The following is a 102384-nucleotide window of genomic DNA, read 5'->3' on the forward strand; positions in this document are numbered from 1 at the left end:
ACACCCACCACAGGAAAAATCTGCCTGACCTCATCCTCACCAACTTATCTGTCATAAATGCAACCATTCTTGACAGTATTGCTAGAACATACCACCACACAGTCCTTGTGGAGACAAAGTCTCATTTTTGCACTGAGGACACCCTCCATTTTGCTTTTAAGCATGCTAAATGGGATAGATTCAGAACAGATCTGCCTGCTCAGAACTGAGCATCCATGATGTGTTGTGGCCATCAGCAGCAGCAGAATTGTATACAACTACAACGTGTAACTTCATAACCTAGCATACCTGTCACTTTACCATTACCATCAAGCCAGCGGACCAACCCTGGTTCAATAAGAGTGGAAGAAAGCATGTCAAGAGCAGCACCAGGTGTACATAAAAATGAGGTGCCAACCTGGTAAGCTACATGCATGTTAAACAGTGGAAGCAGCATGCTATAGACTGAATTAAGGATTCCGCAACCAACAGATCAGATCAAAGCTCTGCAGTCCTATAAACATCATCAGCTAGATTATCTATCTCGGCCTCCTCAGGTACCTACCATCATAGATCCTAAACTTTAGCCAATAAAATTCACTTAAGGTAATATCTAGGAACAGCTGATCTCACTGGATACAGCTAAGGCTATGGTTCCTGACAACATCTCAGCTGTGGTACCAAGGACGTTTGCTCCAGAACTAGCTGTGTCCCTAATCAAGTTGTTCCAGTAGTGACAACATTGGCATCTGACCAACAAAGTAGAAAAATGAAACAAAAACAGAAAATGCTGGAAAAACTCTGCAGATATAACAGCATCTGGAGAGAAAAACAAAATTAACATTTCGAGTCCATATGACTTGTTCAGAGCTAAAGAGAAGTAAAAATGTGATGAAATTTATACTGTTTAAGGCGGGTGGAGCAGGTGAAGCTGGATAGAAGACCAGCAATAGGTGGGTGCAAAGGAGAGATTGACAAAGATGTCATGAACAAAAGGACAAAGGTGTTAATGGTAGTGGTACTAGCTAAAGGAGGTGCTAATGGTGGCATTAAGGTAAGGAAGAAGAATGTGATAATAGCAGGACAAGGGTAAGCACTCTAGAAAGAACAACTTGAACAAGTGACAGATGGCTCTTGTGGAGGTGGGGTGGGGGGAGGGGACGAGGGTAGGGAAAAAATTGAATAAAAGATGGGGATAAAACACTGAATAAAAATGGATATTGAAAAAAGGGGTAGGGATGGAGGAGAGACTCCGTGGTCTGAAGTTGTTGAGCTCAATGTTAAGTCTAGAAGGCTGTAAAGTGCCTAATCAGAAGATGAGGTGCTGTTCCTCCGGTTTGCGTTGGGCTTCATTAGAACATTGCAGCAGGCCAAGGACAGACATGTGGGCATGAAAGCAGGATGGCAAGCGACAGGAAGGTCTGGGTCATGCTTGCGGACAGACAGAAGATGTTCCACAAAATGGTAACCCAGCCTGCGTTTGGTCTCTCCAGGAGACCGCATTAGGAGCAGTGAATGCAGTAGACCAAATTGAAGGAGGTGCAAGTGAAGCACTGCTTCACCTGAAAGGAGTGTTTGGGCCCTTGGACGGTGAGGAGGTAAAGGGGCAGGTGTTGCACCTTCTGCGATTGCATGGGAAAATGCCGTCGAAGGGGGCTGAGCTGTTGGGGGTGATGGAGGAGTGGACCAGGGTGTCCCAGAGGAATGGTCCCTACAGAGTGCCGGCAGGGGGAGGGTGGGAAGATGTGTTTGGTGGTGGTATCGCTGGAGTTAGCGGAGTTGGCGGAGGGTGATCCTTTGGATGCAGACGCTGGTGGGGTGAAAAGTGAGGACAAGGGGGACCCTATCATGGTCCTGGGTGGGAGAGGAAGGAGTAATGGCTGAGGCACGGGAGATGGATCGGACATGTTTGAGGGCCCTGTCAACCACAGTGGGCGGGAAACCTCAGTTAAGGAAGAAGGAAGACATGCCAGTAGTGCAGTTTTTGAAAGTGGCATCATCGGAACAGATGCGATGGAGGCGAAAGAACTGAGAGAATGGGATGGAATCCTTACAGGAAGCAGGGTGTGAGGAGCTGTAGTTGAGGTAGCTGTGGGAGTTGGTAGGCTTGTAAAGAATATTGGTGGACAATCTATCACCAGAAATCGAGATAGGTCAAGGAAGGGAAGTGTCGGAGATGGACCATGTGAAGGTGATGGAGAGGTGGAAATTGGAAGCAAAATTGACAAATTTTTCCAGGTCCAGATGAGAGCATGAAGCTGCACCGAAACAGTCATCGGTGTACCGGAGAAAGAGTTGTGGAAGGGGGCCTGAGTAGGACTGGAACAAGGAATGTTCCACATACCCCATAAAGAGACAGGCAAAACTGGGGCCCATGTGGGTACCCATAGCCACACCTTTTATTTGGAGGCAGCATTTGACTGAGTATGGCATTAAGCAGCTCTAGCAAAATTTAAGTTAGTGGGATTCGGGAAAACATTCCAGTGGATGGAGTCATACCTAGCATCAAGGAAGATGGTTGTGATTGTTGAGGGACAATCATCTCAGCCCCAGAGCATCACTGAAAGAGTTTCTCAATTTAGTGTCCTAGGCCTAAGCATCCTCAACTGCACCATCAATGACCTTCTCTCCATCATAAGGTTAGAAGCGGGATGTTCACAATGTTCAGTTCCATTCACAGCTCATCTGATAATGAAGCAGCCTGTGCCTGTGTGCAGCATCCTCTGGATGACATTTAGGCTTGGGCTAATTGTAGCAAGTAACACAGCACGCAAAGGCCAGATAATAATCATCACCATCAAGAGAGAGTCTAAATATCTCCCCTCGACCCTTAACAAGACTATTACTACTGAAACCCCGCCATCAGCATCCTGGTGTGAGGCCACCATTAGCCAGAAATTTAACTGGACCAGCCATATAATAGTGTGCCTACAAAAGCAGGTCAGAGGTTGGGTATTCTGTAGTGAGTAATTTATCTCCTGACTCTCCCAAAGCCTGTCCTCTACAAGGAACAAGTTAGCAGTGCAATGAATGCTGTCCACTTGCCTGAATGATTGCAGCTCAAACACCATTCAAAAGGCTAAACATCATCCAGGTCAAAGCAGCCCACTTGATTGACACCCTATCCACCACCTCAACCATCACTTCCTCTACCACACAGTGACTGCAGTGTGTATCACCTACAAGATGCACTTCAGGAACTCACCAAGACTTGTTTGACACCATCTTCCAAACCTGTTACCACCTAGAAGAGCAAGAGCTTCAAGCTCTTGGGAACACCTTTTCCAGATTCTCCTCCCAAGTCATATGCACCATGCTGATTTAGAAATCTCAGTTCCTTCATGGTCGCTGGATCAAAATCTTGGAACTCTCTATATACCACACCTACAAAATCAGCTCAGGAATGCAACTCATCACTACCTTCTCAAGATCAATTAGGCACAGACAATAAATACTGGCCTTGCCAACAAGGCCCAAATCACAAATTAATTTTTAAAATATTTTTTTTAATCATTCCTACCAAAGTGAATAATCTCTCATTTCCCCACATTATACTGTATCTGCTACCTTCTTGTCAACTCACTTAGCCTATCCATATCTCTTTGCAAACTCTTTGGGCTGAATTTTGCTGCTAGCGGGCCAATCCTGACACCAGGGGGCGGGATTTAATGGGACACTGGAGCCCCCGCAGGGAGAGGGGGAAGAACAGATACCCTGCAGGTATTTAATGGTCAGTTGGCTGTTAATAGGCTGGAGATTTCTGCCCCTCAGAAACAGGAAGTCCCACCACAGAGAGCTGCTGGCCAATCTGAGGCTGGAAGTTCTCCATTACCGGTAACACCACCAAGAGTGGTGGTCACTGCCGGTATGACACTGGGGCCTTCACCAGGGATTGTAATTGTATAAGTGTGGCAGGATGGGGTTGCATGGAGTTAGGTGCCAGTGAGGGGAGTACAGAGTCAGCTTCACTTGGTGTGGGAATCTCCTGCCGCCAGTTAAATCCCAGCAGTAACGGGATGAGACCCTTAAGTAGGAATTAATTTCCCACTTAAGTGCCTCAATTGCTCCGCTGGCAAGCAGGCCGCCTGACGTCTGCCGCCTGCTGCGGTACAGACAGGGAGGCAGGTCGCCTGCTGGATTTAACAAATCAAATGAAGAAGGAAAGTGCAAAAGCACAATACTGTGGATGCTGAAAATCTGAATAAAAACAAACTGTTGGAAATACTCAGCATGGTCAGGCAGCATCTGTGGAGAGAGAAACAGTTAATATTTTAGGCCCATGACTTTTCATCAGAGGGAAATGCAGATGAGTGTAGTGTTCTACATTGACATCCTGTACAAGACATTGCTGGTTTATTGTACTGTGAAATTCAGATTTGAATCACCTACTCCCAAAACAATTTATACCTGAACCCAACAAGACAACCCAACCAAGTCTAATTTGACTTTCTAAATAGGTTTTGTAGGATTGATAACAGCTAAAAACCAAATCCATTCACAATATCCCACTTTTGAAAAATATATTCAGTTCATCTCATTATAATTTCAAGCATTTTAAAACAAAGGAATGCTTACAAATGTGTTTAATGCTTGACTAAGTTGGGACCACTCGCGCTGTATTTGTATGCATCTCTTGTTTTGTCCTCCAAACTGCAGGGGTTGCTCCTGTTGAGGTGAACGTATTTTTTAAGCTCTGCGATATTCTTGTTTCCTTGTCTGACTATCTACACATTTTTTTCTCTATTAATCCTCCAACCTGCAGGGGTGCTCATGTTGAAGAGCTGAGCATTTTTAGCTTTGCGATCTTCTGGCTTTCTCATCAGATTGCTTTAATCCAATCAAACGACAGTTTATCGTTGTGCATTATTCGAAACATTTGCGGTGGAAGTCTGGGACATTGGAGGAGTGTTTGATTTTGTTGGTTAGCTAACGAATGGGTGCTGTTGCTTAATATTTGTCGTAAGTTTGATAAACTTCAATTTTGAGGTGTGAATTGAATGTTCGAGCAGTTTGGAAGATATTGTGTTTCAGCTGTTTTAATTAGGTGGCCTATATAGTTTAGTCGAGATAAATTGGTACTTGGGGAATAATTAAGTACTCGAGTTGCATTTGCTTTTCAAAGTGACCGTCAGACTTGTTTTTAACTTGTTATTAGCCGGTAAAATTATATTTTTAATATGAGATTAACAATTTGGTTTATGAAATGCTAAAAGTTTTAATGTGGGCCTTATACTCTAGCTATTTGTCTGTAAGTACAAGCGAAGGGAAATAAATACATTCACGTGACTTGTAACTTCCTGCGTTATTGGACAGCTCGAAAATAGGTTGCGGTCAGTACAGTACCGTGAATGGATTATTTTCCATAAATGAAGAGTATTTTCAACTTTAATGTGATATTGTCAGCTGGAGAACTTTATGAAACCCATTTTCTGGGGTGTGTAAATCAGTAGTTCTTAATTGTTTCTCCGTCCGTGGATCATTTAGATGGGTCAAAAGACCCTTTCGGCCACTGACTACTCCATCCGCTATTGTTTGTCACCGCAAAAAAAACTCATCAGAATTAATGGGAAGAATGATGCCACTTTTGATGTGATTCTGAGCTGGCGATCTTCAGTGTCATGCAGGGCTTCCACGTTCAGCTGGTTCCTCGTTTTCAGCCCACAGGACTTGAAAATCTGATCAGTTGTAACAGACCTTGTTTATAAAACTATATTGCTGTTGTGCATATGGGAGCCAGTTTGGTTGTGTGACATCCACCAAGTGGTGTGATGAGGGTTCTGACCTGTTCTCTTCTGATCTTGGTCATTGTGTTGCACATCAGTGGCTTGTAGTTTGAACCAACCCATGGACCACCTGTAGGACCCTAGCGCATCATACTGAGTTCTTAGTGTAAATTACTTGATTTCTTACTAAGATATTTCTGGGGCGTTTTTGAAGAGAAAGTTGTATGTGTGTGATATTTTGAAAGTGGAAAAAGTTGTTTCCTTTTAGACACTCCCCATTAATGTAAACTAAACTTGAGCATTAAGTGGCGAGTTAATTGCCTAAAGCACTTTTAAACTTGGTATTTTAGCATAAATTTGCTAGCCAGTATAATAATCAATGAAATCCTATGTTCTTTGGTCAAGATCTTGATATTTTATATTAAAATCAAATATGACAACATTAAATATTTGTATAATTTTTATAGTGACCTGTAACTGAAATGGCAGTGAGAATATTTGTTGAGAAAGAAAATGAATTCCTGAGTACCCACACAAACCATCCGAAGCTACTTTATGGCTCATGTAAGTAATGCTGTAAATATGATTCAAATAGCATTTTTTTAAAAGTTTATATTCATCTCCACTTGAGCAAAAGGGGTTTAAATAACTTACTATAAGATCACTAAAATTTTGGCCTATTGTGCTAAGATAATATCTTGGTCTTGAGGTTTTAATCTGTTTTAATGCAGACAGTAATTGAAGTGCAGTGGTCTTAATTACAATTTCTACCCAAGAATGAATGTCACAGCTTCCCTCCTTTAAGACATTCCTTAAAAACTACCTCATCGACAAAGCTTTTGGTCATCTGACCTAATATCTTATGTGGCTCGGTGTTATATTTTTATGTTTCAAATGAGCTATATAAATGTTGTGTTGGAACCTCCCAATTTTAAAAATATTTCTGAAATGGCTTGTGCAGGGTTTTAAGCCTTTTTTAAAAAAAATAGATCCAGGTTATCTTGGTTCTATTTGACTTATTAATATGGTAAAGTAATGCCTGTTTTCACTTGTCAACTATATTGGCACTTTGCTTGTATGTCAGCTGATATCAAAACTACTGTCTGAACTTTTATGTGAATTTCAAATTTTCTTGTTTCAGCAATGACTGACACATCTCTACTGCAGACTCCACAAACTGGAAAGGTGTTAACTATAACTCCTCACTTGCAGCAATCTGCAAGAAAAGCCCTAGGGGATGTGAACTGTCCATTGCGAGCAGGTAGCATGACTGGTTACTCGCAGAAAAAGAGACCGGATAAAGTCCATAAAAAGAAAAGCCATACACAAATCTTTAAAAATGTTAAGGTATTTAAATATGGCATTTTTCACAATTAGTTATCTTTGTTGGAAACACTTAGGGCAGGCAGAAAATAGGGTTACATTTCAAGTCGTCAACTTATGGACAAACCATTCTAGCAAAGTTGTCAATGTGAAATGTTAACTTTGAATTTCTCAGCACAAATACGGCCTGAATTTGCTGAATATTTCCAACATTTTCTATTTCAAGGTGATGTGGCTGATTGGTAGCAAATTACAGCTAAGGAGTTCAAAAGTATGAACCATTTTTGCTCATTCCTATTTGGGTCAGGCCCCCTACATCACTAAAATTATTCTTGCCACATCAATACCTGTTCCACATTAGCAAGTTTTGCTGTTTTACTCTGCAGCCTGTCTTTTGCCATTTAGTTGTCCTTGGTGCATAGAACTTATCGGTTCACTGTAGTTCAGTGAACTTAGTATGAACTTTAGTTACTTCCCCAGAACTAATTTTGTTGACATTTTTTTGTGATCCTGTGCAGGGAATTAGATCTTGAGCAAAGAGAAAAATTGAGAGGTTGCTTTAGGGAAGAGTGGAGAAGCCAAGATTGATCTTTTCTATGTGAGCAGGTAGCAAGGCAAACACAAGTGCAAAGTTCTTGTTGGTGTAGCTGCTGAACTAGCAGCGACCAGTGAGGTGGAAGGATGGAATAAGAAATCCTGTTTGGGAGTGAAGGCTCCCTGCAGGAATGCAAGGCAGGTGGCAGTCACCAAGATAGTGAGAATTCCTTGAATTGCTTTTGGCTTTTGTACTTAATACTACTATGTACATTGCCAGGGCCTGCAACATTGTGACTTGCACAAAATGTATACATTTTCTCATTTCATTTCTCAAAGTGGCAGTGTGCTTGTTGTGGAGTATTTTAAACCAACACTCTACACAGGGTCTTTTGTTCAAATGTCAAGCAGCCTTTATTTTTACACTGGTGGGGAGACAATCTCTAAACCAGGAGATCTCCAACAATACAGTTTCAAGCAGTTTATGCTATTCTAATTGAGTTACAATCACAGTGCCACCTACAACAGAAAATAATACCATTAAGGAGGACTGGAATTCAGGACATCACAACAATGACACAGGATAACCACCATCATGCAATCTAATTAAGAAATGGAGGAGGCAATTATCACAGCCAAATGGTCCCAGACAACATCCATTCACCCCAGTCACAGAAGGAGAGAAATCTTGTACATAAAGATCCAAGTTTAGAGTCAGGGACAGCTGATCTTGGTGGGATCCATTGATTTCAGTTGTGGAAATAACATCAGCACTGAGCAGGTCTGTCCAGAACAGACTTGCTGGATCAAAGTGGGTGCTAAGCACCAATCATCCAGCAAGTTGTCCTCAGGAGATGTGTTTTGTGATACTCTACAAGCTTAGCATCCAGGAACTATTTTAACCCCATAATTGCTGTAGAGCTTGAAAGCCTCACTTCACTGCTTCTTCCAGGGGGTATGCAAAGAAAGGGACTAAGCTGTGCTTTTCCAGATGTGGATTCTTGTTTATTTTTTTCTATTCATTCACAGGATGTGGGCTTCGCTGGCTGGGCCAGCATTTATTGTCCATCCCTAGATGCCCTTGAGAAGGTGGTGGTGAGCTGCCTTCTTGAACCGCTGCAGCCCCTCTGGTGAGCTGTCGTCTTGAACCACTGCAGTCCCTGTAGTGTAGGTACACTCGCAGTGCTGTTTAGGAAGGGAGTTCCAGGAATTTGACCCAGTGACAGTGAAGGAATGGCAATATATTTCCAAGTCAGGATGGTGAGTGACTTGGAGGAGAGCTTCCAGGTGGTGGTATTTACATCTGCTGCTGTTGTCCTCCTAGAAGGCAGTGATCATGGGTTTGGAAGGTGCTGTCTAAGGAGCCTTGGTGAATTCCTGCAGTGCATCTTGTAGATGGTGCGCACTGCTGCTACTGTGTGTCGGTAGTGGAGGGAGTGAATGTTTGTGGATATGGTGCCAATCAAGCAGGCTACTTTGTTCTGGATGGTGTCAAGCTTCGAGTGTTGTGGGAACTGCACTCATCCAGGCAAGTGAGGAGTATTCCATCACATTCCTGACTTCTGCCTTGTAGATAGTGAACAGGCTTTGGGGATTCAGGAGGTGGGTTACTCGTTGCAGGATTTCTAGCCTCTGACCCGGTCTTGTAGCCACAGTATTTATATGGCTAGTTCAGTTTCAGGTCAATGGTAACCCCCAGGAAGTTGATAATGGGGGATTCAGTGATGGTAATGCCATTGAACGTCGAGGGCCGATGGTTAGATTCTCTCTTGTTGGAGATGGTCATTGCTCGACACTTGTGTGGCGTGAATGTTTGCCACTTGTCAGTCAGCTGCCTGGATATTATCCAGGTCTTGCTGCATTTGGATATGGACTGCTTCAGTACCTGAGTCGTGTGAATGGTGCCTGAATATCGTGCAATCATCAGCGAACATTCCCACTTCTGACCTTATGATGGAAGGAAGGTCCTTGATGAAGCAGCTGAAGATGGTTGGGCCGAGGACACTACCCTGAGGAACTCCTGCAGTGATGTCCTGTAGCTGAGATGACTGACCTCCAACAACCATACGCATCTTCCTTTGTGCTAGGTATGACTCCAACCAGCAGAGAGTTTTTCCCCGATTCCCATTGACTCCAGTTTTGCTGGAGCTCCTTGATGCCATGCTAGGTCAAATGCAGCCTTGACGTCAAGGGCAGTCACTCTCTCCTCATCCCGGGAGTTCAGTTCTTTTGTCCATGTTTGAACCAAGGCTGTAATGAGGTCAGGAACTGAGTGGCCCTGGCGGAACCCAAACTGGGCGTCAGTGAGCAGGTTATTGCTAAGCAAGTGCCGCTGGATAGCATTGTTGATGACCCCTTCCACTACTTTACTGATGATCGAGAGTAGACTGATGAGGCTGTAATTGGCCTGGTTGGATTTGTCCTCCTTTTTGTGGTCAGGGCATACCTGGGCAATTTTCCACATAGCTGGGTAGATGCCAGTGTTGTAGCTGTACTGGAACAGCTTGGCTAGGGGTGTGGCAAGTCTTCAGTACTATTGCTGAAATATTGACAGGGTCCATAGCCTTTGCACTATCCAGTGCCTTGAGCTGTTTCTTGATATCACGTGGAATGAATTGAATTGGCTGAAGACTGATATCTGTGATGCTGTGGACCTCCAGTGGAGGCAGAGATAGATCATCCTCTCAGCACTTCTAGCTGAAGATTGTAGCAAATGCTTAAACCTTGTCTTTTGCACTGATGTGCTGGGCTCCCCCATCATTGAATATCATTGGGGATATTTGTGGAGCAGCCTCCTCCAATGAGTTGTTTAATTGTCCGCCACCATTCACAACTGGATGCGGCAGGACTGCAGAGCGTGGATCTGATCCTTTTGTTGTGGGATTGCTTAGGTCTGTCTATCACTTTGCTGCTTATGCTATTTGGCATGCAAGTAGTCCTGTGTTATAGCTTCATTAGGTTGACGCCTCATTTTTAGGTATGCCTGGTGCTGCTCTTGGCATGCCACCCTGCACTCTTCTTTGAACCCCTGGCTTGATGGTAGAGTGAGGGATATGCTGGGCATGAGGTTACAGGTTGTGTTTGAGTATAATTCTGCTACTGCTGATGGCCCACAGCGCCTCATGGATGCCCAGTCTTCAGTTGCTAGATCTGTTCAAAATCTATCCCATTTAGAACGGTGATAGTGCCACACAACATGATGGAGGCTATCCTTAATGTGAAGGCGGGACTTCCATCTCCACAATGTGCGGTAGTCACTCCTACCGATGCTGTCATGGACAGATTCATCTGTGGCAGGCAGGCTGGTGAAATGAGCTCTAGTAGTTTTTCCCTCTTGGTCCCCTCACCACCTGCCGTAGACCCAGTCTAGCAGCTGTGTCCTTTAGTACTTGTCAGTTGGCCAGCTCCTTCAATAGTGGTGCTACCGAGCCACTCTTGGTCCTGGACATTGAAGTCCCCCACCCAGAATACATTCTACGCCCTTGTCACCCTCGGATCTTCCTCCAAGTGGTGTTCAACATGGAGGAGCACTGATTCATCAGCTGAGGAAGGTGCGATACATGGTAATCAGCAGGAGTTTCCTTGCCCATGTTTGACATGATGCCATGAGACATCTCGGGTCAATGTTGAGGACTCCCAGGGCAACTCCCTCCCGACTGTATACCACGGTGCCACCACCTCTGCTGGGTCTGTCCTACCGGTGGGACAGGACATACCTGGTGATGGTGGTGTCTGGAACATTATCTGTAAGATATGAATCTATGAAGATGACTGTCAGGCTGTTGGTTGACTAGTGAGACAGCGCTCCCAATTTTGGCACTAGCCCCCAAATGTTAGTAAGGAGGACTTTGCAGGGTCGACAGGGCTGAGCTTGCTATTTCCGGTGCCTAGGTTGATGCAGGGTGGTTGTGTGGTTTCCTTCTAATCCTTTTTTTTTTTTGAGACTTTGTAGGTGGACTCTCTTTATCCCTTCTGATCCCCAAATAGTTGAAATTTAGAGAATGGATCTGTTTTAAACTTAATATACAAGTTCCTTTTTTGGACGGGTCAAATTCTTGATTAGAGAGATTTTGAAGTTCTGCATTAACTGTAGTGAAAATGGGTCTTAATTAATCTGTTTTTCTGACACTGGGCACAGAAATGGAGAGCCAACAATCTAAAATCACGATTCCATTCTTGAGGGCCTATGTACGTGTATTATATATACTAAACTGAAGGAGTTCTTATCGGTTCAGCCCCATCCTCTGTGCCAGAAGCTCTGGATTCAAGTCTTTGTCCAGGGCGCCTCAGCCTTAGAAGAAGTGTTCATAACACTGTTTAAACAGTTTGATAATGAGCTTGCTAATCCTTCAAATGTTTCCCACTATTTCCCCAAAGAGGGATAAAAAGTGTAAGTTGAAGGCCCAAAGTGAACAAACACTAAATTAGAAAACATTATAGGCTGTATGTTACATGACCAAATGTGTGAAAACATTAGCTAAAAAATGCTGATTTAAGTACTTGTACTTCCAGTCCACAGAAAAATTTTCCATTTCGGAGCCACCAAAATGCACTGTTGAAAAATCTGAAGACTATCCTGAAATTGAAGCTTTTATTCCATACAATCCTTTTGGTAAGAAACTAAAACTTGGATGAAGTGGATTAATGAGGGAAGTGAATTTAAAGGTATAAATTATAAAAACACATTGCATTGGTTAAAAGTAAGCTTCCTACCAACCGAGCTTTTGGTGGGGTGTCTTAGTTCAGAACACTTCCCATTGTCAATTGTTTGACCTTTTCCAACCATTGCTTGAAAACTTTTTTGCATTGCTCATGGGTTTTTTGTTTATCTTTCTGGTTGGAAACTATTTGGGAGTTTCTGCAAGTTTTAACATTTGAAGAGCCTAAAGGAAATTTGAAGGGCTCTTACTAGAAAGAAACAATAAGGTTGTATTGGAGGGAGTGGGTGGTTGTTGCTCCAGAGCTCCCTTTTCCTCCAATCACCATAACTGTTCTCAGGACTCACTGGTCTCCCAATGCAACCTGTTCAAATTTGCTGTGGGACTTATAGCATCAATCAAATGCCAAATTCTGTTAACTTTACATCTTTGGGCTGTTAAGTGGCAAGTAACATTTGTGCCAGGCAATGAACATCTCCCATTGGCATTAATGGCATTACCATCACTGAATCTCCCACTGGTAACCCCCAGGATGTTGACATTGACCAGAAACTGAACTGGAAGAGACGTATAAATACTGTGGCTACAAGAGCAGGTCAGAGGTTGAGAATTCTGCAGTGAGTAACTCACCACCTGACTCCCCAAAGCCTGTCCACCATCTACAAGGCACAAGTCAGGAGTGTGATGTAATACTCTCCACTTGCCTGGAAGAGTGCAGCCCCTAAAGCACTCAAACCTTGATACCATCCAACACAAAACAGCCCACTTGACTGGCACCCCATCCATCACCTTCAACGTTCAATCAGCATCACTAAAGCACAGTGGCAGCAGTGTGTACCATCTATAAGATGCATTGCAGCAACTCACTAAGGTGACCCTTACCACCTAGAAGGACAAGGGCAGCAGATGTATGGGAATAACACCCACCTGCAAGCTCCCCTCCAGTCACCACACCATCCTGACTTGGGTCTATTTCGTTGTTTTCCAACTGTTGCTGTGTCAAAATCCTGGAACTCCCTTCCTAGGCACTGGGTGTACCTACACCATTCGGACTGCAGCAGTTCAAGAAGGCAGCTCACCTACACCTCCAAGCCAATTGGGGATGAGCCCTGTGACTTTTCACACCCTGTGAATTTTCTAATTTACCATTGTAATTGTGGTAGAGACTTTAGAGGAAAATTAAATATTATGGAGAGCTTTAGGGAGAATATAGGAGTAGAACTAGTTTCATTATAAGCTGTGTCGAACATACAAAATAGGAGCAGAAGTAGGCCATTTAGCCCCTCGAGCCTGCTCTACCATTCAGAAAGATCATGGCTGACTTTGTTTCAGATTCCACATTCCCATCTACCTCCAATAACCTTTGATTCCTTTTCCTAACAAGAATCCATCTACCTCTGCCTTAAAAATATTCAGTGGCCTGCTTCCTAAGGCAGTGGAAGCAGGTGTTCCAAAGTGTCTCAACCCTCCTGAGAGAACATTTCTTCTCATCTGTCCTAAAAGGGCACCCCCTAATTTTAAAACAGTGCCCCCTAGTTCTGGACTCACCCACAAGAGGAAACATCCTTTCCACGTCCACCTTCTCAATACCAGTCAGGATCTTGTATACTTCAATCAAGTCACCCCTCACTCTTCTATAATCTAGTGGAAACAAACCCAATCTGTCTAACCTTTCCTCGTAAGAAAACCCACTCATTCCAGGTATCACTCTAGTAAATCTCCTCTGAACTGCTGCCAACACATTTACATCCTTCCTTAAATAAAGAGACCAAAACTGTGTGCACTATTCGAGATGTGGTCTCGCCAATGCCCTGTATAACTGAAGCAGAAATTCCACCCCCCGTAATAAAGGTTAGCATTCCATTCCTGCGTACTAACTTTTTGTGACTCATGCACTAGAACACCTAGAACCCCCTGCACCTCAGAATTCTGCAGCCGTTCTCTGTTTAAATAATACTCTGCTCTTTTTATTCTTCCTGGAACTTCACATTTTCCTACATTATACTCCATTTACCAGATTTTTGTCCACTCGCTCAACCTATCGGCCTGCAACCTCCTTATGTCCTCTTCACAACATATTTTCCTACCTTTGTGTCATCTGCAAATTTAGCCACCATGCCTTCACTCCCCTCATTAGGTATCAGTCCAGTATCGTCAGTATTTATCCCTCATCTAACAACATGATTTTTTTTTAAACTGGTACTTTATCATTGAAATCTTTGCTTTTGTGCAAATTGCTAGACTGTTTCTCTTAATTGAAACAATGGCTGCGTTTAAATGTAATTCATTAAAGCACTTTGGAACATCCTGGGCCATGGAAGTCACAACATAAATGCAACTTGAGTTGTTTGTGGGCAAAAAATCCTGATTGAGAATAAAACTGAATTCCTGGGATTGGGGACATCTTATGAGGAAAGGTTGGGCCTGCATCATTGAAGTTTAGAAGAATGACGGGTGATCTTATTGAAACATAAGATCCTATGGAGACTTGACAGGTGTATGCTGAAAGGACTTTTTCCCCATGTGGGGGAGACTCAAACTAGGGGGCACAGTTTAAAGATAAAGGGGGTCTCGTTTAAGATGGGTGAGAATTTTTTTTTGTTGTGAATATGTGGAACCCTTTCCCCAGGGAGGGGGCAAGGCAAAGGTAGATTCTTGACTGACAAGGGTATTGGGGGTGGGCAGGAAAACACAACTGAAGCCACAATTGGATCATCCATGATCTTATCAAAGCCTGGAGCAGGCTTGAATGGCTTTTGGTCAGAAGAATAAAAAGGTGACATTATTTAAATAGAAAGAAACTTCAGAATGCTTCAGTGCAGAGGGATCTGGGTGTCCTCGTGCATGAATCGCTGAAAGCTAGTATGCAGGTACAGCAGGTAATAAGGAAGGAAAATGGAATTTTGGCATTTATTGCTAAAGGAATAGAGTATAAAAATAGGGAAGTGTTGTTGCAACTATACAAGGCATTGGTGAGACTGCACCTGGACTACTGTGCACAGTTTTGGTCCCCTTACTTGAGAAAGGATGTAGTTGCATTGGAGGCAGTTCAGAGGAGATTCACTAGATTGATTCCAGAGATGCGGGGCTTGTCTTATGCAGAGAGATTGAGCAGTTTAGGCCGATACTCGCTAGAGTTTGGAAGGATTGGAGAGGAGATCTAATTGAGGTATATAAGATGCTACAGGGGATAGACAAAGTAGACGTGGAGTGGATGTTTCCCCTTGTGGGGCATTCTAGAATGAGAGACTATAATTCTAGGCTAAGGGGTGGTAGATTTAAATCAGAGATGAGGAGGAATTACTTTTCTAAAAGGGTCGTGCATCTGTGGAATTCACTACCTCAAAGTGCAGTGGATGCTGGGATGCTGAATAAATTTGAGGAGGAGATAGACAGATTTTTAATTAGTAATGGGTTGAAAGGTTATGGGGAGAGGGTGGGAAATTGGAGTTGAGGCCGAAATGAGATCAGCCATGATCGTATTGAATGGCAGAGCTGAATTGCCTACTCCTGCTCCTAGTTCTCATGTACACAATTATTTGTGCACAATAGTGCATCAAACAGTTTGGTATGTGGATCTTTCCTACCAATGTGGCCCTCTGCTTAAAAGAAATCCAATGTTTCAAAATGCTGTACTTGTCATACCTTGCATTATTTGGTTCCTTTTTAAGGTAAACAATCTGTTGTATTCACTAAACTGAACAACTTGATCATACACAAATAATTTCTACTTCAAGTAGCACAGCTCCCAAGTTAAAGTTGGTTTATATGGAATGATTAGAGGAAGAGAAACTGAACCTTTTTTCATATATTAATTACAGACTTTGAGAACTTTAATGTGCCAGAGGAACATAAGATTGATCACATCTGTCTGGCAGGTCTACCACTCTTCTTTCTTGAGAAAGAAGAAGCCTTAATAGAAAAGGTGCTGAACAAAATCCCTTCACCTCTAGAATGGCCTTCACTTTCAAAAGAATCCGGTAAGTCCCTGTGATAAGTTGCCCCATTTTAAGTCGTTTTGCTCTATTGCAGATCAGTTAATGGGGCTGATGTTGGGAGTTTCATTTTAATATGGTTTCATGCCAGGTCTGATGTGGAGTCAGAGGACCAGATCAATGCCATTTTAGTGGCCTCTCTTGCTACCAAACCTCCCTATAGCTGCTTTTCTGGCTTGTGACTTACTTCTAGAACATGTCTCATTTTATTTAGCATGCTAAATATTTCAACTTGCAGAGCAGGATGTTATTTCTGATAAAGGAGTTACAGCTTTTAAATTGGTTGTAATGGGAAAATCTGATTAACATTTTTGGGAATGCCAATTGTAATGTCAAACAAGGACTTGCTGTTTTTTTTTAATTGTCACTGTGCCTTGGGTCTTTTTATTTGGGAAAGAAACTATACCACTTTTTTTTAAATTGTAGATTTGGTGATGGATTTCGACATGAATGCTGACATTTTGGCAGACTTGGATAAAATTGGGGAGGTTGAATTGCCAATAATGGAAGATGACTTCGGAAGACTTACAACTTGAAATTTCAGATTATCCTTAATATCAACACTGAAATTTCCTAGTCTCTCTGGATTTCTGTTCTCATATGTTTGATTTGGATGCATATGTTTCCCACAGTGTGGGAGAGAACTTGTCACTTTCAGCTTTTTATATTTATGTAAAGTGTATCTTTAAACTTTTTGAATAAAGGCTTATTTGTGTGCATATATGTATACCTAGTGCTAATGTAGCATTCACATTTTTGCGATTAATGGTCTGAATGCTCCAATTCAATGAACCAAATGTGTCACAATTCCAAGTGTCCTAGATCCTGGAAGATTACAATCAGTGCATCCACTTTCTCTGTAGCCACCTCTTTTAGAGTCTGAGGTTTTGGGCCATCAGGTCCAGGAAATTTTTGTCAACTTGGTCCCATTAATTTCTTCAGTACTTTTTCTTTATTAAAGTCCCTCATTCAGTATTGTCTTGTGGTGGGTACCATTCAGTAGGTCTCAATTCTTTGTAGTTTTAACTAAGTGCTTGTAGTTAATAAATACAATGTACATATATACAGTAAAGGGTTCAAGCTAGGAGCTGTCTCCATGCTTGTTTGTACACATGGCTCTGCCCCACACTAGTCTGACCCTTAAGTGTGGGTCATGTGTTCTCTTGCATCACTCTGGGCAGTACTGTACTCAGTACCATGTTAACCCTATATGTGCCAGACCCTTATTAGACCCCTGGTTCTCCACTATTTCTTGTTTTTTGTCATAGTCATAGAGGTCTACAGCACAGAAAAGGGCCCATCGAGTCTGCGCCAGTCAAACAAGTACCTAACTATCCTAATCCCTTTTTCCACCACTAGGCCCACAGCCTTGTATGCCATGGCATACTGTAAAGACACACTATTTATTTAATATCTCTACTGTTTCCTCATTTCTCATAATTTCTCCTCCTGTTTTAGCCTCTAAGGGACCCACTTAACTTTCACTACTCCTTTTTACATGTCTTGTAGAAGCTCTTGCAATATTATGTTTCTGGATCATTTGTTTGTTCATGTTATCTTCCTTTGCTGCTACCACTTCCAACTCTCAGGCTTAGTACTCATTTTGGCGATATTACAAGGCTTTTTTTAATCTAGTGCTATCAGTAACCTATTTAGCCATTAATGGATGGGTTTTTCCTTTGTCAGTGAAATGCAGGTTTATTCAGAATCAAGTATTTTTCTAAATATTCGCCAATATTAATCTACCAAAATACCTTTTAATCTAATTTCCCCAACCACCCTGCCCAACTTGTCCTTCATACTATGCAATTGGCTTTAAGTTCAGTACTCTAATTTTGGATTTTGTAGGATTGAAATCCACTTCAACTGGGAAATTTATGGAATATAATTTCAAACCCACAGACATGTTTTGACCTCATGATTGGAACTATAAATTTCAAAAAGATGAGAAGCTGCAGTCAGCAATACAGAGCTGGGCGGCAAGGAGCTAATTTGGACATTTAGTGAAAACACTGACTCATCAAAAGGGATTGGATATTGACTAATGCAATCAAGAAGTTTGATTATCCATTACAATGGAACAAAGGACGTATCATCAATACAATACACTCAAGGAATTATTACTAAGGCAATAGTACCAGAACAGGGTCATCCAAACCCTCTAACTTTGGAGCCAGGTACTGTTCCTGTGCCACCTCAAACAGCAGGAGAATTGCTCATACAATGAGAACTGATAATATTCATCTGGATACATCTTCATTGGAAAAGCCTGTATTGTTTCAACCAGCAGGAGCTGAAGACATTTGCCTGGACTTTGTGTAGAATAAACTAAATGGACATTGAAACAACAAGAAATATTTTTTGACATATGAGTTAATTATTATAGAAGCAGAGCAGATTTCAGCATCTGGGCTGCAGCTGGAAGGAGGGTAGAGTTTGGTAACCTTGACACAGGCCTACAGTCGACGCTGGACAGACCAGCCATGTTGGGGATTGTAAATTTCAGCTAAATCGTAGTGATATTGGTCTGAGGGGTTTTTTTTTCTTACGGTTTAAGTATAGGATGTGGTGATTTGCCTGTGTTTTTGTAAGTTTAAACCAAGTAATAAGAGTAAACTTGCAAGGAACATAAAAACTGACTGTAAAGGCTTCTATAAATGTGAAGAGAAAAAGATTAGCGAAGACAAATGTAGGTCCATTAGTCAGAAACGGGCTAAGTTATAATGGGGAACAAAGAAATGGCAGAAGAATTGAACACATTTTGTTCTGTCTTCACAAAAGAGGACACAAATAAATTTCCCAGAAATGTTAGGGAACCAAGGGTCTAGTGAGAAGGAGGATTTGAAGAAAATCAGCATTAGTACAAAAATGGTGCTAGAGAAATTAGTGGGATTAAAGGCTGAAAAATCCCCAGGGCCTAATAATCTACACCTGAGAGTACTAAAGGAAGTGGCCCTGGAAATATTGGATGCATTGGTGGTCATCTTCCAAAATTCTAGCAGTTCCTACAGATTGGAGCGTAGCAAATGTAACCCCACTATTTAAAAAAGGGAGAGAAAAAACAAAATTACAGACCAGTTAGCCTAACATCAGTAGTGAGGAAAGTGCTAGAGTCTATTACAGAAGACGTGGTAACAGAACACTTGGAAAGTATTTATGGGATTAGACAAAGTCAGCATGGGTTTATGAAAGGGAAATCGTGCTTAACTAATCTTCTGGAGTTTTTCGAGGATGTAACTAGTTGAATAGATAAGGCAGAACCAGTGGATGTGATGTATTTGGACTTCAAGAAGGCTTTTGATAAGGTCCCACATAAGGTGCTAGTGGACAAAATTAAAGCACATGGGATTGGGAGTAATATACTGGCATAGATTGAGAATTGGTTGACCGACCAGAAACAGAGTGGGAATAAATTAGTCTTTTTCTGGATGGCAGGTAGTGTACTGCAGGAATCAGTGCTTGGGCCCAGCTATTCACAATATATATAAATGACTTGGCTGAGGGAACCAAATGCAATATTTCCAAGTTTGCTGATGAGACAAAACTGGGTGGAGTTGTGAGGAGGATGGAAGGAAGCTTCAGGGTGATTTAGACAAATGTGTGTGGACAAACACATGGCAGATGCAGTACAACGTGGATATATGTGAAGTTATATGCTTCCGTGTGAAAAACAGAAAGGCAGAGCATTATTTAAATGATGATATGTTGGGAAATGTGGATGTACCAAAGGATCTGGGTGTCCTTGTACACCAGTCAATGAAAGTAAATAGGTGCAGCAAGCAATTAGGAAGGCAAATGGCATGTTGGCCTTCATTGCAAGACGATTTCAATTCAGAAGTAGGGATGTCTTACTGCAGTTATACAGGGCCTTGGTGAGACTACACCTGGAGGACTGTGTGCAGTTTTGGTCTCCCTAAGAAAGGATATACTTGACATAGAGGGAGTGCAGCAAAGGTTCACTAGGCTGATACCAGGGAAGGCAGGACTGTCGTATGACCAAGTCATCCAAGTCATTTATATATATATCGTGAATAGCTGGGCCCAAGCACTGATCCGTGCAGTACACTACTAGTCACCACCTGCCATCTGGAAAAAGACCCCTTTATTCTCCCACTCTGTTTCCGGTCTGTTAACCAATTCTCAATCCGTGCCAGTATATTACTCCCAATCCTGTGTGCTTTAATTTTGCCCACTCGTCTCTTATGTGGAACCTTATCAAAAGCCTCCTTGAAATCCAAATACACCACATGAGGAGAGATTGGTTCAACTGGGCCTGTATTCATTAGAGTTTAGAAAAATGAGAGGGGATCTGATTGAAACATAAAATTCTAACAGGGTTAGACAGACTGAATGCAGGGAGGATGTTTTCCCTGGTTGGGTAGTCTAGAACCAGGGGCCACAGTCTCAGGATACGGGGCAGGCCATTTAGGACTGAGATGAGGAAATATTCCTTCACTGAGGGTGGTCAACCTGTGGAATTCTCTACCACAGAAGGCTGTGGAGGCTGGGTCACTGAGTATATTCAAGAAAGAAATTGATAAATTTTTGGATATAAGGGGTATGGAGAGAAAGCGGGAATATGGCGTTGAGATAGAGGATCAGCCATGATCATATTGAATGGCGGAGCAGGCTCAAATGGCTGACTCCTAGTTTCTATGTGGTGACTTTGTGTCGGGCACTGGGAATAGGTTGTTTTAAATTTTGGGTTTTGTACTGTGGGGTTTTGGTGATTCAATAAAGCAAATGTGAATTATCAGAAGAAAATTGGCTTACCATTTGATCCAGGAACAGAACAGGGACAATGTGCCTTTTTAAGTAGAGAAGTTGTCTAATATACAGGTCCAGCCACTGCTAACTGAGTGCCTGGAGGAGGGGGACAGAGTCCCTTTTGCAGGAGTTGTGTCCATTCAAGAATGGATGGAGGAGGAAAAGCTAAGAGCTGAAAAGGTAACAGACCTTTTGGTTAGAACAATTTATTGCGCTGAGAAAATGTGGCAAGGTTTTTCAGGAGTTAGAGAATGTAAGATGCAGGGTAAGCAAGAGAATTGGGAACTTAAAAGGGAAAATGGGCAGGCAACAGGTACTGGTCCCTGCTGAAATGAGAAGAGATGAGCTCCTCTGTCAGCAAAACCATGGTCCAGCTGTTTGCATAAGGTTGAGATATAAGAGAAACTTTGAGGTCATGGAAAATGGTTAGTGGAAAGTAAGAAATTAAGTTGATATGCCTACAGTATAGTTAAAATGCTGTGTAAACGGTAAAAGAAACCTTGTGTGTATATGAGTGGATTCAGTTTTTGTCTGTGTTTTAATAGTGTCTTGTTTGAATTTATGTGTCCGTGTTTCAGTGCCTGTCAATGAGTGGTTGTTGGATGTGTTAAATCCAAGTCTGTTGTATGTTTGTGCTGAGTAAGAGAGAGAATGGGGCTTTGTCTCTTTGATTTCTCTGTGTTTGCAAGCCAGTGTCTATCACTTAGAAGTTGCTTAACCCCTTGCAGTCTGTTTTCGTATGTGGTTTTCAAACAGTTGGTTGTTTAATGTGTTTCAAAAGTTGTAATATTGTGAAAGAATGTGTGTGTGAGATAAAGATTTTGCCTGGATGAGTATGTTTTAAAATTTGTCCTGAAACTGTGATATCTATCTTAAAAGGGAGGTGTAATTAGTGAAATAAAATCTTCAATGTTTGAACCTGGAGTCATAATTACTGGTCAGAATCCATGATTCCAGGGTATTTTGATAAGTGTGGGAATTTTATTCCAGATATGAATTCACACGTGAGAGCGGGGTAGTTTTAATGTTTGGTAGGGTTGATTGGAATCTGGGATGTTTGAAGTGATCATGGCTAATCCTAATTGGATTGGATTTAGGTTAGAAACTTGTTACAAAATTTATGGATTTGGGAATTTTGTCCCTAGAAAAGGGAAAATTTTGAGATTGGATACTGCTAATTGGAACTTGAGTTCAGACTGCCAAAAGTAGGGGAAATAAAGAGAGCTTGGAATTTTAAACAATTGGAAGGTAATTTAAAATACTGTCTGAGGAGAATGTTAAGAAATCTGAGCAAGTGTGTAAAAGATGTCATGAGAATTCAAAGTGTAGAAACAGTTTCTGTTTTATAAAATGTATTCGTGTCAGGCATTACAAAATTTTTAAGTTTCTCAATTGTCAGATATGTTTGGACAAATTAACCCATTTTGCCCTGAGCAAAATGGATCTTTTGTGTTTTTCTTACAGGTAAACTGCAAGTAACAAGGTCTGCAGTAGCTTCGACGAAATAGTCATGCCCTAAAGACTTTTTTAAAAAGGAAAACTAAGAGGAATTTTGCCTTAACCCATTCAGACCATTGGTTATTTCCCAAACAAAGTGCTTGAGTATGGGAAATCTGATGTAAACACATTGACCAATGAGTGTCAGACTTTTCAAAACCAGTAAGTCTGGGCACAAGAAATTGGGATTGATGAATTAATTTTAATTCATTTGGGTTGGTGCTCTGAACATTTTGAGGGAAAATTATCTGAAATTCAAAGCGATTCTAGGAAAACAAAAAGGCATACACAGACCACCTAGGTGGTTTCTACGGATATAAAAAAGGGATTTCTTTTGAGGAAGAAGTGAATTAAATATTACAAGAAATCTGCCTGCCCAACAACACTGTTATTTGGATTTAGGACAAATTTGAGATGTGAAAAGCACAGGAATTGCAAGACCCCTGAGTGAGAATCCACAAGATGGGTGAGGAAAGGCATGGAAATTACAAGACCCCTGAGTCGGAGACCATAAGACGGTTGAGCAAAAGCACAGAGATTGCAAGAACCCTGAGTGAGGAACCACAAGATGGGTGAGCAACCCCTGAGTGGGAAACCACAAGATGGATACAGATGAAGGGAGAGCTGGAGGATCTTTTAAGACCATGCATGATGTAATTTTAATAATATTGAGTGAGGTAATCTGCAAGTCGAGAGTGTCATACCAAAAGGGGTATCAATCTAAGCTGATATTATTCAGAGATCACATTCAAGTTACAATGGATAAGCTGCCTCACCCCAGAGAGATCAGTGATACCAGAGATGGATTTTGGTGCTGATATTCAGATCCATCCCTGGATCTGCATTGCTCCTCATTTTTTGTTATTGTGCAATTCGTTATTATAATCACTATGTGATTTGAGAAGACATAGATTTAAGAAAGCCAGATGTCTGTATGATTATATGCAATTGCAAAGAAAGAGAAAAGAGGTTGTAAAATGGATAACTGCTTAGATAAATATGTACATAACTGAGTTAGTTAAGGGGGAGGAAACGCTTACAATCAACCATGGTTGGCAAAAGACAAAAAGACCGAGCAGTAATATCTCATTTTGGGTATGATATCCCGCCATTACCTGACCATTTAGTAAAACTGAGGTGGAGCTTTCACAAAGACATTATTATACTCTCCAACAGGAGAATAGTAAAACAAGAGATGAGATCGGGGAGATAACTACCTCACCTTCGTGGGATATTGATCTCAATGTCAAAGCCCCTTTGAATTTGAATTGTCTCACATGTATTAGTAATTGTACAGTTAGCTATAGTGTCATATCTACTTATACTATTATGTAAATTAGAACATAAGGCAAAACAGGTGAAATTGGAAGGGGTATTTAAAGGGGGATTTGGGTTGATGGATTTAAATGTATAGATTCTGTAAAAAAAAGAGTAAAGTTTGGCTGGGACCTGCAATACCTCATCACAGCAGAAGATTCATCACTAGTGATATCTCATTTAAGGTATAACAGATATTAAAGAGGGGAGATGTAGCATCAAAATCCCGTCCAACTGGGAAATTTACGGAATATAATTTCAAACCCACGGACATGTTTTGACCTCATGATTGGAACTATAAATTTCATAAAGATGAGCTGCAGTTAGCAGTACAGGGCTGGGCAGCCAGGGGTTAATTCAGACATTTAGTGAAAACACAGTGACTTGTCAAAAGGGTTTGGACATTGACTAATGCGACCAAAAAGTTTGATTACCCAATACAATGGCACAAAGGACATATCATCAATACAATACACTCAAGGAACTATTCAACCACCACACACAATAGTACTGGAACAGCTCAGCAGGTCTGGCAGCATCGGCGGAGAAGAGCAAAGTTGACGTTTCAAGTCCTCATGACCCTTCAACAGAACTAAGTAGAAACAGGAAAGGGGTGAAATATAAGCTGGTTTGGGGTGGGAGGACAGGGAGGTCTGGGTAATGCCTGTCGCTTGCCATTTTAACACTCCACCCTGCTCTCTTGCCCACATGTCTGTCCTTGGCTTGCTGCATTGTTCCAGTGAAGCTCAACGCAAACTGGAGGAACAGCACCTCATCTTCCGACTAGGCACTTTACAGCCTTCCGGACTGAATATTGAGTTCAACAACTTTAGATCTTGAACTCCCTCCTCCATCCCCACCCCCTTTCCGTTTCTTCCCCCTCCCTTTTGTTTTTTCCAATAATTTATATAGATTTTTCTTTTCCCACCTATTTCCATTATTTTTAAATGTATTCCACCCATCGCTTATTTCACCCCACCCCCACTAGAGCTACCTTGCTTGTCCTGCTCTCCACTCTTAATTAGCACATTCTTTTAGATAATATCACCACCTTCAACACCTCTTTGTTCTTTTGTCTGTGACATCTTTTGGTTATCTCCTCCTATCACTGCTTGCTTGTCCAAACAACCACGCCCCCCTTAAACCAGCTTATATTTCACCTCTTTCCTATTTCTACTTAGTTCTGTTAAAGGGTCATGAGGACTCGAAACGTCAACTTTGCTCTTCTCCGCCGATGCTGCCAGACCTGTTGAGTTTTTCCAGGTATTTCTGTTTTTGTTTTGGATTTCCAGCATCCGCAGTTTTTTGTTTTTATTTAGTACTGGAACGGGGTCGTTCAAACCCTCATTAACTTTGCAGCCAGGTGCTGTTACTGTGACACCTCAACAGCAGGAGAATTGCTCATACAATGAAAACTTAATAATCGTCTGGATACATCTTCCATGGAAAACCCTGTATTGTTTCAACTAGCAGGAGCTGATGACATTTGTCTGGACTTTGTGTGGAATCAACTAAATGGACATTGGAACAACAGGGAATATGTTTTGACGTGTCTGAGTTAAATTATTATATAAGTAGAGCAGATCTGAGTATCCGGGCTGCAGTCAGAAGGAGGGTCGAGTTTGGTCACCTTGACTCAGTCCTACATTCAACACTGGACACACCAGCCGCGTTGAAGATTGTAAGTTTCAGCCAAATCGTAGTGATATTGGTCTGAGGGTTTTGTGAAGGCTTGGGGTGAAAACATGGTGTTTTTTGCTGGTACCTTGTAACTTGTTTCAACCATATCTTGGTAATGTTGGCCTGAGGATTTTTTTTCTTAAGGTTTCAGTACAGGATCTGGTGTTGTGTTGGGTATTGGGAATAGGTTGTTTTAGATTTTGCTTTTGTACTGTGGGGCTGTGGGTGATTCAATAAAGCAATTGTGAATTATCAGAAGAAACATGTCTCACTGGTCATTCTGTTCAAGCCATACACTTGTGAATCTGGTATCACGAACTTGAATGTGGGGAGGGTCTCTGAGGGAAAAGGGTAACACCTACAATTTTCAAACAATGTGAAATTCATCATATGATCAATCTTTCCCAGATAACCCCTTTTTCTGAGGTTACTTATTAATCCTGGGTCAGAACAAGATCCAAAATGGCCTCTTAGATGATGATTCCACAATGCATTGTTCTGGGAAACCGTCAAAAATGTCTTCATTCTGTGAACAGTTCTCCCTTCTGTGAACAGTTCTCCCTTCAACAATCTTGAAGGTTGAAATTCTCAGACCCACACAATGGATGATGGATGGAGTATGCGGGGGGGGGGGGGGATGAAAAAGTTAGGTTAAATGTCTTTTTTTTCCCAGTGACCTCCTGAACAGATCAACAAGACATAGTGAGAATGAATTACCTTTAGCCCTTCAAAAAGGTACAAATTGTCAAAATTATCCTTCTGTTCAAATTCATCCACGACTTTAACACTCCCTGTCTCTCTGGGCTTCAACCTTGGGAACTGCTTTTGTCCAACTCTGGACTCTTTGTACCCCTCTTAGTAAAGTTGTGCTTTTCCCATCAGGGCCCTAAACTTTCTGATTTCCTCCATTAACCTCTCAGCTTTTCTGTAAGATGCTGTTTAAAAGCTACCTTTCTTGACCAAGCATTTAGTCACTCGTGCTAATATCTCCTCTCTTAGCTCAATATCGAGGTTTGCCTAATTACACTCCTGTAAAGTGCTTTGTAACATTTGTTAAAAGTGCTGTATAATTACAAGTTCTTATTGAAAAGAGGATAAATTGTGGATTATCTAAGAATGGAAGGGTTTATGGGTCACCATAATATGAAGCTTTAATTGATTAAATTAACATGGCAGACAGGAATTTGAGTTTTCCCCAGATTAACCAAGTTTTTTTTTCCCCACTCTCTGGATAAAGTGCTTGAAGCAGTGCATTGTTAATGATTGTGACTGAATGGAGCAACATATGGGCCAATTAATCTTTTCCCATTCCTCTGTACCACAAATGGTTAATAGCATGCTTTTGTTGGCTTGTTATGGAGTCTACTATCTATTTTCAAGTAAAATACCTTTAATTTTGCAGATTGATTTACTATCTCTGAATTTTTTAATGAGAGTACAGATTTCTTTATTTTGATCTAGCCACAGCAAATATGGTAATAGTTCTGTAGATGAGAGTGAGCTTAAGATCATAAGAACAGGAGCACATTATTCAGCCCTTCATATCTGTTATGTAGAATTTACAGCAGTGGCAGTTCAGTACAAAATGTTTATGCCAGTGTTAATGATCTACATGAGCCTCCTCCCATGTTACTTTATTGCACCCTATTACTATATCTTTCTATTCCTTTCTCCTTCAGGTACGTTTCCAATTTTTCTTGTATCTATGCTATTTAGTTCAACCATTTTGTGTGGCAGTCAGTCCCATATTCTCAATTGTTGCAGATGAGATTTATTTTTTATTACTCTTTAGGGTTGTGTCTTTAAATTTTTAGGATAAAATGAATGGGGTCATGTGACCTGTACTGAAGTCTGCCTGACATCAAGTCTGGGTGATAGGGCTGCTAAAGATTAAAGGAAGGCCTAGGTTGCTTTACGTGGGGAAAAGGTGCAAGGTATTCACGCTTGCAGGCAATAGCTAAGGCAGCTGTGATGCCGGTGGACAGAGAGTCTCCAGGTACCAGAAAAATAAGAATGTAGGGTTTTAAACAATTGTGCTTTAAACTGCCCACTTAATCCCAAGATGAGAGTTGGAGAGCTAATCAAGATAGCTAATCAGCATCTCTACATAGATATGAAGCCCATGTGATGCATATTGCCATGGTGATGGGTTTTGAGATGGGACAGGATAGAGGAAGCCATTGTAAAGATTGGGTTACAAGCTTTCCTAAAATATCACAGACTGTTGGGTTAGTCTGCCAGACTCAAGCAAAGAGCGGATATAGGTGCTGGAATGCAGGTGGAAGCTCACATCTGATTGAAAGGACCAAATTCTTGAAGCTAAAACAAAGCTGGAAGATTTGCCTAGCTTGCACTAGAGGGTGGATCTCCAGTAATACTTTCACTGTGTGGAACAGTTCTGGGATTAGAAGTTACCAGGCTGAGAAAGGAAAAGAACAGAGGTAAACCCTCAGGAGCCAAGAATCATTTTGGACTGATAAAGGGAAAATTGAATGTCTACTTAAAGGATACCTGTGAAGAGTGTTTCTTTTAGCTGTGCTTAAAAATGAGGATTGTACTCTTTTTATAAGTTGCCTACAAAGGTAGTGTTTAGTCAATAGCGCTTTTAGACTTCGGTTGAAATCTTGTCATCCTTTCAGCTATTAACTTGAAGTTTGAATTTCTTTTAAAAAGTTATCAGTCTCTAAGGAAATCATAATACACTAAGTAAAGAGGTTTCTCCTGAATTCCTCGTTGGATTTATTAGTAACTATCTTATTTATTCGCCCTAGTTTTGGACTCCCTCAAGTGGAAACAGTTTCTCTTCATCTACCCTAGTAAATCCTTTAAAATTTTATCGATCTATATCAGGTCACCTCCTGACCATTTATTTTCTGGAGAAAAGAACCACAGCCTATTCATTCTTTCCTGATAGTTGTACCATTGCAGTTCTGGTATCATCCATGTAAATATTTTTTTTCCCACTTTCTCCAATGCTCCTAGTAACCTTTGTTCAAGAATTGTCATAGATGAGCTCTCACACCATAATTTTGAATTTGAACAGATCAGTGAGCTGAAGAAAATTGACCAAATAGGGAGATATTTTTTAAAATTCATATGCCTATGGGGATTTAAAAGCAGCATGATTCTTATTTCTAATATTTCTTGCTTTCTAATAATTGTTGCTGATTCAGCAACAAATGAGTATATTATGAAGAAAACATACTTAATGTATGACAGCAGTACATTGTGCAGTATTAAACCATAACAAGGATGTATTATCACCCTCTGTTATTACAACACAGGAGCAGCATAGTTCTTTTTATCCTTTACAGATTTGAGTAACATTTTGATCCCAAAATAAAGGAGCAAGGGATGAGAAAATGCCATACATTGTCATAACCATGCATTTCATTCACCTTTTGCAGTCTACCTTACCTATCACCTAATCCCACTTTTTCAATTTTCTGTCAAAATACAGCAAAGATTCTCTCTGGTGTAATGAAGCAAAAATACCATAATATATTTCTAACTTTATGGACTATTATTCAACTGTGCTGAATCATAATCTGTAAAAGTACTTCTACAATAGAAGTAGAGTTCCACGAGCCTCAAACAATAACAGTAATATCATCTACATGGACAGAGTCAGGTTCCCTATGCCTGCTGATAGCACCCTGTTCTATTTCTTCACCACTACCCTCCATTCTATGATTATCTTTGTGCTGAGGAAGAAGGCATTGCTAGTTCTGGTTCTTGGAAATGAGGTGGGCCCAGTGGACCAGGTGTCAGTAAGCGAACATTTAGAGGACAGTATCATATGTTTTAGGCTGACTGGAAAAGGACATAGAATAGTCCAGAGTAAGAAAAATTAACTAAAGAAATGCCAACTTCAATGGGGTAAGAGCAGATCTGGGCTGCATAAATTGGAGTCAAAGGTTGGCAGTAAAATGGTAGCTGATCAATGGGCTACCTTCAAAGAAGAGATAATTCGGGCATAGTCAAGGTATATTCCCTCAAGGGAAAGGTAGGGCAAACAAACCCAGAGCTCCCTGGATGAAAAGAGAGAGTAATTAATGTAAAGAAGTCTGCTTACAACAGGTGCCAGGTTGAAAATACAATTGACAACCAAGCTGAATATAAAAGGTTCAGAGGAGAGGTAGAAAAGCAAAAAGGGAGTATGAAAAGAGACTGGCAGTTGCATAAAAAGAAATCTCAAAGTCTTCTATAGGCATTTAAAGAGTAAAAGGGTGGTAAAAGGAGTAGGGCCAATTAGGGGCCAATATGGGGATTTGCACATGGGTGCAGAGGGTATAGCTGAGATACTAAATGAATACTTGGCACCTGTCTTTACGAAGGAAAAAAATGCTACCCAGCCATGGTAAAAATGAGGTAAATCAGACATTAGATGGGTTTAAAATTGAAAAGATGGTATTGAATAGCTTATCTGCGCTTAAAGTTGATAAGGTACCGGGCCAAATGAGATGCATCCAAGGATATTGAGGGGAGTGAGCATGGAAATTGCAGAGGCACTGGCCATAGTTTTTCAGTCTTCCTTAGACTCAGGGTGATCCTGGAGGACTGGAGAATTGCAAACGTTACACCCTTGTTCAAAAAAAAGGTGTAAAGATAAGTCCAGCAACTACAGGCAATCAGTTTAACTTCGGTGGTGGGGAAACTTCTAGAAACAATAATTCAGGGCCAAATTAATAGTCATAAGGACAAACGTGTGTTAATTAAAGAAAGCCATCATGGTTTTCTTAAGGGAAAATCATGTTTAACTAATTTGCTGGAGTTTTTGGAAGAGGTAACAGAGAGGGTTGATGAGGGCAATGCCGTTGATGTTGTGTACGTGGACTTACAAAAGGTGTTTGATACAATGCCACACAACAGGCTTGTGAGCAAAGTTATAGCTCATGGAATAAAAGGGATAGTAACAACATGGATATAGAATTGCTGAGTGACAGGAAACAGAGTAGTGGTTAATGGATGTTTTACATGCTGGAGTAAGGTTTGTAGTGGAGTTCCCCAGGGGTCAGGGTTGGCACCCTTGCTTTTGCTGATATGTATTAATGACCTAGACCTTGTTGTGCAGGGCACAATTTCAAAGTTTGTGGATGATACAAAACTAGAAGCATTGTGAACTGAGGAGGAAAGTGGACAACTTCAAAAGGACAGAGGCAAGTTGATGGAATGGGCAGACAGGTGATAGATGAAGTTCAATGCAGAGAAATGTAAAGTGATTCATTTTAATAGGAAGAAATTGGAGAGACAACATAAAATAAAGGGTATGATTCTAAAGGGGATGCAGGAGCAGAGGGACCTGGGTGTATATGTGCATATATCATTGCAGGACAGGTTGAGAGAGCAGTTAATAATTCATACAGTATCCTGGGCTTTATTAATAGGTTCATAGAGTACAGGAACAAGGAAGTTATCTTGAATTTGTATAAGTCACTAACTCAGCCTCAGCTAGAGTATTGTATCCAATTCTGGGTGCAGCATTTTGGGAAGGACGTGAAGGCATAAAAGCAGGTGCAGAAAAGAGTCACCAAGAATGGTTCCAGGGATGAGGAACTTCAGTTATGAAGATTGGATAGGCTGGGGTTGTTTTCCTTGGAACTGAGGAGGCTGATGGGTGAACTAATTGAGATGTACAAGATTATGAGGAGCCTAGATAGAGTAGACAGGGATGCCATGTTTCCCATAGCAGAGAGGTCAATTAACAGGATGCACAGATTTAAGGTGACTGGTAGAAGGATTAGAGGGAACATGAGGGAAAACGTCTTCACCCAGAGGGTGGTGGGTGTTTGGAATTCACTGCCTAGTTTGGTGATGGAGGCAGAAACCCTCAACTCATTTAAATGGCACCTGGATCTGCACCTAAAGTGCTGTAACCTGCAAGGCTACAGTCCGGGTACTGGGGCATGGGCAAACACGTTTTTTTTCTTTTTCGGCCGGCGCAGACACAATGGGCCAAATGGCCTCTTTCTGTGCAGTAACTTTTCTATGGTTCTATTGTTCTAAGTTAGGACTGTTTTCTTAGAAAATAGAAGGTTCAGAGGAGATTTGATACAGGCATTCAAAATCATGAGGGGTCTGCATAGTGTAGATAGGGAGAAACTTCCCACCCATGAAAGGATCGAGAACAAGAGGGCACAGATTTGAAGTAATTAATAAAAGAAGCAAAAGCGATTTATGAGGAGAAACTTTTTTATGCAGCAAGTGGTTCGGGTTTGGAATGCACTGCCTGAGAGTGTGATGGAGGCAGGTTCAATTGAAGCATTCAGAAGGGAATTAGGCTGTTATCTGGAAAGGGAGAATGTGCAGAGTTACAGGGAGAAGGCGAGCTAATGGTACTTAGTGAGTTTCTCATTCGGTGTCTGGTGCTGACACCATGGGCCAAATGGCCTCCTGCACCATAACAATTTTGTGATTCTGTCAGACTGCCTGACTGACATTGTACAACCAAAGTTTCTAAACATTAGGTTGACGGAATCCATCAATTTTGACACTATAACTTGTACTTCTCTGCTACTTGCTCAAGCTGAATCAAAGTGTGAGCAAAGCAATTAAACATGCTATTGTTCTACAATCCCTGATGATGAAATTTGATCTGCACCCTCCATGCATACAGAATCCAGGATTGTAGGTAGTGCTAGAATTTTAAAAGTTAAAGTTATAGGCTCTACATCTGAATGTGTGAAGCATTTGCAATAATATAACTAATAGCACAGATAGAATTTAATAGGTTTGATTTCATAGCTATTACTGAGATGTGGTTGCAGAGTGACCAAGTTTGGGAACTAGATATTTCGGGATGTTTGCCCTTTAGAAGAGATGAGCAATTTGGAAAAAGAGGGGTTGTGCTGAAAATGAAGGATATGATAAAGGTGGTAGAGAAAAAGGGTCTGAGGTCAAAAAACCAAGATGTAGAATCAATTTGGATGGAGCTAAGAAACAACAAGGGGCAAAAAACATAAATGAGAGTTAGTTATAGGCCCCCTAACAGTAATGAGGTGAGAGTGACTGCCCTGGACATCAAGGCAGCATTTGACCAAGTGTGGCATCAAGGAGCCCTAGCAAAACTGGAGACAATGGGAATCAGGGGGGAAACTCTCTGCTGGTTGGAGTCATACCTAGCACAAAGGAAGATGGTTGTGGTTGTTGGAGGTCAGTCATCTCAGCTCCAGGACATCACTGCAGGAGTTCCTCAGGGTAGTGTCCTCAGCCCAACCATCTTCAGCTGCTTCATCAATGACCTTCCTTCCACCATAAGGTCAGAACTGGGAATGTTCGCTGATGATTGCATAATGTTCAGCACCATTTGCGGAAATATATTGCCATTCCTTCGCTGTCACTGGGTCAAAATCCTGGAACTCCCTAACAGCACTGTGGGTGTACCTATACCATATGGACTGCAGCGGTTCAAGAAGGCAGCTCACCACCACCACCTTCTCAAGAGCAACTAGGGATGGGCAATAAATGCTGGCCCAGCCAGAGAAGCCCACACCCCGTGAATGAATTTAAAAAAAAGTTGGGTTGGGCAGAGTATAAATCAGGAAGTTAGAGGTGCACACAAGGGTAATACAGTAACCATGGGTGTTAATTTTCATGTAGACTGGGCAAACCAAATATGCAGTAATTGTGTGAAGGGTGGTTTCATGGGATACATTCAAGGCTCCTGAGCTGGAGGGTCAATGGGAGGCCTTCCAACACTCTCAAATTGGCAGCCCCATCGGCCAAGGTAGGAGCTAGTAATCTGAAGACAGATCAATCGTAGACAGCAAGAGAGAAGGCCACATGAGATTTTTTGATCGTGTGTGTGTGTGGGTGTGGGTGGGTGGGGTAGGTTCCCTTCTGTGAATAATCAAGGCTTCCCACCCTGCGCCTATCATGTTGGCCTGGGCATGATCCTGACCGATGTGTGCCACCCACAGACTGCAAATCCAGTCAGCTCAGGAATGGGACCTTAATAGGCCCATTAATTAAATCAATTTGGCAATAATTGGCTAACTGCTGCTTTCTAGCAGACAACTGATCCATCCCAATCTGTAATTTTGAAAATGGCTCAGAACAATAGCTCAGTGCACCAAATTGTGGCTTGCCTGGCTCCGATCCCAAACGGGATTGGAAATTTGGCCCAATAAGTCTGCAAATGGATTTAGTTAGGTTAAGTGAGCAGATGGAATATGATGTCAGAAAATGTGAAGTTATCCACTTTGGTAGGGAGTATAGAAAAGCAAAATATTTAAATGGAGAGAGAGAGACAACAGAATGCTGCAGTGCAGAGTGATCTGGGTGTCCTCATGTACGAATCGCAAATTGTTAGCATTCAGATATTCAAATAATTAGGAAGGCAAGTGAAATGTTGGCCCTTGTTGTAAGGGGGATGGAGCATAAAAGTAGAGCGATCTTACCGCAACTGTACTGGACATTTGCGAGAGCACACCTAGAATATGATATACAGTTTTGGTATCATTTAAGGAGCTTGCATTGGAGACTTCAGGGATAGTACACCAGGTTGATTCAAGGGATAAAGGGGTTGTCTTAGGAGGAAAGGTTGAGTACATTGGGCTTTTATTCATTCATTGGAGTTTTGAAGAATGTGAGGTGATCTCGTTGAAACATGTAAAATTTTGAAGGGGCTTGACAGGGTAGATAGTACGTGGATATTTGCCCTCATGGTGGAATCTAGAACTAGAGGGAACAGTTTCAGAATAAGGGGTCTCCCATTTAAGAAGGAGATGCGAAGGAATTTCTTATCTCAGAGGGTAATTAATCTGGAATTCTCTAACCCAGAAAGCGTTGGAGGCTGGTCATTGAATATATTCCAGGCTGAGTTAGACAGAGTCTGTGTGTTATGGGGGGCAGGCAGGAAAGTGGAATTTAGGCCACGATCAGATCAGCCATGATCTTATTGAATTGCAGAGGAACCAAATGGTTTACTCCTGCTCCTATTTCTTGTATTCTTATGTTCTTATTTAAAGAATTACATCATTATTTTCAATGAATATATATTCACTTAAAGACTAAAAACCCTTTGGTGAAAGTGCTCCAACTGTGGCTAACTGGAGAAGTCAAAGATAGTCTTAATTTGAAGGAAGAAGCTTATAATGTAAGCCTGAAGATTTTAAAATTCTGCAAAAGATAACCAAAAATTGATAGAGAAAAGAGAATTTGGGGCAAACTAGCAAGAGACATAAAACAGGTTGTAAAAGTTTCTATAAGTATGTAAAAAGGAAAAGATTGGCAAAAATAAATGTGAGTCCCCTAGAGGCCATGACAGGAGAAATTATAATGAGGAACAAAGAAATGACAGAGACTTCAAACAAATGCTTTGTAGCTGTCTTTATGGTAGAAGACACAAAGCATTCTGGAAATAGTGGCAATCCAAGGACCTAGTGAAAATGACGAACTTAGGGATTTTATTATCATTAAAGTTATAGTATTAGAGAAATTAATGGGACAGTCAGCAAATCCCCTGGACCTGATACTCTGCATTCTAGGGTTTTTAAAGATGTAGCAACAGAGATACTGAATGCATTGGTTTTGAACTTCCATAATTTCCTAGGTTCATGAACAGTTCCCATGGAAGGTAGCAAACTTAACCCCCCCCACAATGTGGGGGGCCCCACAATTCAAGAAAGGAAAGTAAAAGAAAAATTGAAACAACAGGGTAGTTAGCCTGATACCAGTAGTAGGGCAAATGTTGGAATATATTATTAGGGATATGGTCCCAGGGCATCTGTAAATCATAGCATGATTAAGCAAAATCAATACAGGTTTGTGAAAAGAAAATCAAGTTGACTAATCTTTTCGGGTTTTTTGAGGATGTAACAAGTGGGATGGATAAGGGCGGACCAATGGATGTAATGTATTTGGATTTTCAAAATAAGCATTTGATAAGGTGCCACATAAGAGATTATTCCACATTCCACCCCAGACTGGGGGCAATTTAATAGCATGGATTGAGGATTGGTTAATGGACAGAAATCATAAGGATAAAACAAGTCATTTTTAAGTTGACAGGTTATAATCACCAGGGTACCTTAAGGATCTGTACTTAGGCCTCAACTGTTTACAGTCTGAAATTAATGGATTAGATGAGAGAACCCCGTTTAATGTATCCAAATTTGATGATGATAACAAATCTAGTTGGGAAAGTAAGTTGAGTGGAGGACACAAAGTTTCTGCAAAGGGATGTAGACAGGTTAGAAGGGCAAGAATTTAGCAGATAGAATATAATGTGGGGAAGTGTGAAGCGATCCACTTTGGAAGCAAAAATTCAAAAGTAGAATATTTTTAAACAGTGACACTGGGAAATATTGGTATTCAAAGGAACCTGAGTGTCCTTGTGCATGAATGACAAAACATTAGCATGCAGGTACAGCAAGCAATTAGGAAAGCAAATGGTATGTTTGTCTTTTTTTCAAAGTGATTGAAGTATAACAATGAAGAATCTTATGCAATGGTATAGGGCTTTGATGAGACCACACCTGGAATACTGTGTACAATTTTGATCTTCTTATCTGAAGAAGGATTTATTTACTTTAGGGGAAGTGCAATAAATGTTCATTGCACTGGACTGATTTCTGGGATAGGGGGATTGCCCTATGAGGAAACTAGGCTGATATTTCATAGACTTTTGACAAGCGAGAGTTAATCTAATTGAAACATAATGTTTTTAAGTGGCTTGATAGGGAAGATACAGGGAGGATGTTTCCACGGTATCAGAATAAGAGGTTAGCCATTTAGGATTGAAGTGAGAAAATAGGTGGAAAGTAAGTTGCAATGAAGAAATAAGAAACTTACAAATGGATATGGACAGGTTCAGCGAATGGACCAAAATTTGGCAGATGGAGTTTAACGTGGATAAGTGTGAGACTATCCATTTTGGTCAGAAGAATAAAAAGACAATTTATTATTTAAATGGAGAGAAACTTCAGAATGCTTCAGTGCAGAGGGATCTGGGTGTCCTCGTGCATGAATCGCTGAAAGCTAGTATGCAGGTACAGCAGGTAATAAGGAAGGAAAATGGAATTTTGGCATTTATTGCTAAAGGAATAGAGTATAAAAATAGGGAAGTGTTGTTGCAACTGTACAAGGCATTGGTGAGACCGCACCTGGAGTATTGTGCACAGCTTTGGTCCCCTTACTTGAGGAAGGATGTAGTTGCATTGGAGGTGGTTCAGAGGAGATTCACTAGATTGATTCCAGAGATGCAGGGCTTGTCTTATGCAGAGAGATTGAGCAGTTTAGGCCTATATTCAGTAGAATTTAGAAAGATGAAAGGAGATATAATTGAGGGATATAAGATGCTAAAGAGGATAGACAAAGTAGATGTGGAGCGGATGTTTTCCCTTGTGGGGCATTCTAGAACGAGAGACCATAGTTTTAGGCTAAGGGGTGGTAGATTTAAATCCGAGATGAGGAGGAATTACTTTTCTCAAAGGGTCGTGCATTTGTGGAATTCACTACCTCAGAGTGCAGTGGATGCCGGGACGCTGAATAAATTTGAGGAGGAGATAGACAGATTTTTAATTAGTAATGGGTTGAAAGGTTATGGGGAGAGGATGGGAAATTGGAGTCGAGGCTGAAATGAGATCAGCCATGATCGTGTTGAATGGCGGGGCAGACTCAAAGGGCTGAATTGCCTACTCCTGCTCCTAGTTCTTATGTTCTTATGAGAAATTTCTTCACTCAAAGGATCGGAGACCTTTTGAATTCTCTACTCCAATGGCCTGTGGATGCTCAGTCATTGGACAGGAACTGATAGATCTTTAGGAACTAAGGGATATGTGGATAGTACAGGAAGGTGGAATTTAGATAGAGGATCAGCCATGATCATATTGAATCGCAGAGCAGGCTCAATGGGCTAATTTGTCTACTGCTCCTACTTCATATGTCCTTATGTGCCATGATGGGTTAGAGGTAAATAAAGAATAGGACAGGTCCAAAGACAGTCTCTTGGGGCATATTGCAGGTGTGCAGGAGAAACCAGAGATTTAAAATACTGTACTAGCTTTACTTGGTCTTTAGCCTTTCCTCATACCTCACACTATAATTGAATATGAATCAACCATGAAATTTTTACTACCTATAATACCAGTTCAATCATGTAACTTCAAAAATAGTAAGTGCTGGAAATACACAGTACTATTTTTGTCAGCATGCAATCTGTAAAAAGAAGACAGCTTAATATTCACAGAAAGTGTTGTAAAAAAACTCAGCAGGTCTGGCAGCATCTGTGGACAGTTCCAAAGAAGTCCTATTTGACTCAGAACATTAACTCTGTTTTTCTCTCCACAGATGTTGCCAGACCATGCTGAGTTTTTCCAACACTTTCTGTTTTTATTGCTGATCTCCAGCATCTGCAGTATTTTGCTTTTATTAGCTTCAGGTTTATGACCTTTTCTTAGATTCCAATATTTTCCTTTTTTCTCTTTTTAGCTGGAGCTTTTAACTGTAAAACAACTTCTATGGATAAAATTTATTTTGTTGAGAGTTTTTTGAGGGTGTAACTGGTAGGGTAGATAAATGGGAACCGGTTGATGTAGCATACCTGGATTTCCAAAAGGCATTCAATAAAATGCCGCACGAAAGGTTAATAGGCAAAATAAGGGCTTGTGGAGTTGGGGGTAATATATTTGCTTGAAAAGAGGATTGGTTAACGGATAGAAAACAGAGACCGAGCATAAACGGGGCTTTTTCAGGGCAGGCAGTGAATAGTGGATTGCCGCAAGGATCAGTGCTGGGGCCTCGGCTATATTAACGACTTAGATGAAGAAACAGAGAATAATATATCTAAGTTTGCTAATGACATCAAACTAGGAGTTAAAGTAAGCTGCGGGGGGGACACAGTGAGGCTGCAAAGAGGTATAGACAGGTAAGGTGAGTGGGCAACAAGATGGCAGATGGAGTATAAAATAGGGAAATGCGAAGTTATTCACTTTGGCCATAAGAATAAAAGAAAGAATATTTTTTTAAAGGTGAGAAACTTGTAAGTGTTGATGATCAAAGAGAATTGGGTGTGCTGGAACAAGGAATGCAGGAAGTTAGCATGCAGATGCAGCAAGCGATTAGGAGGCAAATGGCATGTTGGCCTTTATTGCAAGGGGTTGGAGTACAGGAATAAAGAAGTGAGTCTAAGAGAAGTCTTGCCACAGTTGTACGGGGTTTTGGTGAGATCATATCTAGAGTCCTGTGTGCGGTTTTGGTCTCCACATTTAAGAAATTATATACTTGCACTGGAGGCAGTACAGCAAATGTTCATTAAGTTGGTCCCTGAGATGAGGGGGTTGTCCTGTGATGAGAAGTTGAGTAAATTTGGCTTATATTCTCTGGAGTTTCAAAGAATGAGAGGTGATCTCACTGAAGCCTACAAAATTCTGAAGGGGCTTGATAGGGTAAATGCAGATTGTTTCCATTGGTTGGGCAATCTAAAACACAAGGGTACATACTCAGGATAAGTGGCCAATGATTTAGAACTGAGATGGGGAGAAATTTCTTCATTCAAAGGTTTGTGAATCTTTAGAATTCTCTACCCCAGAGGATTATGGATGCTCCATTTTTGAATACATATAAGGCTGGGATAGACAGATTTTAGGTCTCTCAGGGAATTAAAGGATATGGGGAGCAGGCAGGAAAATAGATTTGAAGTCTAAGATCAGCCATAATTGTATTGAATGGCAGAGCAGGTGTGATGGGCTGTGTTGTCTAATCCTGCTCCTATTTCTTAGTTCTAAATGTAGCATGCTTCCTCAGATACATTCCAAAGTGCTTCTGCTACAATTAATAACTTTCGTATGCAACAGTGCCAATTTAGGTATCTATATTTTGGATTTAAACGTTTTGCTTAAACCCAGAATTTGACCAGAATACAAGTGCACAGTCCAGACTCTGTAGGGCTCCCATTGTATTGCTCACAGGCCACCTGAGGAAGCTATCCCTTTAAGAACCACCTGGAGGTCTCGCCTTGCTGAAATCTCGTGCGATTTGAGAACTGACTAATGAGGCACCACGCATGCGTGCGTTCTCTTTTCACCGGCGGCCATAGGAGCTAGAGCAGGAGGGTAAGGATTATGCTGGTGATATCCGTTAACATCCGAGCATTTCCCAACCTAATCGTGCCAAAGCGATCCAAGTTACTGAGTCGGACAACGATTTGTTAGTCTTATAAGGCAATATTTTTAAGATACGGAATGGGAGGGGACTTAGATCGGTGTAAAACGTAGGAGCCGGTTGGGCCTATAGAGCGGGCGTGAAAGGCAGGCTCGAGATTCCCTGTCCCCAATGTTAGAGAGCTTCTGATTGGGGGCAGTAAGGTGAATTGTGACCCAGTGTTTGAGAGCTTCTGATTAGGTCACAATTCACCTTACTGCCCCCAGTGCTAGAGCTCTTCTGATGGGTCACAATGCACCTTATTATCCCCAAACCAGGAGCTCTGTAAACTGGAAACAGTAGGGTGGATTGTGACCCAGAGTTACAGAATTTCTGATTGGGTCACAATTCACCTTACTGTCCATGTATTACAGAGCTCCTAATTGGTCTGAATTCACCTTACTTAATGTTTCAGAGCTCTGAGTCTGATCTGACTCATTTAGCTCTCAGTTTACAGTTTGACAGCCAGCAGCTGCTTTAACTTTTGTCTTCTATGTATAGCCAGTATGAAGTTCAATCCCTTTGTAACATCTTCCCGGAGGAAGAACCGCAAGAGGCACTTCAATGCTCCATCTCACATCCGCAGGAAAATTATGTCCTCTCCACTCTCCAAGGAGCTGAGGCAGAAATACAATGTTCGCTCAATGCCCATACGCAAGGATGATGAGGTTCAGGTAAGTGAAGTAAACCCTGCATTTTATTGCATGAAAGATGAAAAGAAAAGTTGTGAATGTTGGATATGAACCTAAGGCTCCATTAGCATTGTTGCCCTGCCTTTCTGTCTCGGATTGACTGCTATTAGTTTGTAACATTTTCTGCTTTAACACTCAGCTTCTGTCATGGTTATGCCATAACTTCTGATCTGTTAGAAAATGCTGTCAACAGTAATAACAGACAATGTTGGAAATACAGCAAATGAATGGGCATCTGAAAGTGAAAAGACAGGTTTTGCCTTTAAGTGTGCTCCTCAGTGGAACTAATGCTGACAGACAGTATTCACAGCTATACCACTTTTTATATGAGAAAAGATGAAGCATATAGTTCAGAATTGATTTCCATTTCAAACTTCCAGCATTTGCAAGTTTTTGTTTCAACACAGTGGTATTGGAGTGCTATGGTTGGGGTTTAGTGTCCTTTTGTATTGGTGATAGTTATAATTGCTACAGCAAAGTAAACATTGACCTTCTGTGCTGTTATTGTCATGTGCTGTATGGCTGATTGATTGTGTGACTTCCTCAGAAATTCAGATTGCTGGTTGTGCTGCTTCCATGGCAATATTTATGTCTGTCAGACCCGTGTCTGTTTGTCACACTCATGCAATCTAGTGCTTGGAATGTCAGGATGCCCAGTCAATATTCGCTTGTCCAATCAATGGTAATTTTCTGTCTGACTTTTTCTCGTGGAGTTTGTTCCATTGCTGGCTTTGAGCCTTTGACTGTCTACCTCCGTTTAACTTCAGGAGTCTAATAATGTTTGGTGGGCGAGATGGCTGATTGACATTCCTTGCAAAAATAAATTACTGCTGTTCTATCTGAGCATAATCTATTCTTCATCCGTTACCCCTGTGTTTCCTTATCTACATTGTCTCCCAGAGTTCTGCCACAGTGCCTCAAATTAAAATTCTCATATTTAAATACCTTTGTGGCTTTGTCCATCCTGTAACATCTTGCAACCCTCTGAGAGCTCTGTGCTCCTGTTCTGCATTTCCCACTCCCTATGCTTCACTGTGGGCCAAAAATGTATCCCTAAACTCCTCTACATCTGTCTTTTGACCTCCTTTTAAAACTTAACTCTTTGACCAAGCTTTTAATCATACCTAACATCCTTTATTCAGGTAGCCATTTTTTTGTCTGCCTCTATGAAGTGTTTTGTGAATGTTTTTCTCCAATAACTATGCATTTATATAAAGTATGTATGCATATATGTGTGTGTAATTAGAAAATACAGTTTGCATATTAGGTATCAATTTTAAGAATTATTAAAAAGAATGCTGTGCTTCTGGTACTTCCTAAGTCATCTTTAATTGTTTACCTTAAAGAAATAAAACAGTGTTAACACATGGTGAACTAAAGGCACAATTGTTTCGATGATACTGTCTTATGGGTAGTGTTTGAATTGTGCTGCTGGATCCCAATACATCAAGATCTTGAGAAAGAATAGTGTTCAACATAAATTGCTAAAACATGAGCACAGGGCTTCAGCAGCCTGCATCCAAATACCAGTGAACCAGCAAATGGCACATTTTGACTGCATGTATTAATATTAAACAAATGTTCTACATTTGATATCTTATGTACAGGTCGTCAGAGGGCATTACAAGGGTCAGCAGATCGGTAAAGTTGTCCAAGTATACAGAAAAAAGTATGTAATCTATATTGAGCGTGTCCAGCGTGAAAAAGCCAATGGTACTACAGTTCATGTTGGCATTCACCCCAGCAAGGTAAGAACTGCTATGAAATCTGGGGTTTTGGCTGATTGTCAGCAAGTAAACCTGGTTGTTTTGGTGTAATGATGTGAGGAGAGTAACTAAGCAGACTTCCTGCTACATAACCAACGTTTTATGTTAATAGTTTTCAAAGAGAAATTTTGATCTGTACACCAAGTCATTTCAGCAATATATCTATATTTGAACATGTAATCTAGGCTGACCCTTTGATACAGTACTGGGGGAGTGCTGCACTGTCAGGGTGCCAGCTTGAGGATGAGACATTGAACCAAGGCTGCAGTTTGAAGTTTTGTTAAACCAATGGGTGATTTGAGGTTAGATCCATTGTTTACACAGGGTTTGGATGAACTTTGTTGTGAGCAAATTCTGCCTGGATCAGTCATTTAATACCTATTCTGTGGAAATCAACATTTGCAGCTTTTGAACAGTACTCAGTTTGGAGCCATTATTGTTTAAGCTACCGAAATAGCCACGCGTAGGTTACTTTGTAATCTCATAATAAAGATTATGTGGTGTATGTTTGCCTTTCGTCACAGGTTAAGATTTCCGAGGCATAGATAAACACCGAGTCATTATAGCACAGAGGAGACCATTCAGCTCATCGAGTCCATGCTGGCTCTCTAGAGCAATACAGTCAGCCCCATTCCCCTGCTCTATCTCCGTAACCCTGTAAGCTTATTTTGCTCATGTGTCTAGCTAATTTCCTTTTGTTTATCTCTGCTCCTGCCACCCACATAGGCAGCACGTTTCATGTCATTATCAGTTACTGCACAAAAAAGTTCCTCCTCATATGCCCCCCTGCATATCTTGTTCAAAACCTTAATTCCGTGTCCCCTAGTCCTTGTACCATCAGCTAGTGGGAAGAGCTTTTCTTTTCCTACCTTTACTGAAGCTGTCGCTATGTTGTACATCTATATCAGATTTCCCCTCAACTTCCTTTTGTTCCAAGGAGAACAACCCTGACTCCTCACCCTTGGAACCATTTTGGTAAATCTCCTCTGCACCCTTTCAAGGACCTTCACATCCCTCCTAAAGTGTGGTGACCAGAACAGGACACAGTACCCTAATTTTGGCCTAACTCCCCTGTTTTTCTATTTAATACCTATTTCTGAAGCTCAAGATCCCATTTGCTTAGTTAGCTACTCTCTTGATATGTTGATCCATCTTTAAAGATCGATGCACGTGAACCTGCAGGCCCCATTGGGCCCTGCACCCTTTTTAGATCTGTTATTAAGTGTACATTGCCTCTCCCTATCCCTTCTTCCAAAAGGTCTCATCTTGGTGTAGATCCAGGAATCTCTCGGCCTATCTCATGCTTCTCAGTGACTACGGCTGCCCCTCAAGCTCCAAGACCCTGAGCTCAAGCAGCTGAAGACACGTCGTTCACATGTGGTTCCCAAGAAACATGAAGTGTCCTTAGATTCCCACATTATCTAGGAATTGCAAGCAACAGGTCTCAACTCTCATCAATGATCTAAAGAAAACCCCTATTCCGTCTTTTAGGATCTAGTTAGTGCAGTACCTTGTCAAAACTAATAATTTAAACATGACCCACTCTTGATTGCTGACCAGCGCGCTTATGGTGATGACATCCCAGAGCTAAGCGAGAGACTTCTGGAAATTGAAAGTAACCAGATGTGGCATTTTGCTACATGCATAGCTAGTACTTTCCTTAATAATTCTGCAAGTTTCTCCAGTTAATAAATGAGCAGAATGTTATGTTTAGTTCTTCATTTGTGTGATCTCCATGCTCCTGATTTAGAGAGGGGGAAGTTTCCAAAACTTGGTTACTGCTCAACAGCTATCATGAATTGTACGCTAGGATGAGCAGAGGTGAGGACAGAATTGCCACTGTTGAAATTTAAAGAAACATAGCACGGGCTCATACAATTGGACTGGACAGCCATTCCTTCTTCCTGTGGTCAAATAGATTTCTGCCACAAATGGAAACACATTGCTTCCGTACTCAAGTACTATAGTAGTTACATTACGGAATTAGTAATTCACAGGCCCAGTCTAAAGATCTGGAGACTTAATATGCTCAGTTTGGGTTCTGCCAGGACCACTCAGCTCCATTCCTCATTACAGCCCTGCAATGGCCTTCCCTCCATCAGAAATGGGGGTGTTTGGCAATGATTGCGCATCATACATTTCTTTCACAACCGTTCAAATAAAGGTGCAGTCTATGTGCGTGTGGGGCAAGACCTGGACAATATTCAGGCTTAGGCTGAGAAGTGGAATATAACATTTGTATTCTGATCGGTGCCCATTTCCAACAAGAGAGGGTCTAAGCATGTTCCCTTGACATCCCTTGTCTTTTGCTGAATCACCAGCCGTCAACATCCTAGGGGTTACCTTAATCAGGCACTTAAACAGGACTAGCCACATAAATACTGCAGCCCAGAGCTGTCTCTTCTGCAGTGAATGACATCCTGATTCCCTAAAGTCTTTTCAGCACCTACTTGGTGCAAGTAAGGAGTATGATGGAATACTTTTCACTTACCTGGATAAGTGCAGCTCCAGCAGCACACTCAAACACAATGGCATCCAGGCAAAGCTGCCCGCTTCAGTGGCACTCCATCTTATACCTTAAACGTTCGCGTTTTCCACCACCAGCGCATTGTAGCTGCAATGTGTACCATCTATAGGATGCACTGCAACAATTCACCAAGACTTTGTCCATAGCACCTCCCGAGCTTGGGACCTCTACCAACTAGAAGGACAAGGGCAGTGGGCATATGGGAATCCACCTGCAAGTTCCTCTCCAAGTCGCACCCATCCTGACTTGGAAACCTTTCAATGCTACAACAATTTATGCCTATATAGAGCCCTCAGCTTAATTAAACATCCCAAGGCACTTTACAGGAGCTTACAAAACAGCATGGCTCCAGGCCACGTAAGGAGGAGATATTAGGTCGAATCACCAAAAGCTTGGTCAAAAGGGTAGGTTTTAAGGAGTGTCTTAAAGGAGGAAAGCAAGGCAGAGAGGTTTAGAGGGTATTCTAGAGCTTGGGGTCTAGGCAACATTTTTTTTAATAGGCTGTGGGTCTCACTGGCTAGGCCAGCATTTATTGCCCATCCCAAATTTCCCTTGAGAAGGTAGTGGTGAGCCACCTTGAACCAGTGCAACCCATGTGATGTAGGTACACCCACAAGGCCTGTTAGGAAGGGAGTTCCAGGATTTTGACCTAGCAACACTGAAGGAGTGGCAATATAGTTCCAGGTCAGGATGGCGTGTGGCTTGGAGGGGAACTGAAGCAAGGTCATCGATAGTGGAGAAATTAAAATTGGGAGTGCACAAGAGGGCAGCATTAGAGGAGAGCAGATATCTCAGAAGGTTGTGCAGCTGGAAGTTTACAAAGGTAGGGAGTGGTGAGGCCATGAATGAATTTGAAAACACGGATGAGAATTTTAAAATCAAGGTCTTGCTTGATCGGGAGCCAATATAGGTAAGGAAGCACAGGGGATTGAGGAATGGGACTTTATGCGAGTTATATGGGCCCCGGAGTTTTGGATGACCTCACATTTACTAGAGGGTAGAATGTAGGAGACCAGTCAAGAGTGCGTTGGAATAGTTGAGCCTAAAGGTAACGAAGGCCTGAATAAGGATTTCAGCAGAGAGATAGGACTGAGGTTTGGCAATGTTATGGAGGTGGGAGTAGGTAGTCTGCATGATGGCATGAATATGAATTCTGAAGCTCATCTCGGGATCAAATGTGACACCAAGGTGTCTGGCTTAACCTCAAACTGTTGTCAGGGAAAGGGATAGAGTTGGTAGCTAGGGAACAGAGTTTGGAGCGGGGACCTAAAACAAAGCTTCAGTCTTCCCCAATATTTAAATGGAGGAAATCTTTGTTCACCTAATACTGGTTGTAAGATTGCAGTCTGATAACTTGGCAACCACGGAGGAATCAAGAGGTGGTGTTGAGTTAGAGCTGAGTGTCGTCAGTGTACGTGTGAAAACTAACAGTGTGCTTTCTGACGATGTCACCGAAGGCACTATGTAGATGACTAATGGCAGGAGACCAAGGAGAGGTCCTTGGGGGACACCAGGGGGAACGATGCAGGAGCAGGAAGAGAAGCCATTACAAGTGATTCTCTGGCTCTGATTAGATAGATAAGAATGAAACCTGGTGAGATCAGTCCTACCAGCTGGATGACAAGGAAGGTGTCAGTGGAAGATGGCGTGGTCACCTGTGTGAAGGGCTGCTGGCAGGTTGAGAAGGAAGAGGAAGGAAAGTTTATAAAAGCAAAATACTACAGATGTTGGAGATCTGGAATTTTTTAAAAAGTGCTGGAAAAACTCAGCAAGTTTAGAGTCCAATATAACTCTTCTTAGGAACTGTTTTTGTGAAAGTTTATCTTTCTCAATGACATAGGATGTAATTTGTTTCGGTACGGATTGAAACCTGATTCAAGGGTTGCTTGGTCAAAATTCTTGAAACTCCCTACATAACAGCACTTTGGGTGTTCTGCAATAGTTTAAGAATTGGCTCACCACCACTGTTTCAGCACAATTGGATATGGGCAATAAATGCTGATCTTGCCAGTCACTCCCCCATCCTATGAATGAATAAAAAGTACATATCTGACTGCTTATAAACAGTGTGTACAAGGATTTGCATGGTCTCCTTCATTGACATTTCTAACTTCTGACTGAAACACATGGTATAAGGAGGGGGGGTTAAAATGACTGGTGATTACAAGGTACAACCTAAAAGGAAATGAAGAATATTTTTTTGCAGTGATCTCTTTTAAATTGAAATAATTGTCCCAATGATTTTTACTGTTGTATGCAGTGAGCTGGATAACCATATAGGCCAATAATGTTGTTTCATCATTGGTGTCAATAAATAGTTTGCTGTCAAATCTGGGATCATAAAGCTAGTTTCTGAAATTGGCTAGATTTCTGAGCTGTGCACTGAATCAGAGTTTCAATTGCATAGAGTTGCCTTTTTGAACTCTTGTCAATTCTTGATATGCATTAACACTTGTATATGTGTCAGTTCTATTTGACATCTATGTTGATGCATGTTTTACCACAGTTCATGTTCCTCCAACTCCAGTGGGAGATTCCAGGTAGCTTTTAAATTGCTTTCCTTTCCAGTAGGACCTGCCTAATTTCTTAAATGTTGATACTTTTCTGTGGGTGTCAGCAACCTTCTTATAAGCTTAGGATTGGATTTTCAAAATATCTGAACCAGATTTTCCAGCATTGGTGCTAGATTGTAGTCAGGAGCACGGGACCTTTTTGGTTTTCATCCCTCTTGCTCCATCCAATTTCAGTGTCAAGGTGTGGAACAGGGATAAAACTTGAGACTCTATTGAGGGCTGGTCTTCCCTTTCCTTTGACCCCCACTCTACATTCTTGTTCAACTTCATACTATAAAATTTCTACACTTCATACTATAAAATTTCTACACCGCTTGTCCCCAATAATCATTGAGACAAGAGAATGAATTGGACGAGGATAGACCAATCAACAAACCTTTAGAAATAATAACAATATAATCAAAACAGACGACAAGGTTTTGTTAATAGCAAGTATTTTAAGAAAGTGACAGTTGCATTGATATAGGAATGAAGTAAATGTGTCTGGAGGTATAAATGCATAATTGTCTAAGCGTATGAGCTTGTTGTCCCATAAGCAAGAATGGTCAGTTATAAGGTCCATACCATTTTGGATTCCATGAGAAGCATGCAAGTACAAGAGCATACAAAATAAATTATACAATAGAATACCATGCAGTTTTAGGCGTGCCATACTATAAATTATGTTAGAACCCCCTGTCCCAGGATGATCAGGAGAGACTTGCAGTACATGGCCTTTTTGTATTATAACAGAGAAAGCTAAAAGGAAATTTAATGCAAAGGTTTCTTTTTTATTTTTGCAATGTTTTGATATAGGGAATTGCTATTTCTTTGCCATGAGTCAGTGAAGATATCATCAAGTAAAAGGACTGGTTAGATATTTTGTTACCTTGTTGGGACATGTTATGCTTTGCCAGAAGTAGTGGTCGAGAGAGAATTGCATCTTTCAAGAAAAAATAGAGCAGCACAGGCCTACGGGGAAAGAGAAGGAATTTGATTTGCACATTTTTTTAGCAAAGCTGACAGGTGGCATGGGAAGAATAGTCTCCTGTTCTATAAACGTGTGTTTTTCTTGGTGTATTGGCCAACATCCCTCATTCAGCCACTTTGAAAAGACTTAACCGCTTGTGAAGTGGCTGCTGTGTTTACGCATAAGTCATGGCACTTAAACAACCCATTGTATTTACTTTGGGATTTTTTTTCCCCAGTTGATATCATTTCTGGGGCTCAGTAGTGTTATTGCCATGATTGAAGTGATTGTTCAGTTCCTTTAGAGAAAAGGTGGATTGTGACATTTCAGGCATGATGAAAGGAGTGCACACCTGAAATATAGCAGAGCATTTCTTTACAGCTGGCTGTACTTTCTGCTTTTATATGTGTATGCTAGTATGTGATTTGATCTGTGTGCCACTATTGTCCATACAAAGAATTAACAGCAATAAATTTATGATATTTTTTGGCAGGTGGTGATTACTAGGTTAAAGTTGGACAAGGATCGCAAGAAGATTCTGGAACGGAAGGCCAAATCTCGCCAAGTTGGCAAAGATAAGGGCAAATATAAGGAAGAATCCGTTGAAAAAATGCAGGAGTAATTGAATGCTTCAACTTTGCTACTTTAAATAAAGATTCAAAAACAAATTGCAACCTGGCTTACTTTTTACCAAACCCTCTTTTCAATTCTTACTTTCATGTAGAAATGTGAATTATACCTTTCAAATTTCTTTAACAAAAATAATTTGGGAGAAAACTACAGCAACAGTTCTAGTTGATTCCACGTTAGCATAGGAATTACACTAGTGAATTCACTTCTATGGAATTTTACGAGAAAGTTCCTTTTTCAAGTGTGTAAAGTAGCGAGTTCAGCTTAAGGTGGCATTCCTTTCAATTTCTCTTTTCTGTAGGAAAGCATCTTGCCTAATAGTTTCTGAAAGCAGTCAACAGATTGTAAATGCCAATATTGTACTACTATGACATAGCATTTGAATGAACCATGTACCTTAAATCCACCCAATCCCATGTTCTGGTCTTAATTACAGTCTGCAATAATTATGTATTCTGGGGTGGTGTTGAATTGTTTGACAATTAAGAATTGAGGGTAGCATTTAAATTGAATAGCTTCTATAATGTATAAGTTATCAGAGACTTAAACTAAAATTTGTGATAGATATGCATATCCCCAATTTTAATCGCTCCACCATTGGCAGCCAAGTCTTCCTTGCCTAGGCCCTAAGCTCTGGAATCTGCCCCTAAATATCTCTGCCTCGCTACCTTTCTTTCTTCCTCTAGGAAGCTTCCTGAAAACCCTTCTCCCCTCTAAAGATGCTCCTTAAAACCTCTCTTGGATCAAGCTTTTGGTCATCTTTCCAGCTTTCTTCTGTGGCTTGTCAAAAAATGTTTTTACTCATAACCCTCTGGTTAAGTGCTTTAGAATGCTTTACTGCACTTTATAAATGGTATTTTTTTCTGTTTGCTGCAGACCTAATTTTAGATTTAATTTTTCATGTCACTTGGCATGAATCTTGGCATAATTCAATCTAATCAGAAGGATGGGAAAGTTATCACTGGCGTGCTTAAAAATGACTGCTATGTTATTTGGAACAGTTTGTATTGCCAACTTCTAAGTGATTCCTGTTGAGATAAGATGTGATATGTGAAAATCTCATTCATTGTTGTGATTAAAATAAATACTTTGTTCATCTTTAATTTTAAAACAGCAAGATCTCTGTTCAGTTAGCTAGTCTGAACCAGGGCTATGAAAATAGTGATAAATTAGGCACAGTTTCTGTGTCTGTTTGGCGTACACTTAATTGCACATTTTTAGTATTAGTCCTTAAGGATTAGATTGGGCACAGCTGTGATGTCTTTCATAATTGATAGCACGTCATCCACTCTATTACAATGTGCAAAAGTGGCCAGGTGGATTTTTGACTGAACTAAAAATGTAGCCCACACAAGTGTCTGTCTTGTGAACATATTGAGTTCATGTTTGCAATGACAGTCACACCAAAGCTGGACAGTTTGCATTCTTAGGGGGTGAGACAAGGGCATAATTACATGTGACTTTACAATGCTAAAATCTAAAATGCTGCTGATTTCAGCCTGATGTAATGTGTTCTCTGGAATTACAGCCAATAAAAAAAATTATAATGTAAAGTTCATTTAAAATGTAAAGGTTTTCCAATAGCATAATACAATTGGGGAAGCTGAGGTGAAAATAAAATGCAATTACTATTTACTCGCTGTAGAGGGGAGGTGCATAAATCAGATGTCATTTGCAGCAGATTCTGTTCACTCACTCCTGGTGTCTGCATTGCTTATACATGTAGCTCTGCTGTTCGTATTTACACCATAATTTTTATATCACACTTGTCCCATAGAAATTGCTGACTAGCTGCAGCTTCGTTGTTTTCGGCACATGCACTAATTTGACCAGAAATGTACTTAGTGACTATTTAACATATTACCATCATTCAGTGCAAAACTTGTTCCGCCTCACCAACCTTTGGAATTCTGACAAATTTGTTAGACACAATGCCACTTCTAAGTTTTTGTTCCATCAGTTACTGTACTTCAATCTCATTAGTGATTGCAGAAAATGTTGACTCACACGAGTTGCACCAAAGGACGCACTATTTTATCAACAAATGAGTGTTGAGATCAAACGTCAATGTATTTTTTACTAACCAAAAATGGAGTTAGTCACATTTGGATTTTCAATTAGCCATATGTGACTAGTGGTTAATGTATTGGATAACACTGATAGCAAAGTAGGAGCAAAATTTCAGTAAAGAGCGTTCCTTCAGCAAAACTGAACTCTGTACAAAAAATGTGATTTTTAAAAATTTAGATGTCATTTTCACAGGTATACTTATCAGGCTTTTGCTACGAAGAATTTTAAGTATCTAAACCTTTATTTTCTGTGCAGGAAACGTGAACATGAGCTGGTTCATCTAAATGTTCAATATCGCTATCTGAATTCTCCTGTGATTTGTCTCGGTGAATCATCTTGTAAACGACCTTTGTTGATCCTTGGCGGGAGGGTGAATGACTCAATGGCTTTAATGTTGTTAGTTCATCTTCAGTAAGGAGTGGTGACACAAGTCCATCGAGGCCACCAGAGGGCGATCTCCGGGGAGATCTGCGTCTGCTGATCACAAAAGCCCCACCCATGTGTTCCTCTTTCCGGACAGCCTCTACCTGTTTGTGATGGGAACTGTTTATCCCAGCACACATGGTGGTTTGAGGTTTACGGTGAACGTCTTTACCAAATCCTAAATCGTCCTCATCTGTATTTTCATCGTCTGCTTCAATCATACCCTCATAATTGTCTCCCAGTTGAGATATGTTTTGGGAACGTTTCTGAGAGAAACTGTCAGTTTCACGGCGAGATAATGAGTGGCAGAGGAAGCACAGTCGCTCCCTCTTTGACTCACTTCTCCCATATCTGGATGCTTTGCCCTTTTTTAATAAACGCGAGTTCCCTAATTCGTCGCCAGCATTTGATAGTTGCAGAAGTTGTGCAAATGTTGCATAATCTGTGGAAAGGTCTGAAACAGAACGGAAAACTTGTTGGTAGTCCAGATAGGAAGTGTGCTTGACCAGTCTCTCTGACAGAGTTTTGGCTGTTAAGAGTGTCTGCTCAGCATTATCGGTCACATCGCTCGCATAAGAAAGCACCTCTTCAGAATATTTAAAAGCAAGCTGTGCTTTTTTCTCACTCTCTCTTGCCTTTTGAGCTGTTTTTGCTGCTGTGGTCACTAAATCAACCAGGGCTCGGATCAGGCTCTCCTCACTTTGGGGAGAGAATGAGCTGCTGCTAGCACTCGCCTCAGGTTTACTCCCTGCCGACTCCTTGTGTGTCTTCAGAGATCCCTGCGGTAGGGGGTGGGCTTGATTCTTATCTTCCACCTCCATCTCAATACTGAACATGAAAATTCCAGCTGTTAGAAATTGATGCAGTATAATATGATGTGAACTAAGTATTGTGATGCAAGCATGATGTAACAGAAAAGAGCAGAACACAAAAATGGAACATCTAAAAACATGATGGCAGCACATAAAAATAGAATACGTGATTTTTTTTCCCAATAGTAAGACAATATAGAAGTTTGATGGCTTTAGAAATTGGTACCTTCAATATTACAAAGGTCTGTCATGGTATTGCACATAAAGTTGTTATGCCAATTTATTTTACTGAAGATACTGATTCACCAGTGTTGGGAGGTGTCTCGGAGCACTGGAAAATGGGGATATAGTGGGATGGGATTTCACCTTTTATCAGTACTAAGGGTACTGAAAGGGGTGCTAGAGTTCTCAGAACACTAAGGCAGGTGTTGGGATCAAGAGAAGTAGGACTTCTCAGGATCTGGTAGTGTTGGTTCACTTCTACAATGAGGGAGAATACCAACTACTATGATTTGGGAAATATGACTGAGGAGAAATTTTTAGAGCATTAAAGAACCGGAGCCTTGTAGTGTTAAGTGGAACAATGTCCAACAGCATTGTGAAAGAGGGGTTTCATGAGAATAAAAGTCTTTGGCTCTCTTTCTAACAAGCAGGCTCCAGCTCCCATTATTTATCAGCCCATCAGACTAAACAACCTATCCACAGCCCCTTTTGCAACATTCCCTCCATCAAAAGTTTGTTCCTGTATTTATGAACTAACCTTCAAAGATTTAAATGTAAATTTTTTTAAAAATCATTGGATGGAAAATTACCGGATGCAAGTGTACAGTCTCATAGTCTCCTGACATACACGTGTGGTTTGCACCAGTTGCACGGAAATATAAAATCTGGTGTACAACCACTGAGTTTGCTAATTTAGAAAACAAGAATTTGTATTTTTAATAGCTGCTTTAACCTGAAAACTACCCAAGGTGTTTCACATAAACAGATAAACATAAAATTGACATTGAATCAAAGAGTGGTTTATTCTTAGATGAACATAAATTTCCTGTTAACAAACATGTATTACATATCCAGTCTTGGATCAGTGGCATCCCTCTTGCGGATCAGGAGGTTGCCATTTTCAAGCCCAACTCCTGACCTGAGCTCACGATAGGCCTGATTCTTAAGTGCAGTACTACATGTCCAGGTCTTGCTGCATTTGGACAATATCTAGGCTTGGGCTGACAAGTGGCAAGGAACATTCACGCCACATAAGTATCAGGCAATGACCATCTCCAATAAAAGAGAACCCAAACATCGCCCCTTGATGTTCAATGGCATTACCATCACTGAATCCCCCACTATCAACATCAATGGGGGTTACCATTGACCAGAAACTGAACTAAACTCACCATATAAATACTCTGGCTATAAGAGCACGTCAGAGGCTAGGAATAGTGCAATGAATAATTCACCTGACTCCCCAAAGCCTGTCCACAATCTACAAGGCACAAATCAGGAATATGATGGAATACTCCTCACTTGCCTGGTGAGTGCAGCTCCCACAATATTCAAGAAACTTGATACCACACAGGACAAAGCAGCCCACTTGATTGGCATCCCACCCACAAACATTCAGTCCCTCCACCACTGACACACAGTAGCAGCAGTGTGTACCATCCACAAGATGCACTGCAGGAATTCACCAAGGGTCCTTCGACAGCACCTTCCAAATCCATGATCTGTACCATCTGGAAGGACAAGGGTAGCAGACAGACGGGAACACCACCACTTGGAAGTTCCTCTCCAAGTCACTCACCATCCTGACTTGGGAGTATATTGCCGTTCCTTCACTGTCGCTGGGTCAAAATCCTGGAACTCCCTTCCTAACAGCATTGTGGGTGTACCTACACAACATGGACTGCAGTGGTTCAAGAAGGCAGCTCACTGCCACCTTCAAGGGCAATTAGGGATGGGCAACATATGCTGACCCAGTCAGCGAAGCCCACATCCTGTGTAGGACAAAAAAGAAAATAAAATAAAGGAGAGGAAGTTTTACTACAGCTATATAAAGCACTTGTTTGACCACATCTGGATTATTATATATGGTTCTGGGCACCACACCTAACAAAGGATAAAACAAAATATATAAAGAGCAATTATGAGTAAAAATGCATAATTGGAGGAGGGGAATTTCTGTGTGTCAGGAGCAGATCAGCCCTGAATAAATTGGAAAGAAAAGTTGACGAGGAGGTGGAGGTTCCTACAAAGGGAAAAGGGGGAAATAAAACCAAACTCCCTGGATTATAAAAAAGATAGAGGGCAAGATGAAGCAGAAAAAGGCTGTGTATAACAGATGTCAGTTTATAATACAAATGAGAACTAGGTTGAAAATAGAAAGTTACGAGGGCTTGTGAAAAATGAAATGAGGCAAGGGGAGAGTATGAGAAGATTGGCAGCTAAGATGAAAGGAAGTCCGAAAGAATTCTATAGGCATATAAATATTAGAGGGTAGTAAGAGAACGAGTGGGACTGATTAGGGACCAAAAGGGGTATCTACACCTGGAGGCAGAGGACATGGCTGAGGTGCTAAATGGCTATCATTTTTACCAAGGAAGAAGATGCTGACAGCGTTGTAGTGAAAAAGGAGGTAGTGAGCTACAGAGAAAGGCTAGCTGTACTTAAAGTTGATTAGTTCCCAGGACTGGATTTGAGGATGCTGAGGGAAGGGTGGGAATTGCAGAGGTACTATCCATAATCTTTCAATCCCCCTTTGATACAAGGTTGGTGCTAAAAGGACTGGAGAATTGCAAATGTTACACACTTGTTCAAAAAAGGCTGCAAGTATAAATCCAACAACTACAGGCCAGTCAGTTTAATCTTAGAGGCGGAAAAGCTATTGGAAATGATAATCTGGGACAAAATTAACAGTCACTTGGACAGATGTAGATTCATTAAGGAATGCCCCGATTTGTTCAAAGCAATTGTTTTTAACTAACTTCAACTAAGTTGAAGCCCATGGAATAACAGGGACAGGTGTAGTATGTATGAAATTTTGGCTGAGTGACAGGAAACAGTAGTGGTGAACAATTGTTTATTGGACTGAAAAAAGGTATACAGTGGGGTTCCCCAGGGGTCAGTGCTAGGACGACTGCTTAACAATATCAAAATTTCCAGATAACACAAAACTCAAAAGTATTGTGAACCCTGAGGAGAATAGCGATAAGATTTCAAGAGGACAGACTGCTGGAATGAGCAGACATGTGCAAATGAAATGTGATGTGATACATTTTGGTAGGAAGAATGAGAAGAGGTTAAATAAAAGATAGAATTCTAAAGTGGGTACAGGAACAGCATGACCTGGGGGGTGCATGTGCACAAGTCATTGAAGTTAACAGGGCAGGTTGAGAAAGTGGTTAAAAAGGTATATAGGATCCAGGGTTCTGAGAAGAGAGGCAGAGAGTACAAAAGTAAGGAATTGGTGATAAACTTTTATAAAATGTTGGTTTGGCTAAACTGGAGTATTGTGTCCAGTTCTGGACATTAAATTTTAGGAAGGATTTAAAGACTATAGAGAGGGTACAGGAATGGTCCGATGGATGACGGTCTTCACTTACATGAATACATGGAGATGCTAAGGTTGTTCTCTTTAGAGGAAGTTGAGAAGAGATTTAATAGGTGTTCAAAAATCATGAGGTGTCTAGACAGTAGAAAGAGAAATTGTTCCTATTCGCAGAAGGGTCAAGAACCACAGGACACAGATTTAAAGTGAATGGAAAAAAAGGACCAAAGGAGACAGAGTATAAACTTTTTAATACAGTGAGTCATTAGGATCTGGAATGTACTACCCGAGATGGAGGAGGTGGTGGGTTCAATTGTGGCTTTCAAAAAGTAATTGGATAAGCACAAAGAAAAAAATTGCAAGATTCCAGGGAAAGGGTGGAGTGGGACTAGTTAAATTATTCTTTCAGAGAGCTGAAATGGACTCAATGGATTGAATGACCTTCTTCTGTGCTCTAACCATTTTATAATTCAATGACACTGCCCTTGAAAGGAATGCAGCGCAGATTTACCATAATGTTACCAGGCTTCCATGGTTTGATTAAGAGATATTACTAAACTAGGCCTGTGATTTTAAAGATTTTGAGAGGACTGCTAAGGGTGATAGAAACATTCCACTGGTAGGAATGTGTAGAACAAGAGTATAACCTTAAAAACAGAGCTAGGCAATTTACAAGGAGGTTAGGAAGCCCTTCTAAATGCAAAGAGTGGTAGAAATATCTCCCACAAAAACACAGTAGATTCTAGCTCAATTGATAACTTTAAATCTGAGATTGATAAATTTTTGCTACATAGCAGTATATAAGGATATGGTGCCAAGGCAAATGGATGGAGTTAAGATATAGATCATCCATGATCTTATTTACCAGCTGAATAGGCTGAATGGCTTACACTTATTTTTATGTTCCCATGATTTTTATGAGAGGAGATTAGTGAAATTGAAGCTCTCTTCAGGAGAAGAAAATAGGAAATTTGATAGATGCATTCAAAATAAGGAAGGCCATTAGAAGAAATCGGAAAAGTTTCTACTGGTGACTTGATAACCTGAGGGCATGTTCAGAATATTGTTATGATCCACTTAGGGACCATTAACATTTAAAAAGAAATCCAGATATCTAATTTTAATCAAAAGAACTACTTGTTGGTTTCTTTGGCACAAGACTCTAGGAACACTGTAGGTTCTCCCACCAGTTTGGATTAGGCAATCTTCCAGCATCTATTTCCTCACAAAATTCAAACAGATTAAGCTTCATCAGCATTCCAATTGGTCAGTGATAAAGTTAAGGGTTTTACTCTGCTTACAGTGCAAGCCTTGCATTTACTTCTTTCAGTAAGCTACAAACATACATACCAGTTCCAAGCTGCAACTAACTCTCTGCAAACACCCAGATAAATTGAAACCAGAGAACCTTCCTAAACTCCACCCATCTCCATAACATAGCCTGCTCTGTGATATCCTCAAACCAACCTTTCGATTAATTATCCCTCATTTACAATTTCTCCTTTGCTGAATTGAGGTAAAATAGGTTTTATAACTTTTCAGAGTTTACTGAATGCTTTTAAACTAATTTAACTCTAACTCCTAAAACAAAAACCATCTCTCTGAAATTGGAATACCTGTGTTCTTGTAAGTATCATTCTTTAGCCAAGTATGCCCACTTGCTGTTTTATGATCTTACCTTTCTAGCTGTTAATCCTCTTAAGTCAACATGTGTTATTCACAATAATTGCTTATCATGAAAGAACACATTCAAGCTGATTTATTCTCAAGACAACTCTGCAATATAACAAACTCTACCAATCCCTTCCACACTGGAGTGTTACAGCTGTACCCATTTATAGGTAAACCAATGCCCATTGCCCATTTTAACAAGCAGTTGTCTTAACAATGTAATTGCTATACAGTGCCAGTCAACAGGAAGATTGTGATTGGATCTTGACAATGTAATTGCTGATACATTGACACATGACCCCAATATTTTAAATGTAATAGACTCCAAATTTACTTTAATTGCATTTATCCTATTTTCTACAGTTAAACTTTAGTTTGCAAAACCAAAAGCTACACTCTAAAACACATGAACTATGAACTAGATATTCAGAGAAAAATGACCAAAAGTAAAGATTAAGAGAATTTATTTATGAAGGATTGTTAGGATAAATTTCCTAACTTCAGAAATACCAGTAAAACAGAATACATAATAGGTTTTAAAATAAAGTAGATAATTATTTGACAAGAGAAATATTAAAGTGTTTGTCTAAAATGTAAGTGAGTGTGACTAAGTCTTTAGCTCTTTCATACGGTTAGCACAGGTATAATGTGCTGACTAGCTAAATGTTGTAATGGTCTTTTCCACCACCTACTTATTGCACTGAACTCTGCCAAAGTCTCTTACTTTATACCTTTTTTCTGGGGTGGATACCTAGATAGATTATTGCTAAGGCTTTTTTCCGGTAGAAAAATTTACTTTATTTCAAAATACCCTATAAGATTTCAATTTTTTTGTCTAAACCTTGGGTTGAACATCCCACCTTTAATGTCATTTACCTGCCTTTAGTTTCTTGCGCATTCACACATTCTGACCTTGATCAATCATTCTTACCTCATCTTTTCCTTACTGCATCTGAAGCTTTTCTCCCTGACCAGTTTGTCCTCCCATTAACATTCCACCTGCAGCCTCAAACTAACTCCCAAAAGTTTCATTATCTGTATCTATTCCAACTATCAGTTATTTATCTAAGGCTGTTCGTAAGATCTTTTAACAAGTTGTTCATAATGGCCATTCAATTGTCCTTATTTCTAATCAAGCTGTTGAACCGTGGTATTGTTCACTGAAATAAGCTCTATTATACTTCCATATACTAATGAACTTGTGTACTTCAGCAAGCATCTTAATTAAGCGAAGTTAAACGAAAAGCCTATCTAAACTTTGTACTATGGTTGTTTGTTTCAAGTATTTACCAGTTGATCTCCCACTATTGCAAGAGTTTGTGCATGGGTCCCTTTTCAGGCTACAGCCATCATTACCTAAAACTAGCTACCCCACTAGCCTTGTTTCTGTGATAATGAAATCTTAAAGCAATTTCTGGTGAAATAAAACTTACAGTACTAACTTTTCCTTTATCTATTTCTAGCTGATTAATTATATTTATTTGTACCAGGCATATTACTAATTTCCAACAGCTGTAAAATTCTATGTAAAATGTGCAGCTCTTTTAATCAAGCTTTTGGTCACCCTTCGCAACCATTTCTTTCCTGGTTTCACATTTGTTTTCTTCATGGCTATTTGTGAAAAGATTTGATTTTTTTGTCATAAAAGTCATATAAATGCAGAATGCTGTTAGTGGTAACTTCTATTACTGAAGCTCTCCTCCTTCATTGTTATTGCTCTTTTTATGTCTCACTCTATGCTCAGCCTTCTTTCTCATGCTCTCCTGAACTTCAGCTCTCTCTCTTGTTTGCCACTTGTTCTCCTCTGTGTGTTTTCTCTCCCCTCGCTTTTTTCTATTTTCCTCATACTTGTTCAATTTTTAACTTTCCTTCTATTTCACTGGAAGGTAAAGATGGATAGCCAAGTCTCTCAATCATTCAGTGTGAAAATCTTCAAAAGAGGTGCAGGATTTTTTTTTCTTTCACGGGGTGTGGGCTTTGCTGGTTGGGCTAGCATTTATTGCCCATCCCTAGTTGCCCTTGAGAAGGTGGTGGTGAACTGCCTTCTAGAACCACTGCAGTCCATGTGGTGTAGGTACACCCACAGTGCTGTTAGAAAGGGAGTTCCAGTATTTTGTCCCAGCGACAGTGAAGGAATGGCGATATATTTCCAAGTCAGGATGGTGAGTGACTTCCAGGTGGCGGTGTTCCCATCTATCTGCTACCCTTGTCCTTCTAGATGGTAGTGGTCATGGGTTTGGAAGGTGCTGCTGAAGGACCCTTGGTGAATTCCTGCAGTGCATCTTGTAGATGGTACACACTGCTGCTACTGTGCGTCAGCGGTGGAGGGAGTGAATGTTTGCGGATGTGGTGCCAATCAAGTGGGCTGCTTTGTCCTGGACGGTGTCAAGCTTCTTGAGTGTTGTGGGAGCGGCACTCATCCAGGCAAGTGGGGAGTATTTCATCACACTCCTGACCTGTGCCTTGTAGATGGTGGACAGGCTTTGGGGAGTCAGGTGGTGAGTTACTTATCGCAGGATTCCTAGCCTCTGACCTGCTCTTGTAGCCAGAGTATTTATATGGCTAGTCCAGTTCAGTTTCTGGTCAATGGTAACCCCCAGGATGTTAATAATGGAGTATTCAGTGATGGTTATCCCATTGAATATCAAGGGGCAATAGTTGGGTTCTCCCTTGTTGGAGTTGGTCATTGCCTGACACTTGTGTGGCTTGAATGTTACTTGCCACTTGTCAGCCCAAGCCTAGATATTATCCAGGTCTAGCTGCATTTGGACATGGACTGCTTCCGTATCTGAGGAGTCACGAATGGTGCTGAACATTGGGCAATCATCAGCGAACATCCCCACTTCTGACCTAATGATGGAAGGAAGGTCATTGATGAACCAGCTGAAGATGGTTGGGCTGAGGACACTATGAAAAGAGAATGTGGGTGAGGGTTTAATAGTGATGTTGTGAAAGTTTCCTGTCAATGGACAATAGATCAATGATCATATTCAAAGTGGTCACGTGCTGGAAAAAGGCAAATGTCACACAAATGTATTCATTGATGCCATCCTGAGCTTCGCTTTGCATCTAACGGTGCTGTATCTCATCTGAGATCCCTTGACACGAAAAATTTGCCCAAAATGGGAAGATCCCAGTATTAACATCTTTCACCGAATAAACTCATTTGTAATTAAGAAAAATGGTTGTTCTCATTTTACCTTCTCTCAAAAATATGGTACACAAAACATTTTCTTCATAAATAACTGGTAATTTTTTTCTAGGAAACTTCGTGTTTCCTGTCTGTGTGCAATCACTGAAGCAGAACATTGATCTGTAAACTGAGCTAGTCGGATTGCGCTGGATCTGCGGCTAGGAGAAGAAGGGAATCAATCACCCTGCAACTTCCAATTCAATCACTAAGTATCAAACATTCAACCATAGAGTGAACCCACTCCAAGTGTCGCGGCGCTCTTGATTGGACAGTTCCAGCGGTCAGTCAGAACTTCATTGTGACGTCAGGCTCATGCCGGGCGCATGACGCAGCGGAGGCGGGCCTAGGATTGAAGCGTCACTGCCGGTGGGCTGGTTTCCGGTGGACGGAGGGTGTTGGAGGCTGCAAGTTGTTTGGTGTCTGCGCCATGGGTTACAGCGGCCTTACGGTGCCCATCATCGTCCTCACCGTCTTCTGGGGCGTCGTGGGCGGCGTTGTGCCTTGGTTCATTCCTAAAGGACCGAATAGAGGGTGAGGCTGGTGGAGGCAACTGGAGAGGAGCTAGAGGGGCTTATGGGGCTTGCTGAGCAGCTTGGGGGCAGCGGCTCAGCAAACGCTGAGTGGAGTTTGCAGGTTCTCCAGCAGACTGTTCATGGTAAAGCTGGGGAGGTGAGGGGCAGAACTACACAGTTAAAGGGGGTGGGTGAGACTGGTGGAAGTTGGAAGCGGGACATCCCCATTTCTTCTCTCTCCCCCCCCCGCCATCTCTCCTCTTTCCCCCCCCCCCATCTCTCCTCTTCCCCCCCCCCCCATCTCTCCTCTTCCCCCCCCCCCATCTCTCCTCTTCCCCCCCCCCCCAATCTCTCCTCTTCCCCCCAATCTCTCCTCTTCCCCCCAATCTCTCCTCTTCCCCCCCCCCATCTCTCCTCTTCCCCCCCCCCAATCTCTCCTCTTCCCCCCAATCTCTCCTCTTCCCCCCAATCTCTCCTCTTCCCCCCAATCTCTCCTCTTCCCCCCAATCTCTCCTCTTCCCCCCAATCTCTCCTCTTCCCTCTTCCCCCCAATCTCTCCTCTTCCCCCCAATCTCTCCTCTTCCCCCCAATCTCTCCTCTTCCCCCCAATCTCTCCTCTTCCCCCAATCTCTCCTCTTCCCCCCAATCTCTCCTCTCCCCCCCAATCTCTCCTCTCCCCCCCAATCTCTCCTCTTCCCCCCCAATCTCTCCTCTTCCCCCCCAATCTCTCCTCTTCCCCCCCAATCTCTCCTCTTCCCCCCCAATCTTCCCCCCAATCTCTCCTCCCCTCTCCTCTTCCCCCCCAATCTCTCCTCTTCCCCCCCAATCTCTCCTCTTCCCCCCCAATCTCTCCTCTTCCCCCCCAATCTCTCCTCTTCCCCCCCAATCTCTCCTCTTCCCCCCCAATCTCTCCTCTTCCCCCCCAATCTCTCCTCTTCCCCCCAATCTCTCCTCTTCCCCCCCAATCTCTCCTCTTCCCCCCCAATCTCTCCTCTTCCCCCCCAATCTCTCCTCTTCCCCCCAATCTCTCCTCTTCCCCCCCAATCTCTCCTCTTCCCCCCCCCCCCCAATCTCTCCTCTTCCCCCCCAATCTCTCCTCTTCCCCCCCAATCTCTCCTCTTCCCCCCAATCTCTCCTCTTCCCCCCCAATCTCTCCTCTTCCCCCCCAATCTCTCCTCTTCCCCCCCAATCTCTCCTCTTCCCCCCCAATCTCTCCTCTTCCCCCCCAATCTCTCCTCTTCCCCCCCAATCTCTCCTCTTCCCCCCAATCTCTCCTCTTCCCCCCCAATCTCTCCTCTTCCCCCCCAATCTCTCCTCTTCCCCCCCAATCTCTCCTCTTCCCCCCCAATCTCTCCTCTTCCCCCCCAATCTCTCCTCTTCCCCCCCAATCTCTCCTCTTCCCCCCCAATCTCTCCTCTTCCCCCCCAATCTCTCCTCTTCCCCCCCAATCTCTCCTCTTCCCCCCCAATCTCTCCTCTTCCCCCCCAATCTCTCCTCTTCCCCCCCAATCTCTCCTCTTCCCCCCCAATCTCTCCTCTTCCCCCCCAATCTCTCCTCTTCCCCCCCAATCTCTCCTCTTCCCCCCCAATCTCTCCTCTTCCCCCCCAATCTCTCCTCTTCCCCCCCAATCTCTCCTCTTCCCCCCCAATTCTCCTCTTCCCCCCCAATCTCTCCTCTTCCCCCCCAATCTCTCCTCTTCCCCCCCAATCTCTCCTCTTCCCCCCCAATCTCTCCTCTTCCCCCCCAATCTCTCCTCTTCCCCCCCAATCTCTCCTCTTCCCCCCCAATCTCTCCTCTTCCCCCCCAATCTCTCCTCTTCCCCCCCAATCTCTCCTCTTCCCCCCAATCTCTCCTCTTCCCCCCCAATCTCTCCTCTTCCCCCCCAATCTCTCCTCTTCCCCCCCAATCTCTCCTCTTCCCCCCCAATCTCTCCTCTTCCCCCCCAATCTCTCCTCTTCCCCCCCAATCTCTCCTCTTCCCCCCCAATCTCTCCTCTTCCCCCCCAATCTCTCCTCTTCCCCCCCAATCTCTCCTCTTCCCCCCCAATCTCTCCTCTTCCCCCCCAATCTCTCCTCTTCCCCCCCAATCTCTCCTCTTCCCCCCCAATCTCTCCTCTTCCCCCCCAATCTCTCCTCTTCCCCCCCAATCTCTCCTCTTCCCCCCCAATCTCTCCTCTTCCCCCCCAATCTCTCCTCTTCCCCCCCAATCTCTCCTCTTCCCCCCCAATCTCTCCTCTTCCCCCCCAATCTCTCCTCTTCCCCCCCAATCTCTCCTCTTCCCCCCCAATCTCTCCTCTTCCCCCCCAATCTCTCCTCTTCCCCCCCAATCTCTCCTCTTCCCCCCCAATCTCTCCTCTTCCCCCCCAATCTCTCCTCTTCCCCCCCAATCTCTCCTCTTCCCCCCCAATCTCTCCTCTTCCCCCCCAATCTCTCCTCTTCCCCCCCAATCTCTCCTCTTCCCCCCCAATCTCTCCTCTTCCCCCCCAATCTCTCCTCTTCCCCCCCAAGCTCTCCTCTTCCCCCCCAAGCTCTCCTCTTCCCCCCCAAGCTCTCCTCTTCCCCCCCAAGCTCTCCTCTTCCCCCCCAAGCTCTCCTCTTCCCCCCCAAGCTCTCCTCTTCCCCCCCAAGCTCTCCTCTTCCCCCCCAAGCTCTCCTCTTCCCCCCCAAGCTCTCCTCTTCCCCCCCAAGCTCTCCTCTTCCCCCCCAAGCTCTCCTCTTCCCCCCCAAGCTCTCCTCTTCCCCCCCAAGCTCTCCTCTTCCCCCCCAAGCTCTCCTCTTCCCCCCCAAGCTCTCCTCTTCCCCCCCAAGCTCTCCTCTTCCCCCCCAAGCTCTCCTCTTCCCCCCCAAGCTCTCCTCTTCCCCCCCAAGCTCTCCTCTTCCCCCCAAGCTCTCCTCTTCCCCCCCAAGCTCTCCTCTTCCCCCCCAAGCTCTCCTCTTCCCCCCCAAGCTCTCCTCTTCCCCCCCAAGCTCTCCTCTTCCCCCCCAAGCTCTCCTCTTCCCCCCCAAGCTCTCCTCTTCCCCCCCAAGCTCTCCTCTTCCCCCCCAAGCTCTCCTCTTCCCCCCCAAGCTCTCCTCTTCCCCCCCAAGCTCTCCTCTTCCCCCCCAAGCTCTCCTCTTCCCCCCCAAGCTCTCCTCTTCCCCCCCAAGCTCTCCTCTTCCCCCCTCTTCCCCCCCAAGCTCTCCTCTTCCCCCCCAAGCTCTCCTCTTCCCCCCCAAGCTCTCCTCTTCCCCCCCAAGCTCTCCTCTTCCCCCCCAAGCTCTCCTCTTCCCCCCCAAGCTCTCCTCTTCCCCCCCAAGCTCTCCTCTTCCCCCCCAAGCTCTCCTCTTCCCCCCCAAGCTCTCCTCTTCCCCCCCAAGCTCTCCTCTTCCCCCCCAAGCTCTCCTCTTCCCCCCCAAGCTCTCCTCTTCCCCCCCAAGCTCTCCTCTTCCCCCCCAAGCTCTCCTCTTCCCCCCCAAGCTCTCCTCTTCCCCCCCAAGCTCTCCTCTTCCCCCCCAAGCTCTCCTCTTCCCCCCCAAGCTCTCCTCTTCCCCCCCAAGCTCTCCTCTTCCCCCCCAAGCTCTCCTCTTCCCCCCCCAAGCTCTCCTCTTCCCCCCCAAGCTCTCCTCTTCCCCCCCAAGCTCTCCTCTTCCCCCCCAAGCTCTCCTCTTCCCCCCCAAGCTCTCCTCTTCCCCCCCAAGCTCTCCTCTTCCCCCCCAAGCTCTCCTCTTCCCCCCCAAGCTCTCCTCTTCCCCCCCAAGCTCTCCTCTTCCCCCCCAAGCTCTCCTCTTCCCCCCCAAGCTCTCCTCTTCCCCCCCAAGCTCTCCTCTTCCCCCCCAAGCTCTCCTCTTCCCCCCCAAGCTCTCCTCTTCCCCCCCAAGCTCTCCTCTTCCCCCCCAAGCTCTCCTCTTCCCCCCCAAGCTCTCCTCTTCCCCCCCAAGCTCTCCTCTTCCCCCCCAAGCTCTCCTCTTCCCCCCCAAGCTCTCCTCTTCCCCCCCAAGCTCTCCTCTTCCCCCCCAAGCTCTCCTCTTCCCCCCCAAGCTCTCCTCTTCCCCCCCAAGCTCTCCTCTTCCCCCCCAAGCTCTCCTCTTCCCCCCCAAGCTCTCCTCTTCCCCCCCAAGCTCTCCTCTTCCCCCCCAAGCTCTCCTCTTCCCCCCCAAGCTCTCCTCTTCCCCCCCAAGCTCTCCTCTTCCCCCCCAAGCTCTCCTCTTCCCCCCCAAGCTCTCCTCTTCCCCCCCAAGCTCTCCTCTTCCCCCCCAAGCTCTCCTCTTCCCCCCCAAGCTCTCCTCTTCCCCCCCAAGCTCTCCTCTTCCCCCCCAAGCTCTCCTCTTCCCCCCCAAGCTCTCCTCTTCCCCCCCAAGCTCTCCTCTTCCCCCCCAAGCTCTCCTCTTCCCCCCCAAGCTCTCCTCTTCCCCCCCAAGCTCTCCTCTTCCCCCCCAAGCTCTCCTCTTCCCCCCCAAGCTCTCCTCTTCCCCCCCAAGCTCTCCTCTTCCCCCCCAAGCTCTCCTCTTCCCCCCCAAGCTCTCCTCTTCCCCCCCAAGCTCTCCTCTTCCCCCCCAAGCTCTCCTCTTCCCCCCCAAGCTCTCCTCTTCCCCCCCAAGCTCTCCTCTTCCCCCCCAAGCTCTCCTCTTCCCCCCCAAGCTCTCCTCTTCCCCCCCAAGCTCTCCTCTTCCCCCCCAAGCTCTCCTCTTCCCCCCCAAGCTCTCCTCTTCCCCCCCAAGCTCTCCTCTTCCCCCCCAAGCTCTCCTCTTCCCCCCCAAGCTCTCCTCTTCCCCCCCAAGCTCTCCTCTTCCCCCCCAAGCTCTCCTCTTCCCCCCCAAGCTCTCCTCTTCCCCCCCAAGCTCTCCTCTTCCCCCCCAAGCTCTCCTCTTCCCCCCCAAGCTCTCCTCTTCCCCCCCAAGCTCTCCTCTTCCCCCCCAAGCTCTCCTCTTCCCCCCCAAGCTCTCCTCTTCCCCCCCAAGCTCTCCTCTTCCCCCCCAAGCTCTCCTCTTCCCCCCAAGCTCTCCTCTTCCCCCCCAAGCTCTCCTCTTCCCCCCCAAGCTCTCCTCTTCCCCCCCAAGCTCTCCTCTTCCCCCCCAAGCTCTCCTCTTCCCCCCCAAGCTCTCCTCTTCCCCCCCAAGCTCTCCTCTTCCCCCCCAAGCTCTCCTCTTCCCCCCCAAGCTCTCCTCTTCCCCCCCAAGCTCTCCTCTTCCCCCCCAAGCTCTCCTCTTCCCCCCAAGCTCTCCTCTTCCCCCCCAAGCTCTCCTCTTCCCCCCCAAGCTCTCCTCTTCCCCCCCAAGCTCTCCTCTTCCCCCCCAAGCTCTCCTCTTCCCCCCCAAGCTCTCCTCTTCCCCCCTCTTCCCCCCAAGCTCTCCTCTTCCCCCCCAAGCTCTCCTCTTCCCCCCCCCCCCCCCCCAAGCTCTCCCTCTCTCCCTCCCCCCCCCCAAGCTCTCCCTCTCTCCCTCCCCCCCCCCAAGCTCTCCCTCTCTCCCCCCCCCCCCCCCCAATCTCTCTCTCTCTCCCTCCCCCCCCCAATCTCTCCTCTTCCCCCCCCCAATCTCTCTCTCTCTCTCCCCCCCCCCCCCCCCCCCAATCTCTCCTCTTCTCTGCCCCCCTTGGCGAGGATGTTGACCTTCAGCTGGGGGCGGGGGGGTGCCAGGCAGGGTGTGATGGGAAGGGAGGCCAGCCCTGCTTTGGGAAATGTGACAAGAACTTAGAAGCAGCATCCTGCTTTGAGAATTGAATTGATTTATGGGAGGTGCTAAGAGCAGAGAGGGGATTGTCGGAGTCCTACATTGTGGTGTATGTGTGAAAAAGTGAGTGAAGGAGGCAGACATGCTTGTGCTGCGTACGGTTGAGTGAAAGGGGATGACGTTCTGCCCTTTGGAATGTGAGGGGATTGACTCTGTAGTAATGGAGGTGGGTGTGCAGGGGAGGATGAGTGTTGTTGTAGAGAGTGACAAACACATGCTGCTCATTGTGTAAATATTCATTCAGTTTCACAACTGAGTTTGAAATTGAATGTCATTTCAATTTTGCCATAATGTTAATTCATTTCTATATCTGGGTGGTGATGAAACCATGTCTGGTACAATTGCAGGTGTTGAATGATATTACTTTTGTTTCCAGATTACAGCAGTATTCCTGCAGTACACATGTGCATAGCAGATTTCTGCAGTCAAACTACAGTAAGAACAAAAGTAGTGCTAGGAATTATTTGACTGCATGTTTGAAGGGAAATATCACTTTTATGTATTTTGATAATGTGAGCTAAGAATGACACTGCATCATTTTCCTATTGATGGAAAATAACTTAAGCTTATGGAGCAGCAGGGCAATGAGTTTGGGCATAGAAATGACATGTAATTTCGATTATTTAGAGCACATTTTCTACTGGTATTTCTTTAATGCAATAAAATGGAATGAATTTCTTATTACCCTATTATAAGGGGCATAGATAGGGTAGAAAGCAGGAAGAAACCTTTCCCCTTGGTGGAGGGATCAATAACCCGGGGCATAGATTTAAGGTAAGGGGCAGGAGGTTTAGATGGGGATGTGAGGAAGAATTTTTCACCCAGAGGGTGGTGGGAATCTGGAACTCACTGCCTAAAAGGGTGGTAGAGGCAGAAACCCTCTTAACATTTAAGAAGTATTTGGATGTGCACTTGCAATGCCACGGCATACAAGGCTATGGGCCTAGTGCTGGAAATTGGGCTTAGAATAGTTAGGTACTTGTTTGACCGGCGCAGACTCAATGGGCTGAAGGGCCTTTTTCTGTACTGTAGACCTCTATGACTCTATGAATTTCAGTAGAATACTTGGGTGTGACCTGATCCTGATGGTGTACACTGTCATTTATCCTGTAAACAAGTGGGTCTTTTGTGCAAGGATAAGTTACTGAATGACAATGTTCATAAATTGCTTTTAATTAGTTTTGGCTTTATATTTTTGGGGAAAACTGGGTTAAGGTTAAACCACTTTGGTGACTGGAGGGAGGGGGGGTCAAATGCTCATTTTAAAGTGTGAATTATGTATTCAAATCTTCTATTTTCTTCCACAGTGTTATTAATACTATGCTTGTGACAAGTGCTGTTTGCTGCTACCTTTTGTGAGTATAAACAAATCATGATTCTTGTTGAAGGATACTTCAAGTACATTGTGAACTGATGATTTAGCCTCTAATGAAACATATTAAAAATAGCAGTGAACATTGAATAATGGAGAGTTCCTGAACAAAGTGTGATTTGTTTTGAACATAACTGTTTGTGTACCATCACTTTGAATTTTTAGTAGTGTGGATAGTTCCAACTTTTCCTTGATTTTCTGAACTAAAATTGTTTTCTGTCCTTGGTTAATTGCTGTTTTTAGCATAATGGCAGAAGGTTGTACTGTTGCCTCTAAAAGTGCTGCTTGAAGGTTTTAAACTTAAACCTTTTGCTACTCTTAAGGTTAAAGCATATTATAAGAAATGTGATGCTAGTATATTCTTAAGACCACACAGGTATCACAATTAAAACTACATTCCAGGATTTTATATTGGCCATGCTGTTATTTCCAATGTATTTGGTGGTGCAAGAGCAATACATCGTGATGTTTTCTGCACGCATTATATCTGGCAAAACTTGCTACCTTCTATTGAATGGTATGCAACTACATTCTGCCTTCCCAAAACAATGTAACAAGGAAAAAAATTCTAATGTGCTTGCTCATGTGAGATTTTGCTCTGTTCCAAATATAAATATTGTGTGGTGACTGTCAAGTTACTTGCTGGGTTTGGAGGTTTACATTACAAATGACAAACTAGAAAAGGCTAGCTGTGTAAACAGGATTTTTTGAAACATTGATTATGCGTGTTCTTTGGTATATAACACTGATCTTGGAACTTGCCACTCTGGTTTCTGTCAGATAATTCTGCTAAACTGAAGGGTGTAAGCTGGTGTGTCCCTGTCTGCAATTACTAAAACAGGGTTGTGCAGGTTGTTGTCAACATAAGCAATTGAATTGATAAGATGGGTGAGCACAATGGGATTTTATTTTCACTAATTTCCTCACCCCCTTCCTCTCTCTCTCTCTCTCTCTCTGTTCTCTTCCTCCCCCCCCCCAATTCCCCCATTGAAGTGACTTGGGGTGTTTTTCTATTGGAGGGGTTAGTCCCTATTTGACAATTGCTACATGCCAGCATTGGTGAAATAATGCGTGAATATTTTTAGTCTTGATGAGACTGGTGTGTAACATATGGGGGGGAAAAAAAGTGCGCACAAGTTTTACTTGCAGAATGAAATTCTGACCGTGTCATGTACAGATCTTGAATAAATTTCAGCAGTATCACCCATTATTGCCTGAGTGACATTTTGTTACTTCTTGAAAGCTGTGATGGTCATAAAATGAGGAACATGTATCATAGCTGAAGATTATTTGGATTATTTCTCAATCACTGGGCTCTTTAGTCTTTCAATTATTTTTGCTTCGTAATCAGCCAGTACCCAAAATTTTTGCTGCGTCAATGCCTATAATTGTTACTGCTTTAAAATTAGATATTTTAACATCTGTATTCACAGATTTGTCAAACTTAATGTTTGATTAGATCTGCATGTTTACAGCTTTGAGAAGTACCAGAAGATGGCACTATAATGTATAAAATGGTTACTATTTGGCATTTGGGAATGATCAGGTTTAAGTCAAATGTTTGTATAAAATTTTCTGTTTATAGAAGTATTTGGCTAGAATACAAGAAGTCAGCCTCTAACTGTAATTAAAACACGTTTTCTTGTTCTGACAGTCAGTCACGATAAACCAGCAAAATATGAAATGGAAAACGGTTGGTAAATGTTTTGCATTTAAGAATTAATAATAGAACCTTCACTCCCACCCCCACCCAAAGGATTCTGCACAAAGCATCGCCCGAGGCTGGGTGGACAACTTTCTCCCAGGTCTCAACCAACATAGTTGATTATTTAACAAAGAAATGTGATAGCAGTCTGTCATGTTTGTGGTTACTGTTTATGCATTTTTTGTAAAAGGACATTTTAGTTAAATTGTTATATAAAACCTAACAGTAGGGTACACAAAGTCCTGGATGTATTGCCCTCTCGAGAATAAGGAATAAAGGGACCTTCTGTTTTTCATTCAGAAGGTTGGAGTTCAGAAGCAGATCGCTGTGTGTATTCTTAATTAAGAAGTGACAAAATACTTCCAAGTGCAGGTGCTTTGCTTTTTTTGCTTCCTTGTTCTGCATCTTTGCATTTGCCACTTTTCAGTGCTGTGATTTCACGGGAAGCTTTTGTTTTGTAAAATCAACGTATCCTGAAGCATTGATGTAAGTAATTGTATTTAAATATCATTTTTGCCTATTAATGAAAGACTTGGGTCAATTACCACAAATATTTGACTTTGCTGCTTGTCTGGCATGGATCTCATGTTGTGGCTTTGCTCAATTTTCAACTGTGTAAACCCCCTGGCTCCATTTGTTATAAATTATCATTGAGCAGCTTAAGACTAATGATAACCTAGACTGAGTAGATCAAATAGAGATTTTGGACTAGGAAATTTAAGCCAGTAGTGTGCCAGTGTTTTACTAGAGAGTACTATATCAAAGATGGCGTTGAAAATAAAATAGTAGCCTGTCCCAATATTTCTCATACTTGCAATAAAACATCAAGATTCAATTTTTTGTTGATCAAACTGACTTGTCTAGTTTACTTCAGTTTTTATCCTTTTGGAGGGAGGGCAGGCAGCATGGAGTCATATGTATGAACACTCCTATGGGCCTTACCCTGTATTACATAGGATATATATAGCGCACAATGCCATTCAGCCCAACCAGTCCATGCTGGCATATGCTGCATACAAGCCTCTATTCTTTCCACGTCTAACTGTATCAGGGTAAACCTGTATTCCCTTCTCTTTTGTGCGTGTCAAGCCTTCTTTCAACCACTTCATGTGGTAGAAATTTTCATATTCACATCACTCTTTGGATAATAAACCTGATGTTTAAACAATCTGCATTAATGAGTACAGCACCAGAATAAAGGATGTGGATTTATTAGTTTCTCCAAATCTGACTCTACAGAAAGTGCTGATGTCACTTGGATTTAAAATAATTTGCCAGAAGCCAGCTCACAGATACACGTCTGCTGGAGGATGGGTTATAAGTCTGCTGAGATAAGGGAGCCAGTTCATGTACATGATTCTCTGAATCTGAATTAAAGTTGTGTAAAAGGAATTTATAACTTGGTACAGTACAACTTGGAGTCGAGCATTGATCTACAAGAGTCTGTTTTGTCATATTTGTGTTATTGCATATTAGCTACTGCTTGTGCTATTGTGCAGTCCAAAGTGGCTTTGCTGTGACATTATAGGGCCTTGAATGAATCTAATGAACTAAAGTTGAATTCTTGTATAAGAGTACTAATTTATAATTAAAATCTGCTGGTTCTAATATCAAACTAAAGAATATTTATGAATAATATAAGTGAATACAAGGGCAGCAGACACATGGGAACACCACCACCTGAAAGTTCCCCTCCAAGCGCTACACCTTCCTGACTTAGAAATATATCATTGTTCCTTCACTTGCTGGGTCAAAATCCTGGAGCTCCCTCCCTAACAGCACTGTGGGTGTACCTACACCACATGGACTGCAGCAGTTCAAGAAGGCAGTCCACCGCCGCCACCACAAGGGCAACTAGGGATGGGCCATAAATGCTGGCCTAGCCACCGATGCCCACATCCCATGAATGATTTTTTTTTAAAAAAAGGCCTGGCAGCATCTGTGGAGAGAGAAACAGAGGTAATGTTTGAAGTCCAATATGACTCTTCTGCAGCATTGGAAAGCGGTTGAAATATGATGGGTTTTATGCTGTTGAGAAAGGGGGGAGAGGCAGGTGGATTAAAATAGAAGTTCAGGTATAGGTTGGAGGGCAGGAGAGATTAAATGACAAAGATGCTATGGAACACAAAAAGGGGGTGGTAATGATAGTATTAAAGACTAAAGCTTTTGACCAGAGCAGGTGTTAATAGCAGAAAAAGATCAGAACTGCCTGAAAGAAAAATAGCAGAATGTGTTAATAGTGGAAAAGGGTCAGTACTGTCAAAAGCAAAAACAGAAGAACAAGATACAGACTGGCACTTGGGGCGGGGGGGGGGAGAGAGAGAAATCAAAATGGAGGACAGAGTTCATGTCTGAAATTGTTGAACTCAATGTTGAGTCCAGAAGACTGCAAAGTGCCTAATCAGAAGATGAGGTGCTGTTCCACCGGCTTGCACAGGCCGAGGACAGAAATGTGAGCATGAGAGCAAGGTGATGAATTGAAATGGCAAGTGACAGGAAGATCGGGGTCATGCTTGTGGACTGAGTGAAGGTGATCTGCAAAGGGATGATATGGTAGAAGGATGATGAAATGAGACCAAATGAGTTAAACTGAAGAATAAAAAAGGGACCATTACAATGCTGAAACTATACGATAGATCCCGAACAGCGATGGGGGAGATAAAGAGCAAATATGTAATCAAGTCTCTCAGAAATGCAAAAACAATAGGGCAGTAATAGTGGGAGATTTCAACTATCCTTGCTATTTGTGGTATATAAACGATTTAGACTTGAATGTAGGAGGGTTGATCAGTAAGTTTGCAGATGACATGAAAATTGGTGGGGTGTTAAATAGTTAAATTCAGGGCTATGGGCCTAGTGCCAGAAAATGGGATTAGAATAGTTAGGTACTTGATTGACCGGCGCAGACTCAATGGGCCTTTTTCTGTGTTGTAGACCTCTATGACTCTGACTCTAATAAGAATATTGCTGCAACGAGACACTTGTTGCTGAAGCTTTTTGTCTTGCATTCAAAACAAATGCAAGAATGCCAAATTTCAAACGATCACAATTTACTACAGGAGAAAAAGGTTGCTAATTGGTTGGTAAGTGGACTCAGGCATTGCCACGTAGAAAGTAAAGGGAATTATAGGTTCTCTGTGCTTCTGGGCAATTTTTTTAAAAAAAGCACAAGGCTTGAACATAGTTCTTTTACAGAGAATGGGTCCCTATATGAACGTATGTCTTTTGGACCTGAAAAGTGCCTAATCTACCTCAAATTATCCTGGAAAGGCCAACTTTCTCAAAAATTTGAACAGGTTAAGTAATCCATTTCATTCTGCTATTATGTTGCAGTGACACAAGTGGTATTTCCACTAATTGGACTGAGCAGCAGCATCCTAAAAAGGCGTTCTGCCTACCATAAGACCATAAAACATAGGAGCAGAAATTAGGCCATTCGGCCCATCGTGTCAGCTCCGCCATTCAATCATGACTGATAAGTTTCTCAACCCCATTCTCCTGCCTTCTCCCTGTAACCTTTGATCCCCTCACCAATCAAGAACCTATCTATCTTGGTCTTAAATACACTCAATGACCTGGCCTCCACAGCCTTCTGTGGCAATGAATTCCATAGATTCACCACTCTCTGGCTAAAGAAGTTTCTCCTCATCTGTTCTAAAAGGTCTTCCCTTTAGTCTGAGGCTGTGCCCTCGGGTCCTAGACGCTCCTACTAATGGAAACATCTTCCCCACGTCCACTCTATCCAGGCCTTTCAGTATGCTGTAAGTTTCAATCAGATTCCCCCCCTCATCCTTCTAAACTCCGAGTATAGACAGAGAGTCCTCAAATGTTCCTCATATGTTAAGCCTTTCATTCCTGGGATCGTTTTTGTGGACCTCTTCTGGACCCTCTCCAGGGCCAGAACGTCCTTCCTCAGATACGGGGCCCAAAATTGCTCACAATATTCTAAATGTGGTCTGACCAGAGCCTTATAAAGCCTCAGCAGCACATCCCTGCTTTTATATTCTAGTCCTCTCAAAATAAATGCCAACATTGCATTTGCCTTCCTAACTACGGACTCAACCTGCAAGTTAACCTTAAGAGAATCCTGGACTAGGACTCCCAAGTCCCTTTGCACTCCAGATTTCTGAATTCTCTCCCCATTTAGAAAATAGTCTATGCCTCTATTCTTTCTACCAAAGTGCATGACCTCACACTTGCCCATGTTGTATTCCGCCAGCCACTTCTTTGCCCATTCTCCTAACCTGTCCAAATCCTTATGCCGCCTCCCCGCCTCCCCAATACTACCTGTCCCTCCACTTATCTTTGTATCATCTGCAAACTTAGCCAGGATGCCCTCAGTTCCTTCATCTAGATCATTAATGTATAAAGGGAAAAGTTGTGGTCACAACACTGACCCCTGCGGAACTCCACTAGTCACCGGCCGCCATCCTGAGAAGGACCCCCTTAACCCCACTCTCTGCCTCTTGCTAGACAGCCAATCTTCTATCCATGCTAGTACCTTGCCTCTAACACCATGGGCTCTTATCTTACTGAGCAGCCTCCTGTGCGGCACCTTGTCAAAGGCCTTCTGGAAGTCCAAGTAGATAACATCCATTGGCTCTCCTTTGTCTAACCTACTCGTTACCTCCTCAAAGAATTCTAACAGATTTGTCAGGCATGACCTCCCCTTGATGAAACCATGCTGACTTTGCCCTATTTTACCATGCACTTCCAAGAATTCTGAAATCTCATCCTTAATAATGGACACTCAAATCTTACCAACGACCAAGGTCAGGCTAATCAGCCTATAATTTCCCGTCTTTTGCCTCACTCCCTTCTTAAACAGGGGGGTTACATTAGTGATTTTCCAGTCCTCTGGGACCCTCCCTGACTCCAGTGATTCCTGAAAGATCACCACTAACGCCTCCACTATCTCTTCAGCTATCTCCTTCAGAACTCGGGTGTAATCCATCTGGTCCAGGTGATTTATCCACCTTCAGACCTTTCAGTTTTCCTAGCACCTTCTCCTTGGTAATGGCCACCATACTCACCTCTGCCCCCCGACTCTCTTGAACTTTGAGGATGTTACTCGTGTCTTCCACCGTGAAGATTGATGCAACGTGCTTATTCAGTTCCTCTGCCATTTCTTTGTTCCCCGCTACTTCTCCAGCGTCATTTTCCAGCCGCCCAATGTCCACTTTTGCCTCTCTCTTACCCATTATATATCTAAAAAAATTCTTGCAATCATCTTTTATATTACTGGCTAGTTTACCTTCAGATTTAATCTCCCTCATTTCTTTTTTAGTTGTCCTCTGTTGGTCTTTGTAGGCTTCCCAATCCCCTGGTTTCCCACTGCTCTTCGCATTGTATGCTTTCTCTTTAGCTTTTATGCTGTCCCTGACTTCCCTTGTCAGCCATGGTTGCCTCATCCTCCCTTTAGTATGCTGCTTCTTCCTAGGGATGAATTTTTGCTGTGTCTCCCAAATTACTCCCAGAAACTCTTGCCATTGCTGTTCCACTGTCTTTCCTGCTAGGCTCATCTCCCAGTCAATTCTGGCCAGCTCCTCCCTCATGCCTCTGTAGTTGCCTTTATTCAACTGTAATACCGTTACATCTGATTCGAGCTTTTTCCTCTCAAATTGCAGGGTAAATTCTTTCATATTATGGTCACTTCCTCCTAAGGGTTCCTTCACCTTAAGCTCCCTTATCAAATCTGCCTCATTACACATCACTAAATCTAGAATTGCCTGTTCCCTAGTGGGCTCCACCACAAGCTGCTCCAAAAATCCATCTCGTAGACATTCTACAAATTCCTTTTCTTGGGATCCACTACCAACCTGATTTTCCCAGTCTACCTGCATATTGAAATCCCCCATGATCACTGTAACCTTGCCTTTCTTATACACCTTTTCTAACTCCTGGTGTATCATGTGCCCCACATCCTGACTACTGTTCGGAGGCCTGTACATTACTCCCATTATGGTTTTTTTTACCTTTGCAGTTGCTCAACTCTACCCACACAGATTCTACATCATCTGACCCTACATCGTTTCTTGCTATTGATTTAATTTCATTTCTTACTAACAAAGCAACCCCACCCCCTCTGCCAACCTGCCTATTTTTTCGATAGGATGTATATCCTTGGATATTTAGCTCCCAGTCCTGATCCCCTTGCAGCCATGTCTCTGTGATGCCCACCACATCATACCTGCCAATTTCAATCTGCGCCACAAGCTCATTTACCTTATTTCGTATACTGCGTGCATTCAGATACAACACCTTCAGTCCTGTATTTCCCATCCCCCTTCTCATTGTCCCCCCCTTCTCATTGTCCCCCCCTTCTCATTGTCCCCCCCTTCTCATTGTCCCCCCCTTCTCATTGTCCCCCCCTTCTCATTGTCCCCCCCTTCTCATTGGTCCCCCCCCCTTCTCATTGGTCCCCCCCCCTTCTCATTGGTCCCCCCCCCTTCTCATTGGTCCCCCCCCCTTCTCATTGGTCCCTCCCCCTTCTCATTGGTCCCTCCCCCTTCTCATTGGTCCCTCCCCCTTCTCATTGGTCCCCCCCCCTTCTCATTGGTCCCCCCCCCTTCTCATTGGTCCCCCCCCCTTCTCATTGGTCCCCCCCCCCTTCTCATTGGTCCCCCCCCCCTTCTCATTGGTCCCCCCCCCTTCTCATTGGTCCCCCCCCCTTCTCATTGGTCCCCCCCCCTTCTCATTGGTCCCCCCCCCTTCTCATTGGTCCCCCCCCCTTCTCATTGGTCCCCCCCCCTTCTCATTGTTCCCCCCCCCTTCTCATTGTTCCCCCCCCCTTCTCATTGTTCCCCCCCCCTTCTCATTGGTCCCCCCCCCTTCTCATTGGTCCCCCCCCCTTCTCATTGGTCCCCCCCCCTTCTCATTGGTCCCCCCCCCTTCTCATTGGTCCCCCCCCCTTCTCATTGGTCCCCCCCCCTTCTCATTGGTCCCCCCCCCTTCTCATTGGTCCCCCCCCCTTCTCATTGGTCCCCCCCCTTCTCATTGGTCCCCCCCCCTTCTCATTGGTCCCCCCCCCTTCTCATTGGTCCCCTCCCCTTCTCATTGGTCCCCCCCCCTTCTCATTGGTCCCCCCCCCTTCTCATTGGTCCCCCCCCCTTCTCATTGGTCCCCCCCCCTTCTCATTGGTCCCCCCCCCTTCTCATTGGTCCCCCCCCCTTCTCATTGGTCCCCCCCCCTTCTCATTGGTCCCCCCCCCTTCTCATTGGTCCCCCCCCCTTCTCATTGGTCCCCCCCCTTCTCATTGGTCCCCCCCCTTCTCATTGGTCCCCCCCCCTTCTCATTGGTCCCCCCCCTTCTCATTGGTCCCCCCCCTTCTCATTGGTCCCCCCCCTTCTCATTGGTCCCCCCCCCTTCTCATTGGTCCCCCCCCCTTCTCATTGGTCCCCCCCCCTTCTCATTGGTCCCCCCCCCTTCTCATTGGTCCCCCCCCCTTCTCATTGGTCCCCCCCCCTTCTCATTGGTCCCCCCCCCTTCTCATTGGTCCCCCCCCCCTTCTCATTGGTCCCCCCCCCCTTCTCATTGGTCCCCCCCCCCTTCTCATTGGTCCCCCCCCCCTTCTCATTGGTCCCCCCCCCCTTCTCATTGGTCCCCCCCCCCTTCTCATTGGTCCCCCCCCCCTTCTCATTGGTCCCCCCCCCTTCTCATTGGTCCCCCCCCCTTCTCATTGGTCCCCCCCCCCTTCTCATTGGTCCCCCCCCCCTTCTCATTGGTCCCCCCCCCCTTCTCATTGGTCCCCCCCCCCTTCTCATTGGTCCCCCCCCCCTTCTCATTGGTCCCCCCCCCCTTCTCATTGGTCCCCCCCCCCTTCTCATTGGTCCCCCCCCCCTTCTCATTGGTCCCCCCCCCCTTCTCATTGGTCCCCCCCCCCTTCTCATTGGTCCCCCCCCCTTCTCATTGGTCCCCCCCCCTTCTCATTGGTCCCCCCCCTTCTCATTGGTCCCCCCCCCTTCTCATTGGTCCCCCCCCCTTCTCATTGGTCCCCCCCCCTTCTCATTGGTCCCCCCCCCTTCTCATTGGTCCCCCCCCCTTCTCATTGGTCCCCCCCCCTTCTCATTGGTCCCCCCCCCTTCTCATTGGTCCCCCCCCCTTCTCATTGGTCCCCCCCCCTTCTCATTGGTCCCCCCCCCTTCTCATTGGTCCCCCCCCCTTCTCATTGGTCCCCCCCCCCTTCTCATTGGTCCCCCCCCCCTTCTCATTGGTCCCCCCCCCCTTCTCATTGGTCCCCCCCCCTTCTCATTGGTCCCCCCCCCCTTCTCATTGGTCCCCCCCCCCTTCTCATTGGTCCCCCCCCCCTTCTCATTGGTGTCCCCCCCCCTTCTCATTGGTCCCCCCCCCTTCTCATTGGTCCCCCCCCCCCTTCTCATTGGTCCCCCCCCCCCTTCTCATTGGTCCCCCCCCCCCTTCTCATTGGTCCCCCCCCCCCTTCTCATTGGTCCCCCCCCCCCTTCTCATTGGTCCCCCCTTCATCTGATGTGCTTGAAGTTAGATTCCTAGCCCTTTCCAAACAATCTGTCCTATTCTGTGTTCTGGAGACTTTAATAGCCTCTACTGGGCTCTCCTTTTCAGTTTTTCATAATTTTCCATGAAGTTGAATCCACCTCCCCCACACGCTAACCTGCTGCTTTGTTTCCCATTAGTCATACTTCTTGGAGTTATACCCTTCCCTTCCCCTCCCCCCCCACTTTCTAGTTTAAAGTCCTGTTGACCACGCTATTTACCCTTTTCGCTAGAACATTTGGTCCCAGATAGGTTCAGGTGGAGACCGTCCCAACGGTACAGATCCCTCCTGTTCCAATTCTGATGCCAGTGCCCCACGAAATGGAACCCCTCTTTCCCGCACCACTCCTTTAGCCACGTGTTTACTTCCCTTATTCTCGCGTCCCTATGCCAATTTGCACGTTTAGTTCCTAGTTCCTGATAATCCCCAAACAGGTCCTCTTTCCTAGTCTTACCAATGTTATTTGTCCCGACGTGGACCACAACAACTGGATCCTCCCCCTCCCTCTCCCTCTCCAATATCCTTTCAAGCCGGTCAGAGATGTCCCCCACCCTGGCACCGGGCAGGCAACATACCATGCAGGACACTCGATCCTGCTTACAAAGGATGCTATCAATTCCCCTAATTATAGAATCCCCTACAACTACCACGACTTTTTGCTCCCCCCTCTTGAATGGCCTCCTGTGCCACGGTGCCGTGGTCAGCTGGCTCATCCTCCCTACAGCCCTGTTCCTCATCCACACAGGGAGCAAGTACCTCGTACCTGTTGGACAAGGTCAAGAGCTGAGGCTCCTCTGTTCCTGAATGCAGGATCCCTCTACCTGCCTCACTTGCAGTCACACCCTGCTGACCCTGACCACTGACCGAACTTGAGGTACTTAATCTACAGGTGTGACCGCCTCCTGAAACAAAGCATCCAGGTAACTCTCCCCCTCCCGGATGTGCCGCAGCATCCGGAGCTCAGACTCCAGCTCATCAATTCTGAGCCAGAGTTCCTCCAGCAGCCAACACTTGCTGCAGATGTGGTCACTGCGAGCCGCAATGGGATCTTCCAGCTCCCACATCATACAGCTACAGTACACTACCTGCCCAGCCACCTTGACTTAGATAGTTAATTTATTAATTAGCTTTGCAGTGTTTAATTTTTCAAATTTGGTGCAGATTTCCTACCAACCAATCAGGTCACAGCTTTCCTGTGATGTCACTTTTTCAGTTTTGGCTTCAGTTACTCTGTGCCCCGATGTCACTGCTCCGGTGCTCCTCCCTCCGAGTTTGCTCCCAGGATTTACTCACCAGTGAGCTGCTTTTTCTTTAAAGTTCACTTTCAGAAGAGTGTCCCTCACAGGTTTGGTGCACTCCTGAAGGCACTGCCTCTTCCTCGCTCTTTTTTTAGGTTTGAGTAGGAGGGAGGGATGGAAACACTACAGCAATGTAATGTTTGGGGCTATTCCGTTCTTTGACAGTGGGTCCTCCTCAGTTCCCTCCTGAGTCGCAGTGTCTTCTCCCAGAATGCTTCAGTCACTTCTCACCAGCGCCTTCTATTGGATGCTCTTCCTCGTGTTGAGTGCGAGAGTCCTTCTCCTTGATTCCCTCCTGAGTCGCAGTGGCTGCGGTGACTTCTCCCAGAATGCTTCAGTCACTTCTCACCAGCGCCTTCTGTTGGATGACCCCACAACTGTAGCAACATGAAATGTATCAAACAACATGTTCTTTCGGTTGTTCATAATGGGCAGAGTACAGATGGTACTCAACCAACCTGCGCCTGCAAAACCCAAAACAATGTCTGCTGTTAGATGTGATTGGGCAGCACTTGCTGAATGATCCTGAATGCATTAATAGTTACACCTAACAACCAATTTAAGCTAATCAGTTGAGTTCATAATGTAGCTCATTTACGCTTGCTGGAAGTTACATACATTCATACGCAGGGACCCATTCTCTGCAAACAAAGGGAATATGTTTAAGCCTTGTGCCTTTTCTTCCAGGTAATTCAGAAAAGGGAGCCCATCCTGTTATCCCCATGGCACCGCCTTGCCAACTAACCCTTTTCTCCTGTAGCTTAAATTGCTGTGATCATTGAAATTTGGTATTCTTGTGTTTGTCCTGATGAGTGCAAGATGAAAATCTTTAGCAATGTGTCCCTTCATAGCGATATTCAAGTTCTGTACCAGCCAACTTTGGATGATCTATTTGAGCAAGAATATACTAACCTTTTTGCACTCTCCCATTGCACTTCTCAGAGTATATCAAAGTTTTTAAAAAATCTAACATTTAAAAGGAGCAGAGGACTACCTAAAAGCATGGCTTGGGGAAATGGCACTGCATGGCGCAGTGCTGAGTCTGAAAAGAAAGCTCCCTGATTCAGTTCCTGGTTGGTTAGTTAATTGGTGTCTTGAGGCAGTAATTACGGTTGGCCTTAATTCCCATAAATTTGATTGTATAGAGTGTGATGAAGTCATTTGATTTAAAATTTTCCATTGTTTACAAAAGGTCTAGCTCCAGTTTAAAGTGCAACATTCCTGATGAACCCAAGATGTGAAAGCACTTTTTAACCGAAATGACTACTATACGTATTCAGAGCAAATGTCATTTATAAGACCGTAGTTTAGTTTTAAAAGTTTCAAGATTGATACAAGTTGTTGATACAGAGTACAGAACCAGTTCTTTAGTGTTCACCCAGAATTGGTGTGTAGGTTTCATTTTGAAGAAACCCATTATGTTGATCAAATTTTGACACTGAATAGTTTATGGTTAAACAATGCAACATACTTAAGCACATAAATGTTAAAATATTGGAGACAAGTGATGAACCAGTTTTGATTTGGCATTGTTTAATATTGACATAATTGGCAATCTCACCAGTAGCATTTTTTAAATACTTCTAAGGTTCTTAAAACAAAAATCCAACATATTCTGAAGTGAACTATTATTTCAACTGTTGATATTTGGCTGTAATTTTTTTGAATGCAGTAAAATATTTCACAAGCTATAGCTGATCACATATGGAGAAAGTTAATCAATTCCTATTTCTATTTAGTGCATGAACTGTTTAATTCCAATATTTTCAAAAATATTTGCTTTCTGTCCAACTTGACATTTCCCAGTCATCCATCTTGCATAGTTATATTGCATATACAATATAATTCAGCTAGCATTTAGATTCTACCCAAGTCACCTACCATTCTATCTACTTCATTTCAGCCAATCAACGTATCATCCTATTGTTTTTCTCCTGTACTCAAGTTCTTTGCTTGCATAAATGATCAATAAGTCAAACTTTTCAATTTCTGTTAACACCTATAAAATCAAGTCCTGATTTATGCAGATAAAATTTGAACTTTCTAGCCCTCCTTTCAGACACTACAAATGTAAGCTACCGTAGGCAAGCCTAGCCTTTGTTTACCAATGTTACTAGAAGCTTAAAACATAGTTTGGGAATTGTTTCCTTTCTTTTGCATCCTTTATGCCTAATTCAAGGATTTGTGACTCTTTTTTGACTGTGGAGTTCAAATCCATTGGCTCAGTTGACCTCTGAATATAATTGTGATCTGTTATAGACCTACAGACTGCAGTGTTGCAAATGCATCTGTGTAAGTTATCTATCAGCAATGATACAGGACAATTAGTCCTTGGATTGTGCAGGTACCTCTGCTTTAGCCTTGGTCCTACTTCCCTTCTGAGGAATCAACAAATGTACAGAGAGATTGAGCAGATTGTTTGCTGTCATTGCTTGCGCCTGTATTGTTTGTAACCTCTTGGTGTCAGATTTGTATGGCCACTTTCCAGCATCGGCTATGAACTTAGTATACTGAGGAAAGTGTTGCGGCTAACTGCAGAAAAGAAACACAATTGGCTTAGACTATTTGATGCTCCAGCTAATGGTGTCCTTAAATGTACCATGCCCAGGTCATATTCCTCTGAAAAGGTTCTGCCAAGGATCTTTTTCTCTGGCATTGATTTGGTTCTGTCAGCAACTTAGTAGTTGCATCTTGTTCCTTTTGCTTATGCCAAGAATAGCGCAGACTGATGTTTATCAATCTCATTCCTCCAGATCATTCGAGCACCCTGGGAGTTCATAGTATGCAAAAGGTACTGTGATTTTGGTATCTATGAGCATGCCTCAAATCTTTGAGAACCAGAGCTTCCTTTGAAATTTAGTGTTATCTTGTGTATATAATCACTGTACTTTAAGAATTCTTTGGTTGTAAAATATTTTGAGACATATACTGAGGACATGGCCAGGGGCTGTATGAAGTTTCTTGCCCTTTTCCACCCTCTTGGCCTTTCCTTCTGGCCTTTTTGTTCATTTCTTTTCTCTGTGCTGTTCTTTCTTAGTGTTGGGGCCATTTGCCAAAGGGCTAAAAATAAATTCTTAAACTGTTGGCGTATACACTGAAAACAGTACCAAATCTTTGATAGATGAACAACTGCCACAATAGTTGACACTATAGCTTGGGCTAAAATCAAAAAATATTATTTTTACAGGAACAGTAGTCACTGTAGTACAGAACTTGACTATTGTTGTAAAAAAAGACATGGTTTCAAAGCTGTATGCAAGATGAAAAGCTTCAACAGCATGTCTTCTTCAGCAATACTCGAAACAAGAATCAACGATATGATACAAAGCCATTTCTTAAAGTAACACGAGAGAGCTAATAATGCAACAATTACAAAACAGCATCCCAATAGCCATCAGGTCACACCTGGAAGACCACACGGTTTCTAATGTAAGGGAAGTGGCAGTTTTGGCAGATGGGTATGTATCACAGGCCACTATGGGGCAATAGATCTCCATTTGAAGGAAGCTGGCAGAATAGGAAAGTGTAGCTCTGAGAAGGCAGAAGCTGGTCGAGAAAGATTGTTATCGTGAGATACTAGTTTGGCTCGGAGCTCATTGTTAGCAAAGGATTTAGACTTTTCTTCGGAAAGTTCGCTGAATTGGTATGTATTGATACAGGGTATTGTTGGGAAGCGTATGCTTTTTCCATTCTATAAAGTAAATATAAATTGTGCCCTGAAGGGGCTTTGTGTTTGGAATTGTTCCTAAATTACCTATTTAAAAATATAGATTTTATATTGGGAAATGACAGACCGGGCAATGTATTCCAAAATCTAGGACAGTGCCACAATTTAGGAATGGCTCCTGTAAGTAAAAACTTGTGAACCAGTTAAGAAACAAACTGCTGCAGAAAAGGTACTGATAGGATAATTCTAGTAATGGAAAGTGAGTGACAGTAAAAGTGTCTGCAGAATTACCAAACCAAATTTTGTCACAGGAAGGACATCTCAAATTGACCATCACGGGTTAATGAGTGAACACTGAATTAAATGGTCCTGTCAATGCTGAGAGCACAAGAATTAACCATGCTGGTCAGTGTTGAGATATAGCATACAGCTGGAAAAGTCTAGGCAACTGGACTGATTCAATAAACCAGTTACATCCTCATAATTGGAATTGAGTAATTTGTGACTTGTGTGGAAGGCTGTCTTTTTAAAAAAAAATCCAGGATCCAAATGAGGAAGCAGTTGGTATTGCTCAAAGAATTAAATAAAAATGGGATCAGGAGGAACTAAAGGATTACATTTTTTTTAAAGATCAAACCAAGCAAGCATATCAAACTTTTCTGTTTTAACATTAAGAATATCATTCAGATGCTTTTAAGTGGTTAACGAAGATTTTGATCAGAATGAGTTGTTAATGCAAAAAGAAGCCATTTTGTACTTGTTATCTCAAAAAGAATTTAAAGTTTGAGTCTGGAAAATGAACTTGAAGATACAAATACGGCTAATGAAGAGGGCGACAGATTAGCCATGGACTTAGCTGAGACATTATGGAGTTTAAAGACTAGAAAGCTACAGACATGGTTCAAAAGCTGAAATCAGCACAGATTGTTTGAAAGACTGAACTTGAAAATTCACCTGTGCAGAACAATGAGGAAGCTTCTTTTGTAGATGGGCCTTTGGATTATAATTATTGTAAGAGGAAAACTTTTTTAAAACGAGGTTATATTTTTCATAAACTGGATGTGGAATTCAGCAGTAAAAACAGAAACTGCTAGAAAAACTCTGGTCTGGCAGCATTTGTGGAGAGAGAGAGAGAGAGAGAGAGTTAACATCATACGGACTCAAAACCTTAACTCTGTTTCTCTCTCCTCAGATGCTGCCAGATCTGAGTTTTTTTTCCAGCATTTTCTGTTATTTCAGATTTCCAGCATCTGCAGTATTTTGCTTTTATTATGGAATTAAGCAGAATGCTTTAGGACTTGAATTTCATTGGGCCGTGAGGACATGTTTATTACATGCACAGAATAGTTTTTAAAACTATCCTAAGTTATATTCTAAATGGTAAGTGAAAATGCAATACATTGACGCATTTTTTTTGGTGGGGAGGTGTGATAAACATCTAGTCCATGGTTCATGTTAATAGTTTGGAGGTAAGGTTTAGTTCTGGAAAATTGTTGTCGTGAAGGTAAGGTAATTAAAATGCTGGGCTTGAGGTTGCTAGAGAATCTAAAAGAAATGGCAGGTTCATGTTTGTTTAATAGTCAGAATGGAAGAGATGGAGCCATAAAACAGCAGGAGGGCTTACTTAGCTGGAGAACTGGAGATGTGATGTCTGCATGGCTTGCAAAGGAGTGCAGTGCAGATGAATGTTTTGAGAGTTAGAGCTAAATTACTTTGAGTATTCAGTGAACCCTGAAAGGCTGTCATCATAGAAATAGGGGAGCTTAAGAAGGCTGTCTGGTTTCAATTTGTCTGTTTGCTGGGAGAGGGGGTTGGTTGCAGTTTGGACCTCGTGTGGTTTGTAGCTCAGAACCTGGGGGCTGTTGGGTGCAGGTAGGGCTCTGAGAAGTTCAGGGTAGCTGAGAAGGTGGCAGAAGGTCACTGGTTCTGTTGCAGGCAGTTCGGGCACAGAAGCCCTGGGAGCCATTTATAGCTCTGCAGCCAGAAGGTTGGAGTTCAGAGTAACCTGGGCAGTGCCAGCTTAGTGAAGCTAACGGGCTGCAAAAAGAGCTGAAATTACGCTGGTAATTAGGGACAGGACTGGGTTTTGTGAATCCGGTGGTACGCAGTCTCAGAAGAAGAGATTGAACCATTAGGAGGTGAGCAATTGTTGAGGCAGGCTGAGTCGGACCAACCTTTGGGGAATTCAGAGGCTAAATTCTTAAGTGAAGAGCTGAAACCCCTCAAGGGAAACAGTTTTAATGTGAGATTGTGACCCGATGGTCACTGAAGTCTGGGTGGGATCTGTCTTGGTCCCACCTGCCATTTAATGTGCGGTGTGGTGTGTTCAATCGCAGTTTGTTCATATTTATCCCATAGTAACCCTGAATCTTAGAGTACAAGATTGATATTGCAAATTGATTTTTTTTCTGACTTTACTATACAAAGTTTATTTTGTTTAAAACTGTAGAATCTTGTGGCCTTATTCTCTTGGTAGGTACCTGAGATTTCAAACTTCATCTACTTCAAACAGTTACTGGTCCCTAACCAGATCGTGTAACAAGAAATAAATCCAAATAAAGCTTAGTCCAGATAAAATAACTGTATTTTAAACTTAGCAGCTGGCTCCAATATTGATTTATTTCAAGTTAATCAACATCAACTTTCCAGACAAGTAAACACAAGCTAACATCTGTGGCATATTCAAAAAAAGGAACAAAAGTCAGCCAGAAAACTACAGACTGATATCACTTGCCAACATTTGCGAATTGCTTGAACATATTGTTCATTCTCATGTCATGAAGCACCTGAAGCTCTCAGCGTCCTGGTAGATAGCATTGTTTTTGGTGGAAAAGATCTACTGAAACACTGCTTTTACAGACTGATGATCTAGCTTCAAGCCTAGAAAGAAATGAAGCTACTCACATGGTGGTACTAGATTTCTCAGTCTTTGACAAAGCTCCTCATGAGAAGCTTTTGTCTAAACGTCATTACTGTGGAATCAGGGGGACATTATTAAATTTGATCCAGCATTTCCTTACCAAAAGAAGAGACAGTGGCGTGTGATGGGGAGTTATCCTCTCATGCTGATGTCCTCTCCGGAGTGCTCCAGGGCCTTTACTCTTGACATACACAAACAACCTTCCCAGCAAGTTAAAACAGGGTGTGATTATTTGCAGATGACTGCATGGTTTATGCATCAGGGAGAACTCTTATCATATCAATTCACTGCAAGATGTTCTTCTGGAATTGTGCAAATGGCATTCAATACCAAAAAATTTTATGCCAAAGGATCCATCAAGTAGTTTTGTTCTGTAATCAAATTCTCCAACCACACTGGGGTTCATCTTAAAAACAATCTTCAGTGGGAATTCCACATTCAGCAGATGATATCCAAAGTAAACAGGGTTCTTGGATTTCTTTGAGGAGTCTTTGGTATTGCAAAAAAAATATCAATTATAGCTTCCCAAACATTTTTTCATCCAATCCTGGAGTATGCAAGTTTTGTGTGGAATCTTTGTGTTGAGAGATATTTTGAAGCAATCCAAAAACTATGCCACAAAGTATGGGATATATACCAGTGTCACATCCTTGATTGAAGATTTGGAATGAGAATCATGACAGCAAAAGAGGGAGAAAAAAAGACTGATCATGTTTTATAAAATATGGAATGGATTGGTGGGATTTGATCAAGCACCTAGTGTCCTCTGGCAATGACAAAAAACAAGGTAGGTATCCAAACAAACTACCAAGACCATTTATTTCCAGGACATTATATCAACAATCTTAAGGACAAGCTGACAAAGGGAGTAGTCTCAGCCCATCACTTGAAATCTTCAAGATCTATCTTTAGATTATTTCCATTTATACATTTTCATTATCAGGACTACCATTTCAGCAGGTCATGCCTGGTTTAGCTAGCGCTACCCATATAAGTGTTGGCAGAATGCAGGTATTAGTCTGTGATGCTGACACAACTGAAGCAGAAGCTTAACTTTCATTGGTATGCTACACTGCAAGCCTAGATCCATGTTCAGAGTACCTTAACCAAAATTACAGGCCATTCATGGATTTTAAGCATCAGAATTGCCGGTCACCTTTGGGACATGAAGCTCAAAGATTGAGTTGTGAACTAGCCACACGCTCCTATTTATCTTGCCAGCCTGTGAACATAAATCTGCCAATCAAATTTGACAACAAATATGTATGGAAATCCAGAAGAGTATAATTAATGAGTGCTACTTTTTCTTCAGTTAAGTACTTGCGGCATTGAAGTGTTGTGCCCGTTTCACTACACACTGCTGTATTCGGCAGTAAAATTTGCTTCAAAAATCTAGTTTTGCACTGAATGCCATCTGGATTGGGACTGCAATTATTTATGAATTGTAGCTAGTCAAAGATGATTCTTTGAAAGGATAGTTTTTCATTCAGAAATTATATTTGGGTAATTGTTAATAACAATTTACGTTGAACTCTTGATGGCTGTAAAACGAGTTATTTTGATCAATAAGGCAGCCAGCTACCTTGGTCTGACTAGTTACGTTTGCATATGCAAGATCTGAATTAACTCTGAAGCAGTACCTAAACTGACACATCAGTTTAGGACTGAAGGAGTACAGAATTTGGGCTCTTTTTTATAACATCACCTCCTTGGTCCCAATTTGAATCTCTGTCATGTCTGTGTAACCTGATTCTCATGCAAGCTTTGGCTGCTGCTCTGCATCCAAACCCCCATGGCCCTTATTTTTCTCATGGCTTTTCTCTCTCCTGTGTTTAGCTAGTCATGCCATCTTTCACTTTTTCCTACTCGGGTATTTAGCCACCGCTAAGCTGTACAAACCATTCCTACGCTCTCCCCATTACTATGCTTCTGCTTTGCTGCCCCTGTACCGGGATTAAATTTTTTTGGGTAAGCCCACAGCTACCCTCTGTTCCATTTTGGTTTTTTCTAAAGGGCTGATCTGATCAGGGCATCAGTTTATTGCCTCCTTCGGAGCAGCAATGCCAACTGCTTCATCCTCTGACATTCACATGGCACATCAACTAAGGGCCAACCTTGCCAATGTCTTTTCTGTCTCACTGATCATACCCACCAATGCTGCCTGAGACTCATCCTGCAGATCAATAATCACTCCCCTTCCCTCCAGAAAGCCCATTCAAGGCCTTTGATTGTGTGCTCTGGTTATTAATAAAGGTATACTAGCAGAGACCTGCAAAATATTTGCGATCAAATTATTATTTTTATTGCAACAGTACTTCATTAACTACAGGGTTTCTTAGTTATTTTGCCAAAGGCCTTAACCAAATCGGAAGTTTTCACGCTGGACAAAGCTATATAAAATTGTCTGTGTGCATAAAACAGGCCTAGGAGTATAAACAGAAATTTTGACAACAGCCTTGTGATTTCTTTATAATAAAAATATGAAAGTCTTATTGGGAACTGTTGTCTCCTGGGTTGAAAAGGCAAGTCTGTGGTTGGGCTCAATATTATGAGGAATAAATATTCAATTTCCTCATTTCATTAATAGGCAGATTTCATCAAAGACTGCTTCCTAACTACCAATCTTGTTCTATTACAAAGTTCTTGTTTAGGATTTCCAGTTGAGTCTGTGGTGTGGCATACTCATGCGAGTTACTTTGTGTAGAAGCTCTGGAGGGTATAGACTGAATCAGTCATTACAGCACAGATGACCATTTGGCCCATCAAATCCATGTTAGCCCTCTATAGAGCAATCCAGTCAGTCCATTACCCTGTAATTCTGCAAGTTTATTTTCCTCAATTGCCCATCAAATTTCCATAATAAATCATTAGTCTCTGCTTCCACCAGAAGTTGAAAGTTTCAGGTCATTACCACACGTTATATAGAATAAGTTCTTCCCCTCATCCTGCATCCCTTGCCCAAAATCTTAAAGCTGTGTTCCCTAGATCTTTGTACTCCCTAGATCTTTGTACAGTCAGCTAATGGCACAGCTTTTCTTTGCCTACCTTATCTAAATCTGCCATAACCTTATATACCTCAATCAGATCTCGACTCGATCTTCTTTTCTCCAAGGTGAACAACCCAGCTTCTCCAACTTAACCTTGTAGCTAAAATCCTTTGCGCCTTCCCAGGGCCCTCATCCTAAAGTGTGGCGGTCAGAACTGGGTGCGACACTAGTTGTGACGTAACTAGAGCTTTATAAAGGTTCAGCATTACTTTGCTTTTGTACTTGATTGCTGAGCATTTTCTCTATGTCCTATCTTCAAAGATCTGTGCACATGCACCTGCAGTTTCCTCTGTCCCTGCACACTCTTTAGAACTATGCCATTACATCTATATTTCCTATCCCTTCTGCCAAAATGCATCACCTCACTTCCCTGAATTACATTCTAACTGCCACTTGTCTGCCTATCTGTCCTGGTGTCATCCTCATTGTTTGCCACACCTCCATGTTTGGTATCATTGACAAATTTAGAAATTTTGCTCTGTATTCCAATATCTAAATCATTTATATATAGCAAAAATAGCAGTGGTCCCAGCCCTGAACCTTGGGGAACACTGCTGTCTACCATTCTCCAGACTAATAAACAACAGTTTACTATGATTCTTTATGTCCTTAAGCCAAGTTTTCAATCAAGCTGACACTTACTCCATGAGCCTCACTTTTTCAACCAGTCTTTTATGTGGTACTTGTCAAATGTTTTTTCTAAAATCTATATATACAGCAGACATTCATCAACCTTCATGTTAATTCATCAAAAAATTAGATTAGTCAAACACTAAATTCTTTTTGCAAATCTGTGCTGACTGTCCTTAATTAACTCAAATCCCCCTCCAAGTGCTTGTTGACTTTTTTCCCCCCTGATTAATGCCCCTAAAACCTTACCCTGATGTTAAACTGACTGGCCCGTAGGTGCCTGGACTGCCCTTACACCCTTTCCTGAAAAAGGTATCACAAAGTGCAAAGAGTAGCTCTCAAATAATAAGCTTTATCAAATAATTGTCCATATCATTTTGACATACTTAACCAATTCCATCATCTCATTCAAACGCAAGCAAATATTGTGGTAGCTGGAAATACACTGCAGAGTTGATGTTTCAGAACTGATGAAAGGTCATCTCAGCATGAAACATTAACTTTGTTTCTCTCCACAGATATCATCCCATTTTCCCCATATCCCATGCCATTTCTGCTCCACATCATTCCATGCTGTCCCCATCCTGCTCTTGATATCCATATCTCTCCTATAAATGCAATCCCTCCTGGAAGTAATATCTCCATCCAGGATAACTTTGGGGTCCCCTTACCACCACCTGTTTCTGTTGTTTCTCCACCACCGCCTGTTGACAGCCACAAGTGCATCCTGCACTGCAGTCCTCCATGTACTCCACATGCATCAAAATGCAGTAGGTATAGCCCACCAACAACTTGATCATTCAATACAGTCTAGACAGGCAAAACTGACTAATATAGATTGAGAAATTGCTGTTCAGTACCCAAAGCTAATACGACAGATACATGAATTTATATAGGATCTTTACCGGACCAAAACATTCCAAAGCACTTCATAGGAACGTTATTAAATAATTTAAAAATAATCACAAGTAATGCACCTGCAAATATAAATAAGTTTATCTATGCAGTGAGAATGAAACCATTACAAAATGTTACACTCATTATAACAAAGTCTGCACAATACTTGAACTTGTATCCTGTTGATGTTGGATGGTTGATTCTGGTGCTGGGATGAACAGATGCAAAGGGTAAGGACTGCTCGATGTTCTTTTCCAAGTAATGTAAAACAGTGATTTACTTTGTTTAGTTCATTGTGAAATCTTTTAATAGGTAACTTTGGGAAAGTTGCTGTGACCTGTACAGTAGAACCATTTAAGGTGAAATGGGAAAATGGCAACAAAATAACAGTTGGTTATTTGAAAGATGCACAGTGGCCATTGTAAAACAAAAAATAAAATACTTCTGTCGGACAGTTTGTTAGTCAATATGTAGTTTAGGAAATACCCTAGATTCTGGGCAGACTTCCTCCTGATTCATCAATGAATTCTTCACATTTTGTCCCCCTCATTTGAATTCCAGTGTTGCAGCAGCCAGCCATCTATAATCTGTTCTTGTGCTATGGTTCACAGGAAGCACAGCAAACAACTGCACACATTTCTGATTTGTGGTCAAAGAATGTTCCTTTTGTTGACTTGCATACCACTGGATTTAAATTTATTAAAGCTTGTATGCTTTAGTTCAAAAATTAATACAAGTGCTTTACAGATGTAGGCAACGTTTTTTATTGAGAAGGTATATTTAAGAGGCAGCACTAGTCATGCCCTTCTAAAGGTTTTTAAGTAGTATTGCAGCATCTGCATCCTGTGTAATTGAAGAATTTTCAACATGCTTTTTAAATATTTCCTCTTTTCATCCCCTCCCTTGTGTTGTCAGCCTTGGCTCAGTTGGTAGAACTCTCTCCTGAGTCAGTTTGTGGGATAATTAATTGACCACCGGCATGTTACATTGTCAAAATGCCATCTTTCAGGTGAGACATTAAATAGACATGGACCCCATGATGCTATTCGAAGAACGATCTGGTTCCCTGGTCCTTGCCTCATTGATGTTTATGGGTCCTCACTCTGTAAAGTGGCTGCTGGGTTTCCCTCCATTACCATAATGACTATACTTCAAAAGTACTTCATTGGCTGTAAAGTCCTTCCTGAGGTCACAAAAGGCATGCTATTAATGCAAGTTGTTTTGTTTCTATCTTCCATTCTATCCTTCCTCTCCTGAAAATGTTGATTCCTGCTTGAATATATCTCTGTTCTAGTTTATCCTCTGGCATTTAGCTCATCGGAGTGAACTGTTTGACCCTGGAAAGACATATCAACTGAACCCTGATTCTTTCCTAACCTACCACATATTCAACTATAATCTATCACAGCCATGGCTAACATCAGCTAACCCCAAGCAAACCAGTGATTGAACTAGAATCTACCTGGACTGTGTGGCAAATCATGTGTTTTTTACACATTACATTCCCCTCTCCCAACCCAGCTTCAGCCATCATACTGTGAACTCCAGAATTCTTTGCCAAATCTTCTCTGCTTTGCTCTATCTTTTCTCACCTCACCTTGAGGCATCCTGTAAAATTGATTGCTTTAGTCACCTCCCAAACCTCTACTTCGGGGCTCCCAAATTGTGGGTTATGACCCCCAATGGAGTCATGGAGGTCACATTTGGAGTTGTGAGCTGCTCCTCCTGAGTAGAAGTGGCGACTGGGGAGAGGAGACAAACTAGTCCAGAGGCTCTGGCGGGACAGCCCTGGACCCATCAGATCAATTCTGCCAAACAGCATGGGGTAGGCGTTGAGCTCAAAATGCTTTAACTCCAGAAAGCACTTCTAGCTGCAAGTTTGAATGGGCCTGGGATGTTTGAAAGCTGACTTAGTACAGCTAGAGACTGGCAAGTGTAACTCCATCACTGCCTGTGCATGGGGAAAAAGTGGGCGGGCATGCAGTTGAGCCAGTTAGGTTGCATAACAGCTTCAATTTACTGTGTTTCTACGTGTTTGTTGAATAGGCTCCTCACCCCAGGGTAGTGACTCTAGTTCACATGTTGCTGGCAACTAGATCAAAAGAGGGAAAGGGGAGGGTGGGGAAGGGTGGGTTGGAAAGTGGGGCTGCTGTAGGAGTGGGGTGTGGGGGTGCGGGGAAAGGGGCTGCTGAGTGGGTGATGGGTATTGTGAAAAGGGGCATGTGGTGGTGGTGGGAAAAGGGACTGGTTACAATTTGTGCGTGTGGGGGTAAATAGAAGGGCTTCACTTGAGTCTTCTGTTGGGAAATGGAGAGCTCAGCTGAAACTACATGAATTCATATAAGTGCTTTAATACTTCATATTTATATGATGTATTATAGACCAGCATATATAATATATGGACTTTAATAATATACTGGGTGTTACTCTGCTGCTTTATTACTGTTGTTTTAGCTGGTGTTGGGGGTCATATTAATTTTCAGGTGTTAAAATCTGGCTACAATGGAAAATAATTTGATGAGCATTGCTCTACTTTAATATGTGTTCTCCCCACCACGCCATGTTTCATATTTCACTGCTTGATTTTCTTAATTCCAGTAATGGCAACGTGAGAATTTGTTGACTATCCCAATCTACCTTGAAGGCGATGAGTCACCTCCTTGCACTCTGCCTTTTGTGTGGCAAGATACTCCCACGGTGCTGTTTGGTAGGGGGTTCCAGAATTTTGACAAGCAACAATGAAGGAATGGCAACATAAGATATGAGTGCAAGTTTTCTTAGGCTTGAAGTATGTCACCCAAGGTGGTTATGCTAACAGGTTAGGAACCCAGGGGTTGAGCTCAAATTTCGCATTGGCAAGTTGTGAAATTAATCAAATATGGCATTTTGTGGGCTGGCACCACCCAAAAGAACTATGAAAGATGCTGAATTATAAAAACACAACTAATGCCTTTCAGAGAAAGGAATGCCACCCTCTGTCTAGTCTACAGGTATCCTCTAGCTGTAAAATCTATAGCAATTGGGGGTACCCATTCATGGGCCATAAATTTTGCCTTGCAAGTGCAAATTGAGTGATAACTGGCCCATCTACACACACAGGACCCAATAATGGTGTAAACTTCATTTATTTAATGTCCCTAATTTAAAAAAAAATTACTCTTCATTCTTGGGATGTGGGCATTGCTGGCTAGGCCAGCACTTATTGCCCATCCCTAGTTGCCTTTGAGATGGTGGTGGTGAGCTGCTGCCTTGAACTGCTGCAGTCCATGTGGTGTAGGTACACCCACAGTGCTATTAAAGAGAGTTCCAGGATTTTGACCCAGCGACAGTGAAGGAACGGCAATATATTTTCAGGTCAGGGTGGTATGTGGCTTGGAGGGGAACTTCCAGGTAGTGGTGTTACCATATGTCTGCTGCACTTGTCCTTCTAGATAGTAGCGATCATGGACTTGGAAGGTGCTGTCTAAGGAGCCTTGGTGAATTCCTGCAGTGCATCTTGTAGATGGTGCACATTGCTGCCACTGTGGGTCAGTGGTGGAGGGAGTGCCAATCAAACAGGCTGTTTTGTCCTGAATGGTGACCAGCTTCAGTGTTGTTGGAGCCACATTCATCAAGGCAAGTGAGGAGTATTTCATCGCACTCCTGACTTGTGCCTTGCAGATGGTGGACAGGCTTGGGGAGTTAGGTGAGTTACTTGGTGCAGGATTCCTAGCCTCTGACCTACTCTTGTAGCCACAGTATTTATATGGCTAGTCCAGTTCAGTTTCTAGTCATTGGTAACCCCCAGGATGATAGTGGAGGATTCATTGATGCTAATGCCATTGAATGAGAAAGGGTGATGGTCAGATTCTCTCTTGTTGGTGATGGTCAGATTCTCTCTTGTTGGTGATGGTCAGATTCTCTCTTGTTGGTGATGGTCAGATTCTCTCTTGTTGGTGATGGTCAGATTCTCTCTTGTTGGTGATGGTCAGATTCTCTCTTGTTGGTGATGGTCAGATTCTCTCTTGTTGGTGATGGTCAGATTCTCTCTTGTTGGTGATGGTCAGATTCTCTCTTGTTGGTGATGGTCAGATTCTCTCTTGTTGGTGATGGTCAGATTCTCTCTTGTTGGTGATGGTCAGATTCTCTCTTGTTGGTGATGGTCAGATTCTCTCTTGTTGGTGATGGTCAGATTCTCTCTTGTTGGTGATGGTCAGATTCTCTCTTGTTGGTGATGGTCAGATTCTCTCTTGTTGGTGATGGTCAGATTCTCTCTTGTTGGTGATGGTCAGATTCTCTCTTGTTGGTGATGGTCAGATTCTCTCTTGTTGGTGATGGTCAGATTCTCTCTTGTTGGTGATGGTCAGATTCTCTCTTGTTGGTGATGGTCAGATTCTCTCTTGTTGGTGATGGTCAGATTCTCTCTTGTTGGTGATGGTCAGATTCTCTCTTGTTGGTGATGGTCAGATTCTCTCTTGTTGGTGATGGTCAGATTCTCTCTTGTTGGTGATGGTCAGATTCTCTCTTGTTGGTGATGGTCAGATTCTCTCTTGTTGGTGATGGTCAGATTCTCTCTTGTTGGTGATGGTCAGATTCTCTCTTGTTGGTGATGGTCATTGCCTGACACTTTTGTGTGGTACAAATGTTACTTGCCACTTGACAGCCCAAACCTGTGTATTGTCCAGGTCTTGCTGCATTTGGGCATGGACTGCTTCAGTATCTGAGGAGTTGTGAATAGTGCTGAACATTGTGCAATCATTGTTCCATGGTGTTAATCTCTTGATTACTTTGTTCATGCAAACTACACTGTAGAAAGGGTAGCCTTGTTTATGCTGATCTCTTTCTGGTTCTGGATCTGACCCCTCAGTTTCTTGCAGGCTGTCTCTGGACCCATCCTGTATTTCTGGCCAGCCCCAGATTGGGCCCTGGCCCACCTCTTCTCTACTTTGCACACTCTCATTGGGGGATGTAGTTGTATGAAATAACCTAGGTTAAAAAACTGCAAGGCTGTAATTTAAAATTAGTAGTTCAGATGACAACTATGTTCTGTCTGTGTGTAAATGTTTTCTTCAGTTTCAAGCTTTGTAATCTATCTGACATGTCAATTAATTGTCTGTCGCAGTAAAGTCTGAAGCAAATGTTTGATTAAGATATGGAGAAATATTGATCAAAGAAACCTGTTTCCCTGCTGGAAGAATACAGTCCATATTGCCATCAGCCAAATGTGCCTCCCTTGGCCTGCCTATTGCCCTGAGCTAGTTCTCTGCTTATTGATGCAAAGTAGCATCATGACACAGGTTCTCTGCCCATTTTCCATATTTACTTACAAGAGGTAGTGAACTTGACATACTGGAGTTCAAACTGGGACCCCTGCTGATTCATGGCAGCTTTCATCCAGTGTCTTGAGGTCCTGATCATTACAATCTATCTTAAAACCTTTACCACTTGTAATTCATATTTTTATGACCTGTCGCCACCAATGTGCCATAACATGTTTTGATTTATGATTGTGCAAAAGAAATTTATATTGCCTGATATACCCTTCAATTAATTATTCCGAGTCTGATAAGCAGAAGACAGTATAATTGCATGAGTTGTGTACCGTGGTCATTTTAGTATTGTTGAATCGATCTCATTTGAGCTTTAAATAAGGAATGAATTCATGTACACTATTTGGTTGGTCATGAATAGTTACTGGGTAAGGTAAGTGCCACCAGTCAGTACTGTTTTCCAGTTTAATGAAAAACTGAACTGTTTGAACACTAAATTGTCACTGGTATGCCATTCTGGAGTAATCTATTATAAACAGCTTCCATGGTACGTTGTTAGAATAGAACGTGATCTATCAATACAATTATAGGTTGAATAAGATCCCTTTTAGCTAATGTGGCTGATAAATTACTTTTTCTTTTGTATTTGCAGCTGGCTCATTGCAATCCTGTCCCAATTAAACCCCCTCTTTGGTCCACAATTGAAAAATGAAACAATCTGGTACTTGCTCCATGAATGGCCGTGAATTCATCAACAAATATCTTTCTATGGAGATCAGGTGAGCCTTTGAGTGCTTTACACGGAATGTAATTTTATTCTCTCAGCTGCATGGTTTTAGAAGGTGTAGTTTATTCAGTGTATACAGTACTAATATTTCTGAGCTAAGTAATGACCTTGGCATTTGTTTCAAGGACTGGCATTGTGCCCAGTTTTTGTATTTGGATAAAACTAGTGTAAACTTCTAGGTATTTCAATTGAAAATATTTTGAATTCCAATTGAACATCAAAATGTAAAGCTTCAGACCAATGCTGATCCTTGAATTCACCACTTACAAATATGAAGTTTATAAGATTGTTTCGGACTGTCCCTTTAATTTATGGTAAATTTGGAGGAATGAAGGGGGTCTGAATTCTGCCTAACAACAGGCTTAGGTGGCTCGGTTGTTAAAAGTTCTGTTCATCCCGCAGCGCCAGTTCTGCTTACCAAAAGTGGCCCACTGGGAACTTGCATTCCATGCCCAGCACCAAGCCAGCGAGTCAAGCTTCTCACCCATTTAAAGTTTGAGAATTGGTTGAGATTGTTTCGGCCCCAAGACCTCTAATCGTTTGCTTTACCAGATAAAATTGCGTGTGGAGAAGCACCAGCTATCCTGAGTGAAGACTTCTGGAATCTGGAATTAAAAGTCTGATGGTGACCACAAAGCCATTGCCGATTGTTGTAAAAAAAAACCCATCTGGTTTGCTAATGTCCTTTAGGGAAGGAAATCTGCTGTCATCATCAGGCCTGGCCTACATGTGACTCCAGACCCACAGCAATGTGGTTGACTCTTAAATGTCCTCTGAACAAGGGCACTTTGGGATGGGCAATAAATGCTGGCCTAGCCAGCAATGCCCACATCCCATGAAATTTTTAAAAAAAAGTTGAAAGGGGGGCCAGGTTGTTTTACTGGAGAAAAGGTGCAAAACGTTGTCTACAACTGTAGACAATGGTAGGAGTACTATGATAGCTGTGGGTAGACTATTAGTCTCCAAGTCTTACAGGAAGTGTTAATGTAAGGCTTTATTAATGGTTGCACCTTAAGTTTATTTAATTCTAAGATAGAATGGAGTTGGGGGCCTAGAGGATAGTTCATAAGTATTTCTATCTGGATACATGTGTTTCATGCTGCCATGGGGTTGATTTTAAATAGAAGACGAATCCTTAGCCTTAGTATTGAAGAACCGGTTTACAGGACTTTCTATGATATCACTGACTCTGACAGAAACAAGTCAGTTTGCAAGAATCAGAGTAGAGAGATAGAGATAGCCAGTCTCTCTCCACACAATGCGTGTTGGAGCTCATGCTCCAATTGAAGAGACCAAGTTCATGAGGATTTAAGCGAGGGTGGAAGATTTGCCTAGCTTTGGCTCGAGGGAGGAATCACCAGGGTAACCCTCACCATGAAAGTCATTGCGGGATTGGAAGTTACCCGGCTGGAAAAGGAAAAAGGAAGCAAACTGTTGAGAGCTGAACATAGCTTTAGACTGGTTCCTGGGGAATGAAGTGTCCACTTAAAGGACAGAGCAAAGCATAACTGTGGAGAGTGATTTTTCAGTTGTTTTAAAAGTTAAATGGGGAAACCTTGCCTGTAGTTAATGTTTAGTCAATGTTGCTTTTAGTTTGTTACAGTAAAAAGTGTCTCAGTTTGAAATCTTGCCGTGTGATCCTTCCAATTGTCACTGGAAATTCAAATATCTTAGTTACCAGTCTCTAATGGGGATCATAATACCTAATTTAGATGATGAAATTTGCACTTGAATCTATATCTGATCCTATGGGATGTGAAACTGTTTTATACTGTGGGTTGTTTAATCAAACGATGAGTAGGAAAATAAAACTATATCTAGCTACTTCAACTTTATTTGGCTACCTGTATAATACTTTCTTTCACTACAGCTGGCTATTACTTTGAAGTAATAATAAGTGAGCAGGGAAAACATGTTACTGTGAAAGTACAATACGCAGATCAGTGGAGATGAGGTAGGAAGAGAATGTTGAGTGGTTTGGCAGGACGGTTACCAGATCATAGAATTGCTGAACACAGAAGCAGGTCATTCAGACTATAGATTTATGTTGGTATTCTACCACATAGTCTATTCCCACTCCTCCTCCTACAAAATTAATTTTCAAGCCACAATATAATTCTTGTGGATATACCCCTAACTTTTCAAGTCCCCCTTTGTGGTATTAATCTCTCAACCCTGCTAACGCCTGAGTGAATCTATGCTGCAGCTTTTTCTATTGCTTTATATCCTCATGAGATGCCCAGAATTGTATACAATTGTCTTTACAGGTTCAATCTTGCCTCTTGCTTTGTGTTCTATGCCTCACAAATGGCATCCTATGTGACTGTGACAAAGGTAATCTATCCCTCATCCTTCTCGACACGGTTGACCATAACATCCTTCTCCAGTATGCCTCCACTGTCATCCAGCTGGGTGGGGCTGCTCTCATGGTTTCATTTGTATCTATCCAATTGGAGCCAGGATATCACTTCCCACAGTTTTGTGGTGTCCCCCAAAGATCTATTCTTGTTTCTCTCTCTCCTCCCCCTGCCACCCTGCGACATCATATGAGAACTGCATTAATTTTCACATGTATGCTGATGACACCCAACTCTTGTCTCCTCCACTGTTGTGTTTATCCAACATCGAGTACTGGATGAGCAGAAATTTCTCCAATTAAATATTGGGGAAGACTCTAGTCTTTTTTTTGGTCTCTGCTACAAAGTCTATCCCTCTCCTTGGTAATTAAGGCTGAACCAGAATATTTGCAACTTCGGTGTCAAATTTGACCGTGATGAGCTTCAGGCCACACATCCACTCCACCACTAACACCACTGTTTCCACCTATGTAGTATCACCAGACTTTATCCCTGCCTTGCCTCATTTGCCACTGAAAAGTCATTTGTCTGTTACCTCTAGACTTGACTATTCCAACACACTTATGGCCAATCTCTCACTTTCTACCCATAAATTTGAGTTCATCCAAAACTCTGTCCTGAATCACACCGTGTCCCGTTCACCCATCACCCCTGTGCTCATTGGCCTACAGTGGCTTTCAGTCGAGCAATGCCTTGGATTTTAATATTCTTATCCCTGTTTTCAGATCCCTCCATGGCCTTGCCCCTCCCTACATCTAATCTCTTCCAGCCCACAACCATCTGAAATATCTGTGCTCCCTAAGTCTGGCCTTGTGAACATCCCTCATTTTCATTATTTCATCATGGTGGCTGTGCCTTGAGCTGTCTAGGTCCTAAATTCTGGAATTCCCTCCCTAAACCCCTCCACCTCTTTCCTCCTGTAACACACCTTAAAACCTATGTGTTTGATCAAGCTTTTGGTCAGCTGCCCATATATCATGTTACTTGGTATCTTTTTGTTTTATAATGTTCCTATAGAGTACCTTGGGACATTTTACTGTCAGAAATGCTATATAAACACAAGTTTTTGTCTGGATATCTGGTTCTTAACTTTTTTGCTTTTCTTGAGTTGGGGATGTGTGGTAGAGTAATGTAAATACCAACTCTCTGCCATTGGACCTGGATAAAATATAGTGCTACAGACCACTGCATTGCTTTTCCATTCAAATTGTTCTGAAAAACATCAGGACACATTAACATATGTCATGTTTCACCTGCCAGAACACAATTAATATGTTTAATCCACTCATTTTTCAACATTGCCTTCATTAAATATATGGAAGGCAGTTGTGCCAATTGTATAATTTGGAAATTTCATGCTGAGAATGTTGGAGATGAGCTAAACTACTTTGGAGATGGAGTTGCTTATCTAGCCTTTTCTGGGCAATCTTCAAGTTGTAAAATTTGATATGGAATTTTCCATGTATAAATGACATGTGGCTATGCAAGATATCTGGGCAGTTGTACAAAACTACATGACTCACAATATCCTATAATGAACATTATTAGTTGAGTTGTGCTTGATTTCACAAGATATGTAATTTATTATGGGGGAGCAGGAGAGCATGTTCTAATATTGCCAATTGTCCTCTGTTGCTTATTGCATTACGCTAAAAGCCAAGTGCTGAATTAAATGCTTTTGTGAAACATTGCCCTTAACATAACTCTTCCTTGGCTATTTCTGAAGTCAAAACTGCTTTTTATTTTTCAACACCAGTAGAAACTATCAATTTGAGTTGACTAATGGGTTGTGGGTGTGGAGAAAGCATTGAAACCTATAGTCACTGATGCTGCTCTGGAAGCAGAAGCAACAATTGAGGTTCTCATTTTGTCATTTAAAAAAAAATAGTCAATTATAAAAATAAAGGAATCAACTACCCAACAATTGAATTTTCAACTACAAAAATATTTGGAGTGGGTGTGGATCTGTATGGATGCTTATTTCTGCTTTATATAATCTGTTTTTCTTTTTTACAGAGAAAGAAGATACCTTTTAAAATAACTACAAATGATTAATTTTTTTTGCATCTGAGCAGCTTTCTTAAATGGGAACTTTTCCAAACTGCATTCAACAGCAGTCGATTATTTGGAATTTTACATTCTGATTTGTGTGATTTTGGAATTGACTCTTGAATTTGAAGTAATACGACTAACATGAATATTTAGCAGCAATGTATTGGAAATCTAAATGCATCTTAAACTTCTCAGCTGTAGAGCATTTTGGACAATTTTTATAACATTTATACTAAGATGTGAAAAACCACCAGAATGTAGTTCTGTGGGGAAATGTTATTTGTTTCAAACAAATGTTTATTTTCTGGGGTCTTATTTTTGTACTAACCTGACTGTGTACTGCCATATGAATATGCAGGTTTAGTTAAAATGCCTATATACTGCTTTCATATTTCTTGCCTTCTGTTGTTTACTAAAATCAAAATTCATTTCAAATCTGATCCTGGAAACAATTTAATAAATACTTATTGAAAAACTTTATGGATATGCTGCACTCTTTTTTTTCTTCTATCAAGTGTTTATGAATTAATTTTAGAATATCAGGGTGTCGTACTTGCACAAATTATCAGGAAACCCATTTGGTTTAGTTAAGGAGATATAGTAACCTGAGTTTTTGCTGTGATCAGAGTAAGTCCATGGTTCTCATTACTATTGTTTAGTTGAGATATGTGAAAGGAAACTGAAACCTCATGCCATATCTGACATATTGTAACAAATGGCTTTTCTTCAATATTGTACTTGCCTTTGGATGAGTTTAATATTTGAAGTACTGTGGAATTAAAATTAACCAGAAGTATATTTAGGAAGGATGGCCATGTACTCATGACATGATTTACTAATAGCACTCTTGATTTAAGGTTGCAAGGAGAGTAGATTCTGTGTCTTGGAATAAGAACTGGGGCATTATTGTTGTTTGTACATAAGTGGTTAACCCCAGTTGGAGTGATATAGAAAACAAGACAACTGGAAATGATTACAAAGTGGATCTCATTTAAGGGTTAAAATGACCATAAAGAGGTTGAGACTTGCAGGTTATTGTAGTCTGTGCTCTTTAAGCTAACAGATATACTTCCATATATCTTTTGTATTCTGTTCTCTACAATTGGGTGCTTTCAGTTCTGTATAACATTGGTACTTGCATTATGGTGCGCCTTTGCCAGTTGGCATTATCTTCAGTGAAGGATTAATGACCATGAGTTATTGAAG

General features: G+C 42.5%; 3 protein-coding genes across 3 annotated transcripts; all 3 read left to right on the forward strand.

Moving 5' to 3' along the window:
* Nucleotides 1-4806: 4806 nt before the first annotated feature.
* On the forward strand, nt 4807-16931 carry pttg1 (PTTG1 regulator of sister chromatid separation, securin). The gene is made up of 6 exons (XM_078549677.1): nt 4807-4938; nt 6170-6266; nt 6844-7049; nt 12072-12171; nt 16039-16197; nt 16639-16931. Exons 2-6 carry the CDS (start codon nt 6185-6187, stop codon nt 16746-16748), a joined length of 657 nt encoding a protein of 218 aa, XP_078405803.1. The 5' UTR covers nt 4807-4938; nt 6170-6184; the 3' UTR covers nt 16749-16931.
* Nucleotides 16932-39468: 22537 nt separating this feature from the next.
* rpl26 (ribosomal protein L26) lies at nt 39469-48790 on the forward strand. The gene is made up of 4 exons (XM_078550588.1): nt 39469-39527; nt 40117-40289; nt 41915-42055; nt 48616-48790. Exons 2-4 carry the CDS (start codon nt 40122-40124, stop codon nt 48742-48744), a joined length of 438 nt encoding a protein of 145 aa, XP_078406714.1. The 5' UTR covers nt 39469-39527; nt 40117-40121; the 3' UTR covers nt 48745-48790.
* A 12024-nt stretch (nt 48791-60814) lies between these two features.
* Nucleotides 60815-101658, forward strand: atp6v0e1 (ATPase H+ transporting V0 subunit e1). The gene is made up of 4 exons (XM_078550591.1): nt 60815-60996; nt 67993-68040; nt 96635-96761; nt 101143-101658. The coding sequence occupies exons 1-3, from the start codon at nt 60893-60895 to the stop codon at nt 96726-96728; spliced, it is 246 nt and encodes an 81-aa protein (XP_078406717.1). The 5' UTR covers nt 60815-60892; the 3' UTR covers nt 96729-96761; nt 101143-101658.
* The last annotated feature ends 726 nt before the right edge of the window (nt 101659-102384 follow it).

Source organism: Cetorhinus maximus, chromosome 10 (genome assembly GCF_964194155.1).
Source record: "Cetorhinus maximus chromosome 10, sCetMax3.hap1.1, whole genome shotgun sequence".
Lineage (NCBI taxonomy): Eukaryota > Metazoa > Chordata > Chondrichthyes > Lamniformes > Cetorhinidae > Cetorhinus > Cetorhinus maximus.

Excerpts from the sequence above, each read along its gene's own strand:
- pttg1 (XM_078549677.1), top strand. The coding sequence starts at position 6,185 with ATGGCAGTGAGAATATTTGTTGAGAAAGAAAATGAATTCCTGAGTACC. Across the intron at positions 12,172-16,038 it reads TATTCCATACAATCCTTTTG|ACTTTGAGAACTTTAATGTG; the intron begins GTAAGAAACTAA and ends TATTAATTACAG. Across the intron at positions 16,198-16,638 it reads TTCACTTTCAAAAGAATCCG|ATTTGGTGATGGATTTCGAC; the intron begins GTAAGTCCCTGT and ends TTTAAATTGTAG.
- rpl26 (XM_078550588.1), top strand. The coding sequence starts at position 40,122 with ATGAAGTTCAATCCCTTTGTAACATCTTCCCGGAGGAAGAACCGCAAG. Across the intron at positions 40,290-41,914 it reads GCAAGGATGATGAGGTTCAG|GTCGTCAGAGGGCATTACAA; the intron begins GTAAGTGAAGTA and ends TCTTATGTACAG. Across the intron at positions 42,056-48,615 it reads TTGGCATTCACCCCAGCAAG|GTGGTGATTACTAGGTTAAA; the intron begins GTAAGAACTGCT and ends ATTTTTTGGCAG.
- atp6v0e1 (XM_078550591.1), top strand. The coding sequence starts at position 60,893 with ATGGGTTACAGCGGCCTTACGGTGCCCATCATCGTCCTCACCGTCTTC. Across the intron at positions 60,997-67,992 it reads CCTAAAGGACCGAATAGAGG|TGTTATTAATACTATGCTTG; the intron begins GTGAGGCTGGTG and ends TTTCTTCCACAG. Across the intron at positions 68,041-96,634 it reads GCTGTTTGCTGCTACCTTTT|CTGGCTCATTGCAATCCTGT; the intron begins GTGAGTATAAAC and ends TTGTATTTGCAG.